General features: G+C 34.8%; 1 protein-coding gene, 1 non-coding gene and 1 pseudogene across 2 annotated transcripts; 2 read left to right on the top strand and 1 right to left on the bottom strand.

Moving 5' to 3' along the window:
- Positions 1 to 53096: 53096 nt before the first annotated feature.
- Positions 53097 to 53203, bottom strand: LOC124899833. Its single transcript, XR_007057397.1, has one exon. It is a non-coding gene; the product is annotated as a small nucleolar RNA R71 (small nucleolar RNA).
- Positions 53204 to 61436: 8233 nt separating this feature from the next.
- On the top strand, positions 61437 to 104387 carry LOC124885254 (annotated as a pseudogene).
- A 17-nt stretch (positions 104388 to 104404) lies between these two features.
- Positions 104405 to 104956, top strand: LOC107873961 (heat shock 70 kDa protein-like). Its single transcript, XM_047414500.1, has 2 exons — positions 104405 to 104417; positions 104508 to 104956. Exons 1-2 carry the CDS (start codon positions 104405 to 104407, stop codon positions 104954 to 104956), a joined length of 462 nt encoding a protein of 153 aa, XP_047270456.1.
- The last annotated feature ends 39223 nt before the right edge of the window (positions 104957 to 144179 follow it).

The following is a 144179-nucleotide window of genomic DNA, read 5'->3' as shown; positions in this document are numbered from 1 at the left end:
ACTTGAAACCTAAACCTATGAATCATAAGTCAGGATAAAAGTACTAAGCTTCAAGCAAGGCAACTCTTTACTCTCAAACTCAACCACACTTCTCAAACACTTTCTCGACTATACTATACCCTTCTGATACTGTACTTGATCGATTCGACTTATAATCCTCACATGACACTGATACTTCAATCTACTCATATCCCCTCGAACGAAACCCCCTCATCGTCTTTATGCCTAACCTAGAACCATAAGATTCACCACATAACCCCATTCTGAATCATGAGCTCCCACACATCTACATTCTTACAACCTCTCACTTTAAGAGTAATTCTCATTACCACTTTGACAACTCCAATCCACCTAGTACTAGCCATTTACTAATGCGCAAGGCACCCATCCGCATGCACATAAGCACGACATTCAACCCTATCTTCATACCCTACACACCTCGTATCAAGAAAAATTTCCATGCACTCACCTCAAGAACACTGGACATACTCCTAGCTAATCAAGTCCTTCACAAATGCTTCACTCCAATATTCCTTCAACTCATGGAATTACACAAAATGAACACACCACAATCTTCCCAATCAGAACACATTAAACTTCAACTAACCATGACATGTATCAAAGACTTCACCTCAATCTTACTTCAAATTACCACCAAGACAAAGTAGGCATGCCACCCTATATCATTGATAAGGAAATATCTCCTCTCTCCAGACTAAACAACTATTCACCACCACTATCTTGGGTAAGGAAAGATAACTAAAAGATTAGAGCATGATGGTCTGACACATGAATAGATGCTATGAATAACTTGACACTCAACTGAGGCTTAAGGAATAGAGGATTTAACATCCTAAACCCATCAAAGAAATACGGTTCGGGGTCATGCACGATATAAATCTGAATTCTTTTCTTTACTGATTATTAAAAGTAGTGCTTGAACATTAGAACTGAAGATGTCACAAAACTTGAGTATATAAGTCATGCGTTGCATGACCTAAATTTGGAATTCGTAACTATGAAATGTGATTCCAACAGGTAAAAGGTCTGAAACTCCGCATTTCGGTAACTAAGTGAGGACAGGATTCTGTATGGCATGCCTGGACATGAATCATGATCATTGAATCAAAACGCAAAGCATGAATGAATACTAGATTGACTGAAAATACTAAAATAAAACGGGTTGAGCAGTATGTCTTCTTACAAGTGTTCCAAACCTTACTAGCACACCTACTAGAACCTGACAACCTAACCTGGTTACTCGTTCTACTATCTCCCCCTTAGACTAAAGCCATCACACTCCTTGACTCAATTATTATGAACATCATTCATTACCTAACTAGTCTTTCTCCAGCTAGCAACTCCACGGCACGTAATAATTACGCCACATACAATGACCCTAGAAAATAAAGTAGCCCCATAGCACCTTGGGCAAGATTTCTCACCAAGAATAAAATCAAACTTAATTACAAGTTGATCAGACTCAAGCTCTTGCATACACTGTCCAAGCTCGTTAGATCATTTCTCTATAACTAGCACCATTAACCAAGAAATCATCACATCCACCTTCATAGCCACCAATCATCCAATCTTAATGCCTAACGCTTAACATAACTTACAACTTCAGCTCACACATACAATTCTCACTTGGAAACTATAAAACAAAATGTCAATAAACACTAGCCCATTTAAATCCCCTAATAACAATAATTGGTCCTAATCATATGGCATCTCTCATTTATAATCCCTCAACATGCCCCCCTTCTACCGATCATTACTATCTATCCTTCATACATAGCTTAACTTAGTTCATAACTTTCTAAGCCTCAACTTAACTTTCCCTTGCAATCTCAGGAGCACCTAAGTTAGCAACACTTCCTCATCCATAACCTATATTTATCTTATGCAACACATCATCAACAACACTTTTCATACCTTAAGTAAACTATTATTTACCTCTACCAATAACTCCTTCTCTTTCTTCTATGAGCTGACACACAAGAATAATATCACTTTATCACTAACTCGATCACACGCAAAAGGCTCGGCTATACATACTTCTAATAAATCACACTTTCTACCTTTCTTGCCACTACACCTCTAAACCCAGTTCCAACCAGCATGAGGAAACAAGAAACACAAAAAGTTACTAGTGAATCAATATACGCCTCACCCAGCTTCACTAGTCTTTGATTTTGCATTTTGAAAAAAAATTGAGATGGATAACAAAGCAATTATACTTGTGAATCGAAAGAGCCCTACACGGCTACACTAGACTTTCAGTTCCAACATAATGACGCTAACAAGGTTATGATAGGTAGAAACTCATCATACAATATTCGATAATCTAAGAATACACATCTTACTCTGTCTTAACTAAATGAATCATAACAGAGAGGACATAACATTAAACTTAGGAAACTTATAACACATTGGTAAGCTCTTCTTAGGCTACTTTGTGAGACTTCTAAAATTTCTCACTTGCAAGTCTAAGGTCATTGTCAGGGAAGGAAATTAAAACTTGCAGATCATGTTACCTCAAGAATAGAACATAGATAAAGGAGTATAGATTATCATTATGGATTCTGAGAAGGAATCTGGAAGCACAACTGACTTAGGCTTATTACACAATTCATAAGGAAGGCATGATAAGACACTAATAGGATACTTTTTAGCTCATTTAAAACTCCGTAACTATATGTGGAGACTGCTTAAGAAAGTACTATCTGCAAAGAGTTGAGCTTGACTGTCTCTAATACTTTAAAAATAAGGCGGGGATGCCCTGAATAGAGGAAGGTAAGAATCTGCATAAGTTTCTCAAAAACATTTCTATAGCACAATCTAAGACATGAAAGACTGGAGACCTTTTCTAAATGTCTTGTAGCCTCTCAAAAAAAGTATAGACGTGTCCGTACCATTCCGCAAGACTCTACTAGACACGGCTTCATAGACACCCTAGGACACTTGAAATTTGTGCTCTGATACCAAGTTTGTAACGCCTCAAAATTGGGTCCCGAGACGTCACACGGTGCTTAGGGTCACAAGTGACCCCAAGCTAACCCTCCTACTGGCATAACTCATAAGCAACTAGATAAAATGCTTAAATCTATTTAAAATCAGTAAAAACATAGAAATTCTCTAAACTTGATCAATATAAACATGAACTTTACAAGATTACAACTCTACTTTTACCAAACGAAACTGAAACTGAATACATCAACTTCTACTGACTGTCTATGAAGCCTTTACTAGTACTGACTATAGATAACCGGGTCATGAATCCCAACTATCTAAGCTCGATATGACTAAAATAAGAAAATACAATACTTCTTGAACTGTATAACCAACTCGAGCCCTCGAATAAAAGGACTCGTCACCTGCTGACTGGGAACAACAAATTGACTGAATGCAGTATCTACGCTACAATTTGTACCTACATTATAAGACACAGTAGCACATAGTAATACATGAGGGCCAGTACTTTAAGGAATGTACTGAGTATGTGGGGGTGCAATGCAACATTATAAATAATATCATAAATGATTATGGAAATCATGCATGTTGACGATAACGACTTTCTTTGCTTGACTTAACTAAAATATATTCCTTGTAAATAATCAATAGTAATGCAAGCATTATATATCTCATAAACCATTATACTCAACTCAAACTCTTTAACTCATGACTTAGAGTGACTCAGTAAGTCATGAAACTTAAACTCTTATGGACTTGGGAGGTTCTTATAACCGACATAAACCATATGAGCTACATAGAGTCCAATGTTTTCCCTCCTAAGGAGAGAACCCCACATTGACGGGAGCGTCGTACTCTTTCCAGGGAGTACAACCTTAATTTAGTGATCACAATCTCATACTTGGCCTCAGGCCCATAATTATTAATATCAATCCTACAGTGGTATGTAGTTTTAGGGGAAATACCATATTTTCCACTCGGTGCTAAATACTATTCCCAGACACAAGCTCAGAATGCATTAGGAAATCCACCACAAATATCACAAGGGTCTATCATGAAGACCAAATCAAATATCTTTCTCATTTATCAAATTATAATCAATTTATGGATTCCTAACTTGACTCAAATCAAATCAATCTATCTCAATATCAAAATGTATCAATAACTACAAGAAAACATCATAGAACTCATTCTTGACTCTCAAGCTCAAATATCAATATATATATTCAATAATCAAATTTCACATAGAAAAGTTTAAATCATAACTCTTATATCAAATCATTCGGAAATCATCGACTCATAATAACAATATTCAACTCATGGGATATGTTCTCAATTTAAGAAATAAAATGATGAAATAGTCATGTGTATCAATCTTGAATAGCTCAAATATCATAAATCATTAATAAAGTAATTTGGGTATAAACCCACTTTGCAAAATCATGAATTTCAATAGTAGAAATTAAATCTTTAGGCACAAGAACGAAAGAAGTGTTCTTGTTCAAACCCCACATTCCTTGGATTATGATTTTAAGATGAGCAAGCTTGATTGAAAACTCTTCTTCACACATTTGAGCTATGTTCTTGATGCCTTTGACTTGGAGAACTTGATTCTTGAACAACTTGGTGAAATCTTTGGAAGATTCTTGAATTTTCTTGTAGAAGATTTGATTAAGGATTTTGAAAGAAACCCTTGTTCTAGATCTTTCTTGGAAGAGAAATAAGAGAAAATGAACTTCTCTTCTCTACTTGGATATATATACATAGGACAAAAATGGGCGGAAATTAACAAAATGCCCTTAAACGTCCCTTAATTGTTGGAAAAAAATAGCTGACGACATTCGTGAAAAGCCGTCAGGCCCGTGATTGGCCATCACAAATTGTCATCACAAAAAGGTAGATTTTATGATTTTCGGCTTAAGGTTTATGATATTTTGTGACAAGCCATCACAAAAGGTCATCACGATGATTCCAGGATGATATGCTTGAGTAAAATAAGCATAACTCTTTGCTCCGATATCGTATTTTGATGAAATTGGTATCGTTGGAAAGATAATTCAATTATATATCTTTTGGTAGGTCATGGGCTCAATGATTCATAGTATAACGAGATAAATGACCATTTGAAGTTGGATATGGAAAAATCCTTTCCAAGAATTCAATCTGTAAGGAATGTTTTGATTCACCTAATTGCTAGGACATGTTTGAGGCCTTAATACACATCACCCTTGATTAGACAACATCCAAAGAACTATAATTTATTTCTCATGAGATTGATTCATGGTTGCACTATTGGTTAGAGTCTCGGGGTATTACAATATGGCTCTAACTCCCTCACTGGGTGTTCGATTTGGGTGAATCTTATGTCTATGGAAAGCTTATCCAATTCTCCACATGATAGAAAGTGAAATTTAGGGAGATACAACATGATATAAAAAACAATAACTTTGGAAGTCATCCATAGTCACTCAAAAGACAGATTTAGGCTTAAGAAATGATCGGGGTATTACACCTTTAGTATCTGTCATGTACCGTAATCCCTAGTGAACATAATTATTGTTATTTCATAAACTCTTGATTGACAAAAACTGAAATTAAAGTGACGAAAAATTATTTGCTAATCTCCAAAACTCTCATTTTATCTTTTCATAGTGTTTGTTTGAATTTAACCTATAGCTTTAGTTTCAAACTAGTTTAGCATGGGGTCATTTTGAACATGAGAGTATAGCATGGATTCACATTTAGGTCACAATTGAGTCATAATGCACAATTTTTCTCACTTAGGCAATTCATCAAATACATAGGATGCATAACTTTAGCATAACTTTAGGCTTAGGCATGAACATTAAACCAATACATCATGATTTGCATTAATCAACTCAAATTCATAGATTTCAATCCACATGCTAACATAATTTCATAAAACACATCAAAAATTTCAACTTGAAAATCATAAAACATCAACATGGATTTAATTCAACCCACAACATAAAAATCATAATTTAACCCTTAAAAGAAGATTCTTGAACTCCAAGGGTTTGGATGAACACTTTACATACCTTGGTTGATAATTTCATGAAGATTAATGGAGAAAATCATGAGTTCTTGATTTTAAATTAATCATAGGAAAATTTCACCTGTCGATGCGATGAATGACGCGACGCGCCCGGTTTGTTCAATTGAACATGGTCTAAACTAGGTTCGAAAAATTTAAAACTTGTCCGATAACACCTATTGACCATCCTGATCATGAATTAGTAAAAATATAGACCATTAAAGAACATTAAGGTCGCAAAATGTGATTGTCAACTTTTGAAGGTTAAAAAATAAACTAAGTCTAAAAACTTGGTTAGAATTTTCTAAGTCTGGGACCCCTTGACAAGCTTAAAGGACTAAATTAAGCTAGGAATTTTCCGGGTCTTATAATAACCTATCCAAAATATATATACAACAAAATCTAATAAACCATAGAAACCCTGGCAACTTTGAAATAAAGGAGCTAACCAACCTCGGGATCTCGACTATGCTAATGGAAGGCTTATCTGGCAATCTTTTGGGACCTGCAGTCATAAATGCAGCACCACAAGCTCAGGGTGTCAGTATGAAATAAAGCACCGAGTATGTAAGATAAAATAAAATGATAAACTAAATTTGAAATATAAAAACTAAAAGTTATACGACAGAAGCATAAATAGCACTCTAATGTACTTACTTTCCATGCAATAAAATATATAATCAATAGAACAAACAATAACCTAGCCTATCCCCCAAACGCTTGAAAATTACAAAAAATAATTAAGAAACCTACCCGAGCTCAATAATCCTATTAGATTGCAATGCAATCTAACTATCCCTATTGTCCCCTCAGTTGGACCCTATGGATCACATGTACTTATTAGCCTGTAGGCTCCATGAGTCTCTCTAGCATGTTGGATCTATATGTCTTTCTAGCCTATAGGATCTATATATCGGTCTAACATGTATTCTCTGCATGTCTATCTAGCCCGTACACTCAGGATGACTATTTAGCGCGAAGGATCTATGTAATTGATTAGTTTGAAGGCTTTGAATAACTGGCTCACCTAAAGCCTTTGAATAGCTCGAGTATACAAGGCTTATTGTATCCATTTATACGCACTCAAGGCTCGTGTATTTGTATCAAAAGCATCCAAAATAGTCTGAAAAATAACAATAAACAAGTAAGTAGCCCAAAAGTAAGCAGGAAAGTTGTAGTGACCTATATGTACGATTAATTGTAAGCTAGATATAACATGAGGTAGCTATCTATATAATAAGATTCCCAATAGAGGATAAATATTACCTTCTAAACAAGCCAACACAACAATTATGGCTATGATTAGCTCGAGAATAATATACTAGCCCTATCATACTTATGCTCTAAGGAAACATACCAAGTAGAAAAGACTAACATAACATACCTGATATTTATTCGTTGTCGTCAATCAAAGCCTAGCTCATAACCTATTATGGATACCGCCACATCACCGTCTCCTTGAATAAATAGATACTAATAGTAGAATAATATAAAACCCATGACCTTTCTCTTTGAATTAAAACAAATTGAGACAAAATTGATAAGAAAGATATACCAAAACAATGGGTTTGTGAGGTAGATCATCTTTCATTAAAATTCTAGCTAAAAGAACACACCATAATCTTCCCAATCATAACACATTAAAATTCAACTAACCATAACATGTATCAAAGAATTAGCCTCAATCTTACTTCACACTACCACCAAGCCAAAGTAGGCCTGCCACCCTCTATCATTGATAAGGAAATATCTCCTCTCTACAGACTAAATAACTATTCACCACCACTATCTTTGGTAAGGAAAGATAACTAAAAGATTAGAGCATGAGGGTCTAACATATGAATAGATGCTATGAATAACTTGACACTCAGTTGAGGAATAGAGGATTTAAATCATAAACCCATCAACGAAATATGGCTTGGGGACATATACGATATAAATCTGAATTCTTTTCTTTGCTGATCATTAAAAGTAGCGCTTGACCATTGAAACTGGAGATTTCACAAAACTTGAGTACATAAGTCATGTGTTGCATGACCTAAATTGGTAATTTGTAACTATGAAATATGATTCCAACAGGTAAAAGGCCTGAAACTCTGCATTTCGGTCACTAAGTGAGGACAGGATTCTTTATGGCATGTCAAGACATGAATCATGATCATGGAATCAAAACGCAAAGCATGAATGAATACTAGATTGACTGAAAATACTAAAATAAAATGGGTCAAGCAGTATCCCTTCTCATAGGTGTTCCACAACTTACTGGCATACCCACTAGAACCTGACAACCTAACCTGGTTACTCGTTCTACTATCTCCCCCTTAGACTAAAGCCATCACACTCCTTGACTCAATTATTATGAACATCGTTCATTACCTAACTAGTCTTCCGCCACCTAGCAACTCCATGGCATGTACTAATTACGCTACATACAATGACCCTAGAAAATAAAGTAGCCCCATAGCACTTTGGGCAAGATTTCTCACCAAGAACAAAATCAAACTTAATTACAAGTTGATCAGACTCAAGCTCTTGCATACACTGTCCAAGCTCATTAGATCACTTCTCTATAACTAGCACCATTAACCAAAAAATCATCACATCCACCTTCATATCCACCAGGTATCCAATCTTAATGCCTAACGCTCAACATAACTTGCAACTCCACCTCACACACATAATTCTCACTTGGAAACTATAAAACAAAATGTCAATAAACACTAGCCCACTTAAACCCCCTAATAACAATACTTGGTCATAATTATATAGCCTCTCTCATTTATAATCCATCAACATGCCCCCTTCTACCCATCATTACTATCTATCCTTCATACATAGCTTAACTTAGTTCATAACTTTCTAAGCCTCAACTTAACTTCCCCTTGCAATCTCAGGATCACCTAAGTTAACAAAACTCATCCACTAAGTATCCTTATCCATAACCTATACTTATCTTGTGAAACACACCATCAACAACACTTTTCATACCTTAAGCAAACTATTATTTACCTCAACCAATAACTCCTTCTCTTTCTTCCATGAGCTAACAAAAAAGAATAATATCACTTCATCATTAACTCCATCATATGCAAAAGCCTCGGCTATACATACTTCCAATAAATCATACTTTCCACCTTTCTTACCACTATACCTCTAAATCCAGTTCCAACCAGCACGAGAAAACAAGATACCCAAAGAGTCGCTAGTGAATCAAAATAGGCATCAACCTACTTCACTAGTGTTTGATTTTGCATTTTGAAAAAGAATTTGAGATGGATAACAAAGCAATTATGCTAGTGAATCGAAAGAGCGATACATGACTTCACTAGACTTTCAGTTCCAATATCATGATGATAACAAGGTTATGAGAGGTAGAAACTCACCATACAATATTTGATAATATAAGAATACACAGCTTACTCTATCTTAACTGAAAGAATCATAAGTGAGAGGGCATAACATTGAACTTAGGAAACTTATAACACATTGGTAAGCTCTTCTTAGGCCGCTTTATGAGACTTCTGAAATTCACTTGCAAGTCTAAGGGCATTGTCAGGGAAGGAAATTAAAACTTGCAGATCATGTTACCTCAAGAACAGAACATAGATAAAGAAGTATATATTATCATTATGGATTCTGAGATGGAATCTGGAAGCACAACTAACATAGGCTTAATACACGATTCATAAGAAAGGCAATGATAAGACACTAATAGGATACTTTCTAGCTCATTTAAAACTTCATAACTATCTGTGGAGACTGCTTAAGAAAGTACTATCTGTAAAAAGTTGAGCTTGACTGTCTCTAATACCTCAAAAATAAGGCGGGGATGCCCTGAATAGTGGAAGGTAACAATCTGCATAAGTTTCTCTAAGAACCTTTCTATAGCACAATCTAAGACATAAAAGAATGGAAACCTTTTTCTAAATGTCTTGTAATCTCTCGGAGAAAAGTACAGACATCTTCGTACCATTCCGCAAGACTCTACTAGACACGACTTCATAAATACCCTAGGACACTTGAACTCTTTACTCTGATACCAAGTTTGTAACGCCCTGAAATTGGATCCCGAGACGTCACACAATGCTTAGGGGCATAAGTGACCCCAAGTTAACCCTCCTACTAGCATAACTCATAAGCAACTGGATAAAATTCTTAAATCTATATACAATCAGCAAAAACATAGAACTTCTCTGAACTTGATCAATATAAACATGAACTTTACAAGATTACAACTCTACATATACCAAACGAAACTGAAACTAAATACATCAACTTCTACTGACAGACTATGAAGTCTCTACTGGTACTGACTTTAGAAAGTCAGGTCATTACTCCCAACTATCTAAGCACAATATAACTAAAATAAGAAAATACAATACTTCTTGAACTGTATAACCAACTCGAGCCCTTGAATCAAAAGGACTCGTCACCTGCTGATTGGGAGCGACGGATTTACTGAATACAGTATCTGCACTATAATTTGTACCTACATTATAAGACACTATAGCACATAGAAACATATGGGGGTCAGTACTTTAAGGAATGTACTGAGTATGTAAGGGTGCAATGCAACATTATAAATAATATCATAAATGATTACGAAAATCGTGCATGCTGACAATAACAACTTTCTTAGCTTGAATTATCTAAAATATATTCCTTGTAAATCATCAATAGTAATGTAAGCAATATATATCTCATAAATCATTATACTCAACTCAAACTCTTTAACTCATGACTTAGAGTGACTTAGTAAGTCGTGAAACTTGAAATCTTATGGACTTGGGAGGTTCTTATAACCGACATAAACTATGTGAGCTACATGGAGTCCAACTTTTGCCCTCCTAAGGAGAGAACCCCACATTGGCGGGAGCGTCGTACTCTTGCCAGGGATTACAACCTAAATTTAGTGATCATAATCTCATACTCAGCCACCGGCCCATAATTATCACTATAAATCCTACAGTGGCATGCAGTTTCAGGGGAAATACCACATTTTCCGCTCGGTGCTAAATACTACTCCTAGACACAAGCTTAAAACGCGTTAGGAAATCCACCACAAATATCACAAGGGTCTATCATGAAGACCAAATCAAATCTCTTTCTCATTTATCAAATCATAATCAATTTGTGGATTCCTAACTCGACTCAAATCAAATCAATCTTTCTCAATATCAAAATGTATCAATAACTACAAAAAAAATCATAGAACTCATTCTTGACTCTCAAGCTCAAATATCAATATATATATATTCAATAATCAAACTTCTCATAGAAAAGTTTAAATTATAACTCTTATATCAAATCATTTGGAAATCATCGACTCAGAATAACAATATTCAACTCATGGCATAAGTTCTCAATTTAAGAAATAAAATGATGAAATAGTCATGTGTATCAATCATGAATAGCTCAAATATCATAAATCATTACTAAAGTATTTTGGGTATAAACCCACTTTGCAAAATCATGAATTTCAATAGCAGAAATTAAATCTTTGGGCATAAGAACGAAAGAAGTATTCTTGTTCAAACCCCACATTCCTTGGATTATGATTTTAAGATGAGCAAGCTTGATTGGAAACTTTTCTTCACACACTTGAGCTATGTTCTTGATGCCTTTGACTTGGAGAACTTGATTCTTGAACAACTTGGTGAAATCTTTGGGAGATTCTTGAATTTTCTTGTCGAAGATTTGATTTAGAATTTTGGAAGAAACCCTAGTTCTAGATCTTTCTTGGAAGAGAAATGAGAGAAAATAAAATTCTCTTCTCTACTTGGATATATATACATAGGACAAAAATGAGAGGAAATAACCAAAATTCCCTTACAAAAACGCTCCTTAATTGTTGGAAAAAAAAATAGCTAACGACATTCGTGACAAGCCGTCAGGCCCGTGATAGGCCATCACAAATTGTCATTAGAAAAAGGGTGAATTTTATGATTTTCGTCTTAAGGTTTACGATATTTTATGAAAAGCCGTCAAACTTGTGATAAGCCATCACAAAACGTGATCACGGAGTTTCCAGACTGACACGCTGGAGTAAAATAAGCATAACTCTTTGCTCCAATATCGCATTTTGACGAAATTTGTATTGCTGGAAAGATAATTCAATTATATATCTTTTGGTAAGTCATGGTCTCAATGATTCGTAGTATAACTAGATATATGATCATTTGAAGTTGGATATGGAAAAATCCTTCCCAAGAATTCAATTGGTAAGGAATGGTTTGATTCACCTAATCGCTAGGACATGTTTGAGGCCTTAATAGACATCACTATTGATTAGAAAACAACCAAAGAACTATAATTTATTTTTCATGAGATTGATTCATGGTTGCACTATTGGTTAGAGTCTCGGGGTATTACAATATGGATCTAACTCCCTCATCGGGTGTTCGATTCAGGTGAATCATATGTCGATGGAAAGCTTATCCAATTCTCCATATTATAGAAAGTGAAATTTAGGGAAATACAACAAGGTATAAACAACAATAACTTTAGAAGTCATCCATATTCACTTAAAAAATAGATTTAGGCTTAAGAAATGATCGGGGCATTACACCTTTAGCATCTGTCATGTACCATAAGCCTTAGTGAACATAATTCTGGTTATTTCATAAACTCTTTATTGATAAACACTAAAATTAAAGTGACAAAAAATAATTTTCTAATCTCCAAAACTCTCATTTTATCTTTTCATATCGTTTGTTTGAATTTAACCTGTAGCTTTAGTTTCAAACTAGTTTAATCACCACGCACATTTTTCCCTGTGGGATTCGACCCCAACCTAGTTGGAATTTATATTGAAAATGATCGCTTACACCCATTCAAGAGTTTAATTTGAGCATTCTCAGAAACTCCCATGATATCTGTAACCTTTTGAACCTGATCATGGAATTCCTGAGGGTCCTTATCTATCTTAGACCCAAAATGGGATGGAGGATTCATTCGGGTGAAGTTTTGAATCCTAGATGCAGTAGTATTGGCCTCTGAATTAGCCAAAATAGTAGCTGACCATTCATTCTGAGAAGCAACTGAGTTAGCAAGAGTAGTGAATGTAGCTCTGAACTCTACATGTGAGATATAATTATTTAAGGGATCTGCTTGGACAGGCTGAGGGGCTGACAGATTTCCGTTTCTTCTTTTGGGAGGCATGTTCTGTAAAGAAAAGGGGGAAATGGATTAGACTGAGAGTTAAATTTGAGCTAATGCTCACTGACATGACATGAATACTGAAAGAAAGGTATCAGTTCCTAAAACATCTTAAAGCCTCCTATACATAAATGTGGCGCGCAACACACCCATGTACAAGACTCTACTAGATGCGACTTTTATACTTTCTAGGACACTATTGAACCTTAGTCTCTGACACCAAGTTTGTAATTCCCTGAATCTAGTACTTGAAACACTACAGGATGCTAATAATTCCGAAGGACGACTAGCTAACCCATGACTGATATCTGTAACTGAGCACTGCATAACATACTAAATAAATACGGAATAAAAGGGATGAAAGGCCATAAGATTCAAATATCTAATAAAACATAACATCTAGAGATATGGTATATCAATACCAAAAGAACTGAAACAATTATCTGAACATGCAAGGTTGAAAGCCTCTAAACTGTCTGAATAAGGAGTTGAAGGGACATGTCCCCAACTAACTCCAACTGCTGAAATAAACTAAGTACTGAAAGAATGAACTAATCAAATAATAATATCCTCAAATGATGAGGACTCAATACTAGTCTGTCTACAGAACGGCTGATCTATGAAGGATGCTTTAGAACTCGTGCTTCTGAACCTATGGTATAAAATACCATAGCGCAAAAGAAAATTATGCGCCAGTACATAAGAATGTAGTAGTACGCAAGTGAGGTAAGCTGAATGCAAGGGTTCATATGCATGAACTATAACTGACTAACATGAACATGAACATGATTGCGTGTTTTGAAGGTTTACATAAATAAATTTTCAAATAATGGTTGCATAAATAAATTTTCAATGATAATTAGATGCATTATCATGGTTGAGCAACGAACCATGAACATGAAAATTAGATGATAATTATCAATGATAATTAGATGCAAAAATTTTCAATGACAATTAGATGCATTGATCCTAGTATGAACATGAACTATAACTTCAAATCATGGTTGCATAAATAAATTTTCAATTTGAAGGGTTTATCATGAATATTATGCAAATCATCACATACTAGGATCAATTATTGGAACATGTAATTTAAAACATGAATCAAAACCCAACAACAACATGGACATAAATTTCAATTCAACTAAATTATGAACATTCATAAATACACAATCTTTGGAATTTGAAAAGAGATTCTTGAGCTTCTTGGGTGAAAGGGACCATGAATCAACACTTGACATACCTTGATTGTGAGTTTCTTGAAGTTCTTTGACTTGAACGACTTGAATTTCTTAGGTTTTTTAAGAAGGGTTTGCATCTTGTTCTTGGGGATTGATCTTTTGAGAGAAACCCTAATTTGGTGTTGTAGACGAATAATGAAGTTATGAGCTTTGGTATGACCAAACACCCTTATAATAAATGGCTTCAAATTGCTGAATAGGATCTGCAATGGCTTGGGCGACGGTCCATCACTAGTGCAATGGTTTGTTACTTTGTCCATTGCAGTATAGCCAGAAAATAGGTTACTTCCTTATTAGCGACGGTCTGGGATATGGTCCATCGCAATCTCAATGGTTTGTCGCTCTTTCAATCACAGTTTGACCAAAAGAGGGTCTTACTGCCTCAATTGTAATGATCTGGGCGATTGTCTGTTGCTAGATCGACGATTCATCGCGCTTTCTGTTGCTCCTGGATAGTTCAGACAGTTTTTAGTAAACGACCATAACTTTTTACCCCGATACCAGATTTGCGTAAATTGGTATCATGGGAAAGAAAATTCAATTATCTATATGTTGGTAGGTTATGAGCTCAAAAATTCTTTGTAGAATGGGAGATATTCTTGTTTGAAGTTAACTATGGCAATATCATTTCTCAAGAATTAAATCAGTAAGGAAAGTTTTGAGTCGTATAATAGCTAGGACGTATTTGAGGCCTTAATGTACTTCAAACTTGATTATAAAACTACCAAATCACTAAGATTAATTTCTGATGTGCTTGAAGAATGGTTCTACTATTGGCTGGGATTCTTGGGGTATTACAGATTCAAAGGTCGTACTAGCATTTGTGATTTTGAGGAGTTTTTATCAACTCCCTAGCATAGTCTTGTAAGTCATATCATAAGTTATAGTTTCCTTCTATGAATTATATTACAAGTCATGGTAGTATGGGAGTTGGAACATGATAGGGATTGACATCATGAGTTGTCCATGACTCATGGACTAGGTTCATAACTTGTGAACCCTCGTATGCAAGATTAGAACTTCAAGTTTCATTTTTTTTTCAAACTAAGTACTCAATATATATGGGCTCGAAGCATGAGGTGTTATGTATTATATATAGGCACTTATGGGTGCTATTCTGCATACATATATGCTCATTCTTTATTTGAGGTTATAGATATCCTGGCTGTCTTGTCGCCTAGCATAAAGATTTGCATATATGTAGATATCGTGGTGGTCTTATCAGCCTACATAGGGATTTGTGTGGTTTTAGTTATCATGGTAAAACTAATTTTGCGGCTAGACTCTAAATGATCGATTTGAACCCAAAATTTTTTGAAAACACCTTTAAACATTGTAATCACATACTTAAACACTTAGATTCTTATTTATATCATCATTAACACATTAAGCTCACGAATTTCCCTCAAAACAGGGCTAAATAGGCTGGGATGAAAACACTAAAGTATATAAATACACCTCAGATCACCACCCCACAATTAAAGCCTTATTCGTCCTCAAAAAACTCTTTACTCTAAGCATCATACGCTGAGGATACTCTACATTTCTACTACAACCAAGACACTCAAGCTAGTACTACAGTGACTACAGAGAATGCAAGTTTCTACATAAGCATGTTATGTACACATTTGATAGTTCAAGAATACTACTCCAAGACATCGTAGCCTCCAGAATTGACTCACCTAATTGGCAAAATCACACATATTGTTCAACCAAAGACATCATATAAATCACCTAACTATCATCAAACATGTGCCCTCACAATAAGAGAGTTACCCATATTTACTCACAATAATGCCATTTGTACACAATGGGTACGAGAATCAAATTGCGCTCACTCTCACAAAGAATTCACAAGTTATGAATGATGAACCATATGTGTGACCTTAGTGTAGTGCTCCACTAATATCAAAATGTTAAGATTAGGATCAAATAGGTTTTTATGGGTTGTAATTCATGCTAAGGGATGGGTAGGAACTATTCTGGCTAGTAATAGGGGATATCTTCCCTAAGCACTTTAATACATCACTTTATACAATTAAGATCAATCTTTAACAACCAACTCTCACCTCTACACCCTTCACACATACATAGTTTTACCCCATCTCATTAAGCTCATTCACATACAATGTGGTAGGAGTATTTTCTATTACTTCATGGTTCTCAATGCAACACGAGGCTAGTTTTCTGTGTCTAGCTCCGTGATGCAGGCTTATCGTGGTAAGCTACTGGATTTCATTGTACATCAACTTTGCACACCAATAACAAATACTTTGGGGATTTACTTACACCTTTTCTCCTCTTATTTTCAAAATCCTTACTAAATTAACTTTACACTAAAGCGCGTAGGAGTTTGGATCAAATTAAAGTCAATCAAAGAAGAGGATTAGGCTATATATGAGGCTACCAAAGAAAAAGCTAAAGGCTCAATGGTGTTGACTATGATTATGCATAACGGTAGGTCAAAACAAGGTTTGAAATATGGATATCAAAGAAATGCCTATATCATCTCTTAAACCCACACTCTTTATTTTGATTTTTACATGCACCAGGTAAGTTATAACATCAAATGCAATAAGAAATACATAACAACCTTACATGCAAATGGCACATTCTACGCTCAAGTGGGATCATCATAGACTCTTAACCAAACAACCATATGAATTCCAATTAAGCCAACAAGTATAAGAGTCATAAAAATGAGCCTGTGAGTCTCAACAGTAGCAATTCACACAATCAACATTCTCATTACAACTAAAACACTTGCATCATGCAGTCAAATATAGCACCAACAAGAATATCCCACATTTATTCTTGACAAAAAATTTTAAAATTACACAAGAAATGGGAATTTTCCCACCCCACACTTAAAAATCTACTTTGTCCCCAAACTATACTCTAAAGTAGAGATAGGAATACTCCCCGAGGCCTCTAGGCCTAGCTAGTAGCATCTTTATACATAAGGAAGGTCCAAGGAACCTACACTTAGTCTTTGTCATGCTATTTAGTTTAGGTTTTTGGGTATTTAGACTTCCCATCAATCTGTAACTCAACAAAAACAAAAACTAGTAAAGTAGAAACTAAAATACTAAAAATAAAACATACCTTAACTTGAGTTGTCTCCCAAGCAGTGCCTGATTTAGTATCGCGTCACGACCCAATCAATTATTTTCTCCACCTTGAGGATATATATTTTACCCCAACCACACATCCATATTTTTGCTTCGCCCATAGGGTGGTGGCACAAAGATGAAGAAACTGAGTAATGGATGGTGTACGAGAAACCACTCGGCCTGAAAGTGAGGTATGTTTTTATGTTGCTTATTTGGAGAAAAATCAAGTATATAGGATTTCTGTTCCTCCTTTTCATACTCTTCCACTATTTTAGATGATTCCACAAATAAGACATCAGCTAAACATAATGTAGAAAAGTGTTTTGACTAAGGCACAACCAACCCCACTTCAAAATTTATGCAATCCACAACACCCTCACTCTTATTCACCTTCTCAATTTTATTCTCAAGAGAAATATGAAAACTAAATGGTTGTAATTCTTGTGTTTATTCCACACATTGGCTAGTATCCTCCTTTTCTGTACTTAGCCCAGCCTATGGGGAGATGGTGGTGGTGGTATCTCCTAAACCTGTTTAACAATTTTAGTTTTCAAGTACTCAGACTTTCTTAAATTATCAATTTTCTCTACATCTGATTGGAGAGTCAACTTTGTATCTACCTCTTGGGTTGTCTTTAAATATTGTTCATTCATCTCTTTATCATTTCTCAAAGTGATTGTCACTACTTGGTTAGATGGTTCAGTGTCACTTGGAAAACCAACTTGAGTCCTGGTATTTTTTGCCTGCTGCATCTTCCCAAGCCAATTCTCCAACTACTTTGTAGCCACCTACTGGTTCTTCATGTCTTCCATCAACTATGCATAAAATGCTAAAAATTGTTTTAGCATCTCTTCCATATTACTAGTTTGAGTCGTGCCTTTTTTTCTTAAAACTTATACTGCTGAAACTATTGCTGATGTTTGTTCCATGATTGAATTGGTAGATGAGTCTGCCATGTTTGATTGTAGGTGTTCACATAATATGTCCTTTAAGCATAGATCACAAATATTTTTGAAACGGGATTAACAGTACACATAGCTGCATAATCACCATTATTACCACAAATATTACACCAACTTATGGTCTGCTCCATAGATTGGGTAGTATTCATCTCATATTGTAAAGGTCCCGTCCATGCACTTCCATCAAAATCTAGACAAAAAGCCTCGCAGTATGGTACCCTACAAAAATAACAAAAATCATCATCACTCAAATAACATATATCCCAGGCTGACATATCAAGAAGTGTGAGAAATAAAAAAGAAAAAGAAACTAAAATGAAAAATTGCTAAGCTATGTACAACTCAATAAGGGTAAACTAAAACTAACATAGCTGCAAATTCACAAGTCCCTCGCAATGGTGCCAAAAATGTGTTGCACACACGCAAGTGTATGTGGTCTCACCAAGTAATAAAGTGGCCTTAAATAAAGCCGAATATTAATCCCACAGGCACTTGTATCCACAACTATCTAATTCAAGTTCAACTATTGAGATTAAAGTGGTGCAATGTAACCAAAAGAGTTTTGAAAGTTTGTAAACTAAAAGTAAACTAAAATAATGTGGAAAAGTAAAGACTTTGGACAAGAAACAGATGAAAACCTAGGGTTAACGCACTGTGAACAATCATACTACGCTAGTGAAATTCATTCAATATATTACTTATCTTGGTTGATGATTCGTAGGATATATCACATGATCATGGTCTCCCGACCTCTAATCGTCTACCTAACTTGAATATTACAACTACATCATTGAGCGTGGATGTAATAATCCAATTGGATGCATGAATCTATCATCCTACATGTGAAATAAACAATGCTTCTAGGTATATCCCTATCCTATTCACTAATTCCAATTTCTTATTTCATACAAGAATAAGAACCTTTCTCTATCTATCCCCAGATTCTATCTTTCTATTCCCCCTCTCGAGATCACAAGGTTGATAATATATGTATTCTAAGGTTAGATACTCCTTAAAATAGTTGAAACAAGTATAAAAAACAACCAAATATGATAATAAATCTAAACAAACTCAATTCAAAGCAAAAGTAAACATGTTTTTGACCTTAACCCCGACAAGGAGGCTTTTAGCCACTAATCGACATGACAATAATCAACATAATTGAATACATGATAAAATCCATTAAAAGGATAAATTAAAAGAAAAAAACCATAATTTAAGTGTTTTTAATTCCCTGTCCAAGTTTAAAAGTCATCCAAGGTGTATAACATCAAATACAAGTGTCCTATTAATAGGAGGACAAAACTGTCGATTTTTGTACTAGGCCCCGTCACAAGGATAATTCTCCATGTCTACCTCTACCACGCACCCTTATCATTGATACATACTATTTTTAGTCCCTTATGAATCTCCATATGTATTTCATGAGACCTAGGACCTTTTATTTGGTCCACGACGTGCCCTTGACATCCAAGGTGTCCAATTCCTGTCAAATTGTGTCTTGTGCTTTTGTTGATCGATTCTAAGACTTTTGTGTTGTTTAAATTTGATTTTAATATTTTATATTATTAATATATCATCATAATGAACTCACAAATCATCCTATATCATTAAATACAACAAATTAGAGCTCAAAATATCACAACATCCAACATGACGAACTAGAAACTTAAGCTAAAAATACTAGCTTTGCCACTTTTTATCTTTCACTTAGTTTTGACTCTTTGATTTACTCAATTACACTTTAAATGAAATAAACAAGTTTTTTCACACATAATTACACAATTAAACCAATATTAGCTCATTCATCACAATAGAATCCAACGCAATAGACTAGAACATCACCTAGCCCAAGCTAGTAAAATTAGTTTTCTCATCTAGACTCTAAATGATCAATTTGAACTAAAACTTGTTTGAAAACACCTTTAAAAATTGTAATCCCATAAACACTTATATGATTATTTACATCATCATTAACACATTAAATCTATGAATTTTTCAAAACAAGACTAAATGTGCTAGAATGACAACACTAAAGCGCATAAATACACCTCATATCAATGGCATTATCATCCCACATAGGAATTTATGTATCTTTATTATGAATTACTGTGTTAGATAAAATAATTTTTTTATCACAATTTGTTTATTATTTTTAATATACATATGCATGCATTTCATGCCTTTGAGGCTAGGATCAAAGTGTTCACTAATATTATATGTTTTTTATACCCCTAGGGATAGGATCATGTTGTCCATCTATACATGCATTTTATACCATTGAGGCTAGAATTGGATAATTTACCTATATCATATGCAATTTATGCCTTTAGGGCTAGGATTGGGATGTTTGCATACACCACATGTATTTTTCCTTTAAGTATATGGATTGGGTGTTGGTCAACACTATATTGCATTTTATTTCATTGTGTATTATTTTGTAATATGGCTTGGAAATATTATGGTCAGTTGTGAAAGTGGCTTTTGAGGCATAGTGTGTTGTATGACTATAGTGATATATGATTTCTCAAGAGTAGGTAGATTCGGATGTAAGTTATTGATAGAAAGTTGTTCATGTTGTAGTTGATGCAGCTGAGTTATCTAAGGTAAAGGTAACTAAGGGTGTATCAGGTTATGTTTTTTTCTATTCAAATTACAATTTATTACATTGGACTACACTCACTATCATATGGTTGTGGTTGACACCTTCTGAGCATATGGGGGTTGATTCGGTTATTATTTGATGGTGGAATTGCTTATTGGTTGTGTGATTTGAGTTAATAATAGGAGAAGTGGATACAAGCTATGCAGTTAGTGTAGTTTTAAGGGTATGTTATATCATTTCTGTTTGTCTTTCACCTTACACACTAGGTATATTACTTAATACTAATATCCCCATTGCATAGAGGTTCTGCATTCATTTCTTCAAGCTATAGGGTAGAAAGTGTCCTTATTATCTCTGGTCGAGTTCAGATGGTGATTGGTATTCTTTGTTTTTTGGGAGTTGCATTTTACAACCCTCTTTTTCTTTATGTAGCTAATTGGTACGTCGAGGTGTTATGCCAAAAAATTATTAAAGATTCTTAATATTAGAAGCTTATAGATATTTGTTGCGGGTGTGTGAGTTATTTGTGGCCTTGTTGTCAGCTGTATTCTCAATTTTGGCCATGTTGGCCTCGTATATATATTTTTGTGTTGGGATGGCTTCCGCGCAATTTATAGTTTAAAGTGACCTTATATGTTTGCGCTATTATTCTATTTCTTTTATATTATGAGGTATTATTGTTATTCGAGCCTCTTCAACCTTGACTTGGTTTAGGTTGTGTTACTTGCTTGGGTATTTATCAATTTGCTTAGCCAAGTTGCGCTTCTCTAGATTTGAGTCATGCTAGTCTAAAAGCCTCAAAGAGTGATAAAACTTGGCTGAGAATAGGGCCTGGCTGTAACGCCCCGAGTCTGGCACCCTGGACACTACATGGTGCTAACAATCTCGAAGGACTACTAGCTAACCCATGACTGGTACCTGCTGTGAGCTATGCATAATAGTAATATTGTAATAACAATATAACTGACATAAATACAGAAATGTGCCATAAGGTTCAAAACTAAATAAAACAATGTCTGAACATGGTATAACAATGCCAAAATTGAAAACAACTATCTGAAATACTCTAGTCTGAAAGACTCTAAAACTATCTAAACTGAATAAGGAGTTGATGGGACAATCCCCCAACTAACTCCATCTACTGAAATACTGACTTTAGTTAATAAATGGAATAAAATAATATCCTCGAATGATGAGGACTCACTGCTAGTCTGTCTGCTGAATGTCTGATCGGCTAAAGATGTTCTAGAGCTCGTACATCTGAACCTATGGTATAAAACACCATAGCACAAAAGAAAAGTATGTGTCAGTACGTGTGAATGTATTGGTACGCAAAGTGAGGTAAGGATGAATGCAAGGGTTAATATGTATGAACTAAAACTGACTGAGTAACATGAACATGACTACGTGACGATACATGTATGAATAAGTAACTGTAACTAAAATCATAGGGTTTCTGAATACTGAGTTTGTTGATAACATGGATTACTGATAATTGATATACTGATAGCTGATATACTATTTACTGAGTGACTGTATCTAACAATCCTAGTTCTGATGAAACTAGCTGAGTTCCATACTGAGCTGAGTGACTGTGTCTGACAGTCTTGAAATTTGTAGAACTATCTGAATTCTTTACTGAAGACTGAGGCTGAGACTGTGGGAGGTAATCATCTAACCGTCATGCTCCTTATCTAATAGATTTGGGGTCTAACCTATAACCCCAGTTAGAAAGGTGTCAGTACCGTGCCACGAGTAAAGATAGTGAAGATATATCCTTATCTGACAGGTTCTCGAATGAGAACGATGGGACCCTCATCTGACAGGTTAAGCCACCTTATCAACCATCATCTGATAGGTTTTAATATCTCAACCTACGTTGGCTACGTAGTTCTGGAATGTAAGGACTGCTTTTAAGAATCACACCCTCTACTGGCAGGTGATTTTCTATCCTTGGGTTCACTCGATGCTAAATCCTACTTCCATCTGAATAGAAATTGAGCTGAGTATACTAGACTGAACTAGACTTAGTTCACTCAATTCCGTTGACTGAGGAAATACTACTGAATTCTGTTAACTGACTGAGTACTGAGGAATGAACTGAATACTACTGAGTTTTCCTTAGTTCTGAGACTGGCTGAATCCTACTAATCGTGGCTTGACTGAGATTATCTTGAAAACTAACACTGGCTCTAGGCACACAGCTAAACTAACGGGTATTAAGTACCCCCAGAACTCGATAACATGATTATTAATAGGACATGACACTTCTTGAACACATAACCATAGTCAATAATTCATAATATAATCATTGAGGGATTTCATGAGGCACTTGATAATCATAGTCTTGTACATGAATAGAAATACATTCTATCCCAGCATAATTTCACAAATATAAACACATGAGCATTCCATCAAACCATTACAAGGCATAGCATTAGCATGGGGGTCATTTTGAACATAAGAGTATAGCATGGATTCACATTTAGGTCACAATTGAGTCATAATGCACAATTTTGCTCACTTAGGCAATTTATCAAACACATAGGATGCATAACTTTAGGCTTAGGCATGAACATTAAACCAATACATCATGATTTGTATTAATCAACTCAAATTCATAGATTTCAACCCACATGATAACATAATTTCATAAAACACATCAAAGATTCCAACTTGAAAATCATACAACAACATCAACATGGATTTAATTCAACCCACAACATAAAAATCATAATACAACCCTTAAAAGAAGATTCTTGAACTCCAAGGGTGGAAGGGACCCTTGGATGAACACTTTACATACCTTGGTTGATAATTTCTTGAAGATTAATGAAGGAAATCTTGTGTTCTTGATTTTAAATTAATCACCTAGGGTTTTCTTGTTCTTGAGCAATTGTGAAATAATGAATATACTTAGCCAAAAGAGGGCTAAATTTCCGGTTATGAAGGTTGAAGGTCGGTGGAAAATGACCTAATTACCCTTAAGGACGCGGCTTTTAAAAGACAGAAAAATGTGCCTAGCGACGCTATAACCGACGCGGCACATTAAGGGTACCAACACAATAACAGACGCGACGCACCGACATCGCATTGGTTCACTGAAAATTTCCATGAGTTGAGGAAAATTTCACCTGTCGATACGATGAACGACGTGACGCACCAACTTCGCATCGACTCACGGTTTTGGTCAATCGAACATGGTCTAAACGAGGTCCGAAAAATTCGAAACTTGTCCGAGAACACCCATTGACCTTCCTAATCATGAATTAGCAAAAATATAGACCATTCACCAATTGACCTTCCTGATCATGAATTAGCAAAAATATAGACCATTAAAGGACATTAAGGTCGCAAAATGTGATTGTCAACTTTCAAAGGCTAAAAAATAAACTAAGTCTGAAAACTTGGTTAGAATTTTCTAAGTCTGGGACCCCTTGACTAGCTTAAAGGACTGAATTAAGCTAGAAATTTTGCGGGTCTTACACTGACCTATCCAAAAGATACCTACAACAAAATCTAATAAACCATAGAAACTATGCTAATGGAAGGCTTATCTGGCAATCTTTTGGGACCTGCCGTCATAAATGCAGCACCCCAAGCTCAGGGTGTCAGTATGAAATAAAGCACCGAGTATGTAAGATAAACTAAAATGCTAAACTAAATTTGAAATATAAAAACTGAAGGTTATACGACAGAAGCATAAATAGCACTCCAATGTACTTACTTTCCATGCAATAAAATATATAATCAATAGAACAAACAATAACCTAGCCTATCCCCCAAACGCCTGAAAATTACAAAAAATAATTAAGAAACCTACCCGAGCTCCATAATCCTATTAGATTGCAATGCAATCTAACTATCCCTATTGTCCCCTCAGTTGGACCCTATGGATCACATGTACTTATTAGCCCGTAGGCTCCGTGAGTCTCTCTAGCATGTTGGATCTATATGTCTTTCTAGCCTATAGGATCTATATATCGGTCTAACATGTATTCTCTGCATGTCTATCTAGCCCGTACACTCAGGATGACTATTTAGCGCGAAGGATCTATGTAATTGATTAGTTTGAAGGCTTTGAATAACTGGCTCACCTAAAGCCTTTGAATAGCTCGAGTATACAAGGCTTATTGTATCCATTTATACGCACTCAAGGCTCGTGTATTTGTATCAAAAGCATCCAAAATAGTCTGAAAAATAACAATAAACAAGTAAGTAGCCCAAAAGTAAGCAGGAAAGTTGTAGTGACCTGTATGTACGATTAATTCTAAGCTAGATATAATATGAGGTAGTTATCTATATAATAAGATTCCCAATAGAGGATAAATATTACCTTCTAAACAAGCCACACAACAATTGTGGCTATGAGTAGCTCGAGAATAATATACTAGCCCTATCATACTTAGGCTCTAAGGAAACATACCAAGCAGAAAAGACCAACTTAACATACCTGATATTGATTCCTTGTCGTCAATCAAAGCCTAGCTCATAACCTATTATGGATACCGCCACATCACCGTCTCTTTGAATAAATATATACTAATAGTAGAGAAATATAAAACCCATGAGCTTTCTCCTTGAATTAAAACAAACTGAGCCAAAATTGATAGGAAAGATATACCACAACAATGGGTTTGTGACGTAGATCATCTTTCATTAAAATTCTAGCTGAAAGAATCTATATTCATGGAGAATTTAAAGGATGTGTCATGGATTTTCTAAGGTTTTTTGATGAAAAATCTTAAATAAAAACAAAGGAGAAGAGATTTTACAAAGCTCCACCAACCTAGGTGCTAGAAGGCACGCCCCACGTGCTTGCTTTAGTAGTCTCGTGAAAATACAAATATCTCTCTATTTTTACATTGTATCAACAAATAGCTCAATGCATTGGAAACTAAACTTGTGCACCTTTGATTTGGTAGGTTTTATGACCTTTAACTCTTTCTAGATTGGGAGAAAAGCTTCTAGATATTTGTTCTGAATTTTAGAGAATTTATTAAAGTAAACACAATAATTTTTTTTTACTTTTATTTATGCTTCATTTCAACACTTAAAATATTACCATTATATGATTAGAATACCTCATAAAATACATCCTTCCTAACACATTAAACAATTTTAATATTAACCTGAGAATATGAGCTAATTTAAACATTTAAATGGATCAGTGTTACATGTTAATTATCATCTATGATATTGTATTGGCTACTAGAGTTACAATAAGCCATGCATACTCAAGCTATTTGGATCCTTTAGGCTAGACAAATACAAATCCTATGGGCTAGACAGATACATAGCCTACGGTCTAGACATATATAGAGCTTATATGCTTGACATATACAGAACCTATGGGCAAGATGGATACAGATCCTAGGGATAAAGCCTAAAATCTAGAAAGAGGTATAGATCCTATGAGATTAAGTAGTTATTTTGTAGTGTAATCTATCAGACTTATGCGAGGTCAGGTATATTGCTTGATTTTGATTGTACCTACCAGGCTTATGGGAGTCAATCAAAGTTTTTTTTTGTCTAGTTTATTAAATATTATATTACAAATAAGGTAAGTATGTTAAGAGTTCTATTTATGCACTTGTCTTACTATTTATGCACTTGTCTTATTACCTTTTAATTTTATATTTCAAATTCAGTTCAGTTTTTCAGTTTGCTTGTATACTGAGTACATTATTTTGTACTGACGTTCTGATCCTCAGGACAGAGCATTCATTCCTGTAGATCCTGACAAATGACCAGGCAAAGATTTCTAGTAGCACGATCAAACTCTAATACATTGGCTAGCTCCTTCCTTACGGAGCTTCTAGAGTTTTTAGGGTTTGTTAGCTTTTGTTGTAGATAGCTTTTGAATCGGACAGGGCCCTGTCCCAATCAATTTTTATTACTCTTAGAGGCTTGTAGACTTTAGGTTGTATAGATGTATGTCATTAGTTGTGTTGGCCTTCTTGTTTTATGTTCTTTCAGCACAACATCATGTTGGCATCAATTGTCTTTGTGTTTATATGTGTTAAATTTATATTTTTATAGATATCGTGGTGGTCTAGATAGTCCGCACAAAATTTAGTTTATGTTCTATATGAATTAGTGGGATTAGCTAAATATTACAGATTATGCTGGCAGGGTCCTTGCCGCCTAAGAGCTTATTTTAAGCTGATATATACTTTTTATTTTTTATTTTATGGATGGTATTAAGCTAGTAGTGTAGTTCTCCGGCAAGGGTCAACTCAAGTCTATGTTAGCATAAGGTGCCAGATACATCTTAAGTTTTGGTTGTTGGGTTCAAGTTGAATGTGTGAATGAAAAATAGAGGAAAAATAGTGAAGGGAAAGTGAATCCATACTAAAATGGAAAGTGTGCTCAAAATGAGAAAAGTCTACTAAATTCTCCCACATTGGAGGGAGAAAGAAACTTTCATATGTCTATATTGAGAAACACATCTCCACTTGATAATTGGGGCAAGAACTAAGAGGTGTCTCACGTCGCCGTCGCTCGCTCGGCTCAGCTTGGCTTCGACTTTGGATTTAGATTTGGCAAATGATCGATAAATGAGATTAATTTTTTAGACAAAATTTATTTGAAACGTAGGGAAAATCCAATCTGAAATTCAAAAGGAAAAAACTAACATTTTTTGTTCTTCCATTAACGTGCATACAGGCAGTGCAGAAACAACTGTTGAAATGCGTTCTACCTCAAAAGGGATGTAACCATTCGAGGAAATGACACACTATTTCAAGAAAAGGGGTGACTTTTCGGATGGTTGTGACAGTTCAAAAAAAGACACAATGATTCGAATGGGCAGACATGACTGTTCCAAAGGATACACCTTTCCAATGAACCATTGCCACGTTTCAGAAGGGGCACTTCATGGCTATGTAAACCTACATTTTTTCACAGGTTTGGAAAATGAATTTTTCAACACTTGAAAACACTTGTGGTCTTCTAAAATACTCTGTGTGATCATTTCCCGTTGAGTGAGTTCGAAAAAAACTAGAATGTTTGAGGTACTGCTACTTTCTGGCTGTGAAGCCATTTTATCTTGGGAGGAAAATTCTGCAACCTCGGGTACTTGAGGGATATTATTTCCTTAAGGACACTTTGTGAATTCGAAGGACTTGGCTTATTTTGTTTCATCTTATTTCTTAATAATATAACACACTTCTTTGATAGTTCACTAGTGTTGAAGGTGTTCGAAAACTTCATAAGTGTTCTTGAAATGTCTCGAACTTGTGTTGAACTTTATTTAACTAACATACAGATTTTGTGTACCCGAAACAATAATCTTAATGAAATACTTCCGTAATCTGTATTGTTTTGTGTTTCTGGAAATTAAAGCTTTAAGTTTTTGACTCCGTTTGAACTTAACAAGTGACTTGAATTCATAAAAACATCATCACAATTAAACGTCACTCATTTAACGATTGGAAGTCATAAAAACTTCATTGTTAAACTAGAAACAAAAGGTGTTTAAAGTTGCTACAACATTATTAGTAGTATTTTGATATACTAAAGTTGTCTGTCTTTTTGTGAAAGAAAAATAACTACTAACACTCATGTAAATGTTGCTAGAACGAGTGTGGCAGCAACTAATGTTTCCATAATAAGTCATATGATTGCTCCACAGGCAATGGCACTAGCGTAGAAATCCAAAAAATTCACGGGTGTTGATTTTAAAAGGTGGCAACAGAAGATGTTCTTCTACCTTACAACGTTGTGTCTTCAAAGATTTACATCTGAAGAAGATCTAGAGGTGCCCGAAGAAACTTCGGACCAAGAGAAATTTGTCATTATGGAGGTGTGGAAATACTCTGATTTCCTATGTAGGAATCACATTCTAAGTTACCTCCTAGATGTCTTATACAACATGCATAGTGCAATAAAATATCAAAAAAGTAGTGGAGTGAGCTGGAAAGAAAATACAAGACTGGAGATGCTGGAACCAAGAAGTTCTTTGTTGCAAGATTCCTTGAATTTAAAATGATTGACAGCAAGTTTGTTGTATCTCAAGTATAAAAATTGCAATTTATCATCCACGATCTCCTTGCGGAAGGTATGAGTTTAGTAAATACCTTAGTTGAATATGTTAACAATGTTCTTAATGTTCACATGAACATTATTATAGGTTTAGTTATGAACGAGGCGTTTCAAGTTGCGGTAATAATAAAGAAGTTCCCACCTAGACTTCAAGAACTACTTGAAACATAAACGAAAGGAGATGACAATCGAAAATCTCATAGTGAGAATGCGCATTGAAAAAGACATCAAAGCCACAAAAAGGAGGTCGAAAGAAAATTCTGCAATGAGCATAACAAACATTGTAGAAGAAGACCACAACAACTCGAAAAAGCAAAAGAAAGTTGGACAAGAAAGCAATCAATCTATGAAAAAATTCAAGGAAAAATGCTTCAGTTGTGAAAAAATTGGCCAGAAGTCAACGGATTGTCATGCCCTAAAGAAAGTCAAAAAGAAGGGCCAAGAAAATATGATTGAATCTAAGAAAGAATTGGACGATTTGCGTGCCATGTTGCCTGAATGCAACTTGGTGGAAAAATTCTTGAGAATGAAGGATGGATTCTGATGTCACCCGCCACATTTGTGCACAAAAGAAGTTATTTGTTGTATTTTCTCTAACTCAAGGCGAATATAAGATCTATATGAAAAACTCCACAATTGCAAAATTTGAAGGAATAGGAAAAGTCTGCTTGAAAATAATATCAAGCAAAGTGTTGACTTTGAACAATGTCCTGTATGTACCAGAGTTACGGAAGAACTTGATTTTTGTATCACTTCTTGATAAAAATTGATTGTATGTGTATTTTTTTTCAAAAAAAATTGTACTTAGTAAGGGAGAAGTGTACGTAGGAAAAGGCTACATCACTGAGGACCTATTCAAAATGAATGTTGAAATAAATAAAAGTTCAGTTCCTTCTTACTTGCTTGAGTCTAATGATTTATGGCATGAATGATTAGGACATGTCAATTACAAAACATTGCGAAAACTGATTAACTTAGAAGTTATGTCAAAATTTGAGTGCAATAAATCAAAATGTCAAACATATGTGGAATCAAAGTATGTTAAGCATCCGTATAAGTCCATTGAAAGGAATTCCAATCCTTTAGACTTAATCCATACTAATATTTGTGATATGAAGTCGACATTATCTCATGGTGGAAAAAAGTATTTTATAACTTTTATTGACAATTACACTAGATATTGTTATGTCTATTTGCTAAACAGTAAGGATGAAGCAATAGATACATTTAGGCAATATAAAACACAAGTTGAAAATCAGTTAGAGAAAAAAAATCAAAACGATAAGAAGTGATAGAGGCAGAAATATAAATCTCCTTTTGCAGAAATATGTGTAGAGAATGAAATTGTCCATCAAAATACGGTCCCATATTCACCTCAATCTAATAAAATTGCAGAAAGAAAAAAACAAACCTTAAAGGAAATGATAAATATCTTACTTATAAGTTCAGGTTTACCTTGTAGGAGGAAGCTATCTTTATAGCTAACCGAATACTCAATAGAGTGCCCCACAGTAAGACACTATCAATTCCTTATGAAAAATAAAAAGGAAGGAAATCCAACTTGAAATATTTCAAAGTGTGGCAGTGTAGCAAAAGTCCAAATTCCTATGCTTAAAAAGGTGAAAATAGGTCCTAAGACAGTGGACTGCATGTTCATAGGATATGCTAAAAGTAGTAAATCATGTAGGTTTTTTGGATCATAAATTCAAACATTCGGATAACACTGAAAATACCGTAATTGAATCAGATAATGCTAAATTCTTTTAACACATTTATCCATATAAAATTAGACATTAACAGTCTAGTGGAGAGTCTAAACAACCTCAATATGAATCAAGTGAGGACGTACATAATGATGAGAATACAAGACGTAGTACACGTTAAACAACGTTAACTTCGTTTGGATTAGATTTTGTTACATTTCTCTTAGAAAATAAGCCTCAAATATTTAAAGAAGCGATGGCACCTTCAGACTCATACTTTTGGAAAGAGGCTATCAAAAGTGAGATTGATTCAATCTTAAGCAACCATACTTGGGAATTGGTTGATCTTCCTCCAAGAAATAAAACTTTAGGTTCTAAGTAGATCTTCAAAAGAAAAATGAAAGCGGATGGTACTATTGACAAATATAAGGCAAAGCTTATAGTAAAAGTATTTAATAAGAAGGAATGACTTGATTACTTTTATACATACTCACATGTAATGAGGAAAACGTCAATTTGGATATTAATTGCATTAGTAGCGGTATATGGTCTTGAAATCCATCAAATGGATGTGAAAACAGTATTCCTAAATGGAGAATTAGAGGAAAAAATTTATATGGAACAGCCTGGAGGTTTTGCGTTTTCGGGTAAAGAAAATAAGGTGTGTAAACTTATTAAGTCACTTTATGAACTAAACTAGCACCTAAACAGTGGCATACAAATTTGACCAAACCATGTTGGCAAACAAATTTAAGATAAACGAATATGATAAATGTGTTTACATTAAAGACACTCTAAATCACAAGGTCATTGTTTGTTTGTATGTGGATGATATGTTGATCATCAGTAGAGACATTTCTAACATAAATGTTACAAAACGAATGCTTGAGAGCAAGTTTGATTTGAAAGACCTTGGAGTTTCAAATGTGATCTTAAGAATAAGAATCCATAGAACTCCACAAGGGTTGGCATTGTCACAGTCTCATTACATTAAAAAGGTACTTGATAAATTCAAGTATCTGGAATGTGGTATTGCCAAGACTCCATTGGACGTGAGATTTGCACCTCAAAAGAATGAAGGTAAAAGTAACTCACAGTTGGAATACATAAGAGTGTTAGGATATTTAATGTATATAATAAATTGTACATAACCAGACATAGCATTTGTTATTAGTAAGTTGAGTCAGTACATAAGTAATCCCAATAAAACTCATTGGATGGCAGAAAAGAGTTTTGGGATACCTTAAATACATTCAAGACTATGCTTTACATTATAATGAGTATCCCGTGGTACTTAATAGATATAGTGATGCAAATTGGATCACCAGATCGAATGAAATAAAATCCAAGAGTGGATATGTATTTACTATCGATGGAAGAGCGGTCCTTTGGAAATAGTCCAAACACACATGTATTGTTCTCTCTACAATGGAATTAAAATTTATCGCATTAGATAAAGTCATTGAAGAAGCAGACTTGCTACGAAATTTCTTAAAAGATATTCCTGATTGGCCAAAACCAGTGGCACCAGTATATGTATACACTGTGATAGCCAAGCAACAATAAGTAGGGCAGGGAGCATAATGTATAATTGTAAAGCTCGTCACATAAGATGACACATAATAATGTTAGAAAACTTCTCTCTAGTGGAATTATCACTGTTATCTATGTAAAGTCAAAGGATAATGTGTCAGATCTACTTACAAAAGTCCTATCTAGAGAAGGAATTGAGAGAACATCCAAGGGAATGGGTTTATAACCTAGGATAAGTCAGTATGACGGTAACTCTACCTAGCAAACTAGAGATCCCAAGAACTAGGTTTAAGGAGATCAAACAAAGTTGTGTCAGACAGGTTTAACATTGTCAATATACCCAATCCATTCTCATGATGTAGACAATGTTTTAGTAAACAAGGATAAGACTTATGGTGTGAAATCTTTTAATGATTATCTAAATTTGGCAGATATGATCAAATAATTTAATCTATAGGATTGAACATTTAGAAATCACCTATGTAAGGATGAAGTGGAAGCCCTTTCAAGGAGATTGTTAGTAAAGGTTTATTCTCTAAGCTCTCATGAAATCGAGACCTGTTCATGGTTGAAATGAACAAAACCATGAGAACCATAAATGGTAAAATAATGGTTGTGACATATGTTATCTAGGTGTACATTAAATCTTGATTGTTCAAAGATATCATATCTACCGATTGATCGAGTGCATCCGATGCATGTTTACTACAAAAAGTTCAAAGGCAAATCCACTTATCCAAATGCAATTAGTCTTTGCTTGATGATCACATACTAGTCCGTAAAATTTTATAAAGATAGCCATTTCTCGTTCATGTGGGGGATTGTTGGGTTTAAGTTGAATGTGTGAATAGAAAATGGAGAGAAGATAGTGGAGGGAAAGTGAGTCCACACTAAAATGAAAAGTATGCTCAAAATGAGAAAACTCTACTAAATCTGCCCACATTGTTGGGAGAAAGAAACTATTATGTGTTCATATTGAGAAACACATCTCTACTTGGTAAGTGAGGCAAGAACTAAGAGGTGCCTCGTGCCATCATCGTCGTCGTTGTGCGTTTAGGCTTCAGTTTAGGCTTTGTCTTTGGCTTTGAATTTGGATTTGGATTTGGATTTGTCAAATGATCAATGAGATTAATTTTTTAGACAAAATGTATTTGAAACGTAAGGAAAATCCAATCCAAAATTCGTAAAAAACGTAACAGTTTTTGTTCCTCCATTAACGTGCATGCATGCAATGCAGAAACAACTGTAGAAATATGAAATACTACCTCGGAAGGAATGTAACCCTTCGAAGAAATGACACACTATTTCGGAAAAAGGGGTGACTTTTCGGATGGTTGAGACTGTTCAGAAAAAGACACAATGTTTCAAATGGATAGACATGACTGTTTCAAAGGACACACTTTTATGATAAGCCATTGCCACCTTTCGAATGGGGGACTTTTTGGCTATATAAACCTGCATTTTTTTCACAAGTTTGGAAAATGAATTTTTCTATACTTGAAAACACTTTTTGTCTTCTAAAATACTCCGTGTGTTCATCTCCCGTTGAGTGAGTTCGAAGAAAACCAGAACGTTTGAGGTACTGCTACTTTATGGTTGTGAAGCCATTTTATTCTGGGAGAAAAATTCCGCAACCTCGGGTACTTAAGGGAAATTATTTCTTTAAGAATACTTCGTGAATTCGAAGGACTTGGCTTATTTTGTTTCATCCTATTTCTTAATAATATAACACACTTCTTTGATAGTTCACAGTGAACTTGTGTTGAAGGTGTTGGAAAACTTCATTAGTGTTCTTCAAATGTCTTGAACTTGTGTTGAAGTTTACTGAACTAAAATACAGATTTTGTGTACCCGAAACAACATTAGTGTGATCCAATGCATATAAAATTTGTTGGCATAAGAAGTTAAAACTATACCGCTTCCATAATCAAGAAATCTTATATATTGTGCTACAATCATACTGATGGCTTTGTCCAATTTCCATCTTAGCTTATGAACATAAACTTCATAATTATAAAAACTTATGATTTAATCTTTTGTGTATAAACTAAATTCTATACACTAAATCATCTACTATATAAATAAAGGACAATGATAAATGCATCATCTATCTAAAAATAAACTTTATCAAATCGAATAAATAAATAAACAAGCAAATTTTCAACAAAGAATAATATAACAAAACGCACGGTGTATAGCATATATTAATAAACCTTGGCCGATCATACACTTCCGTTTTCTTCCTTTTTTTCTCTTAATCTCCAGATCCATCATGAAGAGCTTATGTTAAGTGGATTATAGAATGTAATTTTAGAAAAAGTGATAAAATTAATGTATTGGGATCCATATCACGAAAAAAGAAAAATTATATTAAATAAATTGAGAGGAATAAGTCAATGAGAACTTCGTCTAATTGTGCTTTAAAGATAAGTAAATTAATAGTGTTGGTTGAGTAACTAATTAGTGGGTGTTTGGCAGTGGCCTATTTAAAGGTCAAATATGGGCATGTGGACTTGTGGTTTCTTTAAAATTAGGTATTTTATATATTTTTCAAAAATGCTATAGCATTATTTATTAGCACCCGTATTATAGGTATTATAAGAAAATTAAATAATGCACTTAATTCAATATTAAGTTATTTATTTAAAGGATCACAGATCAATTCTCACTTAATAGACATACTCTCTTCCCGTTTGCAATAAAGTAAAATTTTCATAACAAAATATATCGATTTTGAAAAGAAATTCAAAAAAAAGTGGAAGTTCTTACGGCCATGCACACTGAAATTTTCATTCCGTCAATTCTTGTTTTCAGAAAATCGCGGCCGTAATCACTGACCTATCATATAAAGCACGCAAAATAAACGAAAAAAGTCAAAAATAACACTTAAGTTGAAATTATGTCTTAAGTCATTGATATGATCCTATATTTGTATCGAAATTTTACTTAAACTCCTCAATATAGATTTGTACCTATCAGATCCCTAATTCACTCAAAATTTGATCCATCTAAACTTTTTTATCCACATGACTTGTCCATGATAATCACACATAGTAGGCGTGTGAGAAATAATATTTTTGCTAAATCACGAATAAAGAGGTGACAAGTGGCATTGAGGATCCCAAAAAATAAGTAAAACAATTTTTTTTTAAAAAAAAACTGAACCTTCATCTTCATCCATCCACCCCCACCCCCATCTGGTACCCCCTCCCCCCGCATCTTCATTTTCTTCTCCCATTGGTCTTCTTTGTCATTGTTTTTTTTTTAAAAAAAAAAACAGAAAACTTAATTCTCCTTTCCTTTTTTCTACTTTTTCTTCTTTTTTGAATTTTTTTTGTTCTTAATTTTGAATTTCTGTTTGGACTCAATTTCGAATTTTTTTGTTCTTAGTTCGATTTTGTTCTTAATTCATCCCCATCATTCTTTCATCTCCATTTTCGGTCATCTTCAAACAAACTCTAATTAAAATCTAAATCCAACAAGTTTATCAAAAAATTTAGATGTAAATATAAAAATAAAATAAAATTTTGTCGGAAAAAATGAAACTTTGCTGGAAAAATGTAATTTCATTTTTTCCATAAATCAACAAAATTATAAATTTGATTCAAAAATAAAAATTAAAATGTTATTTTCATTAATCAACAAGCTATTTCATCTTCCTCACACCATTTTAAGTTTTCTCTATCTCATTTGTCACTGCAGAAGAGGAAGAATTTTATCAAAAAAATGAAGTTACGCCGAAATTTTTTGAGTACAAGATGAAGAAGAGGAGGACGGGGGAGGAGGCAGGGGGCGTGGGTGTTTAGGGTCATCTTTTTTTTTTTAAAAAAAAAGTTATAATTATTTTTTAATTATAATTTAACTAGTTATGAAATATTTTTTAATTACTTTTGGATTCAATGCAAAATGTCACCGTTTAATTCATCATTTTTGCCACATTATCGTGTGTGTTGCACATGCTTTATACTTTTAGCTGATTGATAAAAAAAAAATGTTCAAATGGTTTAAATTTTGGGTGGGTGAGGGCTCTGATATTTACGGGCCTGAGTTGGGGGTTTTAAGTGAAATTTCGAGGCAAGTTTAGAGTCGTATCGATGACTTAAGCCATTATTATTGATACAAAAATGATTGAATTATAATTTTATATTTTAACCATTTGTAGTCAGCTTTATACTATATTGATATAAATTCGATATGTATCTTATACGGATACATATTCTATACAATAAAGATATAATTGTTATATGCATCTTACACATACACATATTTTATACAACAATGACAGAAATTTTGTGCACATTACTTTAAAAATATGTATATTTTATATAGCAATTAAACAATTTCTACCCATAAATTCGCTACTCTATTTTTACAACGAACTGTATTAATATGGTATATAAATTGTATCAATATGATATATAAATTGCGTCTGAACTACCTAAGCTAAAATGACTCAAATTTAAAAAGGTCATTTATTGAAATTAAAATAACCGACTGAATACTTCATGTCCAATAACTCAAATATAGACCAATTATTTTGAGATTGGTTAACCTGTATCATTTTCCCTAAAATAAAATGATTTGGCATGACACTTTTTGACAATTATAAAAATGGCACTTTCTTATAAGTCCCCATAAATCTTTTTTTTTTTAATTACGAAATAAGTAAAAAAACATTTTAAAACTATCTTAAAATATTTAAATATATCCTTTATCCATTTACTTTGTTAAAAATATTTGTCCGCGCACCTTCTTGGCTCACTTTTGTCCTTTTCACTAGCAAGCAATCTTTTTTATTTTATAAATAATTTTAAAAAAATTGTGTTTTTTGGTTTATTTTTTCCTCTTTTTATTTTTTTAAAAGGACAATTGAGGCTTAGATATGTCTTATGCTCAAGTATAATTTTTTTAATTATTATTTATGGAGCGACATCTATTGAACAAAATCAAAACCCAATATACATGCCCAACTTGTCATAAAACGGACAAATTATACTACTTTTTCACCACAAAAAAAACAAAAATAAAATTATTATTTTATTTGTTGACCAACTTTGTCATAAAACATACAATTTTTTTCACCAGAAAATGGTAAAAAAAATAAATAATATTAATTTATTATGAACAAAAACAAAAAAATAATAAAATTAACATTTCAGATTGATTCATAAATTTAATGATTAGGAACAAACTAACAAAATATGAGCAGATAAAATAATAGTTTTTATTCTTGTTTTGATGCTAAACAAATAAATAATTTGTATATTTGATGACAAAATTGAGTATGTTGGGTAGGGGGGTTTAATTAAAGGGAACAAAATTAATTTTCTATTATTGTAGAAGCACGAGTGAAGATTGATATCAATATGATCGCTTATTTTTCATTAAACTTCAAGTTAAGGGTATATTTGTCATTTAATTCCCTCAAGGTGTGCCAATTTAAATTGATGTGGTTCTTCCTTGTATTGCCAAAACACTTTATCTCTTACATGAATTTATCTCTGCCACCTCATGTATGGATTTACAAGCTCTTAGATCTTCTTCTCCAATACTTGTTTCAATTTTTCATGCTCTTTCTCACTTTGGTCTTATAAATTTTAAGGTTAACTGTTTTTCAATATTAGTCAATTATTTTTGTTTTTTCCTTTTATGTTTTGATTTTGATAAACAATGAAAATCGTTTGATATGAATTTGTAAAACAAACATTGTCGCTAAATCTTATTTGTTTATTGTGGTCAAGTCACTTACAACTTTTTGTATATCTGTTCTTACTATTTCGGCTGCTATCAGCTAATTTATACATGAAATTATTAGTTTGGTTGCTATTTCATTTCTTCATGTGGGCATTAATCTTGATTTAGCATATGCTAATCTCTTATGTCAATGTTTTTGAATCTTAATTAGCATTCATGGTTGTTATAGCAATTTAAAAATGTAGCGTGCTATGCGTTGATACGTATGCTTCTTTTTCTTTTGAAGAGACAATGTATCACTTAAAAATTAAAATCAATAGTACTTATTAGCAACTTTCCAGGTGAAAAGTTTTCCAAAAAATTTAATGAGCTAGCGCATAATCTAACAAAGTTCTCTATTTTTATTTTACATAGAATTTTTCAGGGTTCTCTTTTCTTTTTGGGAAAAGAACTCTTAGCAATTCTACTACTAAATTGCTATCTTTAGCTATTTCTGTCGTTTTTCCTTTCTTTTTAACAGTGGAATCTTTGTTTACTTCTCCTTCTCTTGTTGTGCCGAAATTGTACTTTTCCTTTTTGGTATATTCACTTATTAGAGATTTTAGAAATTCATATATTATATTTTTCTATTCAATCTCTCGATTTTATTCTTAGCTTATTTGGTGTTATTATTTATCGATAATCTGTCACAGAGTTTCAACTGGCTAAGTACTGAATTAACGTATGCTATCTTTATCTATATTTTCTTACATGTGCTTAATATGTTTAAATTTTCAATTAAGGTTATTTTGACCTCACCTAACTTACTGTTTAAGTTTATGTTGTAAAAAAAGTCGATGATCAATGCATAGATCATGAAGTCACATATTTAATTTGATATCGAATTTTTAAAAGTTATTGATTTACTCATTATGTATATCTTATTGTTGTGGCTTGTGCTTATACTAATTTTATGACTTTTTAGTGGCTCTTACAAGAATATATCGACATGTATGGTGAGGATGATAGTGGCATATATTTTGCGTTCTATATTTAGATATTAATAAATTATTGACAGAAGACATGCATAGGTTAGTAAGAAGGTTTAGTATAATTATTCACCGACTTAATCTCTTTGTTCAACTTGCCTAATCTATAAAGAATTCATGTTTGATTATATATTGTGTTTTGTATTTTGTAATCCATTCTTAATATCTTATTTTAGGTGTACCTAGTTATTTCAATGTATTAAAAGTTAATTTGATCTTTTATATTGAATTTTAGAAATGGTTCATTTTAAACTTTTAGCATTATATTTATCATCTTGATGCTTTGATTTTATTCCGTGTGATCAACTTAGAAAGTGAAGACGAAGAAGGAGCTAAATGTAACTTCAGTGCAGAATGTTTGTCTAAAAGTTAGTGATCGAGTTTACAATCTATGATCATGATTCTCATATAAGTCGGTCATGTTATTGTTGAGTTGTTTGTACTTATAAATAATAGGAAATCTAGAATCAAAATTGCCTCTAATTTCCATCACATCTGAGATTATACCTAATGATCAAAGGAAATTCCCCCTTTGATGCTTGAGAGCCAAAGGAGAAAATAACCATCCAAAAAAAAGCAAGGAAAGTGAGTTACCTCTTTAGAGAATGACTCGACATTCATGCTCCGAATTGATGTAAAATATATCTTTGATTAATCAATAATAATTACTATTAGGTCACTTCTACCTGATATACTTTATTAATTTCTTAAAAAGGATTGGGCTTCTAGGAGTAAGGTGTTTATCACTGCACAACTTATGTAAAAAAAATTAGAGTTATTTTTCCTTTTAGTTTTAGGACGGGTGAATGTGGTGATAATATAGAATAGATAGTAGATGAAAAAATATTAGTGTATCTTTCAAATTTACATGTTACGTACCTTATTTGGGCATATATTATTAGTAGCTAAAATGCAAAACTACATAAAATTGTCAATGAAAATCATTTCAGAGGATTCAAATAGAGGAATTTTGCTTGAACAATATGGTTGTCCTCCTTTTCTTTGCTTTGACGTGTGATGTTATAAGTTTAAGGTATCTACAATTTTTTGGGAGCATCCATTTCAGCATTTGTCATGACTCCAAGAAGTTCAACTAGTGGAAGTATTGGAAGCTTCTTTGCCTATGATCTAATAAGAAGGGTTCATGAGGTTCGTCATTTTAAGGTATAAAATGAGTTTCACATCAGGAAATAGAAGACATCTTTTTTTGCGCCACTAATTGACCGTATTTAGTGTGTTTTGTAGCTTACTAATGGGGAGAAGACATCTTCAAAGGAAACGAGGTTGCTGTAGGCTGTACGAAGTACTGACTGTTGTGGTTACATAGTTGACATAAAAATTGTTGAGCTCTTTCGAATGTATATCCACTTTGTGCTCTCATAAAATATTTAGTTTTTTTCCCTTATATCCTCCTTTGATAGAAGAGATTCTTTTGGGTAGAGGGTTATAAATCTTGTGTTAGTGTGGTATTGTGATATCTATCAACGAAAATGCTTGTTCAATAAAATTATCATAGTATTCTTTTTTTTTTTCAATAAAAGGTGATTGATAGTTGTTGGAAAACTATCCTTTTCACTTTAACTTTTAAAATTATAATTCAAAACAATTCCATGTTAACGCATATTGGTAAGTATCTGACCCGTACATGCATAGACAATTACTATCTTGTCGTCAGATAAAAATATAACATATAATAAATAATAATTTAAGGTAAATTCATATAATGGGCATTATTACAAGACCTTATTTATTTCTACATTAAGTTCTTTGCTAATTTGAGAATTAATTGATTATTTGCGTGATAACACTATTCATTTCTCACTGTAGTATCATCTTTATTATTTTTCAGGTCCATAAGCTCTTTGAATTTGTTGAACTACTAGTTGGGACAGACGAATTCAAAAAATTAAATAGTTTATTGATTTGTCCAGTAGTACCACCTTTTGCACGTTTCTTTCTACAGTGAGAATAGACTGCCTCAATCTTGCTATAACTTATATGGATAATCCATATTCTCATTCGGATTAGGACGCAAATCTAAAGCAACTTTGTTTTAAGCCATGATTTTCAGCTAGATTGTCTCGACCTACTGGAATATATTCTATATTAGCCTCCTCCTCTTTTTGATTTTTAGTATTTAGATAATCATGTGCATCTCACAACAATTTCTTAAGAAAATCTCCTTCAATCTCCATTGTTGCAATAATTTCTTTTTGAATCATTACTTCTCTTTCAATTAATAATTTGTCATGCTTTAAACCTACACCCTGAACGTGATGGAAACTTGATGTCATTGTTGGACCAAGTGAATTCATAACATGACATGAATAAAGAGCATACACATAACCATGAGTGAATACGTGATCCAAAACATTTGAGAGGTACGTTAAACATAATGCGATAAGTCTAGAAAATGAGATATATCTTATAAATCATTGTTTTAAATTCATAAAGTGATCTAGTGACACGAAGTTCACAATTTAAATATATAGGAGTATAATAATGGACCATCTATGAAGCCTCCAACACGAATGAGTACTATTTATTGGGGCTTAAGCCACTGTATAACCCATAAACATAATAAAACTAGACTAATTATGCTCTATGAACGAATGATGCTTCCCAGTAGTGCTTGATCATTCTGAGTAATTAAGTTTTCATCATTAAAAATATAGCACACCAACAAAAGAAACGTAATTCCATTAAAATTGTAACATATATAAAATGATAAAAAGAAATATGAATATACATATCAAAGAGAAACTAGAACATCCATAAGAAATATAATCATGACATCTAAGGATTTAGAGATCAAATCAATTAAGATGAATGAAACATAAGTAAAACATGAAGTAAATTACGTAACCGAACACCATGAGTAGAACATAAAGTAAATCAAAAGCTTTATAACCATAAGGTTGGCCTTGTCCAAAATTAATCTTTCATAAATCATTAATCATAAGAATAGTATTTTCATTGGGTAATTTATCGTATTATTTAGGTTAAGTCAACATAACCACCATGGAAGTACATAGATTCTGATGCTGGTACAATCAGTTAATTCACCTCATACCTCGCTAAATATAGGGCATACATCTAAGTCTTGTGGATTCATAATAAGCTCTTATCCAGACACATAGAAGAGTCGTCCGAATTAATAATACGATCATTAACTTATGTTGACAAATATAATTTTGAGCCCTCATTCTTTGAACATGTGTCTTCTCGATGTTAATCATTATTCAAAAAATCTTATGAAATATCTTTAAACTTGTATATCATAATTTAATAAAATTTCATGAATAAACATGTTTGACTTGGAAGCCCATAAGCCATAACGTGTATCATATACATATTTTGAAAAAAATATGAGAGATACATGTTTTGGTCTAAAATCTTACAAGTCACATAAAAAATCATGCACATATCGTGTAGAGGTGATGAGCGAAAATACTTCATAATTCATAAAATAAAATTTTGAAAAATCATAAGTGTCATAGCATAAAATTATAACATGTTAGTGTTATTATGCATTTTAATATTATAATTTTAATTTGTATGATAATTTATGGACATAAAATGTAGAAAGTGGTATCATTATATTTTTATAACTCTTGTAACTTCTAATACTTTATTTGTCCATAATCTACCATATTATGTCTTGTAACTCATACGACCATTAGTTGTTGTAACTCCATGGTCATTAGTTGCATGTAACATATGTAACAACAAGACTATTTATCTACCCACATCACTCTAATTGTTAATGATGGTAGAATGTGACCTTTAATAATTTATAACTTCTCTCATTATTTTGTTGTAACTCTGATGTCTATTAGTGTCATTAGTTTCTTGTAACTCTTATAACCTAAAGACTATTGATATTTCCTCTTTACCATCCCTCTTTATTCTTCCTATTCAATACAAAGGTGAATACCTCACCTGTAATAGAGGTGGTCTTGCATGTTATTGTATGTACAAGGAAATATAATGTGTGAAAAAGATTATAGTGTGTAGTATTGAAAGAGAGAGTTGAGAAGAAGAAGTTAATCAAAGTCTACAACTATATTCACTATACAAAAGAGAGTAATTATATTAGTGAAAGAAAGAGTTGAGACAATTAAAATATTCTAAGTCTATAACTATATTCACTATACAAAGAGAATAAATATATATTAAAGAAAGGTATTCTTGTGGTGGAGCTTTGTACTCTTCAACTAATCCAGAATTGTTTGAATTGTACATCGTTGATGAGTTGTTTTATCATAGAGGGGATAAGTCAAGAGATATACTGCTGGATTGGTGTTGATTATGCCAAAGTGAGCTTGAATCTCCTTAAAGAGAGCGAGATATCGCGCCTCATTCAAGAAGAAGATTATTTTATTTTCTTTTACTTTTTATATTTTCAACTGTAATTTAATTATTGTGGTATATTACACCAACAATTTTAACGAGATTCATGTTTTGTTATAGTTTGAAAAATTGAGAATATCAAGATGAGAGATCTCAAAAGATGAATGACAAGAGATAGCTACGTAAAATATGTTTCTACTCCTCAACTCAAGCAGAACAAAGATAAAAAAATATCTACTTATTGCGGAGGAAAGATAAAAAGTTGCCTATGATTTTTCATGAGTAAAATTATACTTTCCATGAAAGTTTATTTTCTTAAAGTCTCAAAATAGTGGGGCCTAATAAAATGAGAAAAAATTACCATGAAAAATGTTATTTTTGCATTTTTGAGAATGCTTTGAAAAAAAAAAAAAGTTACAAGTGCATATATTAGTCTTGAAATAAATCACATATTACAATTTGTATGATGTCTTTGGCTCTAACATGCATGTTATTAAATAAATGATAAATTGAATAACCAATTTTACATTAAGTATTTAGGTGAGATAAATTTCATTATTGAAATTAAAAATGCCTAAATCATGTGATGAATATTTTCTTGACTTGTCACATTATGGTGAAAAAATTGTGAAATATATTTTATTGATTGTACAAGCCATGAACTCCTTTTGGTTTGAATAGGTGAAAGTGGTGTGACAAATAAAAACGGAGTTTATTTTCTAGCCTAATAAAACATATGATATATATGGCTAGTTGTACTTGGCCTGAAATTGTGTAAAAATACGTAAGCAGGTTATAAAAGCAAAGCAGGTATGTTTATTCGAAAAAAAAAAGATTTGTGACTTTTTAAAATAAATTTTGTTGTACTTAAAAGTGTTTTTGATGCAAAAAAAAAAAAAACTTGATTCTATTTTTTTTTAAATGAGCAAAGCAAACTATTATTTGACAACTCTATTATGGATGTTGAGTTTGATATTTAACTTTAACTAGTGAAAAAGTGAATTGTACAATCACTTTATTTTGAAAAATTAATTTCTATAGTTTTGAGTTATTATGGTTGTACCAATATTATTGATAAAGCTTGACGATGTTATTATAACAGTAAATTCAGACCCATGAGAATAAGATAATATTGTGACATTATATTTGACAAGTGGTACCACTTCCATTGAGTATATCAAATTATGTGATTACCTTGAAGATGAACTAAGCAAGTTCTTGGAAATATAAAGGGTCTGTGTAATACCCCAAACTTTTTTCAAGCCTAATTTCATCTCTAGAAGATTAAGGGGTGACTTACAAAGTGAGTAATATTTAAATCATATAGAATTTTTCTAATTTTGACTTTTTATTGTGTGAAAAATTGAATTAGCTTTCCAACAATACCAATTCCGTCAAAATCCATTATCGGAGTAAAAAGTTATGGCCGTTTTACAGAAAGCTGTCTGAGCTGTCCAGGTGTGATGGGAAGGTTGATGGACCGTCGCCCAAACCGTCACAACTGAGGTAGTGAATCCATCTTCTGGCTAAGTGTGATGGAAAGGCCAACGGACTGTCGCACCAGCGACAGACCATCTCCCAAACTATCACAACCGAGGTAGAAAGTTTATGTTCTAGCCAAGCACGACGGGAGGGTCGACGGGCTGCCGAGCTAGTGATGGACCGTTGCCCAAACCATCGCAACCTTCCGTTCAGCAAATCAAAGCCATTTTTAAAGAAGTATTTGTATCTTTTTCACTCTTTTTAACACCTAATTATATCAAATCAAAGCATAGAACTTCAGATTCTTCCATAGCATAAAAAACTAGGGTTTTCTTTCAAGATTAACCCTCAAGAGCAAGATCCAAAATCAAAGCATCCCCATTCAAGAACCTTCAAGAAAAGCCTCCAAGAACATTCTCAAGGCTTCAAAAGTCATCTTGTTCCATCGAATCAAGCAAAATAAGGTATGTGGGGTTTGAACAAGAACACTTCTTCTATTCTTGTACCCAAAATTTTGATTTTTATTAAATAATTTCATGTTTTTGCAAGTGGGTTTTTCCCAATTCACTTATTTATGTTTGAATTTGAGAAATTATTCTATGAATTGTGCACCCCTACAATGAATTGATGTTTTTGAGTGTTTTCAAGGTTGAAGTCAAGATTTATGCTCCATTAAGAAATTATGATTATTTTGAGTATGTATATATGTTTTAAGTCAAGTATGAAGTTCATTGAAAGATTATGTTTTATGATGATTTAAACAATCATGTACTTTGATTATAAATAAAGATTGATCTTTGATTCTAAGATCCACATTTATCTATGATTTAAAGCAAAGCAGAGCATAGTTAGCTTCCACTACACATTCTAGTATTATTTAAAGTTGATTTTCCTAAAAGTTCTGAGCCTAAGTATGAGAGTAGTATTTAGCACTGGGTTGGGCTTGATTCCAAGGTCTCTTGCCTCAGAACTATGAGCCACCATAGGATTATGATTTACCCCAAGTGGGTTAAAATAGTGATCACTAAAGTTAAGGTTCTATTCCAATGGAAAGGGTAGAAGAGTTCTCCCCAATGTGGGTAAGACGTTGGACTCCATGTCAGCTTACATGTTTTATGTCGGTTAGAAGAAACTCCCTAAGTCCCAAAGTTCCATAATCCCACTCTTTGAGTCCCTAAGTTTCCAAAATAATTTTTTTATTCTCCTTAAGATAAAAGTATAAGTTTGAAAGTTATTGATTTAAGATTCCTTTTTTTTTCTTACAAGCTTTGAGAATAAGAGAAGAATACATATTTTAGAACTAAGTGTAATGACTCATGATATTTATACTATATATTCATTATTCATGGTTTATGAGATCTATATTTCAGACTTATTCAAGCTATGTGAGTCATTCATAATTGCATGGATGATTTTATAAAGAGTAATGATATTGTTTACCTAATGCATACACCTAAATATACTCAGTACATCATCAAAGTACTGATCCATATATACGTCTGTGTGCTATATTGTCTCAAAATGTACGTTTAGGTGCCCAGTCTCAGCAGTGACAGTGATCTCCAAGTACCTTCATCTACACTTCTGCAGTTGGTGAGTCCTCATGGTTCAAGAACCTATTTCCTTGTTTTCAGTATTTATAGTAGTTGGTTATTTCTTTTCAGTTCAGTTCGAGTTAGTTGGGGGTTTGTCCCAATGAATCTCTAGCTCCCTAGTAAGTAGGGACTTGTCGGACTAGTAGTTAAAGTTTCAGATTTTCAGTATTTTCTATTCAGATAATGTTTTCCAGTTATTTTAGTTTGGATTTGATGTGATATAGTGATGTTTCTTTAGTCATCTATCTTAAAGTAATTGTTAGAAGTAGTAGCAGGCTCAAAGGGTTAGCTTAGGTCTACTTGTATCCTTAAGTACCATGTGACGCTTCGGGATGAGATTTTAGGGCGTTACAGTCTGAATCACATCGAGGGGGAAGAAGGAAGTCTATAAGAAATAATGAGTCATATATGAGGAAACCCAACCTGGGGACTAGAAATCCTATAACCATATTCAATGGGAAGAACAAATCATATGATGACTAGGTGTGAGATGCACTATTATTTAATCCTTCCTATGATGTGAGAGTATTTTATTCCTGTAATGATTTGTGAAGTTTGAGTCTAAGAACTCTTAATAATTTTTTGTATCTCGTATAAGTGAGGTGTGAAAATTACAGGACCATTCTTGACAGATTTTACCTATATGAGTGTGGAAGTAGGCCGCTTCCTATGAGGATGAGGCTTATTCTCAAAACCGCTCATGAAAAATCGGGATAGCACATGCCATAATGTGCTTGCTATCAAAGCTTATGTCAACACCTCGATTGTTGTGTGTAAGTATTAATACTTTATTTCCCTTAAGCAGTCATAGTTCAAGTCTGAAACCACTACTGACTTTGGAGTAAACTTTATTGTTTTACTAAGTGAAGGTTCAATGCAAAACACACCTTCATTATCCACAATAGTCTCCCTTCAACTAAATTGATGAACTCTCTTATTTAAATATTAAAATGAGTGAGGGAATATTGGTGTTATTATGCATTGTAATATTAAAAGCTTAATTTTCATGATAATTTATGGACATAAGTTGAGAATGTTGTGTCATTATATTTTCATAACTCTTGTAAATTCTAACACTTTATTTGTCCATAGTCTACCACATTATGTCTTGTAACTCATATGATCATTAGTTGTTAAAATCCATGGTCATTAGTTGCATATAACATATGTAACAATAATACAATTTATCTACCCACATTACTCTAATTTTTAATGATGGTAGAATGTGACCTTTAGTAATTTGTAACTTCTCTCATTATTTTGTTGTAACACTCATGGCTATTAGGGTCATTAGTTTATTATAAATCTTGTAACCTAAAGAATATTGATCTTTCCTCATTATCACTCCTATTTATTCTTCCTATTTAATACTAGGATGATACCTCACCTATAAATAAAGGTGGTTCTGCATATTATTGTATGTACAAGGAAATATGATAAGTGTGAAAAAATTATAGTGTGTAGTAGTGAAAGAGAGATTTGAGACAAATAATATATTATAAGTTTACAACTATATTCACTTTACAAAAAAGAGTAATTATATTAGTGAAATAAAGAGTTGAGACAAAGAAAATATTCTAAGTCTTTAACTATATTCACTATACAAAAAGAGTAAGTCTATGTTGAAGGAAGGTGTACTTGTGATTAAGCTTTGAAATTTTCAACTAATTCAAAGTTGTTTGAGTTGTACATTGTTGATGGGCTGTTGTATACTGATGGGAAAAAGTCGAGATATACTGCTAGATCGGTGTAGATTATGCTGCCGTGAGCTTGAATCTCCTTAAAGAGACCGAGATATCTGTGGCTCAGTCAAGAAGAAGATTGTTTTATTTTCTTTACCTTTTTTGTATTTTCAACTGTAGTTTAATTATTATGGTATATTACACCAACATAACCTCTAAAAGGGTCAATGTTCATAGTTCATAAATCATGTCATAACAATGTGAATATTATGATCCAAATTACCGAATCGTGAGGACACCGATTCTAATTCACCTAGATAGGAGAATCCCTTACCATCCTTTTAGAAGATATACGGGCCTTTATTAAATAACAATAACTAAATTTTACTACAAATATCTTCTCAAGTACTAAATGCGGAAAATAAAAGCTACCCAATGACCTAGTTTGAAGCTTCTAAGGAAAATGAAAAATTGAAAAACTTCTTCCATGAGCAAGAGGGGTGAGAGTTGTTGAAGAATCATTATCCTTAATATTTGTGAAACCAACAATAATTCCAGCAAAAGACTATACCTTGAAAATGGTCTAGCAAGAGTAGTAAGAGTACAACAACATTGATACGAGAATAATCACGGATATGAACTTATGAGAGTGTGAGTTGGGTCCTAGACTTGGTGTGTGTAATTAAAGTGTAAGAGAGGCCCAAAATGCATCAAAATCAGTCCATAACTTACACTTAATGGGCGCCCACTCTTTGAAGGGCCTTTTGGTCATTTAAATTATATTTTGTAATAGCTATAAAAGAAATATTGTACGACTTTAAGACTTAGTTTTTTGTTGAATATTGAAGTTTCAAACACTTAGAAAGACAAGTCCTCTCTCCTTTAGGAGTCTTGGACAAAACTAGGGCAAGATCTAGTGAGGAATCACTAGTGATTGTATTTTGCTTGGAAATATAGATGCTAGGGAGGTGGAATCTGATCTTGTGTCACGTAAGGGATAGGTGAATAATTTTGTGTGGTGTTAAGGTCCCAAGAGTGGAATAGGCTCTTGGGTTCTTAAGATTATACCTTTGTTTAGTCTATCTATCTATCTTTTTTCTTTTATTGTAATTCTTGTAGTGTTTGTTCTAGTTCTTGTAATCTGTAACTTGTTGTTGTTGTTATAAAATTATTGTTGTTCATCTGTTCTTCATATTTTTGTTGATAATCATAGTTTTGACAGTTGTTTTGGTGTTAAAACACACCCTTTATCTCGTTATTGTTGGTGTTATTACTGAATCCAAGTGTGGTCTCCAATCGGTCCAAGAATCCCTTTGATTAGTGTAATGTTTTGGGGTATGTTTGTTGCTTCATCTTTTGTCTTGTATCATTTGATATAAAATTCATCTTTGATTTTTTTCTAACAAGATCAATCTTGGGCTTGAAAGTTGAAAAATAAAAAAAAGTGCTCTTGTGTTCTTAGCCGAATCTAGATCTTGTTATTGTCTTGGCTGAGAAAGTTTTTGTTCTTGTTGTTCATCTTGGCCGAGATTGTTTGTAATCTTAGATCTTGGCGTATTTTATTTTGTTAGTTTTTCTCAATGTTGGTTTTTTTCGTTCACTAGCACTTTGAGTCTAGATCTAAACTTGAGCTTTAACTTGCTGAAATTTGTTGTTATGAACATTGTTGTGGCCGTTTGGTATTGTTCTTGTTGTTGTGGATTTGGTTGGAAATTTTTTGATATTATTGTTGTTATTTATAGGTTGTTTTAGTGTTCTTTTTGTTCATCACAACCTTTCTCTCTAGCTAAAACCGAAACACAACACAAAGGTAACTTGGCTGTTTATTGTGGCGGGTTGTTCTTGAATGTGTGGATGTTGTTGTAGTTCTTGAATATTGTTGTTGTCTTCTTGTTGTTCTTCATCCATTTTCATATATTGATCCACATAAAGGTGCCTAATAGATCTAAAAAGGTGAAATTTAAAGCTACAAGACTTGTTGGTGAGAAGACTTGATCATATTAATCTTTGACTTGGCAACAACTTTTTCAACCACTTTTTCCATATTTCAAGGACCTTGTTTTATGGGAGTAGTACTAGTCAATTCAAGACGTGTGGAAAAATTGAAAAGAGTTCCAAGACTTGTAATCTTCCCTCCATAAACAAAAGTTCACTATTTCAAATTTTAAAGTGATCAAGATTTCCAAATTTGAAAAATAAAATTATTGAGGACCGAGGCCAATCACGGATTTCCACGTCACCAATTATTGTTCACCAACAAATTTTAAGCTTAAATGTTGATATTTTAGTCTTATTTTGTGTCTTTAGTTTTGTTTGTTGATTCCAAATCTAACTTAAAAGCTAGTACTAGATTGTAAGTTAGTTTTGAAGTCGTTCTTTGTGTTAACCTTCCTTTGTGTGTCTAATTCTTTTGAATCATTGTAGTACGTCCTTTTGTGTTTTCCTTACTCTTTGGATTCCTAGTAAATGTTAGATTCACCTCTCAACACCTCTCGGAGTACAAGCAAGCTTACAACACTAGTGAGATTGAGAGTGAGGGTTCCGAGAGATATGAAATAAAAGAGAGAGTGAGGATGTTTTGTACAACTAACGTGTTTTCAGCTTTGTAGGTATCTCTTTGGCCATCATGGAAACCATTTTCGTCAATGATCTTGTGCTTATTTATATGTCCAATCACTGATATTCTCCCATATTTTAGCTTGTTTTAAGAGCCGAAATGTGCCATTTTTATTATATTTGAGTCCTAATTTTGTTCCATATCTAACAAACGTGATTAGTGATGCAGGGTGAATTTCTAATAGAATTGAACAATAATGGACTATATGAGATGAATCAAGTGAGGATAGATGCCCAAAATTGACTATATGGGTCGAGAAGACACTTTTACTAGATTTTTAGAGCATTCATGGACAACTGAAGCAAATACAAGGAACAACTAGCTAGTATAGATTTTGCCTCAGCTGAAAATTTTGATCAGACTTCCAGTGGTCTCTCGTGATCATCTCTCATCGTGAGGCCCATAAATGCAAATAATTTTGGTGTCGCGAGGCTCAGCTAGGAGTAATACTTAGCCAATATTATTGATGATAATTCCAGTGGCTTCTTGCAAATTTCTGGCATCACGACCTATAGAAACAGTTATAATTCTTGCGTCGCGAGGCACAGCAGGGAGAAGAACTTAGTTCTAAAATTTAAAGACAATTCTAGTGATCTCTCATGATAAGCTCGTGTCGCGAGCTTCAGAAACGAGGAGTATGTCTCGTGTCGCAACACTCATTCCCACATAGGCAAATTCTTCCCCACTATATAAGGAACATGTGAACATAAATTAAAGGACTTTTGGTAAGCATAGCAGCGGCGAAAAAGCATAAAATTCTCTTTTTTGGGGTTCTTATTAGTTATTTTGAACTTCCTTACTTCAAGATTAATTTTGGGTATTATTAATTATTTATTTTGGATGTTGAATTCAAATATGAGTGGCTAAATACCCTTGTTCTGGGGTTGAGGCTAAGAACATGATTACTCTTTGATATTATTTATAGTAGTTTATTTTTGGATTATCATTTGGGTTGTTCTTAATTTCTTGAGCATACTGTTTTGATGAGTGGGCACTATTAGAATAAATTCTATGTGAATCTGGGAGAAGAATCGTAGGATAGAACGAAGAAATTAAGGAGCAAGGTTCTTATCTTTTTATGAAATAAGGGGTTTGAATTAGCATCTACGATAGGGATATACCTAGAAGCCTTGTTTGGTTCAATTACAAGAAGATAACTTTATGAGTCTAGAAGAATTGATGTATCTCTACAGGAGTTGTAGCTGCAATATTCAATAGATAGAAGTTTTGAGGTTGGGAGACCAAAATTGTAGCATAAACCTTGTGAATCAACAACCCGATAACTAATTAGACTGCTATAAGAATAAAGATTTGTATGATTGTTCGAAATGCCTCAACCCTGGAATTCTCATCAATACTATTTACAACCGTTGCTTGCTTTGCTCTAGTCACAACTTGTTAATTCTTATTTAGTAATTTACATTTTTATTCTCAAATACATAATCATCTTGATACTTTACAACACTTAAAACCTCATTGTCTAAAACTAAAAGTTGGTTAAATTTCTAGTTGCTTAGTCCTTGTGGGAACGATATCTGACTGTCTAAGTCACTATATTACTTGTAAGATCACGTGCACTTGCATGTGCATTTGAGTCTCAAAAAGTTTTCGGCGTTGTTGTCGGGGACTAGTATAATTAGGAAATTGATAAATTTTTGAATTTTGATAATAAGTTTATGTGTTAACAACTTGACCTTAGAGTCTGAATTTTTCAAGATTTAGTTGAACGCAGGACTGGCGAGAGATAAAGAGTTGGTAGAGCCTTTTGTAGAACTAGAATAGATCTTTCAACAAAGGCGAAGAATTGATGAACAAAGAAATGATCCAGCTGATCCAAATACTGGAAATGTCCAGTCTCCAGTTATCCCAGTTATTCCTTCTCAACTAACTACTAGACCTGTTCGTGAGGCTGAAATCCCACTCACAAACCATGTGACGAACAGTAATCGCAAGCTCGAACTAGGTCTTCAATTTGAAATTAAGAAGAATATGGTATAATTACAGAATTCAGCAGGGAAATTCCATGGCCTTTCACACGAAGATCCACAGTAGCACATACAGACTTTCATGGAAGTAAGTGATACTTACATTCCTGAAAGGGTGAATTCTGATTATGTCAGATTGACACTCTTTCCTTTTTGTCTAATGGGGGAAGCAAAAAGGTGGTTACATACTGAACCACCACTCTTTATCACTTTATGGGAAGATCTAGCTTAGATGTTCCTTATTTGATTCTTTCCATATGGGAAGACCACATGCTTGAGAAGCGAGATCTTGACTTTCAGACATAAAGAAATAGAGAATCTCTACCAAGCTTACAAGAGATTTAATGGTATACTCAGAAATTGCCCTCACCATCATCAGTACAATGATATTCTTATTCATACTTTAATTAAGGGATTGGATCCAAATATGAAGATTCTCTTGGATTCAACAACAGGTGGGCAGGCTCTTGAAAAGACTAATGAAGAATTGTACACACTGCTGAATCGAATTTTACAAGGGAATCCTGACTGGCATATTGATTTAAGGAGTGCTCCTAGAAAGGTTGCAGGGGTATTGGAGGTAGACCAACTTACTACATTACAAGCACAGATCGAAGCAATGCAAAATCATATGATTACTCAGCTTAATAACATAAAGTTGGGGGTTACACAAACAACACCTACAACTAATGCAGTCCAAATGGCTAATTCTTGGTCTATGGTTTTTGGAAGTAGTGAGCATGCAATAGATACTTGTATGGCTAATCCATATTCTATCAACTATGTGGGGAATGCAAATCATCAAGGATAGCAAAATTTCGGTAACACGTATAATCCCAACTGGAGAAACCACCCTAATATATCATAGGATGGAAATTAGGCATAGAACACTAATCAATATAAGGGGACAATGCAATACAATCAACAGGAGGTACCGAATAATCAGGCTACTACTCAAGCTAGCAATATGGAGGAGTTAATAAAGTATTTTATGGATCAACAAAAATAGTTTGCAGCAGAAATAAAGACTCAACAAGCGCAGTTTACAACAGAATTGAAGAGTGAACAATTGCTTACTAGAAATATGGAGTTGCAACTTGGTCAAATTATAGGAGAACAAAATACAGTACCTCAAGGATCATTATATAACAACCCAGGAAATTTTTCATTGAAATTTTGTGCGTAAACGCGTTGGGTTCTATCTTCTTAAATGAATTATAAATTTTCCATGTTTAATGTCTAAGATTATGACCCACCATTACGTAGATTATCGAATAATCTTTCCAACGATATATGGATCATCCAAAATGGACACTCGAGCAACGAGTTATGAACATTCCAATCGAATCGTGAATAGTAGTGAACAGTAAAATATGCAGGAAAAAGTACTGAGGCCTGACGTATTTTTGCTCTTACTTTAAACGATCATAAATACTTTTACATAATGATCTGGGTGATCTACAATATATAAATGGAAATATCATTGAGTCCGCTTTCCAATGAAATTGGTTTCATCCAATTTGTCTATCAGAGCAAAAAGTTATGGTCGATCTACTTCATCCTATCAAAAGCAAATTTTTGGGTCAACTTCAAACGATCATAACTCCTCGTACACAATGATCTGGGTGATATACTATATATCAACTAAAAGATATGAGAGTCCTTTTTCTAATGAAATTAGTTTCATCCAATTTCGATATCAGAGTAAAACGTTATGGTTGATCTACTTCAGACTATCAAAACAGTCCATCAAAGGACAGGTTCGAGAATTATTTGATTTTTAGGGGCGTTTTGGTCATCCCCCTCACCCAAAATCTGTCCAAACCCTATATTAAAGCCTATTAGAAAATATTATATGTTATATTTCATCAAATTTTCTCAAAAAGAAAACCCTAAGCTCCTACATCCAACTTCAAGAACCTCCAAAGTTCATCATTAATTCTACAAATTTATTCAAGATTCCAAGTTCCTAGTTCAAGAACTCCAAGAACCATCATACAAAGGCACGATTAGCATCTCAAAAATGAGTATCGATCTAAAGTTCATCATTCAAGGTATGTGGGGTTTTTCAACAAGAACTCTCTTTCGTTCTTGTGTCCAAAAGTAATTTTCTTTACAAAGGCAAGATTTTTATTTGATTTTTATGAATTTCAAGCATGAACCCATATCTAATGATGATTATTATGAAATCTTGATGTTTAAGATTTTGAAAGATGAGGTGGATATGCGATCCAAGTACTTGTATCTATTTTCTGTGAACTCCGATCAAGCCGAAGGTACCGTTCTTTCCTAAATCATGCACTTTTGATAAAATTTGCAGCAGTTCAGCTATCATTTATTATATGTTCAGCTGTAGTTTCTTGAATTTATGCATTCTATGTTGCATTCGGAGTGAGAAATGATGTGGTGATGAGTCCAACGAATGGTTTCAGATGTATGCTCTATTCCCTATCTAATCTTGGCATGTCTAGTGTCATTGGAGGATGAATGTTTCCACGGGGGATGATGTAATACCCTGAGAAATTTTTTGTTGAAATTTTGTACGTAAACGTGTTGGGTTCTATCTTCTAAAATGAATTATAAATTTTCCGTGCAGAATGTCTTAGATTATGACCCAACATTGCATAGAGTATCAAATAAGATTTCCAACGATATGTGGATCATCCAAAACGGACACCTGAGCGACGAGTTATGAACATTCCGATCGAGCCGTGAATAGTAGTGAACAGTAAAACATGCAGGAAAAAGTACTAAGGCCTGGTGTATTTTTACTCCAAGTTTAAACGATCATAACTCCTTGTACATAATGATCTGGGTGATCTACTATATATCAACGGAAAGCTCTGCGAGTCCTCTTTCCAATGAAATTTGTTTCATCTAATTTTTCTATTGAAGCAAAAGGTTATGGTAGATCTACTTCAGCCTATTAAAAGTGAATTTTTGGGACAAATTCAAATGATCATAACTCCTCGTACACAATGATCTGGGTGAGATACTATATATCAATGGAAATATATGAGATTCCTCTTTCTAATAAAATTAGTTTCATACAATTTGGATATTAGAGTAAAACGTTATGGTTGATCTACTTCAGACTATCAGAACAGTCCACCAAAGGACAGATTCGAGAATTATTTGATTTTTAGGGGCGTTTTAGTCATTTCCCCTCATCCAAAATCCATCCAAACCCTATATTAAAGCCTATTAGAAGTATTATATTTTATATTTCATCAAATTCCCTCAAAAAGAAAATCCTAAGCTCCTACATCCAACTTCAAGAACCTCCAAAGTTCACCATTAATTCTGCAAATTTATTCAAGATTCCAAGTTCCTAGTTCAAGAACTCCAAGAACCATCATTCAAAGGCAAGATTAACATCTCAAACATGAGTATCGATCTAATTTTCATCATTCAAGGTATGTGGGGTTTTTCAACAAGAACTCTCTTTCGTTCTTGTTTCCAAAAGTAATTTTCTTTACAAAGGCATGATTTTTATTTGATTTTTATGAATTTGAAGCATGAACCCATATCCTATGATGATTATTATGAAATCTTGATTTTTATGATTTTGAAAGATGAATTTACATGTGTGGAGATATAAAGCATGAAGCTTGAACGATATTTATCATGATTTTGATATTTGGGTCATGAATCCCCATCGGAAATTGTGTTTTATTGAGAAAGTATGTGTTATAAGAACGTTGATGTTGAATATTTGAGATATTTTGAATGATTTGACCTTTTGGTCTTAATGGAGTTGTTTTGAACTCGAGTGTGAAAGGAATCCACAACATGGTTGATTTTGATAGATGGGAAGCATGATGGCTCTCGATGTATATTTATATATTACTAAAATTATTTTGTTGTGGATTATCTTTGAAATGATCTGAGCTAAGTTTGAAAGAAATCTTTAGCACCTAGTGGGAGGTATAAAGTAACCTTACTTTCCTAGAACTACGTGCTCCATAGGAGTGAGCCTGAGGCTGATTTATATAGTGATCACTAGTTTGTATGGATTTGTTATCGATAGTCCTACTCCGATGGAAAGGATAGGATGACTCTCCCCAACGTGGGTTGTACGTTGGACTCCATGTAGCTCACATAGTTTATGTCGGCTATAGGATCTCCCAGCGTGTGTGTGTTTCGTTGTGTCTATGGTGAATGGTGAAGTGATTTGAAAGTGGAATTATGAAAGCTATTCTTTCAAAAGATTTAAATGATATTTACATTATGAGAATTGATATTCTTAATGAACTGAAAGTGATTGACAAATTATATGATGACTCACATGTGTTATTATACTTATTTCATCCTCTCATGATTATGATGATTTTGCTTCGGGCTATGTGAGTCTTTCATACATCCTGCATATTTCTTATAAATATTTATGATGATGATGTTTATATAACTGCGTACACCCCCATATACTCAGTTCTTTTCCATGGTACTGACCCACATCTTTGGATGTGGGCTGCACTTTCTCAGAATGTAGGTTTAGGTGCTCAGTTCCAGGTTTTACAGTTATTTTTTGGGCACGCTGTTCTACATCCTCTGTTGTGGTGATTCCTCATGTTTTGAGGACGTGATGCCTGATATTGGTTTCATGGAATTGTTTACATTTGATAACTGAGTATGAGTCAGTTGGGGCATGTCTCAATGGTTCGCTGGTTTTATTGATTTTCTTAGAGGCTTGTCAGACTAGTATAGATGTTGGAAGTTGACTAATAAGTCATATTTTGTTATATTTCTGAAATTCTTTTATTTTTGGATGATGATTACTTTGTTGATATTTGAGGGTTATTTATGGAAACCCCGTTGATTTGTGTTGAACTAAGTGAAAATAGCTCAAAGGGTTAGCTTGGGGCTACTCGTAGCCTCAAGCACTGTGTGATGCTCTAGGACCCATTTTCCGGGGCGTTACACATTACCCATCAATACAAAGGCAAATCTGAAATAGGTGAATGCGGTTACAACAAAGAGTAGCTTCCAAACCAAGGAGACTATTCAGGAGCAGGCTAGTCCCATAGTCACTGATGAGGGTTCTAAAGACAATATAGAGAAAGAATTTAAGGAAAAAGTGGCAAGTGATGAAATTCATGTGGGGAAGAATACTTTACCCTTACCCTTTCCTCAAAGGGCAAGGAATCATCAAGAGAAGGCTAGTTACAAGAAGTTCTTAGATCTTCTAAAGTAGGTTCAAGTAAATCTCTCTCTTGTTGATATTCTATAGAGTGTCCCAAAATATGCAAAATACCTAAAGGATATAGTGACAAATAAGAATTAGTTGACAGAGTATGCCATAGTTGCACTTACTGCGGTGTGCACTTCCATGATTCAAAACAAACTACCCATGAAGTTGAAGGATCCAGGTATGTTCACTTTGCAGATTACTATTGGGAAGACCACCAGTGCTCGTGGATTGTGTGACTTGGGGGCTAGCATCAATCTTATGGCCACATCTTGGTATCAGAAGATTCGTCTTGGGAGTCCCAAACCTACTACTATTATTTTACAGTTGATAGATAGGTCCTTTGCTAGGCCGGATGGTATTATTGAACATGTGTTAGTGCAAGTAGGATTCTTAATCTTTCCTGTGAATTTTGTAATTCTTGACTTTAAAGCTGATCCTGTTATTCCATTTAATTTGGGACGGCCTTTCCTAGCAACAGGATAGTCACTAATTGATGTAACTGCAAGGAAAATAACAATGCAAGTGCATGATAAAGTGGAGGTATTTGATGTATAAAAAGTGCTAAAATTGGCAGCTATATATGAGGAGTTATCGTCCATATCAGTTATTGACCTTTCTTTTGAGTTACATATGCTATTGTATGATGATCCATTAGAGCGAGCTTTGATAGGGAATGATATGTATGGAGATGTGGAAGCATTGGAATTTGTCCAGCTCATGTATTTGGCGGTGATTGAACAGAGAAGTTTCCTTTTGAGCCATTGAATAGGCCACTTGGCCTATCTCCCAAACCTTACATTGATGAAACTCCAAAGTTGAAGCTTAAGGTTATTCCTCCTAACTTGAAATATGTTTACCTTCATGACAATGATACCCTGCCTATTATTTTGTCTACAAATTTATCTGATGTATAGGTAAGAAAAGCTATATCAGTCCTGAAAAGGAAAAAGAAGGCGATCGGGAGGTAGATGTCTGATATTATAGAAATAAATCCAGTTTTTTGCATGCACAAGATACACATGAAAGAGGGTTTCAAACCAAGGGTGCAACAGCAATGTAGGTTGAATCCAGTGATGAAAGACATAGTAGAAAAAGAGGTAATAAAGTGGCTCGATAATGGGATTGTGTATCTAATTGAAGCTAGAAAGTGGGTAAGCCCAATACATTGTGTCCCTAATAAAGGTGGGATAACCGTGGTTACCAATGCAACAAATAGGTTAATTCCCACTCGTATGGTGATCGGATGGAGAATCTACTGACTATCAAACGCTAAATGAAGCCACGAGAAAGGACTACTATCCCATCTCTTTTATTGAATTAGATGAATTTTGCCTCAATACTTATGAGAGCGCAAAGTTGTACAAGGATAAAACCAAGAGATGGCACTATAGACAAATTCAGGATAGAGCGTTTGAACTTGGACAACTTGTTTTACTATTTAATTCAAGGTTAAAGTTATTTCTGGGAAAATTGTGGTCTAAGTGGTCTGGACCTTTTGAAGTAGTACAAATGACACCTCATGGAGAGGTTTAATTATAGAACAAAGAGAAGATTGAGAATTTTCTAGTGAATGGACAATGTGTAAAGCATTATTGGGCTGATCATGGAGACAAACACAACGTGTCCATCACTTTTATTGATGAGTGAGACTGAGCTAAGTCATGCCATGACATAAAATAAGAAGCTATGTGGGAGGCAACCTACAAATGTAGTGTAATAGGTAGTTTAATTTTTAGGTGTTAAAGATAAAGAGAAAAATACAAAAAATGAGTCGTGCCACGACCAAAACTAAAGTGCTAAGTGGGAGGTAACCCACTAGTCTTATGTTTGTTTGTTGTTTTTAGTTCATATGCAGGAATGGGAAACATGAAAACATGGAGACAAATGAGAGGTATGTGGAATAATGTTGGGGAAACAGGTATAATGTCTAGCCGACAGCAAAAGGGTAAGGCCCCAACGGGACCTTCTAAGTGGGAACGTAAGCAAAGTAGATAATCTGGTAAAGTACCATGACCTCTAGCTATTTCATAAGGGCAGCATAGGCAATACAATACTAGATGGGTCATAGAGGCTGGAAAAAATGGTATGCAAAGCATGATAATTCCAGTTATTGTACAGACCAATTCATTAATCAAGTCAGCTTGTTGAGAGAATTCCAGAGCATAGTACGCTGCATAGAGTCTTTATATATAAAATTCTTATTCGACCAGACCACTGAATGCAGCAGCCTTGAAAAAGAGTTTTACACAAACTGGGATCCATAAGACAAGGACTCAGAAGTCAAGATAAGGGGCCAAGTGATTACTTTTAATGCTCACACACTAAATGTCCTCCTTGGTACACCAGAGGTGGATGCTAAGAATTTGAAGCTGCTAAACATTGAACCACCTTATGCAGATATCCACCATCTACTATATGGAAAAAACTGTACGGTAAGGTGGAAAGATAAAATAGACAGTCTTATTCACCTAGCTCTCTATTTTAGTCAGATTAACAGGGAATCCCACATGTGGGAGACATATATAATCGAGGTTTCACCTGATAGGGTGTGTCTAATTTATGCCATAATGCATGAAGATATTGATGTGAATTTGGGTACGGTCATCTTTTTAGCTATGAAGAACAGAAGGAATCATGCGGTACGCAGGTATGGTTTTGGTGGGTTGTTGACACAGTTTCTTAAGGAAGATGATGTATATGAAGAGGATTTTGATTATAGGCCATAGATGGTCACGCAATTGGTAGATATATCCCAAACTAAGGGGATTGGTGGTTCTCAGGCTCAGACTAATAAGATCACAACATGTATGTATGGGCTGCAGTTGCTACGATTAAGAATTAGGGGTTTGCCAGCTACCCAATAAGAGATTCAAGCTGTGAAGCTTGACTATTCTCTTGGTTCACATGCTAACGCGCTGCTGTGGATTGGTCCTAACTTTTTAGAGCCGGTCGATAATGATGTGCCTACCGATGAGGAGCATTGGATACAGGATTTGGCCACAGAGTCAGATGAGGATGATGATGCTGTTGTTGATCTAGACTTGGGAGCCGATTCCTATAGCCCAGATTCTGATGCTGACATGTGAATAGGGAGTCCTCCCAACTTATACTATGCTTATTTTTGCTAGCACTGAGACAGTGCTTCATTTTAAGTGTGGGGTGGTAATGAAAATTCTCAATTCATCTTCTTTCTTATGTTTTATATGGTGGTTAAGCAATTTTTAATTTTTATGTTTTTTTAGATGATTTTGTAAGTTGACCGTTTGGAATATTGCCCTCTTTGGCAAATTCATCTTAAAGTGTTTTTCTAATTTATTTTCACCCTCCATGACAAATTTTTAGTTTACTGTAATTATGTATGCCCTTTTTGGCAATTCTCGTTTTTGCATGGTCATAGTTAGTTTCCTTCATCTATGACAGATGGATGAAGGTCATCTTAAGGGGAGTGCGTCTTTAGAAGCTGAGAAAATGATAAGACCCCAATTGCGACCTTTGAGAAATGATGTGTGTTGGGTAAGATATTTTATTTTGTTACTATAATACAATTATTTTGAAACAAAAGAATGAGATGTTTTTAAATGTTAAATCCAAACAAGTGTAGTTTGATTTGATTGGCTTAATGTTGAATTTGATAAAGAGCAATATTGGAAACCGTAAGGATCAGACTTGATTCTTAGCATGCACCGAGTGAGTGAGTATTTGTCTATATTCTACATATATAGGAATGTCTAGAACTTGCCCAGTGTGTTTACAAAGTGAAATGAAGGGTGTTGGGTGTAGGAAGTCATATAGGCATTTCTTTGTGAACTAAATTGTAAAGACTTTATTTACCTACACTTATGCATATCCCTAGTTATACCCATTGATCCTATAGCCTGATTTCTTTTTGTAGCCTCATATGCAGCCTAATCCTTTCTTTGATGGACCTTGAGTCGATCCTTAGCTCCTAAGCGCTTTAGTATAAATGATTTTAAAACTAGGGAGTATGAAATTGAAGTAGGAGAAAGTCGAAAGTGAGGCCCTAAAAAATAGTTAAAAAAATAGTTATGTGTGTGTTTAATTGTGATGGTTAGAAGTTATAGAAAAATTGGAAGAAAGTTCAGTTGTATAGCCCGATTTTTGTTACAATGAACTTGTTTTGGCCCTGGGCTGCTTCGGATTTTGTGCACCTTAATCAAGGTAAATAACTTAGGTAGAGGGTGGCTATTGTAGGGGTCTGTAACAGTAAATGGGTATGTAGAAAAGCTGAAAGGTGAATAGTGATGAAAAAGAAATACATACTCCTATTGTAGTTTATGTTAAAGGCTTAATAAGAATAGGGATGAAATAAATGATGTTTAGAAGTAATACAGTGGAAAGTGGGTGGATAAAGTGTGATTTGTATTGAAGGTTGACATGTATTAAAGCACTTAGGGAGATTAGTCACTTTTCCTAAATAGTACCTACCCGTCCTTTAGCCTACATTACAACCATGGAAGACCTAATTGATCCTATGTTTCAACATCCGGCTATTAGTGGAGTAGTACACTAAGGGCAAGCTTATGGTTCATTATCTATCGTCTATGAATTATTTGTTGAGAGTGAGTGATTAAACTTTGATATTCCCCTAGTAAGAAATATGGAAAAATTGTGAGTAACATGGGGAAACTTTCTTGTTGTGAGGGTGCATGCGGATGAAAATCCGAACCATTTATTGTGTTGTTTGATTGAGTGATTTGGTTAAGTTTTCCAACAAATCGGATGTCACTATTGAGACGATAAGGTTTGAAAAAAATTGTTCATGTGCACAAAGATATTCTTGACATGTTTTAAGAAGAAGAGTCATTGTTATAAATCGTAAGTGCCCAACACAATTATAAATCTTAGGTTGTGATGTGAAACTAAATTCGGTACTATGCTTGTGATTGTTCAAGGACAAACAAGGTTTTAAGTGTGGGGTAGTAATCTTGGGTGCATTTATATGTCCAATCACCGATATTTGCACCTATTTAAATTTGTTTTAAGAGACGAAATGTGCTATTTTTATTATATTTGAGTCCTGATTTTGATCTATATCTCACCAGCGTAATTAGTGATGCAGGGTGAATTTCTAATGGAATTGAACAATAATGAATTGTATGAGATGAAGCAAGTGAGAATTGATGCACGGAATTGACTATATGGGTTCGAGAAGACACTTTCACCGGATTTTTAGAACATTCATGGATAGCTGAAGCAAATATGAGGAGCAACTAGCCAGTGAAGACTTTGCCTTAGCTAAAAATTTTGATTGGACTTCCAGTGGTCTCTTGCGAGTAGCTCGTATCGTGAGGCCCACAAATGCAAATAATTCTCGAGTCGCAAGGCTCAACAAGGAGTAATACTTAGCCGACATTATCGATGACAATTCCAGTGGCTTCTACTGAATTGCTTGTGTCGCGACCTATAGGAACGGTTATAATTCTCACATCGTGAGGCCCAATAGGGAGAAGGACTTAGTCACAAAATTTAAAGGCAATTCCAGTAAGCTCTCGCGATAAGGTCACATCGCGAGCTTCAAAAATGAGGAGTACATCTTGTGTCATGACACTCATTCCCACATAGGAAAATTCTTCCCAACTATAGAAGGAACATGTGAACATAAATTGAAGGATTTTTGGCAAGCATAGCAACGACGAAAAAGCATAAAATTCTCTCTTTTAGGGTTATTATTATTTATTTTGAACTTCTTTACTTCAAGATTACTTTTAGGTATGATTAATTAATTATTTTAGATTTTTACTTCAAACATGAGTGGCTAAATACCCTTGTTCTAGGCTTGAGGCTAAGAACATGATTACTCTTTGATATTCTTTATAGTAGTTTGTTTTTGGATTATCATTTGGGTTGTTCTTAATTTTTTGAGCTTACTTTTTTTATAAGTGGCCACCATCAGAATAAATCAATATTTCTATGTGAATTTGGAAGGAGAATTATAGGATAAAATGAAGAAATTAAGGAGCAAGGTTCTTATCTTTTTACGAAATAAGGGGTTTGAATTAGCATCAAGGATAGAGATATACCTAGAAGCCTTGTTTGGTTCAATTTCAAGAAGATGACTTTATGAATCTACAAGAGTTGTTATATCTCTGCAGGAGTTGTAGCTGGAATATTCAATAGATAGAAGATTTGAGGTCGGGAGACAAAAATCGTAGCATAAACCTTGCGAATCAACAACCCAATAACCAATTAGAATGCTATAAGAATAGAGATTTGTATGATTGTTTGAAATGCCTCAACCCTATAATTCTCATCATTACTATTTTCAAATATTGCTTGCTTTGCCCTAGTCACAACTTATTATTTATTATTTAGTAATTTACATTTTTCTTCTTAAATACACAATCATCTTTATACTTTACAACACTTAACATCTCATTGTCTAAAATTAAAAGTAGGTTGAATTTCTAGTTGTTTAGTCCTCGTGGGAATGATATCCGACGGTCTAAGTCACTATATTACTTGTACAATCACGTGTACTTGCGTGTAAATTTGAGTTGCAATATTTTTTTAATGCTATTGTCCACCTTGATGGTATTTCTCGAGAAATAGCCAAGGCAAATATGGGTCTTGAAAAATTGGGCTCGGATATGTCTACTATACTTTAGAGGGTGGATCGAGATGAGATTCGAAGGAATTCTCGTGTTTCTATAACTGAAACTTTACCTCAAACAACAATCCTCTAAGACCACCACCAAATGACATAGACATAAGACAAGGCACCAAATGTCCTTTAACCCAAGATCCAAGTAGGTCACTTCTCCCATAATTCGATCAAGTCCAACAAGAAGGAATTGGAAGCCAATCTCCACCCATCAAAGCTCCACAATCGAAGCTCTATATTACAAAATCAATCTTGTCATCCTAAACTCCGCTTCACTTAAACTAATATGTCCATATAGAGAAGTATGGTAGAAAGGAACATGAGGCACATGGAGTTTACAATGATGCATATATAATGGAAGAGAAGTTTAAGTAAAGACGTAGGGAACCACAAGGAACCCGCTACCAAGAAAAGAGGTGGGATATATTTAGTGTTTCCTTTGCCATTCACTATAGGTTTCAGATGAGGATGAATACAAGGATCAAGATGGATGGGATATATTGAGCCCTTGGATTCTTCATGTTTTTCGTGGACTATTTTTGACTTATTTTTGTGACTTGTTTGCAAACTGTTTTGAGTAGGTTTCCTATGAAGTTATTAATTGAACGAGGTGAAGCCGTGAATATGTGGACAAATTCCTCTCAAGATAGAGAGGATGATATGAGAATAATCACAGATATGTACTTATGAGAGTGCAGTTGGACCTGAGCCTTGGTGTGTGCAATTGAAGTGTAAGAGAGTCCCAAAATACACCAACACTAGTCCATAACTTACACTTGATAGACGCCCACTCTTTGAAGAGACTTTTGGTCATTTTAACTTTTATTTTGTAGTAGCTATAAAAGGAACATTGTAGGACTTTTAGACTTAGTTTTTATTGAATACTGAAGTTGTAAACTATAACTCCCCAAGTCTGGTACCCCAGATGCTACACGATGCTAACAATCCTGAAGGACCACTAGCTAACCCATGACTGATATCTGTAATTGAGCACTAAATAATATACTATAAGAATGCAGAAAACTAGCAAAAAACTTGCCATAAGGTTCAAAACTGAATAATAGTAATACTGAATATGGTATAACAATACCAAAACTAAACATCAATACTAAAAATACTGAAGTCTAAATATCTAGTCTGAAAGCCTCTAAACTTTTTGAATAAGGAGTTGATGGGACAATCCCCAAACTAACTCCATCTACTGAAATACTGAATATGATAACTAAATGGAATAAGAGAATATCCTCAAATGATGAGGACTCACTGCTAGTCTATCTGTTGAACGTCTGATCTGCTAAGGGTGCTCTGAACCTCGTATGTTTAAACCTATGGTATAAAACACCATAGCGCAAAAGAAAAGTATGTGTCAGTGCATGTGAAGATACTGGTATGCAAAGTGTGGTAAGGCTGAATGCAAGGTTTCATATGCATGAACTATAACTAACTGAATATATGAACATGACGGTGTGAGCATACATTCATGAATACATAACTATAACTGAAGTCATAAGGATACTGAATATTGAGTTTACTAATTACATAAATAACTGATAACTGATATAACTAAAAACTGCGTGACTATGTCTGAAAATCCTGATTCTAATGGAACTAGCTAATTTTTGTACTGAGATGAGTGACTGTATCTGACAATCCTAAAATCAGTAGAACTATTTGAGTTCTTTACTGAAGATTGAGACTGAGGCTGTGGGAGGTAGTCATCTAACCGGTATACCCCAAATAAGATATTATAGCTAAGTTGGGGCCCAATATATAACCTCAATTGGAAGGCTGTCAATAGCGCGCCAATAGTAAGGACAAGCTGTGAGTGACCCTCATCTAGCAGGTACCCTAATGAGAATGATGAGACCCTTATCTAAGAGGTTAAGCTACCTTATTGACCCTCATCTAGTAAGTTTGATGTCTCAACCTATATTGGCTACGTAGTTTTGGAGCACAAGGATTGCTTCTAAGAACCACACCCACTACTAGCGGGTGAGTTCCCATCCTTGGGCTCTCTCGGTGCTAAATCCTACTCCCATATAAATAGACACTGAACTGAGTATACTGGACTTAGTTCACTAAGTTTTGTTGACTGACAGAATACTACTGAATTCTATCAATTGATAGAATTACTAAAGACTGAACTCAATACAACTGAGTTTTCATGAGTTCTGAGACTGACTGAATTCTACTGATCATGAATTGGCTAAGATTATCTTGAAAATTGATACTGGAACTAGGCATATAGATAAATTGTCGGGTATTAAATACCCCTAGGACTCGATAGTATGTAAATAAATAGGACATGATACTTCTTGAACACATGACCATAGTCAACAATTCATAACACTATCATTGAGGGATTTCATGAAGCATTCGCAAATCATAAGCTTACACATGAATAGGAATGCATGCTAACATATCATAACTTCACAAACCCATACTTATGAGAATTCCACCAAATCATTACAGGACATAGCTAAATCATGGGAGTCATTTTGAACATCTGGGTACATCATGAGTTCATTATTTAAATCACAAATGGGACATAATGCACAATTCTTATTCACTTAGGCATTTTAACAAACACATGAAATGCATAACCTTTTCTAGAGCATGAATCAACAACTAATATATCATGGCTATATCAAGCACTTGAAATTTAAGGATTTCAATCCATATACTAACATAAAGTCATGAAATTTAATAAAGATTCAATCTTGGAAATCATATCAAAACATTAAAATATGTACAATCAAACCCACAACATGGAATTTAAAATTCAAATTTTGAAAATGGTTTCTTGATCTCCAAGGGTGGAAGGGACCCTTGGATGAACACTTTACATACCTCAATTTCTAAATTTGTGAAGATTGTAGTGAATTGTTAAGATTTAATGCTTGAACTTGAAAACCTTAGGGCTTGTTCTTGAGAGTGTTTTATGAAAATAATGAGTAATAGGGCTATTTGGGAGTTAAATCCAGTGTTTTAGAGCTGTGGGGTGAAGGGAATTGACCCTTTTGTCCATCAAAATATGGAACTAGACTATAGAAATTTGGCTTAGGCAGACTAGCTAAGGCGACACCCTACCTGGAGGGGCAAACTAGCCAGGGAAGTGCCTTGCCTAGAGCAGCGGACTAGCCAGGGCGGCGTGGGGAAATTGCCTTGAGCTACTATTTTGGGAACCCAAACATGCCCTTGTGCTATTCCAAAAATCTCAAAACTAACCTGAGATGTACTATAGACTTGCCCCATTGTGAATCAACCTAAGAATAAAAAAACAGAGGTTAATATGGTCATGAAATAAATCCTCGAAGTTTGATGGCTTAAAAAGAGACTAAGTCCTTTAACACTTGGCAAAAATTTCTAAGTGTTGGATCTTTTATCAAGCTTTAAGGGGCTGATTTGGACTTAGGATTATGCAGGGTCTTACAATATCTCCCCCTTGAGAACATTCATCCTCAAATAAGACTGACTGTAGGAGAAATGTTAAGCTGAAGTACATATTGAACATGAATAACTGAAACATGATTACATGACTGACATTACTGATTTACTAAGATTTATACTAAGCAAGCATATCTGATGCATGATTTCATGACTGAAGTAACTAATGAATGTATAACTTTGATTTTTGATGAACTGAGTTTATCATGAGGAGAATGCATATCTGATGCATGAACATATGACTGAATATTAAATGGTATTTGATACCAAGTTTATAATGAGAATTTGAGCATGGAACTGAATACAAATTTTGTAACTGAAATCTGAATATGAAACTGAATAAGCTTAAGAAAAGCTATTACCTTGGGCTGAGTCTGAGTTTGCAGAGAAGAAGTGAGGATACTTGGTTAGTATGTCTGCTTCTGCTTCCCAAGTAGCTCCCTCAATGGACTGATTCCACTATAGAACTTTGACTAGAGGGACTTTTTTGTTCCTCAGTCTGTGAATCTGCTAGTCAAGGATTTTAATTAGAGTATCCTTATAATAGAGACCATTCTGAATATCTACTCCCTCAATAGTGACTACAACTGTTGGGTCACCTATGCACTTCTTAAGCAAGTATACATGGAAAACTGGATGGACTGAATGAATAGATCTCCCATAAACGACTGAGAATTTTGAAAGGACCGATATATCGGGGGCTGAACTTCACCTTATTGCTGAACCTTTACTCTCTTCATGGAAGAGATTTTTAGGTACACATAATTGCCAATCTCAAACTCGAGATCCTTTTTGCGCACATCTTTGTATGATTTTTGTCAGCTCTAAGCTGTCTTGAGCCTCTCTATGATTAACTAAAATTTCTCTAAAGTATCAAAGACAAGTAAGGCCCTACTACTACGGCATCACCGACTTCGTACCAACCGATTGGAGATCTATATCTTCTACTATAGAGAGCTTCGAATGGGGACATTTGAATGCTGGAATGATAGTTGTTGTTGTAGGCAAACTCAATCAAAGGCAGGTGGTCATCACAATCACCGTTAAAGTCAATTGCATACGCTTGCAGCATTTCTTCTAAAGTCTGGATGGTCCTTTCTTATTGACCATCAGTCTGAGGATGAAAGGTTATACTGTGGTGAATTCGAGTACCAAGACCCTTTTGGAACGTTTTCCAAAAATAAGAGGTGAACTGGGTACCTCTATCTGAGATAATAGACAGTGGAACACCGTGTAATCTAACCAACTCTTTGATATAGAGTTTGGTGTAATACTCGACTAAGTAAGAGGTATGGACTGGTAGAAAATGAGCTGATTTGGTCATCCTATCTACAATGATCTAGACTGAATCATGCTGATGATGAGTACGAGGCAAATCCATCACAAAGTCCATGTTCAATTCTTCCCACTTCCAAGTAGGAATACTAAACTCCTTCATTGACCCACTAGGCTTATGATGCTCAATCTTAGCCTGCTGCCATACTGAGTACTTAGCTACAAAATCTTCCATATCTCTCTTCATACCACTCCACTAATAGATCTCCCATAAATTATGATATATCTTAGTGGTCCCTGGATGAATAGAGTAACGCGCACCATGCACTTCGGTAAGAATTCACTGCCTTAAGTCATCAACACTAGGCACACATAGATGACCCTGACAACACAAAACACCATCTCCCCCTTAGGAGAAAACCTCTACTTTCTGGTCTCTGACCGACTCTTTCAACTTGACTAAACTATGATCTCTATCCTGCTTTTCCTTAACTTCGAAAACTAGGGATGATTCTAAACTATTCTGAACCCACATACTACCTTCTATTGAATCGACTAAGAGAAACCTAGTCAGGCTAACTGATGAACTTTCTTGAGCTAAATTCTTCTTACTGTCCTCAACATGAGCAACACTACCCATAGATAGTCTACTGAGAGCATCATCCACTACATTGGCCTTGCCCGGATGATAAAGGACACTCATGTAGTAATACTTCAAGAGCTCTAACCACCTTCTATAATGGAGATTGAGATCTTTCTAAGACAATATATATTAGAGGCTCTTGTGATCTATGAACGCATATAAATACACCCCATACAAGTAGTACCTCCAAATATTTAAGGCAAAGACTATTGCTGCTAACTCAAGATCATGAGTTGGGTAATTTTTTTTATGGGGCTTAAGCTATCTGGAGGCATAGGCTATGAATTTACCATGCTGCATGAGGACACAACCCAAACCTACCCTAGATGCATCATAGTACATGACATACCCATTTGGACCATCTAGAAGAGTTTAAACTGGAGCAGAGGTGAGTCGAGTTTTCAACTCCTAAAAACTCTTTTTGCAAGAATCTAACCACTAGAATTTGACTTTCTTATGATTTAATTTGGACATAGGGGATACAATAGATGAAAATTTCTAAAAAATATCTTTAATAGACAACTAAACCCAAGAAACTCCTAATATCTAATGGCGTGATAGGTCTAGGCCAGTTTCTCACTGCTTTGGTCTTTCAAGGATCAACTCTAATTCTATCACCGGAAATGATATGACCAAGGAATGCTACTGACCTTATCCAAAATTTGTACTTATTAAATTTGACAAATAACTGATGATTTCTAAGAGTCTGTAATAACAATTCTGAGATGGTCTGCATGATCATGCTCACTGCAGAATAGACAAGAATGTCATCTACGAAGACTATGACAAACATGTACAAGTACCACTTGAACACGCAGTTCATCAAGTCTATGAAAGCTATTGGGGCATTGGTAAGACCAAATGACATGAATAAAAATTTATAGTGAACATACCACATTGAAAAAACTATTTCTGAAATGTCACATTCTCTGACTTTGAGCAGATGATAGCCTGATCTGAGGTCTATCTTAAAGAAGTAACTGGCACCCTAAAGTTGGTCAAATAAATCATCAATTCTGGGAAGGGGATACTTTTTTTGACTATGACCTTATTTAGCTGATGGTAGTCAATACACATTTTGAGAGAGACATCTTTATTTCACATAAATAAAATTGGTGCACCCCATGGGGAAATACTGGGTCTGATAAATCCATTTTCTAAGAGATTCTTTAAATGTTCTTTCAATTCTCGAAGTTTTGCTGGTGCCATTCTGTATGGCAGAATAGATATGGGTTGAGTACCAGGGAGAAGATCAATGCTAAAGTCTATTTCCCTTTTGGGAGGAGTTCTGGGAAGATCTTCAAGAAAGACATCAGAGTATTCATTTACGATTGGGATAGATTCAATACTGGAAGTTTTGGAACTAGAATCCTTAACTCAAACAAGATGATAGACACATCCTTTAGATATCATTTTCCTTTTCATTAGGTAGGAAACAAGCTAACCCCTGAAGGTTAAAGTATGAACCCTTCACTCTAGGATAGGTTTATTTGGGAGCTGAAACTAGACAACTCTGTTTCTATAGTCAACTGTGGCATGACAGGAATGGAGCCAATCCATGCTGAGAATGACATCAAAATTAGTCATCTCTAATTCGACTAAGTCTGTTGAAGTAAATTTTTGAGATATCATAACTGGACAGTTCCTGTATACCTATCTAGCTATGAGAGTTTTACCCAATAAGGTAGAAACTGTGAAGGGCTCTTCTATAATTTCAAGACTGACTCCAAAATCAACTACTATATAAGGAGTAACAAAAGATAAAGAACCTCCTGGATCTAGCAAAGCATAAACATGAAAATAAAATATCTTTAACATACCTGTAACCATATTAAGAGAATTTTCCTGATCCCATCGAGATTTAACAACATAGAGTTTATTTATGCGTTGCCAACTGGTGGTGCTGGAAGTGGAACCTTACAGATTTGAGCGACCAGACTGAGATGAGGAATGGTTATGTTGACCCTAAAAACCTGATTGGGGACAATCTCTGACTCTGTAGCCTGGCTTACCACATCCAAAACAAATATCACTGCCAACTCTTCAAATACCCTGATGGTTCTTGCCACAAGTCTGACAAAGAGGATGTGTTCAGGCACTGCTAACACTGCCCTGAGACTTCGAGCCTGGCGCCCTTATATTTGTTACCATTCCCAAACTTAGGAACTAGACCACTGGCTGAGGATGGAGCTAGAAGTAAGGACTTTGGGCAGAACTGAGAACCATTTCCACCCTCTGACTTAGGCTGACTGAAATTGATGCTACCTTTTCTAGCTCTCTTATTCTACTTCTCCCTCTCCTTATTCTTCTGCTCTTCTATTTACTGAGCATGGATCATTATCCTGGCTAAGTCCATCTCACTAATCAACATTGTGGTCCTGCACTCTTTGACCATACTATCATTTACTCTAGATACAAACTTACTTATGAGGACCTACTATCTGCCACCACATGAGGAGCACATCTAGCTAATTGAGTAAACTTGAGAGAATACTCTTTCACTGTCATGTTGCCTTGCCTGAGATTGATAAACTCTAACACCTTAGCTTCTCCTAGCTCTAGGGGAAAGCAACTATCTAGAAAAGTTATGGCAAACTCCTCCTATTCTATGAGCCCTACATCTGCAACCCTCTTTGCTTTCTACTACTTGAACTAAGTATGAGCCACATCCAGCAATTTGTATGCATCTAGCTCAGAACTCTGAATAGCAATCACCCCATAATATCAGTAATCTTCTACACCTGATCAAGATATTTCTGTGGGTCCTTGTCTAAGTCAGACCCTGGTAAAAGATGGAGGGTTCATTCAGGTGAAGTCCCAAATCCTGGCTGTAGCAGAATTGGCCATTGGGTTAGCCGAAATAATAACTGGACGTTCATTATAGGTAGCAACTAAATGAGCTATAGTAGTGAATGCAGCTATGAATTTTACATGAGAGACATGTTCACCTATAGGATGAAGCTGATCGAGATAGGGGGGCTAGCAGATCTCCCGTTCCTCTTCCTTGAGTCCTCTTTGGAGGCATTTTCTGTAAACAAAAGAGAAAGAAGGTTTATACTAAGAGTTTAATTAGAGCTCATGCTTACTCACATGACATGAATATTGAAAGAAGGGAAACTATTCCTAAGACATTTCATAGCCTACTGTATATAAATATGGCGCGCAACACACCTATGTACAAAACTCATCTAGATGTGGCGTTTAGAGTTCCTAGTACACTATTGAACCTTAGGCTCTGATACCAAGTTTGTAACACCCCGAGTGTATAAACCCGGATGCTATACTATGCTAACAATCCCGAAGGACCACTAGCTAACCCATAACTGATATCTGTAATTGAGCACTTAATAATATATTATAAGAATGCAGAAAACTGGTGTAAAACTTGCCATAAAGTTCAAAATTAAATAATAGTAATACTGAATATGGTATAACAATACCAAAACTGAACATAAATACTGAAAATACTAAAGTTTAAAAATCTAGTCTGAAAGCCTCTAAACTGTCTGAATAAGGAGTTGATAGGACAATCCCCCAACTAAAATACTAAATATGATAACCAAACGGAATAAAAGAATATCCTCGAATAACTAGGACTCATTGCTAGTTGATCTTAGGTGTATTTATATGCCTAAGCACCAAACTTATCCATATTATAGCTATGTTTAGAGAAAAAAGTGCCTAGTTTCTTATGTTTTTACTCTACTTCTATGTAATTGAGCTAACCGATATGATTAGCATGATTTCAGGTATTAATGAGATAGATGAAGACATAATGGGACTATGGAAAGCAGATGGCATATTACACAAGAGAGAGTAGAAATCTGGACCAAATGTGGCACCTAGAAACTATTCCCAAGACTAACTTGTCATTTATAATTAGTTCAGGAACTTAGAATAAAATTATGAGAGAAGAGATTATTAAAAGACTTATTTGCTGAATATTTATTCACTATTCATTACTCTGTATTATTCTGAGAGAGGAGAAAGGCGCTTAGCTTGAGGAGAGAGAGAAAAATTTTTCTCTCTTGTTTTCACTATTTGTACACCAAGACCGTCTTCTAGTTTTTGGTATGATGAATAGATTTATGATACTTTTTGTTTTATTCATGAGTAGCTAAGTTTATTATTTAGGGTTATGGAAGCCTTGTAGCATACAATCTATCACTTTGGGTTTTGAATTCATTATGCATTGATTTGTTTACAGGAAAAATAGCTCCAATGATGATCTTTATGCAAGTGGCATGACTCTTAATGTTGATGAGAAGTACTACTAGCCATGTTCTTTATCTTGTTATTTGCACTGGGGATAGTGCTGAGCTTAAGTGTAGGATGGCTGTTTACTTTGCTACTTGTTTTGTAAGAAAATAGGGCATTCTCCTTAGTATACTTCTGGATAGGATCAGTTATTTTGTTCATTTTGTTAGTTATTTAGTCATAATTAGGTGCTTTTCTCGATGATGGATGGATGACAATCGTCTTAATAGAAAATTAGTCATTTAATTGCATGTAACTATTCTTGTCGATCACATGACATTATAACATAAATATGTGATGGATCATTACATTTGAAACACCCAGGCTCTAGTTGTGACTCTTGTTGCGATTGTTGGTTTTAATTGAATTCATGTAATTTTTTGATCGAGAATCTATAATGCTCCTAATTGAGTTGACCATGTGCCATGAGTGTGTAAGACTGTTGTATATTCCTTATTTCAACTGATGCTAGAACTTATCTGGTGCGTGTGCAAAGCGAAATAAAGATTGTAAGTTTAGGAGATGGTTTAGGCATTTCTTTGATAGCCATTGTTCGTACCTTCTCTTGACCTTCCTTTGTACATTATCTTAGCTAGCCTCATTGAGCCTTTAGCTTGTTCTTTTGTTAGCCTCATATGTATCCTAATCCATTCTTGAATAGACCGTAATTTGATCTAAAAGTTCCTAAGCACTTTACTGTAAAATCAATGTGACTTAGGAGTTTGACAATTAGAGGAAAAAGGTGAAATTGATGCCCCAAAGTCTAGTTATTGGCATGTGAAATTGATGTGGTTGGGAGTAGCAAAAATTATTGAAAAAGTTCCAAATTTTATCTTGGACATGTTACAATGAACCTGTTTTGGCCCTGGTCCTTCTTGAATATTGTGCACCTCAACTAAGGCAAATCTCTTATGTTGAGGGTGGCTATTATAAGGGTGCGTAACATAAAAAGGGTGCCAAAAAAATATATTTGAAAGGGTTACATACTCCCACCATAGTGTTATTAATTAAGCTTAACGAGTTGGGGTGAGAATCAAATCTGTGAAGATAGCAGAAGTGGAAATTAGTTTTTAGAGATTGGTCTTAATTGCATAATGTAGTGTATTAAAGCTCTTAGGGAAGATAGTCACTATTTCTGGCCAAAAATAGTTCCTACCCATCCTTTAGCCTGCATTACAACCCGTAAAAAACCTATTTGATCCTAATCTTAGCATTCTAATATTAGTGGAGTATTCACTAAGGGCAAGCATATGGTCATCAGTTGTAATTTGAGAATTCTTTGTGAGAGTGAGCGCAACTTGATTTTTGTACCCATTTTGTTAGAAATTGCATAATTGTCAGTGATTATGGGTAACTTTCTTGTTGTGAGGGCACACGATTGATGAAGGTTGGGTAATTTATATGATTTCTATGCTTAAATGATATGCATGAAATTGCCAACTTAATGAGTCTATTCTTGAGGATAGGTTGTCTCTAGTAATGATTCTTGAATCTACTTCTTGTTCATAATTGTTGTGTGAGCCTATTTGAGCATTTTGTCTTCCTTTGTGGGTGCTAAGGCTTGTTTAGTATGTATAAATGGATATGTTGTTCGAGGAAAAACAAAACTTTATGTGTGGGGTGGTGATCTTGGGTGTATTTATACGCCTAATCACCATACCTTATCCATATTCTAGCTATGTTTAGAGAAAAAAGTGCCTAGTTTCTTATGTTTTTACTCTACTTCTATGTAATTGATCTAACCGATGTGATTAACATGATTTCAGGCATTAATGAGGTAGATGAAGACATAATGGGACTATGGAATGCGGATGGCATATGACACAAGAGAGAGTAGCAATCTGGTCCAAATATGGCACCTAGAAACTATGTCCAAGACTAATTTTTCATTTATAATTAGTTCAGGGACTTAGAAGGAAATTATGAGAGAGGAGATTATTAAAAGACTTAATTGCTGAATTTTTATTCATTATTCATTATTTTGTATTATTCTGAGAGAGGAGAAAGGCGGCTTAGCTTGAGGAGAGAGAGTGAAATGTTTTTCTCTCTTGTTTTCACTATTTGCACACCAAGAGCGTCTTCTAGTTTTTGGTATGATGAATAGATTTATGATGCTTTCCATTTTATTCATGAGTAGCTAAGTTTATTATTTAGGGTTATGGAAGCCTTGTAGCATACAATCTATCACTTTGGGTTTTGAATTCATTATGCATTGATTTGTTTACATCATACTGTCTTTGCTTATCTTGAATTCTCATGGTTGCAAACATAGAGGATACGCCTTAAAACGCAACTTGTTCAAAAGAAAGGTTGATGTTTGAAAAAATGAGTAGTGATAATAAAATAGGATTACCAACCCCTATTTTATAAGTTAATGCCTTAGCAGGATTAACTACTTGGAGATTTCGTATTGTTTTTGGTAAACGCTTTTGATTCGAGAGAACTAAAGTGAATTATTCCTTGATAGTTAAGAAACACTAGGATTATGTTTTTAAATACAATATGTTTCTCTATAAACGCGATGCATGTATGAATTCGTAAGGCCCATAGTTAGAATGTATTGAAAACTACAAGGTGGACATAACCCTAGCATGCTATTTCTCTGAATTTGAATACTACTACACATATTTCATCTTGTTAAACTGAAACCATTAATTTGTGAGCTGAACCAAATCCCCCCTATTTATTTTACGAAAACAAATGATTAAAAGTCAACTAATCTGCATACAACTTAATTAGCACCATATTCCCTGTGGGATTCGACTCCAACCTAGTTGGGTTATATATTTGACAACGACCCCTTACTTTCTCATAAGAGAGATATAATTTGAACATTCTCACTAGTCTGTCTGCTGAATGTTTGATCTGCTAAGGGTGCTACAGAGCTCATATATTTTAATCTTTGGTATAAAACACCATAGCGCAAAAGAATCGTATGCATCAGTACGTGTGAATGTATCGGTACGCAAAGTGAGGTAAGGCTAAATGCAAGGGTTCATATGTATGAACTATAACTGACTGAATACATGAACATGACTGCGTGAGGATACATGCATGAATACATAACTGTAACCAAAGTCATAAGGATACTGAATATTGAGTTTACTGATAACATGGATTACTGATAACTGATATAACATGAATTACTGATAACTGATATGACTGAAAACTGAGTGACTATTGGAACTAGCTTAATTCTATACTGAGCTGAGTGACTGTATCTGATAGTCCTGAAATCTGTAGAACTATCTGAGTTCTTTACTAAAGATTGAGACTGAGACTACTGGAGGTAGTTATCTAATCGACATGCCCCAAATAAGATATTATAGCTCAGTTAGGGACTAATTTATAACCATAATTAGAAGGGCGTCAATACTTTGCCACTGGTAAGAACAAGATGTGAGTGACCCTCATCTATCAAGTACCCTAATGAGAATGGTGGGAACCTCATCTAACAAGTTAATCCACCTCATCGACCCTCATCTAGCAGGTTTGATATCTCAACCGATGCTAGCTACATAGTTCTAGAGGGCAAGGATTACTTCAAAGAATCACACCCTCTACTAGTGGGTGAGTTCCTATCCTTAGTCTCACTCGATGCTTAATCCTACTCCCATCTGAATAGACACTGAACTGAGTATATAAGGCTGAGTTCACTGAGTTTTGTTGACCGATAGAATACTACTAAATTCTATTAACTCACTGAGTTACTAAGGAATGAACTGAATACTACTGAGTTTTCTTGAGTTCTGAGACAGACTGAATTCTACTGATCATGGCTTGACTGAGATTATCTTGAAAACTGACACTGGCTTTAGGCACACAGCTAAATTTTTAGGTATTAAATACGTCCAAGACTTGATAGCATGAAAATAAATGGGACATGATACTTCTTGAACACATGACCATAGTCAACAATTTATAACACTATCATTGAGGGATTTGATGATGCATTCACAAATCATAAGCTTACACATTGAAGGGTTTCTTCATCTCTAAGGGTGTAAGGGACCCTTTGATGAACACTTTACATACCTTAATTTCTAAATCTTTGAAGATTGTAGTGAGTTATTGAGATTCAATGCTTGAACTTGACAACCCTAGGGATTGTTATTGAGAGTGTTTTATGAAAATAATGAGTAATATGGCTATTTGGGAGTTCAATCCCATGTTTTTGAGCTGTAGAGTGAAGGGAATTTACCCATTTGCCCTTTAAAATACGGAGCTGGCCTGCAAAAATTTGGCCCAGGCAGACAAGCCAGGGCGGCTACCTTCCTGGAGCAGTGGACTAGCCAGTACGGTGCCTTTCATGGAGTGGCGGACTAGCCAGGGCGGCGCAGGGAAATTGCCTTGAGCTACTATTTTAGGAATCCAAACACGCCCTTATGCTATTCCGAAAATCTTAAAACTCATCCGATATGTACTATTGACTTTCCCCATCATGAATCAACTTAAAAATTGACAAACATAGGTTGGGAAGATCATAAAATAAATCCTCGAAGTTCAAAGGCTTAAAAAGAGACTAAGTCCTTTAACACTTAGCTAAAAAATTTTAAGTGTTGGATCTCTTATTAAGCTTTAAGGGGATGATTTAGACTTAGGATTTTACGGGGTCTGACATAAACACTTATAAGGACAAGTCCTCTCTCCTTTAGGCATCTTGGCCGAAACTAGGGCAAGATCTATTATAGAATTACTAGTGATTGTATTTTGCTTGGAAATATAGATGCTCGAGAGGTGGAATCTGATCTTGTGTCATGTAAGATATAGGTGAATCATTGTGTGTGGTGTTAAGGGTCCAAGAATGGAATGGTATTTTGAGTTCTTATGATTATACCTTTGTGGAGTTTATCTATCTGTCTCTTTTCTTCTATTGTAATTCTTGTAGTGTTTATTCTAGTTCTTGTAATCTGTAACTTGTTGTTCTTGTTATAATATTGTCGTTGTTCATCCTTTATACATATTGTTTTTGATAATCATAGTTTGGATGGATCTTTTGGTGTTAAAACACACTCTTCATCTCGTTATTGTTGTTGTCATTGTTGAATCCGAGTGTGGTCTCCAATCGGTCCAAGAATCCCTTTGATTAGTGGACTGTTTTAGGGTATGTTTCGTGCTTCCTAGTTTGTCTTGTATCAAACACAAAGTGATAGGTATCATTAGCCGATCACATAAACATAATATAAAAATTATAAAAAAAATATGACAACCTATATAACAATCTAATTCGTGACACTATAATTCATTTGTGTCGCCTAAGAGTATTCTCATCCTTTGTCTCCTTCATCATTCATCACATTCACATCAAGCATCATCCATCCTAACTCTCAAAGTTTGAACTAATAGTTATTAAGTCAATCGATTTCACTTTATAAAACATAGCCTTTTTAAGTAACTCTACAACTTTAATCAACTACAATTCAAGAGACAACATGTCAAGTCAAATCATGGCCAAGTCAACAATCCTGACTCTAATGATATCAAAGTCAAAAAACCATGACTTTAACTATATCTAAGTCAATAAACCATGACTCTAACAAAAAGAATCTCAATATATATGATAAATAATTGGACGACACCAGAACTCCAAATATATTAAGCAAGATCATAATCTGGTTCACTGAAGAACCCACAACAACAACCACAATATAACCTGGTCCACTATTAAAACCAATAAAAATAAAAATAATAACATAATCATATACCTGGTTCACTCAAGGAACTGTCACACTCATATATACCTAGTACATATATGCTAAGGGTCTTATGTTTATCCATAGTAATAACCTTAGGGGAAGGGCACTTATCCATGTATTATATCAATATGGTACCCGAGACAGCTAATGAATCATATCAATGAACTCCGTGAAGATGTTCAAATATTAATACATTCCAAAATAATAACCAATATCACAACCAAACTGAGAATAACTAATCATATTTATACAGTCAGCAAGCCTTTAATATAACCTCATCATATGTGATTAACACATAGGATACCATTTAACAAATATATTCCATAAGTATTTATTGCAACAACAGACAACCAGCCAAATATATACTTGACCAACTCGAGTTAATCAATTCATGTAAATAACAATAATACTTTAGCACACTAAATCACAAGTAGATATGAATCATTAGTTTAATCAATTATAGCACATCCAAAGAAAAATTCCCAACTTATTCAAGTAAGCATTATCAAGCAATATTCACTAAATTCAAGTAGTCATTTTAGGAGTGCACGTTTAATCAAATGAAGTCTAAAATATAGTAATTCATTCATTTATCCAATCTCTTGTTATTTATTTCAAAACTAGAAATTTTACTATTATCTAGCAACCCTTACATTCAAGTTATTACTAGGTCCAAGAACTACTCCATTAGCCAATCATTCAACTTCATTCAAATTACAATTTAGCTTTAGTAATATACCATCATACCTTTTACTTCCTAGACTTAGAATAACTTGACTTTAGGCTCTTAAGTTAAGTTACCACCTCCTTACACCATAATTAGTCATCATCACAAACCTTAAGCAAGATTATATCATATTCCAACCACACATACTACCAACTTCACTCACTTATGTTAATTAGGCTAAATAACTAGATTATGAGTTCACATCATTTTATTGTCATCTATATTCACATAATTCATATTAAAATTTGTTAGAATCCTACAAGCACAAAACATCCATCAAACATTCATACATTAACATATTAACACACAATTAGGTTCCTATACATTAAATTTATGTTTTATCCATTTAAACTCTATGCCCTCAGGCCTAAGAATTATTTTCCCATCAAATTTACATTATGCATGTGATTACTAACCATAGTCTACTTCTTATAAACCATAACCTATTTGGGGGTCAAGCTACTGCAATAAGTAAGCTATAGCATGGATGATCTTCCTTCTTCTTTATGATTCTAAAGGCTAAATCATCTAATAGTAATAATTACAAGAGTAATTAATAAAATACTTCAAAAAAATACCTTGGAAATTTAAACCCACTAATTCTACCCTCATTACGGTCTTAAATATTACCCAAGAGTCAATTAGCTATCAAAATAGTTCTATGAAGCTCAAACCAACTCCGTTAATGCATTTTTAAAGATAAAGGTCCCATATTTATAGAATGTAAGATCCCCAACTATCAGTTTTCATGTTTTAAAATCCTCAATTCATTCTAAGAACTGATTATTAACAATTTAGAGGCGATTCTCGGTGATATTACCTCAACCCATAGATTTTTCCCAAAATATCATAAACTTAGACTTCAAATCCCTAAGAATTTCACCATAAAATGTTGTTCTAATGATTATAGGATGTTAAAGGATAATGAAAAATGAATAAGATAATCGAAGAAACTTACCTTAATGAAGAATCTCCGTCCATACTAAGACAAAATCACTCCTTTGGGACTTAGAAATGAAATTTAAAGGTTTGGAGGCTGAAACCCATTAAAAATGGGTATAAACTATTTACATATCACTATAACGCTTGACCCACTATAGCAACGTTCTCTATAGAGACCTAACCCATTACAGTCCCCTCATATTTTTAGCATGGATAGTCTTTAGTAAAATGGTCATAACTTTTTACTCAGAAAGCGAATTAACAAAGGTTTGTTGTGTCAGAAAGAAGACTCAGATATCTTTAATTTAGTGGGTATTAGGCCCCTAACTTCTTATACTCTAAGAGGAATGCTCATTTGAAGGTGGCTCAATTTTAAACTTAGCCCTAAAAGAAATCGGTATGGATACTTTCAACTTATCTTTGTGCTAATAGTATTTTATGACCTTAGTACATATCAAATTAACTCTCATACTAAAGAATTGATCCTAACACATGTGACGAATGAGATTCATATCCTTTTCCACAAATATTTTTAGTAATGATGGATTTGATCACTATAACAAATACCAATTTACCATCCCTTTGTCCCTAAATTAGATTTAGGTGAATAAAAGAACAAAGTTAGAATTTAGAACGCCACTACTTTTAGAGTTGCTTAAACAACACCTAACTTACCCACTCACTATAGCTTATCCACGAAATCACCACAAATTGCTCTTGACCTTCCCCAAAATCAGTTTTAGAATAATTGAATATTTTGAGGGAAAAAGACTCATTAACAATGATTTACCCAAGAATTTTTCTACTTAGGAGCATATATCTATAGTGAAATGGGAGAGGTAGAATGTCTGATTTTCTTCAAACCCCCTTTCATAATGCACATTAAATCCAAGACATCCCAAACTAACCACTTTATATCAATATTGATATCGAGAGTTCTACTCGCTCATCTTAACTAGCATAAAATCAAGATAAATCTTATTTATATCTACCCAATCCATTTCTGAATTACCTTACACTATACCTTTCTTAAATTTCACCTAAGACTAGCCTAGCCTAAAAATTCTACCTCCCGGTTTGAAGAAAAATATTAGCCTGGGCAATTACATCATAAGAAATAATATAATAAACATATCATCACCAAGTACTACAACATGTTTTCCAATAGAATAGATTATCAAAATGATGTCGCCCAAAACTATACTCCAAACAGAAGTATAATGCGACCACTTGCAAATATAATAACCCAACTAGGTTGGGGTCGATCCCACAGGGAAGACGTGAATAGTTGATTGAGTTGATGTAATCTATGAGTTGTACAAGAAAGTAAATTGGGGGATTTTAGTATCAATTGCAAGTAGTAACCAAATCTTGAGTGCTTTTGAGTTGTAGACAATAAGAGATGAACACTAGGCTTGTGTTCCCCCTAGCTTCTCAACTCCATAAATTTCTTGTATTAAATCTAACTGTTTTGCTATTCTATATGTAAAGTCTACAAGATAGGTATTATCAACTGCTATTTGAGTATGAAAATAAATGTGAAGTCTTAGGGTGTCACCTTGTTTCTTCTTACTATGACCTTAGTTCACCACTCCTTTTCGGATCAAATGATTAGATGAGAAACGAGGACTAAAAGGTGGGCGTAGAAATCTCAAATCACTGTCTTAACTTATTTTCCCAATCGTAAACTTGGGGATGGACGCGAATATAGGCTATCTCAAGCTACATCAGCTACTTTAGATTAATTATCTTGAAGAAGATTAAGATACATGCATAACCCCAGAATAGATGAGTCTCACACTTCCTCTGGGTAGCTAATCCGCCAGGGTTCCCACAACACTAGTAAAGGAGATTAGCCGCTCATGTTTTTACAAGAAACTATGATTATCAAACAAGAACACATATAATTAATTTGACAAGAATAAGTCAAATAAACTCCAAAGTCTTGAATTGAATAAACCCAAAATCTCAAGAATAATTGTAAAAGTATAGTAAGAGTTTTTATCCTCTGATAAGAATGTGTAACCTAATAAAAGGTAAACCATAGAGTATTTATAGTATCTCAAAATAACATAAGAATCCTAATTAAAATAGGAAAGGTAAAGTTAAGTCGGAAGTTGGTACGACTCGGTCTTCACTCGTATAGATATCATACGACTCGTACCCTGCCTTCTCGTATCCATTTCAATGTTTGTTCTCCTAAGGCTTAAAATTTTTATTCAACATAAGAATCCTGCTTAAGAGTCATACTTGATTATACGACTCGTGTCTTTCACTCATATCCAACTAGGAATTTGATCTTTCTAATCTCTAAACACTAATTTGTGTACGACTTCCCTATATGAGTCGTACTCTAACTTTTGACTCGTATACTTATAAGACTTTAACTCTTGAGTAGTAGTGTAGGTTCTGTTTTTAATTCTCTGAGAGCACACCCTAGGCACCACACAATGCTTACAGTCATGAGGGACCACAAGAACACCCATGATCTGATACCTGTTATGAGCACTGAATAACAAAATATCATAGATGGAATTAACTATGAAAGTACATAAGGTTTAGGTCATAAATCTGATAAAGTCTTTAAGAAAAAAAATCATAACACTGATAAAAATGTCTGACAATGACAACTAAAAAATAGATGACTGATTAACTGTCTTTACTAGTCTGAAAAGCCTTTACTAACTGACTGTGGAGCTGATGGGACAAACCACCAACTAACTCTGACTAACTACATAAATGAAAGCATGAAAATAAATATAGCCTATCCTTAAAATATAAGGACTCACCACTGCTATGTCTGATAATCTAGAAGGTCTATACATGATCTCGGAGCTGGGTGTCCGAACCTATGATATGATATATTATAGCACAAGAAATGAGTATACGATCAGAACTTTGAATATACTGATATGCTAAATGTAGTAAGCTAGTATGGATGGTTTCATGTACAAGAGTAATAACTTACTGAATGAATAACAGAAGTACTGAATAGAATTTGTGAAATCTGTAAGTACTGAGAATGCATGACCAAGAATAAAATATGTTTAGAATATAATCTCAAATCTAAAATACTGAATACTGATAAATGATAGACTGTCTGCTATGGTCAAGAAAGACTGGACTGAATTCTAGAATAAGTACTGAAACAAAAACTGTGGGAGGTATCATCTAACCCACATACCCTGCTCTGAGCTAATTGAGGTCCAATCTGTGACCCCAGTTAGAAGGGAGCTAGTACCATGGCACAGGTACTAACAATGGCTGTGTCGACCTTAAACTAGAAAGAAGACATCTTATTAACCCTAAACTAAAAGAAATACTCATGAAATATGTGTCAACCCTAAACTAGCTGGAAGATATCTCAAACCTACGCTGGATACATAGTTCTGTAACTCAGGGATTGCTACGAAGGGTCAAGCCCTATACTAACAGAAATGCCCCCAATCCTTGGGTTTGATTAGTGCCGAATCCTACTCCCAACTGAAATGACACTGATTAAGGAACTGAACTAGGCTTAACTAGACAAGTAAGTGATCATAAAGGCTAACTGAGAGGTAATGCTCATGAATTATCTGAACTATTCTGAAGATACTGAGACTAAGCAAACAACTAAGTTTTTGGTATTCATAACCCCCAGGACTCGATAATAATTACAATAGGACCACTTGAAAGCTTTGAAACCATGGAAGGAAATCATTGTTCACAATTATTCACTTAAGCATTTTATCAAACATATGGACTATAACATGGGGATACTTTATAAGTATGAAAATATCGCACAATCACATGACCAAATCATAAATGGTGGGTTTTATTCTTAATTCGCATGAACATGATATGAAAACCATAATATTTAAAACATACTAAAGCCTTAGGGACAATTTAAGTAGTCATTGTTCAACATCCTTTCATCTAGGCATTTTATCAAACACTTGATATTCATAGTGTAATCTAAGCATGAAAATAGTATAATGCTTGTATTAATAGCATGATTTTGATACTAACTCACCAATTAAGGTTTTAAATCCGCGAACGACATCATTCACACATGTAGGGTAACAATTTCGTGTAGACATGATATAAAATTCAAAATTCATGAAAAGTTCATAGACATAGTTCATAAAAGTTGTAAAGATCATAATTTTAAAACTTAAAAGTAGATTCTTGGACTCCATGGGTGAAAAGGACTCATGGATGAACATCTAACATACATGAATAGTTGAATTCTTGAAGTTTCTTGGTAATTTTCTTGAGAATTGAACTTGAATCTTAAAGTCTAGGATTTTCTGTTTGAGAGAGTATGCTCTTTAATTGAGAGAAATTGAATAACGTAACGACTAATTAGGATATTAGGGCTTTAATCTCGTGTTTGGACTGATTGGAGTCATGGAAAAAGACTAAACTGCCCCTAGAATAAATAAAATTTTTGTCATTGAAAAATCTTGATTTTGGCTTTCACCGCGATATGGTGCCATCGCGATGAGCCACTAGAATTTCACTGTAGGTGTAGTCTAAGGACGAGTGCAAAATTTTACTTTGGAGCGATGCGGTACTATTGTGTTGTATCACTGGTAAAGGATGAGTGCAAACTGGCACTTTGCTGCAATGTGATGCTTATAACAGTGCTTCACTGGAAACTGATAAGTTTTATTTTATCTGTCACCGTGATGCAGTACCATCATGGGGCCTATTGTCTGGAAAAAAATTGCCATAACTTCTTACCCAGTTATCTGATTAAGGCAAAATTGGTATTGTTGGAAAGATAATTCAATTTCCTATAGTTTGGTGGGTCTTGAACTGGAAAATTATGAGTAGAAAAATATAATGCCCCACAATTTGGGCTACAATATAGACCATGATTTCAATACATTGTTAATCCCAAAGCTATAAAATCCTCTGCCAATACAGCATGTTAATTATTGTGTAGCATGTGAATCCACTCAAGCTTGAATTTAGACCATAGAGGTCCTTTAACTCAAGGACGAGTTGAAACTATTTTGATCGACTAAGTTTTAGTGGATGTTGTAAAGTGTGTCAGCTTCCATCAACCATAACTCTCTGTATAGTTTGAATTAGGAAGCCTACTATGTGTCAAATGATAGGTATTCAAGTTAGCTTTCTAACGATATCAATTTGGCTAAAATCTGACACCCGAGCAAGAAGTTATTACCCTTCAAAGTGATAAGTGTTGCCTAACCAATCGCCCATGGCCACTAGAAAGCATAGGCAATAGCCTAGGTGGCGCCTATGTAAACATAGGCGATAGCCTAGGCGGCACCTATGTGAACATAGGCAATGGGATGGGCAGCGCCTATGTAAAGAAATCTAGTGACTTAAACACTCCGTGTTAGGGACAAAGTGGTCCTTTTCCACCCTTACTTAGCCCTAAAACACGAGATTTAGTTCCAAGGACCCCAAAATACATATTCATTCATATGAAGTTCTCAAATATTCTCCTTAGGGTTTCAAAAAAAACCCAAATAGTTCAACATTTGACCGTAGGTTTTCAAAGATAATTACATAATCGGAAATACCAATCCGCAAGCTTCAAGAAACATCTATTATCCTTGGAAATAGAGGTATGTGGGGTTATCCAAAAATATCATGGGTGTAGTTTTTATGAACATGCATGCTTTTAAATGGGGTTTTTTCAATCAAATGCTAATATCTTGCTTTCAATATGATTTCTAAGTCATTTACTTTATGTCATGGGAATTGTTTCCCTATATACTTCAATGGTTGAAATCATGCATATGTGATTTGAGATTTTTCATGGTAGTTTGATAAATATGAATGATAAATTGTTTTCAAATTCTCATGATAATATTTTGATACTCCATATTATATTGTGATCAACAAAAGAGAGCATGAATTTGAAATAAATATTGTTCACCACTTGTAAATGATGAAGCACCTTGGTTTTTACATGATTATGCATATGTAGATGTGATATTGATGACTTGAAAGTTGGGTATGAAGATACCCTACAGAATACGATATGTCATTGAATAAGATAAAATTTGAATGCATTGATTTTACATGAGAAAGGTGGATGCCGAAGAAGGCGTTTGAGACATAAGGGCTCATCGCTGGAAAACATGTTTGCCGACATGGAATATTGGTACCAGGCTAAGTCATTTTGTGTACTTGACTTCATGTCATTCCTAAATTGGGACTATAGGTAGGAGACTGGGCTAAGTGATCTTGGGCAGTACCCTTGGGTCAAGACACCATGCTATGTGATCTTGTGTGTCTCGCCCTCACTTATACTCAAATCTCGGTGGCAACCGAGGTTAGACAGTTCGTGTAAATTATGTAGGGTATTCCACCTAGATCAGTTGCATTTCATTGATTGTTGAGAAAACTATAGCATTACATATATGTTCTTTCAAATGGTTTGATGCAAAATTGCTTTATAATGGCTCTCAACTATATTTTGTAAAAATATTATGTTTTGTTTTGATATCTCTGTATGCCAGTACTTTTGTACTGACCCTCTCCTCTCTGCAACCTCTCAGGTTCAGAGGCCCAGTCTAGGGGTCAAGAGAATTAGCAGATCATTCAAACAGAGTTGCAGAGACAAGTGGTGAGCCTTCTATGTTTTGGAAGGTCTTATGTCCTACAATCCTTTTATCTTATATTCAGTTTTAGGGGTCTACTGGGGGCCTTGTCCCAATTTATATACGGTTACTTGACTCAGTCATTTGTTAGAGATTTTTGCATACAGTTGTTTAGAGGTTAATTGATGTTGAGGGAACCTTATCTCTCCGTTATTGTTTCTTTTCATATTTATGACCATGTTTCCAAATTATTGTTTATTCCATATTACTTTGATCATATGAATTAGGTGCATGATTACCAGACAGATAGGGGTGTTTTGGGCCTCCATGGTTTGAAATGCTCATCACGGCCAGGCCCTAGTTTGGGTAAGGATTGCTTTGATTCATCAAATAGCTTGGAGTTACTTAAGGCCTTAATATACATTAAACTCACTCATAAAATTGGCAAAGCATTATAACTTATTCCTTATGATCTTGAAACATGGTTCTAATATTGGTCTTGATTTTGAGGGTATTACAATATCTCCCCTTGGGAACATTCATCCATGAATGGGACTAGTTGAACTGAGAGTACTGTACTGAGGTAACTGAGATCATATACTGAACATTCATGACTTGGAACATGATTGTACAGCTGATCCGGAACATGACACATGAGCTGAACATCATGAACTGGATAAATTTCTTAAATACATGCAATGACATGATAATGGTTATAAGGCTAAGATATAATCGACAGAGTCGACTTATGAGTACCTTATTACTTCAAGCTACATCTTGCTATGTGGAGAGAATATGGAAGGTTTAGGACCTAAAAGCTCAGGGGATCACAGTACATCTCCCCCTTGGGATACTATGTCCAACGAAAGATACTGACTTGGTTAAAATACTGAGGGAAGATTGAGATTATGCACGAAACACATACGAACTAAATCATAACTAATTAACTAGAAATCTAAAACAAGATGCATGAACTGAACTGTATTCATCAAAGAGGACTAATCTGGGGATATGAACGACATAAGTCCTAATTTTGTTGATCATTATATGTGTAGAATGAGTATTGGAACTGAACATACTATAAAGCGTGAATGCATTAGTCATGAGTTGAATGACTGTAATACTCGCATTTTTGGGCTAGTCTTTGACCCATCGTTCCTATGTTTATAACCTATAATCTAAATGATTTACATGCAAATATGAATTTCATGATATTTATCCTCATGGTTGATTTTATTTTGCGGTGAAAAATATTCATAAGAATCACTTAGAATAATGTTGAGCCTAGAGCCTTTGATTCATCCAAAGTTTGGTATTTGATTCTACAAGAGTCTAATTTAAACGTGAATAAATTTTTATACATGTAGAATTTTGCAGGTCAAGACCCAACAATTCACAAATAATTGAATTGGCTTTCCAACGATACTAATTTTGCCTTAATCCAATACCCGAGCAAAAAGTTATAGCATTTTTAGTGTAAGGTAGTAAGTCGATGCATCATCCAGCGCGTTACAGAACTGTTTCACACACTAATTCAGTTTCTAAATGGTCTAGGGGCACTTTGGTCACTTTCCCTCACCCAAATCCACCCATAATACTTAATTTCATCCCCCAAAAGCATTATAAACTCTATTATTCATCTTTTCTCTCAAAGAAAAACCCTAGCCCCCTCAAGAACACCAGTAACTTCATCAATTTTTCTTCAAGGAAAGCAAGAACTTAAGTTTCCTAATTCAAGAATTCTTTCAAGATTGTGTTTCTCATTTGAGATTAAAGATTTAAGGTATGTGGAAGTTCATCCATGGGTCCTCTTTCACCCATAGAGACCAAAAACTTTTTTCTTTTAATGAAAGAATGAATTTTCCATTATTACAGTATTATGTATGTTCAAGAAAGATTGAATTTCATGTTTTCATGCTGGTTTTAATTCAAATCAGCCCTTGTGTGAATTGATGTAATATTTTAAATTCCTCATGCTATGAATTTGAATTTCCCATATTTTATTCAAGTAAATTCCATGATGGAACCTAAATTCATGATGTTTAGCAATATTCACATGTTTTAAATTCATGCCTTCCACATATTTGATGAAATTCCCATGTAATGTTATGTCAATTTCAAGATGAATCCCCAAGCTATGAACTTTTCCATGTAACTCTTTGTTTCCTCGTGTTTAAGACATTCTTACGTTCAAGCTATGGACTTCACATGTTTTGATGAAACGCTCGTGTCCTATTTCATGTGAATTAAATGTGAATTCCTAAATTCATGACATTAGTTATGTAATCATGCTATGCGCCTATGTTTAAGATATTCCCAAGTTCAAGTTCATGATCAGGAAATGTTATCATGTGGTCCCATTCATGTACAAGTTCATGCCTCTCAAGTGTTTGACAAAATGTCAAAATTAAAGCATTGTTAACAAGCTACTATTGTTGTCCTATTATAACCATGCCATGTTTTACTTTCAATGTTATCGATTCCTAGGGGTACTTAATAGCCGAAATCATGTTGTTTACTCAGTTGCAGTAGATATAGAATAGTCCCAGTAAAAGGTCAAGAATAGCATTACAGTTAGTTAACAAAACTCAGTGAACTCAGTCTAGTTCGGTCAGTTAATAGAATCAGTGTAGGTTCAGTCAAGCCTAGTGTAGTCTAGTTTCACTCCCAGTATTAGTTTAATCATTAATAATTACCTCAGAATTCGTATGCACTATTATTTTTAGAATACCATGACCCGAGCTTATCAGTTATCAATGATGCACCAGTTAGTATTCTAGTGTCTATTCAGTTGGGAGTTGGAATTAGTATAAAGCAAACCCAGGGAAGGTGGCATTCCTGTAAGTGAAGGGTTTGACTCTTAGTAGCAATCCCTGTGTTATAGAACTACATAGCTAGCGTAGGTTGAGATATCTTCCTGCTAGATTAGGGTTGATACATCTCGTATAAGTTTTTCTGCTAGTGAGGGTTGATGAAATGTCTTCTTTCTAGATAGAGTTAACTCACAGCCATTGTTAGTATCCCATGGCAAGGTGCTAACACCCTTCCAATAGAGGTCAGAAGCCAGACCCTAACTTAGGTAATAATTGGGGTATGTCGGTTAGATGAATACTCCCACAGTTACAATTTCAGTTTCTGACTCAGTATGGAACTCAGTTCAATTCTATAAAATCAGGACTGTCAGAAATAGTCACCTAGTAATCAATAACTCAAATATCAGTAATCTCAGCTATCAGTTACTTAGTTAGCAGAACTTAGTATTTAATTCTAGTATAGTCTCAGTTACAGTCTCAGTTATAGCTTCAGTTACAGTTTCAGTACAATCTTAGTTACAGTCTCAGTTATAGTCTCAGTTACAATCTCAGTTACAGTCTTAGTTATAGTCTCAGTTACATTCTCAGTTACCATCTATGTTACAGTCTCAGTCCAGTAATCAGATCAGTAACTAGTCCAATTTTAGTTTTTCTTGACCATAGCATACATTTATCAATTATTTAGTTATTAGTATTTTAGTACCTCAATTTACAACTATTTCAGAATCATGTTATATGCTTGGTCTTGTATTCTCAAATAACACAGTTTTCATAAATTTATGCTCAGTTATCTCATGTTGCTTAGTCAATCCCTTCCTTATATGCATAATACTCTACAGTTTCAGTCCAGTTATTCAGACTAAGTACAGTTCACTGTGACAAGCCCAATATTAAGCTATCAGTCATTAAGTTAATAATATAAGTTAGTATGTTTATGCATTCATGCTCAATGTTATTGTATATTTAGATCCTCAATCTATGTTAGTCTCTATCAGGTAGTTTCAGACCCAGTATTCATACAGTATCCATGTTTTACCATATCCCAGCTTTAGTTATTGTATATCATTAAAGTAAAGTTTACAGAAACTATTTGTAGAGAATCACCATCTTGTCAGAGAATGTTTGTCACTCATGCTTTAAGATATTTCAATTTTTTGGTTTATTCAGCCTATTGGTGAGTGTACTTACACTTAGAATGCATGTTTTATGATTACGTATGAAATTATTTTTTCTTATTGCATTCACCCCTTCATACTCAGTACATTCCAGAAGTACTAATTCACATATATGTCTGTGTGGCTACATTATTTCATAATATAGGTACCAGTTGCAACACGTACATCATAATTAGACAATTATAGATTCCAGCTAGCAGGTGATGAATTCTCTCACTTAGACAGTTTTAGTTCATGTACAGTTTATTTACTTTCATGTTTATTGATTAGTGGTAGTTTGAGGTATGTCCCAACTATCTATAGTTAGTATAATAGAGGATTCAAAGATGTCAGTCAGAGTCAGTCATGAAATTTTAGTTTCTTCCTTCAGATTTATCAGATTGTAAATCTTTATCAACATTGTATCTATTTCTAATTTTTAGTATGATTATATTTCCGTACAACAGAACAACTATTTATTATGCTATAATTCAGTTGCTTAATAGTATGTCAGTTTGTAATGCCCCAAGTATGGAACCCCGAATGCTACTCGATGCTTATAATCTAGAAGGACCATAAACTAAACCTTTTCTGGTACCTGTAACTGAGTACTACATAATATACTGAAATAGATGCAGAAAAACTGGCGGAAACTTGACATAAGGTTCAAAAACTAAAATACAACTGAATAAAGTTTATCAATATCAAAACTTAAATTACTGTCTGAACTACTAGTCTGAAAGCCTCTAAACTATCTGAATAAGGAGATGATGGGACAATCCCCTAACTAACTCCATCTACTAAAATATTGAATCTAAAGATATAATGAAATAATAGAAAATCCTCGAATAATAAGGACTTACTACTAAGTCTACTATTTTTGGCTTAATCTGAACTGCTAAGGATGCTTTGGATCTCGTGCTTCTGAACCTATGTATAAAACACCATAGCATAGAAAAGTGTATGTCAATACATAAGAATGTGCTGGTATGCTAGATGAGGTAAGGCTAAATTTAAGGGTTCATATGCATGAAAAATACTGACTAAATAATCTGAGCATACTAAATGAGGATAAATGCATGAATGCATAAACCATAACTGAAATCATAGTGGCACTAAATACTAAGTTTCGAGTGCTCCTTTACTGACATATGAGCTTACTAATACTGGGATACTGAATAACTAAATCTACTAATGTTGATAACCAAGTACTGAGGTTGAGATCCATCGTATCTAGCAGGTGATCTCTGAATCTAATGATAATGAGAATGATTAACTGAATCTGAGATCAGTCCTATCTACCGGGTGGTCTCTGAATCTACTAATAATGAAGATGATTGATTTAGTTTGAGATCAGTTCTATCTAGCGGGTGATCTCCTGATCTATTGAATAATCTAATGGTTGATTGTATCTGATAGTCTTGAATCTATACTAATGAGCTAAGTTCTTTTACTAAGACTAATTCTAAAACTGAGACTGTGAGAGCTGCCATCTAACTGACATGCCATGAATCTGAACTAGTGGGGTCCAACCTGTAACCCCAGATGGAAGGGTGTTAGTACCGTGCCATGAGTAAGACCCTACTATTGTGGAGTCAGTCCCCTAGGATCAGTCCTATCTAACGGGTGACCTCTAAGTATGCCAGTCCTATCTAACGGGTGACATCTCATACCTATGTTGGCTACGTAGTTCTGGAACTTAGGTATTGCTTCTAAGGATCTCAGTCCTCTCTAACGGGTGAGCCCTCATTCCTAGGTTTGCTCGGTGCTAAATCCTTCTCCTAACTGAATAGACACTGACTGATTCTTTTTCTTAGACTGTACTAGATTGAGCTGAATCTATTACTAATTATGTTACTTAACTAATCTAACTGAGTTCACTTAGTTTTGAAGACTGATGTAATACTACTGGGTTTCATTATCTGATTGAATGCTACTAAGTTCTAAATTGAAAACTTGAATACTACTATGATCTGAGTTGAGTACTGAACTGAAGCTGGAATTCTAATGATACTGAGATTACTTAGATTCCTTAAGTTCTGTAACTTTCTAAGTTCTAATGAGTTCTGTAACTGATTGAGAGTACTATTGATCAAGGCACGATTAAGATTATCTTGAAACTGACACTGGCTCTAGACAAGTAGCTAATTTATTGGGTATAAATACCCCTAAGTCTCGATAACATAAATAGTACAAGACATGACCACTCTTGAACATCATAACAATAGACTATCATTCATCATACACTCAATAAAGCATCTCTTCAAGCACTTAAAAATATTAAACATGTAATGATATAGGAAGGCATGGAATTGTCTCATAACTCATTCAATAAGGAATGCACTAAACCCTTAGCATGTGTTCAAGTAGACATAATTGGGAATTTCAGGATAACATGTAATAATTCATTCACTAAGGCTTTTCAACAAATACTTAGCATGCATGAACTTATACAGAATTGGGGATTTCTTGTCAACATGCTATAATGACCCTATTTCCTTCACACAAGCATTTTATCAAACATATGGGGAGCATGCTTTGGTTATACAACAAATATACACCTAAGTATCATGATTTCATCAACCAACATGCAACTTGTATTATCATGAACATCACACAATTCATCACATACTAGAATCATTTCTCGAAACTTGTAGTCTAAATCATGAATTAAATCTCAACAATACATAATCATGAACTTCAATTCACATAAATCATGAAAGCTCATAAATACACAAACTTTAAAATTTTGAAAAGGATTCTTAAACTTCTTGGATGGAAGGAACCCAATAAACAACATCTAACATACCTCAAAATCTTTAATATTGAAATATAACTAACGTTTCTTGAACATTCTTGGATTGGGAAACATATATTTTGATGTTTTTCTTGAAGGTTCTTGAACTTGAAGAACTTGCATTTCTTAGTTTCTTGAAGAAGGGTTTGGATCTTGTTCTTGAGGAATGATCTTAAAAGAAATCATAATTTTTATGTTATAGGTGAATGAGGAGTTATGTGCTTTGATTTGACGTGATTAGGTGTTAAATAGGGTGGAAAAGATCAAAAATCATTTTTAAAATGACTAAAAATCGCTAAACTAAGGTCCGCGATGGTTTGGACGATGAACCGTCACATTGGGGATGGATCATCCCTTCAACCCATAATTTTTTGGCCAGAAAATAGGCTTACTACCTTAGTTGCGACGGTTTCAGTAATGGTCCGTCGCAGGCGCGATGGTCCATCGGCCTTCCCGTCACACTTTGGCAGTTCAAATAATTTGCTATAAAACAGCCATAACCTTTTACTTCGATATTGGATTTTGGTAAAATTGGTGTCATTCAAAATATAATTCAATTATCTATATATTGGTGGGTCATGAGCTCAAAAAGTCATTGTAATACAAAATATAATTCAATCGGTAAGGGATGTTTTGATTCGCCTAATAGCTAGGACATATTTAAGGCATTAATATATGTCAAACTTGATCATCAAAATACCAAATCACTAAGATTTATTTATAATGAGCTTGAACCATGGTTCTATTATCTCCCCCTTGGGAACATTCATCCTCGAATGAGGTTGGTTAAGCTGAGAATACTAACAGGATGAACTTACTTACTAGACATGAGCATCTAAAACATGACTATATGACTGGAACTACTGATATTCAGAGTTCTTATACTAAAAATGCATATCTAATGCATGGATGTGTGACTGAGTTAATTTCATGAAAGCCTTTCTGAAATTTCTGATAAACTGAGCTTCTTCCACTGAACATGCATTTCTGATAAACTGAGCTTCTTCCACTGAACATGCATATCTAATGCATGGATGTGGTAAGCCAAGCCATAGGATGCTCTATACACACCTAGGTGATTCTTGCCATTTTTTTTAGAAAGTGGATAGGTATTCTTACTTCTCATGCTACTCTGGGCTTTGGAGATTGGCATTCCATCATACCTGACATCCCTGAAATTTGGTGTGGGCACCCTAGCTGAGGATGGAGCTGGGCCTGAAAAATTCTAACTATGCTGAGAATGATTACCACCCTATTACCCTTCCTGAGAGAAACTATAACTACCTGTTCTAGCTTTTGTATTCACTCTCTCCCTTTTCTTTATCTTATCTTTCTTAATCTGCTGAGCTTGCATCATTAACCTAGCAAGATCCATATCTCTATTGAGCATAGTAGTCCTACACTCCTTCAACACCAACCTGAACACACTAATTACAAACTCAATTATGCTAGATGTATGGCCAGCCATCAAATCAGGAGCATACTTAGCTAACTAGTTAAACTTAAGGCAATACTCCTTCACTGTCATGGAGCCTTGCCTTAGGTTTATGAACTCTTATACCTTAGCTTCTCTCATCTCAAGTGGGAAAAACTTATCTAAAAATTCATCCTAAAACACCTGCCAAGTCATGGAAGATGCATTCTTCCCTCTACCCTTCTTCCATATAGCTACCCAATCATGAGCAATATCATTCAACCTATAGGATGATAATTGTACACTTTCCTCCTCACACACAGGCATAATCTGGGTGATCTTCTTCACCTTCTCAAGTTAAATTTGTGGGTCCTCACCTGCTACTCACCCAAAGAATTCTGGCAGGTATATTTTCATGAAATATCTGATCCTGGCTATGGCTGAATCCCAATCTTACTGAGGTGGGTCTACAGCCTAACGGTTTCCCTAAACACTAGTTGTCATAGCTTAGGCTAGCGCCTCAAAAGCTACCCAAAACTCTGCATGTGACACGTTCTCATTCTCAATATTTATAGGTTGAGATGGATGGTTATCATCCCTATGGGCATTGACTTTGCGAAGAGGCATATTCTGTAAATGAAAGGAAGAATGAATTAGACTGACAATTAACTAGAACTTATGCATACTCGCACGACATGAATACTAAAAGAAAGAAAACTATTCCTAAAACATCTTATAGCCTCCTATACATAAATGTGGAGAGCAACACACCATGCACAAGACTCTACTAAATGCGGCTTTCAGACTTCCTAGGACACTATTGAACTTGGCTCTGATACCAAATTTATAACGCCCCAAGTCTGGCACCTTAGATGCTACACGGTACTTATGATCCCGAAGGACCACAAACTAACTCTTTTCTGGTACCTATAACTGAGCACTACATAATATACTAAAATAAATGCAAAAAATATGGCAAAAACTTTCCATAAGGTTAAAAAACTAAAATACAACTAAATAAAGTTTATCAATATCCAAACTAAAACAACTGTCTAAACTGCTAGTCTGAAAGCCTCTTAACTGTCTGAATAAGGAGTTGATAGGACAATCCCCCAACTAACTCCATCTACAAAAATACTAAATCTACAAATATAATAAAATAATAGAATATTCTCAAATAATAAGGACTCACTGCTAAGTCTACTGCTTCTGGCTGAATCTGATCTACTAAGGATGCTCTGGATCTCGTGATTCTGAACCTATGGTATAAAATATATAGGGCAGAAAAGTATGTGTTAGTACATAAGAATGTACTGGTATGCTAGATGAGGGAAGGTTAAATATAAGGGTTCATATGCATGAACAATACTGACTAAATAATCTAAGTATACTAAATGAGGATACATGCATGAATGCATAAACCATAACTGAAATCATAGTGGCACTAAATGCTGAGTTTCGAGTGTTTTTTATTGACATATGAGCATCTAATTCTAGGATACTGAATAACTAAATCTACTAATGCTGATAAAGAGTACTGAGGTTGAGATCAGTCCTATCTAGCGGGTGATCTCTGAATCTAATGATAATAAGAATGATTAACTGAATCTTAGATCAGTCCTATCTAGCGAGTGATCTCTGAATATATGAATAATAAAGATGATTAATTTAGTCTGAGATCAGTCCTATCAAGTGGGTGATCTCTAGATCCATTAAATATGCTAATGGTTGACTGTATCTGACAGTCCTAAATCTGTACTATTGAGCTGAGTTTTTTTACTGAGACTGATTCTAAAACTGAGACTGTGAGAGATAGTCATCTAACTAACATGCCCTGAATCTGAACTAGTATGGTCCAACCTATAACCCCAGCTGAAAGGATGTCAGTACCATGCCTCGGGTAAAGACGCTACTCCAGTGAAGTCAGTCCTATCTAACAGGTGACCCCTGGGATCAGTCTTGTCTAATGAGTGACCCCTGAGTATGCCAGTCCTATCTAATGGGTGATATCTCATACCTACGTTGGCTAAGTAGTTTTGAAACTTAGGGATTGCTTTTAGTAATCTCAATCCTCTCTAACGGGTGATCCCTCATCCCTAGGTTCGCTCGGTGCTAAATCATTCTCTCAGCTGAATAGACACTGACTAATTCTTTTTCTTAGACTATACTAGACTAAACTAAATCTATTACTGATCATGTTACTTGACTGATCTAGCTGAGTTCACTTGGTTCCAAAGACTAACAGAATACTACTAGGTTTTATTATCTAGCTGAATGCTACTAAGTTTTGAATTGAATACTTGAATACTACTAAGATCTGAGCTGAGTACTGAACTAAAGAAGGAATACTAATGATACTGAGATTATTGAGATTTCCTAAGTTCTGTAACTTTCTGAGTTCTACTATGTTCTGTAACTGACTGAGAGTACTATTGATCATAGCACGACTAAGATTATCTTGAAACTGGCTCTAGACAAGCAATTAATTTGTCAGGTATAAATGCCCACATGACTCGATAACATAAATAGTAAGACATGACCACTCTTGAACATTATAACAATAGACTATCATTCACCATACACTCAAATAACATCTCTTCAAGCACTTAGAAATATTAGACATGTAATGATATAGAGAGGCATGCTATTGTCTCAGAACTCATTCAATAAGGAATGCACCAAACACTTAGCATATATTCAAGTGCACATAATTGGGAATTTCAGGCTAACATATCACAATTTATTCACTACGACTTTTCAACAAACACTTGAAATGCATGAACTTATACATAATTGGGGATTTCTTGTCAACATACTATAATGACCCCATTTCCTTCACACAAGCATTTTATCAAACATATGGGGAGCATGCTTTGGTTATACAACAAATACTACACCTAAGTATCATGATTTCATCAACCAACATGCAACTTGAAGAGGGTTTATCATGAACATCATACAATTCATCACATACTAGAATCAATTCTTGAAACTTTTAGTCTAAATCATGAATTAAATCTCAAAAATACGTAATCATGAACTTCAATTCAGACAAATCATGAAAGCTCATAAATAGACAAACTTTAAAATTTTGAAAAGGATTCTTGAACTTCTTGAGTGGAAGGAACCCAATAATCAACATCTAACATACCTTAAAATATTTAATCATGAAAGATAACTAACGTTTCATGAACTTTCTTCGATTGGGAAACACAGATCTTGATGTTTTCTTAATGGTTCTTGAACTTGACGAACTTGAATTTCTTAGTTTCTTGAAGAAGGGTTTGGATCTTGTTCTTAGGGAATGATCTTGAAAGAAACCCTAATTTTGATATTATGGGTAAATGAGGAGTTATGTGCTTTGATTTGACGTGATTAGGTGTTAAATAGGGTGGAAAAGACCGAAAAATCCTTTTAAGATGACTTAAAATAGCTAAACGGAGGTCCTGGATGGTTTGGGTGATGAACCATCGCATTGGGGATGGACCTTCCCTTCAACGCATCACTTTTTGACCAAAAAATAGGGTTACAACCTTAGTTGTGATGGTATGTTGACAGTCCATCGCAGGTACGACGGTCTGTCAGCCTTCCCATCACACTTTGGCATTTCGGACAGCTTGCTATAAAATAGCCATAACCTTTTACTTCGATATTGGATTTTGGAGAAATTTATATCATTGGAAAGATAATTCAATTATATATCTATTGGAGGGTCATGATCTCAAAAATTCATAGTATAACAAAAGATATACTCATTTAAAGTTGACTACACCAAAATCCTTCTCAAGAATTCAATCGGTAAGGGATATTTTGATTCATCTAATAGCTAGGATGTATTTATGGAATTAATATACATCAATATTTCCTAATATTCCTTTAAAGGCTACATGGCATTTAGGAAATGTTTGCCTTCTTTAAAGACTTAGATCATGCAGTAGAAGTATTATCTAAGAAGTTTATGCAGATCCTCATCTTGCACTATTCATGCTAAATCTGCCTTAGTTTTGAGGTGACAGAAATAGTAAAGCTTAATTCCTTACAGACAGTATTTTCTCAGCCGGTCCCCACAGACAGTTATAGGATGCATGTTGGCTCAAAAAGTATCTCATCAGTTCCCTTATGTCATAAATTTTGTAATATTTCATTTATGTTTATGAAAATTGTGCATTAAACCAAAGTCATATGTGCTTTTAGATTCCTTCTTGGAATTCTATGATAGCATACAATCTAGAGTAAGAATTATGAACCTAGAAGTTTAGCAGTAATAGAGTTGGGATGGTGTTATCTAGATTAAATAGATTATGTATTAAAGGGGCTAGTTGTACAAAAGGTGAATCAGTAGGGTTGAACAGTGTATGCAACAATTTAAGTTTGTTGATTCAAGAATAAGTATGATGGCGTGGATGAGTTTATTATCCATGTGTATTATTATACCCCAGAATCTAGAGTAAAGTGATTGCAGTTTAGTTTAGAGTTTAGTAAAGTGGTCACATACTTAAGATGATGGCTTAAAGTTAAGGGGGATATGATAGAACAAGTAACCAAATTCAGCTCTCAAATTTTAGTAGGAGTGCCAGTGTGGGTAGAAAAGCAATATGGGAGGATGATTCCCATCCTATTCTTATCTCAGTGTAAAGTTTTTCATCTATCACAATATCTACTCATGCCTAACATGTCAGCTTTATCATCACAGCTCATATCCATGCACTTTATAGAAAAAGCATGTACACTTTCACTATCTACTATGAAGAGTTCTAGTTCAGTTAGTAGTATAATTCATGTTCCATGAAATTATGAACTCCAAACTCAGTTCATGCAGCTCATGACTCATGTACTTATGTTATACAGTATGTTGATATCTAGAAACTCATGATGCATTCATAATGATAAGCAAAATTCAGTTTATGCCATGTATGTCCTAAGTTTCACTACAAGAAAATCTACAATTAGCAACAACTTTTTAGCAACGACAATATTATTGTTGGCTTAAATCAATAAATGGCAACAACTTAATTTTATTGTTGCTATATCTTAAAATTTTTAACCATGGTTTTTATATTGTTGCCAAAAAAAATTATTTTGTAGCTATATTCTACAGTTAATATAAAAAAATTTAAATATTAAAAACTTGCAACAACTTTTTCGCAACAAACATAATTTTGTTGCCTGATTTTAATAAAAGACAAAAACTTGTTTTAATTGTTGCTATTTTATAAATTATTTGTCAATAATATTTTCTTTATATTGCTAATCTTCTTAATTAGCGTATAATTCATTAGTTTTTTTAAATTTTCCGCCAAAAATTAGTAAAGGCGGCAAATACCTTTAAAACTCCTCCAAAATAAAGTTTTCTTTTTTCATTGGATCATCTCTTCTATGATTCCTCTATTGTGGATTTACCCATTTTGTGATTCTCTGCTAATCGATTGCTTCTCTATTCAGTTTACTGTATTTCGTTACCCATTTGGTATGTACTCTCTTTATTATTTTAATTATTTATGGATTTTATGTTCGATTTCAATTTGAAGTTGCTAATTCAAAGTGATAATTGGGTGTTCCAATTTGATAAGTAAATAGTATAATTTTCCTTAGTTTAGAATTAAACAGCGACATATTTCCTCATTCAAATTAAACATGCACATTTCATCCTCTCCAGTTAAAAATGGCCGCCACTAAGAACGGCAGCACGCAACTGCAATAATCATTATTGATCTTCCTAGGCATCGGTTGTTCCAGTGTCGTTCCCAATGCATTGTGCCTCATCCATCCATCAAATCCTCCTTGTACCATTTGGTCCTAGTCAGTTACTATTACACCTGAAGATAACCCTAATTATAGTTCATTTCTTCATTATCTTCTTTTTTTAATCATATTGAGTAGTAATATTTTTTCAAATTGATTTTCATCTTATCGAGGACTTGATCTTTGCTAGGAGGTTGTTGAGGGTACATATTAGGGTGGTAGGTTAGCATATAGTAGAGTGTGGTCCCATTTATCCTTCCATACTAGTAATGGTAGCATTCCTTATATAGCTTTTTGTTCTTAGGTTTCTATTTTGGAATTGGTTTTCAGCTTATCTAGGATATGGCCTTAGATAAGAGGTTGTGGAGTGTATGGATTAGGATGGTAGATTAGCAGGTAGTAGAATGTGGTCCTTCTTATCTGTCGATGCTAGTAATAGCATTAATTCTGTAGTTTCTTGTTCGTAGATTTTTGTTTTATCTGCCACATGTTGTACTTCGATTATTGCATTTTTGTTGTATTTGTTATTCACTATGCTTTGTCATGCTTTATGCAATATTTTCAGTTCTTTTTTTTCCATTCTGAAATTATTTTGATCTATTTTTGTGTGAGCTGAGGGTCTATTGGAAGCAATCTCTCTACCTCCATGTAGGGGGTATGGTCAGGTACACCTACCCTCTCTAGACCCCACTTTGTGGGATTACACTGAATATGTTATTGTTACTGTTTAATTTGCTTTCTAGGTGAGTGATTGTGTGTGTATAATTTATATGTTCTTATTTAGTTTAGTCGAATCTAGCAACTTGTTGAGCAATGTGTTTGATAAGTAATTGTTACAGTTTTAATTGAGAACTGTTTAATTGTAGTTTATTGAGTTATATGGATTAGTGGTTTATGATAAAACCATGCAAAATAATTACTGGTGAATGCTAGTACAGATTGATCCTTCTCTTTGTACTTTTAGTTATTAACGTTGAAGTCTTTTGAGGATTGTTTATGCTGAATTCTATGAGATCTCATATAAAAGTTCACGTTGTTAGATAGATACATTTATATACTTTTATTTTTTGGTCCGGCTCCCTATGCATAGCTGTAGTTTTAGTATATCAGGCTATATTTTATTTATTTTTTTAAATTGAAAGTTCTTGTTCTTTTATAGTACTTTTCACGTGCAATCAACAAGGAATCTTGAAGAAAAAATTGAGTATCTGAGAATGCTTCTTATAAATTAGTTCAAGATTCAATTTTTCAGACACCATAGTTTTCATAATAGGTATATTACTCATGTTAAAAGCTTAAAAGTTCCAAGATTTAAGCAAGTATCCTGTAAACCCATTCTAGATGGATTTAAAGGTCAAAATCTATGTGTAAAGCACAAATCTTTAGCTGTTTCTTTGAATGTAGATGAAGTTAGTGTTTCTGAAAGTTACAATGTTGAAGAAAATATTAATGTGATTCAAGAAAAGAGCTTTTGGAGTGCTGTAGGTTTGACTGTAGATACTGCTGTAGGTCCAGGAATGTTGGGATTACCTACAGCAACTGTAAAATCTGGTCCACTTCCATCAACTATATCGCTTTTATTGACTTGGGTTTATGTCATTTAATCGATAATTCTTGTAGTTGAGCTTAGTTTTGCAGCAATGGAAGAAGATGGGGTTGTTGAAGTTAGCTTCACTAGCCTTGCAACCAAGGAGTTGGGAAGTAAACTCGATTCTTTAGTCACTTTGGTTTATGGTTCGTTAACTTTTTCTTTGTTAGTAGCATGTGTTTCAGGCATTGGTTCGATTATTTCTCTATGGTTTCCTAAGATCAATCCTATTTTTGCTAATGAATTATTTCCATTACTAGTTGGGATAGTTCTATGTTTGTTACTATTCAAGTTTATCGATGTAGCTAATAGGTGTCTATGCATTGCAATGATTTTCTCCATTACAACATTAGTTGTAACTGGAATAGTTGTTGGGAGAATGAGCATTCTTGATTCTTTTGGATTTGCTTCATGGAGATTTTCATCAGTCTTGCCTGCTATTCCGGTGGTTGTGCTTAAGATGGGGTTCCATGTAATCACACTTTTCATTTGTAAATTTACTGGTAACACTGTACATGATGCTAGAAAAGCAATAATCATAGGTGGAACTATTCCTTTAGTTATGGTTGTGTCATGGAATTTGATTGTTTTGGGACTTTCTGGTCACAATGCTTCACTAGTCTCAAATGGTCCGATTTCACTCTTGCTGTCTGTTAACTCCTCTACTATACCAACAGTTCAAGGTGTTTCATTTTCAACACTATTTCAATGATTCTCAAAGGCAGGCTACTAAAAATACAGGGGCTAAAAGTGGTCTGAAAGTGGAGGATTATTAATGAGCCTACTATTGTTGCAATTACTTATGGTTTAGATAAGAAGGCTGCAAGTACTAGAGAAAATAATGTGTTGATCTTTGATCTTAGTGATGGAACTTTTGATGTTTCGTTGACTATTGAGGAAGGGATTTTTAAAATGAAGGCTACTGCTGGTGATACACATTTAGGTGGTGAATATTTTGACAGTAGACTTGTCAATCACTTTGCGCAGGAGTTTAAGAGGAAGCATAAGAACTATATTAGTGGCAATCTGAGGGCGCTGAGGCGATTGAGAACTGCTTGTGAGAGGGCAAAGAGGACTTTTTCTTGGACTACTCAGACGACTATTGAGATTGATTCTTTATATGAAGGAATCGATTTCTATGCTACAATAACCAAGGTGAGATTTGAAGAGATGAACATGGATCTTTTCAGGAAGTGTATGGAACCTGTGGAGAAATGCTTAAAGGATGCCAAGATTGATAAGGGTCAAGTGTATGAATAAGCCAAAACTGATGAGGTTGTGGCTTATGGTGCTGTTGTTCAAGCTACAATTTTGAGTGGAGAAGGTGACCAAAAAGTTCAAGATTTACTGCTTCTTGAAGTCACACCTCTCAGTCTTGGTATTAAGACTTCAGGTGCAGTGAAAAGAGATACTACTTTTAAGTTAGCTGATATTGGTGTCTTGTTAATGTGTTTGGGAACAAATATAACAGCTATGTAGATATCTATGTCCTGAATAAAGCTTGTTTTTCATACCCAAGTACAAGATTGTGCCTCCTAGGTGTTTAAAAAATGCTTAATTGATTTAATTGTGCATTTGTGATCCCTTGGTGATCCTAGTGTTGAACTTATGTCATTACAATATGTTTCAGTTCCTATCATGCTAGATTCATGCCTTGCAAGTGCTTGTTCGAATGCCTATGTGAATTCAAGTAGTGTATTTATGACATGTTAGCATGTATTCCTATTCATGCACAAGTTTGACTTACCCAACAATCTAGCTATTTACCTAGAATTATAGTAGCTACAGGATAGTCTCAAAAATGTTGCGAGTAGCAGAATTCAGTTAGTTAACAAAACTAAGTATTATTTTGTCGGTCAGCAGAACCCAGTAAAATCAGTTCAGTTTAGTTAGAGCATACAATTAGTAATAGTTCAGTCAAGTCTAGTATAGTCCAAAGATCAATTCAGTGTCTATTTGGTTGGGAATAAGAATTAGCACCGAGCGAACCCTGCCTACATAGGGTTTGACCCTTAGTAGCAATCCCTGCATTATAGAACTACGTAGCCAACATAGGTTGAGATATCTTCCTACCAAACTAGGGTTGATACATATCATGTGAGTTTTTTGGCCAGCGAGGGTTGATGAAAGTGCTTCCTGTCAGAGAGGGTTAAGTCACAGCTTTATCTTTACCTGTGGCACGGTACTGACACCCTTCCTACTGGTAGGACCCCAAATAAGTATATACACAGGGTATGTCGGTTAGATTACCAATCCCACAGTTTTATTTTCAGTATCCGTCTTTAGTATAGAACTCAGTTCAATTCTACAGAATCAGGACTGTTAGACATAGTCAATCAGAATTAGTAACTCAGTTATCAGTAACTTCAAATATCAGTTACTCAATTATCAGAACTCAACACTTGGCTTCAGAAAATCTTAGTTACAGTATCTATATGTATGCAGTATATTGCATGCTTAAAATTTACAGTAGTTTCAGTTATCCTTATATTCTTATGCTCTGATACTCTATATCATTTGGTCAGTTATTTTTCATGCATATGAACCCTTGCATTCAGCCTTACCTCATCTAGCATACCAGTATATTTAATATACTAACATATACTTTTCTTTTGCGCTATTATGTCTTATATAATAGGTTTAGATGCACGGGCTCCTAACCATACTTAGCAGCCCAGACTTTCACTAGTAGATTTAATGGTGTGTCCTCATAGTTTGAGGATAGTGTTATTATTTTAGTATTTTAGTTTATCAGAACTTTCAGTAGTTAGAGTTAATTGGGTATAAGAGGCTACAAGATGTTTTAGGAAATGTTTCCCTTCTTTTAGTATTTATGTCGTGCGAATGAGCATGAGCTGAAGTTAAACTCTCTGTCTAATCCTTTTCTTCCTTCCGTTTATAGAACATGCCTTCGAAGAAGAGAAGAAGTAGTAAGGGAGACCAGCCAGCACCCCAGCCCGTCTAGGCAGATCCCATGGATGAGCATGTCTCCTATGATTAATTTTGGGTTACATTTACTACTCTAGCCAATTTAGTAGCAGCCCAAAATAAACTCCCAGCTGTCGTTCCGGCCAATCCAGTGGCCAATAATGCTGTAGCTAGAATTTAAGACTTCACCCGAATGAATTCTCCATTATTTATCGTGTCTAAGTCTAATGAGGACCGACAGGAATTCCTTGATCAGGTGTAGAATGTCACGATTATTATAGGGGTGACTACTAGTGAGAGTGCTGAGTTGGGTGCATATTAGTTGGAGGATGTGGCTCACTCTTGGTTCAAGCAGTGGAAGAAAGAGAGAGCCACATATATAGGGATCATAGAAAGGAAGGATTTTCCCACTGCTTTTCTGGATAGGTTCTTCATACTAAAGTTGAGAAAATCAAAGATTTTGGAGTTCATAAATCTAAAGAAGGGCAACATGATAGTACAAGAGTATTCTCTCAAGTTTACAAAGTTAGCCAAATACGCTCCTCATGTGGTAGTAGACAGCAGATCTAAGATGAATAAATTTGTGTCAGGTGTATCTAATAGTATGGTCAAGGAGTGTAGGATCACAATGTTGATTAAGAAGATGGACATATCCAGGCTAATGGTCTATGCTCAGCAAATAAAGGAGTCTAAGAATAAGGAAAATGAGAGGGACAACAAGAGAGCTAGAAAGGGTATCTTTAAATTTTCCCAACCAAAGTCAGTGGGTGGAAATCGTTCCCAGTTCTACCCAAAATCCTCAGTTCCAGCTTCGTCCTTAGCCAACACTTCTATTCTAAAATTCAAAGACAGTAATAAAGATAGGGCATCAAGCCCTAAACCCTAGGGTAGTTTTATTAGTGCCCAAATAAATTCTCTTTGCCAGAAGTGTGGAAAAAACCATCAGGGTGTCTGCAGAGCTAGCAGTAATGTATGTTTCAGATATGGCAAGCTAGGCCATAGAGTCAGACAATGTCCTCAGATGGGTTCGTAGAGTCAACATTATTATACCCCATCATAGTTCGGTCACTCAAATCAGCAGGGTGCCACTTCCAGTGCCACAAGTGGGCAACGCCTAAATAGACTATATGCACTTCAATCCTGACAGGATCAAGAAATTTATCCTAATGTGGTCACTGGTAAATTACAAATTTATCATTTATATGTTTATGCTTTGCTAGATCCAGGAGCTGCTTTGTCCTTGGTAACTCCTTATATAGTCATTGACTTTGGAGTCAGTCCTAAAATCCTTGCAGAGCCCTTCTCAGTCTCTAACCCAGTAGGTAAATCCATCATAGCCTGATGGGTATACAAGAACTGTCCAGTTATGGTATCTCAAAAAGTTACCTCAGTAGACTTAGTAGAGCTAAAGATGACAGATTTTGATGTCATTATCGGCATGGACTAGATTCATTTATGCTATGCTTTAGTTGAAAACAGAAACAAAATAACCTAATTTTAGTTTTAGAATGAATCTGTCCTAGAGTGGAGGGGTAGTACTTGTCCTAGAGTGGAGGGGTAGTACTTCAGCACTTAGGGATCATCTAATTTCTAACCTTAGAGCGAGAAAAATGATATCTAAGGGATGTGTTTGCCATCTTATTCGAGTTAAGGATTCTAGTTATGAAACTCTCAGTCTTCAGTCAGTTCCACTAGCATGTGAATTTCCAGATGTGTTTCTCAATGATCTTCCCGGAGTTTCTCTCGAAAGAGAAATTGACTTTAGACTCAACCTTCTTCCAGATACTAAGCCCATCTCTACCACCCTATACAGAATGGCCATAGCAAAACTTGAAGAACTAAAAAAAACAATTGACGGATCTCCTAGATAAGGGATTCATCATACCTAGTGTATCCCCTTGGGGTGCACCAATTCTATTCATACATAAGAAAGAAGGTTCCCTCAGAATATGTATAGACTACCGTCAGTTGAATAAGGTCACGGCCAAGAACAAGTATCCACTTCCCAAAATTGATGACTTGTTTGACCAACTTCTGGGTGCAAGTTACTTTTTTAAGATAGAACTCAGATCAGGCTATTATCAGCTCAGAGTAAAAGAATGTAACATTTTGAAAACATCTTTCAAAACTCAGTGTGGTCACTTTAAATTTCTAGTTATGCCATTTGATATTACCAATGCCCCAGCAGCCTTTATAGACTTGATGAACTATGTGTTTAAGTAGTAATAGGATATGTTCATCATAGTCTTCATTGATGACATTCTTATCTACTCCCATAGTGAGCATAATCATGCAAACTATCTCAAAATAGTGTTACAGACTCTTAGAGCCCATCAGTTGTTCACCAAATTCAGTAAGTGAGAATTTTGGCTAAGGTTTGCAGCTTTTATTGGTCATATCATTTCTGCTGATGGCATTAGAGTTGATCCCCAAAAGACCAAAGCGGTGAGAAACTAGCCCAGACCTATCTCTCCATTAGATATTAGGAGTTTCTTAGGTTTGGCTGGCTATTATTGATAATTTGTTGAGGTATTTTCATCTATTGCACCTCCTATGTCCAGATTGACTTATCAGAAAGTCAAATTCTAGTGGTCAGATTCTTGTGAGAAGAGTTTTAAGGAGTTAAAGACTCAACTTACTACAACTCCAGTCTTGACTTTACCAGATAGTTTAGATGGCTTTGTTGTGTATTGTGATTCTTCCAGAGTTGGTTTGGGGTTTGTTTTGATGCAGAGAGGTAAGGTCACAGCCTATGCCTCTAGACAGCTTAAGCCATATAAAAATAACTACCCCACTCATGATCCTGAGTTAGCAGCTGTAGTGTTTGCCTTAAAGATTTGGAGGCACTGTTTGTATGGGGTGCATTTTGATGTGTTCACAGACCATAAAAGCTTGCAATATGTTTTTTCTTATAAAGACCTGAACCTACGTCAAAGGTGATGGTTAGAGTTGTTGAAAGACTACGACATGAGTGTTCTGTATCATTTTAGAAAGGCCAATGTAGTGGCTGATGCTCTCAGTAGGATTTCCATGGGTAGTGTTGCTTACGTGGAGGATGGTAAGAAGAAGTTAACACAGGAAGTTCATCAGTTTTCCAGACTAGGTGTACACTTAGTCGATATAGGAGAGGGTAGTGTGTGGGTGCAGAATAGTTCAGAATCATCTCTGTTTTCCAAAGTAAAGGAAAAGAAGGACAGAGATCCCAATCTAGTTAAGCTGAAACAGTCAGTCAGAGATTAGAAAGTAGAGGTTTTCTCCTAAGCGAGAGATTATGAGTTACGCTTCTAAAGTAGACTATGTGTACCAGGTGTAGTTGAATTGAGGCATTGAATTATTGTAGAAGCACATAGTGCATGCTAATCGATCCATCCAGGGGCCACTAAGATATACCATGACTTGCGGGAAGTCTATTGGTGGAGTAGGAAGAAGAGAGACATTGCAGAGTTTGTAGTGAAGTGCTCAACATGTCAGCAGGTTAAGATTGAGCATTAGAAGCCTAGTGGGTCCATGCAGGAGTTCAGTATTCCCATATGGAAATAGGAAGAAGTGAACATAGACTTTGTGATGGGTTTGCCTCGTACCCGTCGTCAGCATGATTTGATTTGGGTCATTATAGATAGAATGACTAAATTAGCTCATTTATTGTCGTTCTATACCTCTTATTTAGCTGAGGATTATGACAAGATCTATGTTAGAGAGTTAGTTAGATTGCATAGAGATCCGTTATCTATTATTTCTGATAGAGGTACACAGTTCACCTCTTATTTATGGAAATCCTTCCAAAAGGGTCTAGGTACCCAAGTTCACCTCAGCAAAACCTTCCACCCTCAGACAGATGGTCAAGCAAAAAAACCATTCAGACTTTGGAAGATATGTTAAGAGCACGTGCCATTGACTTTAAGGATAGTTGGGATGACCACTTGTCCTTGATCGAGTTTGCATATAATAACGGTTATCATTCCAGCATTTAGATGGCTCCATTTTAGGCGCTCTATGAGAGGAGATATAGATCTCCTATTGGTTGGTTTGAAGTGGGGGAGGTTGTAGTGGTAGGAACTAATTTGGTATTTGATACCTTAGAAAAAGTTTAGTTAATCAAGGAAAGGCTTAAGACATCTCAGAGCCGACCAAAATCGTATATCGATGTGCTCAAAAAGGATCTCAAGTTTAAGATTGTGGATTATGTGTATTACAAAATCTCTCTTATGAAAGGAGTGAAAAGGTTTGGAAAGAAGGGGAAGCTCAGTCAATGATATGTCGGTGCTTACTGGATTCTTAGCCGTTTTAGAAAGGTAGCTTATGAGCTTGAGTTGCCTTCAGACCTAGCTTCAGTACATTCAGTATTTTATGTCTCCTTGATAAAGAAATGAATAGGTGACCTAGCAGTCGTAGTCCCTATAGAGGGCGTAGATGTTCAAAATATCCTTTCTTATAAAGAGATTCTAGCTAAAATTCTTGATCATCAGGTTTACAGACTGAGGAACAAAGAATTTTCTCTAGTCAAAGTTCATTGGCGGAATCAGTCTGTTAAGGGATATACTTGGGAAGAAAAAGCATATATGTAGACCAAGTATCTTCACCTCTTCTCCACAAACTCAGACTCAGCTCAAGGTAACAGTTTTCCTTAAATTTAATCAATTCCATGTTCAGATCTCTTTTATGAGTCTGACATCAGTCCAGTTGCATATCATTCTTATATCATGCATATCTTCATGAAATAGCTCAATCGTATGTCATGCCTTAAAAATTTAGTCATGAATCACTTATACATGTTCAGTATGATAATTCAATGTATTATTAGTTTTAGCCATGGAATCATGCTTCAGTTATGCATGTTCAGGGAGAAACTTCCTTATATAAGTAGCCTCTATCATGAAATCATGTTTCATTTATGCATGTCCAATATGTAAATTCAGTGTATCAGTATTCCTAGCTCAGTTAGTCTTATTCGAGGATGAATGTTCCCAAGGGGGAGATTTTGTAAGACCCCGCAAAATACTAAGCTTAATTCAGTCCTTTAAAGCTTGATAAGGGGCCCCAGACTTAGAGAATTTTAGCTACGTACCAAGACTTAGAATCATTTTATCCTTCGAAATTGGAGGATTTTATTTCCGACCTTCCCAACCTAGGAATGCCAATTTTTAAATTGATTCATGATCAGAGTCACTTGTAGGTCATCTCAGGTGAGTTTCTGATTTTTTGGACTAGTGTAAGGGCGAGCTTGGATGCCCAAAATAGTATGGGGTCACGATAGCCCCGCATCATGAGGGCCAATCAGCCCATCTAAGGGTCGCACCGCAATGAGTGCTTGACCCGAGCAGGGGTCGCATCGCGATGGTTACTTGACCCAAGCATGGGTCTTGATGAGAGGGGGACCCTATTCAGCATTATTTTATATGTGTTGTTCGGGAAAATAGGTCATTTTCCCCACCCTTATTCAACCTTTACACAAAATTAATTACTTTATAGGGAAAAATCTTATTCATTATTCATAAACTCTCTCAAGAACAAGCCTTAGATTCATCTAGCTCAAGAATCAAGTCTCAATAACTCACCAACATCTTCTCGAAATTAGTAATCAAGGTATGTTGGATTTTCATTCATGGTTCCTTTTACCCATGAAGTCCTAAACCCTTTTCAAAATGTCAAGCTAATAGTTTCATGAATTACATGTATGAATTGGGTTATTTACATGTTCATGTTTGTTGTGTGGGTTTTGAATTCAAGATTTAATTGGAGTTTTCATTTATGTAAGAGATTATGTATGTAATGGTTGTAATCCCAATATCAAAACCCTTGAATTGTGAATTAATGATTGTATTCATGATGCAACAATATATTATTCATACCCAAGTACAAGATTATGCCTCCTAGTTGTTTGACAAAATGCTTAATTGTGTTAATTGTGCATTTGTGATCCCTTGGTGATCCTAGTGTTGAAATCATGTCATTATAACATGTTTTAGTTCCTATTATGCTAAACCTATGCCTTGTAAGTTCATGTTAAAATGCCTATGTGAATTCAAGTAGTGTATTTATGACATGTTAGCATGTATTCCTATTTATGGACAAGTTCATGACTTCCAAGTGCTTGATGAAATGCCTCGTTGATTACATTGTGAATAGTTGACTATTTCCATATTCTATTAGCATAGATGCTATCTAGTCATGGGGGTATTTAATACCTGACAATATAGATGTTTACATAGAATTACAGTAGCTACAGGATAGCCTTAGAAATGTCATGAGTAGTAGAATTCCGTCAGTTAACAGAACTAAGTAATATTCCGTCGGTTAGCGGAACCCATTGAACTCAGTTCATTTCGGTTAGACAATACGATCAGTAATAGTTCAGTCAAGCCTAGTACAGTCCAGAGATCAATTCAGTGTATATTCAGTTGGGAGTAGGAATTAGCACCGAGCGAACCCAGGGATGGGGTCATTCCTGCCACCATAGGGTTTCACCCTTAGTAGCAGTCCCTACATTACAGAACTACATAGCCAGCATAGTTTGAGATATATTCCTTCCAGACTAGGGTTAATAGATCTCATATGAGTTTTTTTGCCAGTGACAGTTGACGAAAGTGCTTCCTATCTGAGAGGGTTAACTCACAACTTTTTCTTTACCCATGGCACGATACTGACACCCTTCCAACTGAGGTCACAGGTTAGACCCCAAACCAATATATACTCAGGTTATGTCAATTAGATGAACACTCTCAGAGTTTTAGTTTCATTTTCAGTTTTCAGTAGAGAACTCAGTTCAGTTTTATAATGTCAGGACTGTCAGACACAATCAATCAAAATTAGTAACTCAGTTATCAGTAACTTCAGATATCAGTTACTCAGTTATTAGAACTCAGTACTTAGCTTCAGAAGAGCTCAGTTACAGTATTTATATATATACATAGTATTGCATGCTCAGTATTTATAGTAGTTTCAGTTATCCATGTACTTCATAGTCAGTTACTCTATATCATTCAGTCAATTATTGTTCATGCATATGAACCCCTGAATTCAACCTTACCTCATCTAGCATACCAGTATAGTCAAAGTACTAACACATACTTTTATTTTGCACTATGATGTCTTGTATCATAGGTTCAGCCACGCTAGCTCCAAACCGCACTTAGCAGCCCAGACTTTCAGCAACAAATTTAGTGGTGAGTCCTCATATTTTGAGGATAGTTTTATCATTTTAGTATTTCAGTTTATCAGTACTTTCAGTAGTTGGAGTTAGTTGGGGACTTGTCCCATCAACTCTATATTCAGACAGTCAAAGGCTTTTAGACTAGAGTATTTTAGATGTTCAGTTTTCAGTTTATTATCAGTATTTGATATGGTTGTGAACCTTATGGAAGATTTAGCTTAATTTTTGCATTACTTTATTACTATTATTCAGTGATTGCAACAGGTACCTGTCATGGGTTAGCTTGTAGTTCCTTGGGATTATAAGCACCGTGTGGCACCTGGGGTGCAGACTCGAGGCGTTACACTTACTTTTCTTTTCCACACACTTGCTCAAATTTCAACTATTTCCCTTCTACACACTTCCTTCAAACTCATTTTCTCCAATTCACCCCTTATAATAGCCATCCTTAACCTAGGTGATTTGCCAAAGTTGAGGTGCACAATGTCTAAAGGATGACCAAGGCCAAAATAGGTTCATTGTAAGGAAAACTGGAAGTCGATAGGTATAATAAAAAAATTTGGTCTATCAAGGCTCAAAGATTTTGATCGAACGGATTCATTCATTTTGTTAGGGCATTTTAGGCTTAACTTGACTCACACAAAAATGGCCTATGAGTCACTTCCTACTTGACTATCTTAGACCTTAGAAAAAGCAATCCGGCAAGTTATAGATTCTGATACATTAGGAACTCAGTATACCTCACACGCACTTGCATAGGTTACACTACTACGTACCAGTTATCCAACTATGCAACTGTTTACCTCTAATTATTCTATCCCTAATTATTAATGCCATTTTCAGATTCACAACAATCTCACACAAGTATACATATCACGCAGCAAAACAAAGAATTTTTGTAGGGGTAAATTTTTAACACAATTTCATTAAACACAGATCTCAACAGAATCATTTCAAATCAGTAGTGTTTCACAAACCACAAATCAAATTTCAGCATCAAAAATCAAAAACAATATTTTCATTATAAATGAAAATTTTCAAAATCCTCAAAATCACTATAAAAATAATCTGCTACCCTAGGTGCGTTGATTTTCTCCCTATATAAGATGTCCATATCAAATCTACAAGTCATAACAAACTTTCAGTTTTAGCTACTTATACTTTTTAGCTACTCCTAGATTTTTTGGAATAACCCCAACCCTCAACAAAAATTGATTCACAATCCTCAATTCCATAAAAATAAGTCAAGTGAGAAAGGAAAGTCATACCTAGGCACTCAAGGTGCTGGCACATCTACATCAGATTGGGACCTACTCTCATCAGCTATTGTACTATCAGTCGGGAATGAATCAACAACAATCAGGTCATAACGTCTACCCCCCTCATAATAAATAATTGGTGATCTCAATCCATTAGCTCCCAAGGCTATCTCATGGACCCGCTGCTCCCGGTCCTGCTCTTCTTAAATGCTCTCAACTCTAGCTCTCTTCCTAGCTGCTTTGTTTTTCCTTTTTTTTCTTTTCTTCTCACTTCTTTGCTCTTCAGTCTTCTCAACTGGTGCATCTGCTGGGACTGCCTAAATTTCAACCATGTTGATATTAGGAATTACTATCTTGAGTACAAGCTCATTAACCACCAGTGTCTCATAAAGTTCTATAACCATTTTCTTGATTTTTGTAACCTCAGATCTAATATCTAAAATATTGTTCGTCTGCCCATAACTCAACTATCGAGTGATCCTCAACTTAAAAGCATCTAGGAACCCTTAAACCTATCTCTCTTATCTCTTAAATTGTGCATCGATTTAAGTTTTCACGCCTCCTTTCATATAACCTACCTTAGACTGGTCACAACCTCAACCCAAGGGGCCTGTGAAATAAGCATAACACTAGATGGCATAACTTGAGATCTGGGTGGCACGGATTTGACTGGTGGTGGGGCACTAGAAGTACCCACTACATCTATATGTGATCCCTCCATCAGTACACCTTCCTCAATAGCCTCAGCTACAATAGTGGTATCAACTTAACTATCTTACGGGAACAAACCTTTCAAAATATTTGTTTCCTTTCGACCCAATAAGTTTGTCGCATATCTAATCAGGACTAAGTCTGTAGTTCTCCTGGTGTCGATTATCTCATCTATCCCAAGGAGTTCCAGCACTTTCACAGCTAAACATATCTATGTGATCATACAGAGGTAGGCCAACAATGCCTTCTTTCCCTAACTACCCTATCCCTTATCTCTCATGATAAAAGTTATACTAAATTAAACTCATAGCCGAGCATGAAATTCGCTATCATATCTGCCCCGATCGAGCTCAAAACATCATCACCAGTGGTTAGACACAGCCTATGTCAGCCCAAAGTCCACCAAGCCATGCCCTCAAAGTTGAGGGTACTCTTTATTATCTTCTGTGAGACCACCCCAGGGCCTCCTACAATCCACACAATGTTTTTCTCATTCGAGGCTATACACTTTGCTATCCATCTAAAAATTACCATTTTGTCCTCAGAACCCAATGTCATCTTGGTTATCTTTCTCATCTCCTCCATTCTGTAGTCCATCTCACATGTGTTGAATGAAGCCTAATACTCTAGTATTTATAGGAGTCTTCCAATAGTCCATGGGGAAATATCAACCCATACACCACGAATTATTAGGGAAGTAATAGGCTCACCACCCTTCCACAGTTGACCCTGTGGGTATTGTCTCTGAAATTCACCCTTATATGTTGTATAAAATTGATACATGAGGACCTCACTATATTTTTTGGGTGCCTTTGTAATCCACTTAAATCTATACTACCGGAAACACTCTTGAAAACCCAATAACTCAGACATCCCGGTAGTAGTCAATCTTCTCTTAGTATATAGTACTCTTCTGATCTTGCCACCCAGAAGTCGAAATAACTCACTATTATATGCATTATACATTTTGGGGTACCCGCATCATTCAATGATGGCACCAGTGTAGTGGTAAATGCAAGTGGGGAGTTTTGTTGGTCTATTGGGGTTGCATCTACTCTTCTGATCCCTGATCTTCTTCAGAACTAGCCTCTACTAAACTGATTCAACATCATCATTATTGTTAGCAGTATATGGTTTATGGGGAGGAGAAATAGTAGGACTCTCTCCTAAGGCCTTTAGGGGGTAATTATGACTCTTGGGGAACCACTTTCTTCCCCTTCTCTTTCTTAGCTGCCTTTCCCTTTGGTGCAGCTTTCCTCGTGGAGGTTTACTCATATAATTCACCGTAGCTATATGTAGACACCACAAACTCAGAATCGCTAGACTTCGCACTAGCAACCGATGCTTGCTTAGTTACATTCTTATCTTGTCTAGATTAGGAAGTGTTCTTTGGAGGCATAGTTCTTGGAATTATACCTTTATTAGTAAGCAAGAAAAGAAACGAAAACAAAAATTTGAAACTAAATTTTAATATGTATTCCTGGTCAAAGTATGAGTTGTGGGTACTGGTCGTACCTATTGGCTACGACTCATACGGACGAGTCGTATCTTATACTATGCATGTCATTTGTTCACAGGTCAACTTATGAATCCTCCAAACCAGTTGTACCAGCAATGTATGACTCATTAGAAACAATCATAAGCATATCAAACACATTTATTCTAACTTAAATCCTTGCAGGTAGGTACGATTCTTAATGTACAAGTCGTATGGCCTGAGTACGACTCACATGGTTGAGTCGTATCCATTCCAGAACCTTAAAATTGTTAGTATAGTCTAGCCCTATCCATTCCAGAACCTTAAAACTATTAGATTTCCATATTGTTTATGGGTAAGAGTCCCATTACGATTTCTGTACCGGTGGGTATAAGTTGTAAAAGGTCTCGTATCCACTACAACGTAGAAGTCTAACTTTAAAGTTTGAATCCAAAGAAATTTCCCAAAATACCCACTATAATTTTTAGCAATATCAATCATTTTAGGCTACCCATGAAATAAAATCCATTTCCAAAAACCTTGTTATACCCCCAATTCCTATTTTTCAACAAGAACACATAAATTAAGGTACCAACAACTAAACAATTGTGTAGATTATACTCAAACCAAGTTCAGAGTATCAAACATCACTTAATTCAACTTGAAAAGTAAAGAGCTGAGGTTCACAACTTGGTGTTTGAAGATAATGAATTCTTGTTTTTAAATTTTATTTTCTCCTAAATTCGAATTCAACTCAAGAAGAATGAAAATTTTGAATTTGATAGTAGTTTAATCAAGTTGATAACATGTTTTTTTATGGAATAAATCTTGAATTTTAGGAAAAATTTGAATTAGGTACGAGTTTGGTCTATTGGGTGCCCATAGAGTGCCCCTTTTTCTTTTTTAATTTAAGATATGGGTAAGGTTAACCCGTGAGCTAACCTGGTAATCATAGGTATGAGTTGTGTATACGACTCATACCCAGGCTTATGGGTCATTTCATTGACTCGTATAGACCTAGAACTTTATATGGGTTCTGGAGTGGGTATGACTCAAGGTGATGAGTCGTACCTTGAGGGTAGACTCATTTTGAGAATTGTATCCATTCCAAAAACTTTTACCTAAATTTGATTTTTCTCCCATGTCAATACGACTCCTACTCATGAGTCATACCATCTAAATACGACTCATAAAGTATCTGTATGACTAAAATCTCTTCAACTTCTCTGGATATTTTTTTCCTTCCTTGTTCCTGCACATTAAACAAACATATTACTCTGTAAATGAATAATTCAAAAAATGGGTTGCCTCCCATGCAGCGGTTGATTTAACATTGAGGAACGACGGGGCTAAGTTGGATACTCAGATTTCACCAACTAGCCTCATGGGATGCTTCCCATTCAGCGCTTGATTTAATATCACAGTACGATGCAATTTCCTTAGCTACTTAGTCTTTACCAAGGGCAATTTCAACGACCTCATTTACATCTTCAATATTTCCCATATAGTTCTTCATACTTTGCCCTTTTATCTTGAACGGGGGCTCACCATACCTCTTTAATTCTAAAGAACCATAGGGATAAACTTTTATAATCGTGAATGGACAGTACCAACTTGACCTTACTTTACCTAGAAACAAATGAAGCTTGTACTTATAGAGCAACACCTGGTCACCCTTTTTAAATACTCTCTTCATAATCTTGCAGTTGTGATGCAGCTTCATCTTTTCTCTATAAAGTGCTAAACTTTCATATGCCCAGAGCTGGAATTTATCCAACTCATTGATCTTATTCAACCTTAGCTTGGCTGCATCTTTCCATTCTAGATTCAGTTTCTTTAATGCCTATAGTGCCTTATGTTCAAGCTCAATTGGAAAGTGTCAAGCTTTCCATACACTAGCTAATAAGGTGAAGCACCAATGGGGGTTTTGTAAGCTGTGCGGTAGGCCCATAATGTATCATCTACCTTTCTTGCCCAATCAGTCCTATTAGCACTCACAGTCTTACCAATATGGACTTGATTTCCCTATTGAAATCTCAACTTTTCCTCTAGTCTGTGGATGATAGGGTGTTTCCACCCTGTGTTTCACTCCATATTTTTCAAGTAAACTCTTGAATATATAATTGTAAAAATGTGACCCTCTATCACTAATAATAGCCTGTGGCATGCCAAATCGAGAAAAGATATTCTTTCTCAAAAATGCACTAATACTACGTGCTTCATTGTTAGGAAGCATAATTGCTTCCACCAATTTTGAAAAATAGTCAACAGCCACAAGTATATATTTCATGCCAAATGAACTCATGAAAGGAACTCATGAAAGGTCCCATGAAATCTATTCCCCATACATCATACAATTGCAATTCTAAAATAGGAGTCATAGGTAGTTCATTTCTTTTAGAAATAGTACCTTGTCATTGACATTGGTCATAAGCAGAAGTATAATCACGACCATCTTTGTAGATTATTGACCAATAATAGCCATATTATAGAATTTTATAAATTGTGCGGACCCCTTCATGATGGCCGCGATGAATGACAAGCCTCAAGTATGCTCATCATCTCTACCTCAGGTATACACCTATGAATGATTCCATCTACACAAATTTTGAATAAATAAGGTTCATCCCAGAAAAATTTCCTTACGATATGCATGAACCTATTTATTTGATGATATGAAAGATCTTCTGGGACTAGATCACTAGCTAAGTAATTTGCATAATCTGCAAACCATGGAATTAGATCTTAGGAAGCTACCAATATCTGTTCATCTGGAAAACTTTTATCAATATCCAACCCATTAGTAACCTTCTGCATAGCTTCGTCTTATAGTCTGGATAAGTGATCTATAACTTGACTTTTTGTTCCTTCTCTGCCCTTCACCTCAAAGTCAAATTCTTTCAACAACTACACCCACTAAATAAGCCTAGGCTTTATATATTTTTAGCCATCAGGTACCTCAGTACTGCTTGATCAGTATGTACAATCACCTTTGTCCCAATCAAGTCAGATCTAAACTTTTCAAAGGCAAAAACAACTGCCAATAACTCTTGCTATGTCATGGTATAGTTCTTTTGAGCAAGATTTAGTTCCTTACTATCATAGTAGATGGGATGAAGGATCTTTTCTTTCTGTAGGCCTAGTACAACCTCTAAGGCCAATCTGCTAGCTTCACACATAATCTCGAAAGGTAAGTACCAATCAGGAGACACGGTGAGTGGAGCAGTCACCAACTTCTGTTTTAGGCTTTCAAAAGCCTTCTTACATGTATCATCAAAATTAACTTTTACCTTCTTCTTAAGAAGCTTGCAAAGAGGATTAGAAATCTTCGAGAAATCCTTAATAAATCACCTATAAAAACCTGCATGCCCTAAAAAGCTTCTAATTCCCTTCATAGATATTGGGTAAGGTAATTTATCAATCACCTCAATCTTCACTCGATCAACCTCTATGCTTCTCTTTGAAATATTTTGCCCGAGCACAATTCCTTCTTTAAACATAAAATTACGCTTTTCCCAATTATGTGCCAAGTTGAATTCTTTACACTTTTGGAGAGCATTTGCCAAGTGCTTTAGGCAGTCTTCAAAACAATCACCAACAACCGAAAAATCATCTATGAACACTTCGATAGTGTCTTCTACCATATCAGAGAAAATTGACATCATATATCTCTGAAAGGTAGATGGAGCGTTGCATAGCCCAAATGGCATGTGCTTGAATGAAAAATTCCCATAAGTACATGTAAAATTTATCTTCTCTTAGTCCTCAGGGGAGATAGTGATCTGATTGTATCCTGATTACCCATCAAGAAAATAGTACCATCCTCTACCTGCTAACCTATCTAACATCTGATCCATGAAAGGCATAAGAAAATTTTCCTGCAGAGTCTACACATTAAATTTTCTATAATCCATGCACACTCTTCATCCACTGACCATCCTCATAGGCACTAGCTCATTCTTCTCATTAGGAATAACTGAAATTTCACCTTTCTTCAAAACTCATTGTACCGAACTGCCCCACTTACTAACAGCAATGGGATATACTACACCAATATTCAACTACTTGATTATTTCCTTCTTCACCACCTCCTTCATCAAAGGATTTAATCAACGTTGATGTTCAATAGATGGAACATAATCTGATTAAAGTTGTATTTTATGGGTACATGAATTAGGCAGAATACCCACAATATCTGCAATGGGCTATCCAATTGCCCTTTTGAATCTCTGTAATAATGATAATAATTCTTCTACTTATGACTACCTCAGATCAGCTACAATAATAACCATTAAGGTGTTGTTGGCCACAAAAAATGTATATCGTAAATGAGTTGGAAGGGCCTTCACCTCTAAAATCAATGGCTCTTTAATAGATGGACGAGCAGGTGGAGTAGTTCTATTTTTCAAATCTAAATCAAGCTTCTTTGGTGTATAATTATAAGAACCATTTCCATGCAGTTCGTACACCATCTCATCGTGCTCCACAATACCGCCACTATCAAAATTCATGATCACAGCTGCAAGAGCTTCAGCACCTAACCTTTCTTTAATAGGAACAACCGTATCAAAACCATTATCCAAAAGAGTAACTGCATTAACATCATGAAATAAGTTATCTCCTAATCATTCATACCAACCATAGATATAACTCTTAACTCATGAGGATACGGACAGGCTTCTTTTTTATTCTATCAGCCATCACTAGTCTTATGGTAGTTAGTTTCGAAGCTCCCAACCGCAACTGCTTGAATACGGCAAAGGGCATGAGGTTAATGCTAACCCCTAAATCACATAATGCTCGAGTGAAGTTGAAAGAACCAATAGTACAAGTATTATGAAAGTGATAGCATCCTCCTTCTTCTCTACCAAAAATATAGTAACTACAGCACTGCAATGATGAATATTATTGATTGGCTCATAGCTGACTGACCTCTTCTTGGTGATCAAATCCTCTATAAATTTTGCATATCATGGCATTTTATCCAATGTCTCTACAAGAGGTATGTTGACAGTCAACTCTTTTAACATAGCTAAAAAAAATTTATACTTACTTTCATCTTGTTTCTTTTTTCAGCCTTTGAGGAAAGGGAGAAGGGGATATTGAAATAGGCTTCAACACAGGCTCGGAAACTTTCTATTCTCCCATCTTCTACTTGATAATACTCTCTACATCTGATAATACTCTCTACATCTACAAACTCATAATAATTCTTTTGCTCATAAATGGTAGGTACAGGTGGGTCTACAGTGACTTTAACTCCTACTTACATGTTTTACCTGAGTGTATGACTCGTGTCCTTCATTCGTATCCACCTTGTACTTTAATCTTTCAAAGCTCTAAACACTGGTTTATGTACGCTTCCCTATACGAGTGTACTCAGACTTCCATCTCGCATACTTTTGAGACTTCAACTCTTGAGTAGTAGAACAGGTTCTATTATGCTTATGACTTCTCTATACAATTCGCATCTTAGATTATGACTTAGATACCTGATTTGTATCTTCCTCATACTTAGCTCAAGATTGGCTTTTGGTTCTATTGTGTATATGATTCAGCATACGAGTTGTATCGGATGTTTACAAATTAGAAGTTGACTCGTATCCTGATTAGAATTGGTCTTTTTCAGTTCTTTTTCTTCTCTTTTCATTCAAACACAGTTAAAGACCTATTTTACCTAAAATATACACCAAAGTGCATCATATCTAACAAAATATCTGAAGTTCATTCATAAATTTATGGTTTTAAGCATCGAAAGTGTAGTGTTTGTATGACACATCACTAGAGTACAACCACTAACCAACACACCACTATAGGCATCATTAATACATAGATTTTCCACCACCACTTTTTTAGTCTATTCAACCTTCAACAATCAATCATCTATAACCAACCAGCTTTTTAGTTATCACCTATGGACAAACTATACTTATTTAGCCTCACAATTAGCTTACAACTAGTTAAATTACTGATCCAACATACCTCAATCATTTAAAATCAATAACAACGAAGTATTATCATGATCAATCAAAGGGATGTGAATATTCGAGAAAACGTCTAATAACTCCATTCCCTCATCGACCCTACAACTATGGATCATTAGTTATAATTAAGTTATCTCACTGCAAGGACCCTAGCAATTCAATTATACCATTTCCAAGGAATACTATCAATCAATAACTATTATCATATAATAACCTTATGAACAATGTCAATAATAAATAGCAAAATGACAAGTCATTTTTGTAATTAATACATGGGTGACTATTTCTACTAATAAATAATCATAATTTCATGAAAACCTAGCAACTTAGTTCAACCATAATCTCACGATTTTCTCATCAACTATATATTATTATCAAAATGTAAGTAGTTACTCAATTAATAGTAAAAACCACTGAGTTTGATAAAGTCTAATATTTAAATATAAATGTTACCTCAACCGACAACATCATCCACATCAAATAATTAACTTTCATGTCAAGGGCTATCATAGTCACCCGTTCATTTACTAAGGTGACAATTCAATCATTAATTAAACCTTTAAGTTTTCACAAAATGTGGAGTCAAATTTTATTTTCTTAATTCACAATCATGAATTACCATAAAATTTTCTTACCACAATTCTCATTATCAAGCAACAATAGACCTTTTTCTACTGTACTTATTCATATACCAATCACTTGAAAGTTTATACCATTTTTCCTTACTATTTTATCAATGATAAGACCATGTCCAATATTTAGCATACTATTTCTTACTTAAATTACATAACATGAATTTCTTTAATTATTAACACATAAGCAAGTTATGACCTTTCACACTTAATAATATTTATAATAATTTAAATAACTATGATTGACATAAGCATCAAGCTCCATTAACCTTAAGTGCCAACTTAAACCTTTATGTTACTACCAATAATACAATCAACAATCATAGTCAAATTCCTTCACGCACCACACAACATTTGGAAACTTGTAACACTCACCTATCTCTGATTCAAAATTAATCAATCAACAACAAATCACAAACACATGAATTTAGAGAATTTCAAAATCAATAAATGATTCTTCCTATCTCATTAACACAACCTTTACTCGTGTACTTTATAACTCTGAGCTAGTTGTATAACCTGTTCTACATAGTCCTTACGGTTAGATATCAATTAGAACCTTTCTAGTTTCAATTTTTATTGCTTGTATCCTTTCAAGCAGAGTCAAGTGACATCTACTTGCCTAGTCAAGATCATAAGATACAAATTAGACTCAACCCATACAACAACTGAACAAGCACACGAGAGAAAAGGGTTAAAACCATCGACAGGCCCCTCAACTTGGCCCCATCTTTCACTTTGGCACCTCAAGTGGGCTTTGTTCACTTTTGACACCTCAAGTAGCTTACGGATATGTTATTTTGATACTTTTTATTGAGTCATTAGGACATGTGTTATATGAATTTTAAGCGTGTTTCAAGGGTATTTTTGTTATTTTTCATCTTTCTTCTTCACACTTTTAATCCTTTAATTTTCCACCATTTTTTTTCATTTTCTTAACACATCTATATGCTAATTTCTCCTTCATTGATCGAATTAACAGAGAAAAAAAAGAAATTTTAAACAAACAATCTTCCTTCTTTAATGAGAATTTTCTATTTGATTTTGTACTAGCAGTACTTCATTAGTGTTAGTAACTTGTTATGTTTAATTCTTTAATGTCATTATCAGACAAATGAACTACTGCTTCGCCGTACTTGTTACCCTTGAAGTGTTGGAACTTGATTTCCTATTGAGAAAAGTTTTAGAGATGGAGAACAGTATGAGTTCTTTGAATCATTTTAGCAAAAAAAAATCAAAAATAAGAATGGTAAAATCAAGAATTTTTGTTCTTTAAGAAACAAGAAATTAATAAATAAAAATAGTTGCTTTTAACAAACAATTATGGTTGATGTTTTCTTCTGTTGATTTTAATCATTCTTGTTTTTTAAAATGGGTTCCCTTCTTAAAATGGTTTTCTTTTATTTGATCGAATTAACAGAACAAAAGGCACATTTTATAGCTTTTATATAAAATTCATGAAACTTTTCATGTGTATCTGTCATCCTTAGAGAATGGGGAGGTATGTTTATCATCCGTAGAAAATTTAACCTCCATTAATAGAGGCTAATAAGGTTGGGTGGGTAAGACATAGTTGAGGCATTTTTGTAATTATTTGATCAAAAAAACGTGTATCATTGATTCATTGGACATAATTGCCATGTATTTTAGTCTTTTTTTAAAATAAAAAATTGTAAGTGCATATAGTTGTCACACCCCTTTTTTCACCAAAAAGATTTATTTTATTTTAAGTTTCAAAAAGGTTTTATTATTGTGTGACGAAAGATGAAAATTTGTTTTGAAAAGGATTCTTTTGTATTTAAACTCAGAGTCGCATCTTGACATAAATCGGGTGTGCCATGTCACCTTTGGAAATCCTTTTTCAAAATGATTTGACTCCTTAAAACTAGCCAACTAACAGAGATTTTGATTAAGAAATTCAGTTGATCGAGGGGAAGGTGTTAGGGACCCTTCGGTCCCATGGTTCGACCATAGTCGCTTCATGGAGTATATCGGCTAGTATGACACTATGAATGTATAAACTACATAAAACACATAAAAAAAGTCAAACAAACAAACAAAACAAAATAAGTCCAAAAATATAGTGCGCAGTCCAATTATTACAGTCCTAAATAAAAGATACAAAAATAAAACTATGCTAAACTACACTAGTCCTAAACTATGCTATACCCAATGCCTCGAACAATAATTACGATAATCCTACATCAACATAATACATCAGGTCATTCCCTGGTGAATAAATACAATGAGCCACGAGGCATTTCCCGTCTAAATGAATACATTTAATGAAATGCGATAAAAATGGAGAAATCACTCAATACAAACATTTGCACATTTGATAAAATCCTACGAGTTGCCTACCCCAAAACCTAAAATTTGCCTATCGATTTAATGGCCTAATCATGCAAATATCATTTTTAATAATATTCATATTTAAATCAAACTAAACCAACATCAATGAATCTACATCAATCCACGTTTACCTTTTTATCAATTTTTCATTTCTGTCCCCAAATTTAACACAAGGTTCTAACATAACAAGTCATGATTACTCTTTTCTATCAATCCACAACCATTATCAATGAAATCAAATAAAAGATCAAAATCACCAACATTCATATAATATCATGCTTCACACAAATCAATCGTGTATAATAAAATAAAAATAAGAAGAGATGGAATTGGACCTTCGATCAAGCTTTTATTGTTCAAATTTATGTAATTGGGATATGGTACCGAACTAGAAAAACCTCAAATCACCAACTCGATATCGAATTCAAACCCAAACTCAGTTTTTGCCAAAACCCAATCACAACTGGTATATTTCGAAGCTATGATGGACTATTATTATATTTTCCCGACATGTTTTGGAGTTGGTTATAATTTCTGATGTGTTGTCGGTGTTCCGATGAGTTTTTTCGAAACTTCAATGATGGTTTGGTACGAAATGGGCTCAATTTTGTGGATTTAGTCGCTAGATCGGGAATTTAATATGGGTTTTGGTTTTGTGACTGTCGGAATTGATTCGTCGGTGAAATGGTGTTTTTTGGCGACTTCTTGTAAAACCTCAACCTCTTTTTATAGTATTTTTCTTCCCAATATCCTCCTCTTGATCTATCTTACCTTCACTAATTTTTTTGATCACCTTTTTTGTTGTTTTCTCTATCTTCGATCGTCATTCTTTGTAACTTTGGTTCTTAATTGGGTGTGGTGTAGCTGTGCGTGTGTGAATTATTCTATGGATTGTTCATCTACGTATGTAAGTGTGGTAACTGGAATTGTGGAGTCCATGAGTATGTATATATGTGTATGTTAATATAATGGTGATTGTTTTTTGATTGTATGTGTATCTGTGTGGTGTGTATGGAATTGTGAGGAAGAAGCCCCTATCCAATGATGTATCTGTATGTATATAGCGTGTGTATCATATATTTTTTCGTCTTTTTTGAGAGAGTTTGTTACAAAAAATGGAATCAAACGTGAGACAGGGGTATGTGGGATATATGGGGTAGGGTGTGAGGTGGATAGGTTGTTATTTTGGTTAGGGTGAGGTGTAAAAATTGGGATATTTTTGTTAGGTTAGTTATTTTGTCTTTTTATAGAGAAATTATTAAATGAGGGAGGGTGTATGATAAAGTGAGGCAAAAAATGGATAAAAAATTGTTTTAGAGAGGGACAAAATTACGTGTCTACACTATGCCCCTCTTTAGATATAAACCAAAAATGTTTGCAAACAAAGAAGTAGACAACGATACGGAATTTTACCCTGACCATTATTCAAAGGTAGGAAACAGAAGGAAGGAATGCAACCGATCCTTGATTTTGGACATCCTACTTACCTAGATTATAAGGGAATCGAGTTACAAACTTCTCATAGGGTTTGAAAGGAAGTGGACTATACCGGGTTGGAGAGTCGAGTAAGGCCCTGTTGAGGTTACGGTCTGCAGCTCTTTCATTACATCAAAAATAAAAATTACATGTTAAAAAGATAACTGAAATTATAAAAATTCAATCTATGCAGCTTCTTTTGGACTCTTGATTTGAGTTTATAATGATTTCAAAATTTATAAAAGATATGTTCATCTTTGGGTTGAATTTGAGAATAGATTCTTTGTACATACAAAATTTGATGTTCGAGATGAACTCACAAATTGACCATATTCTGTTAGTGGTACTTCTGAACCTTGATCCCAAATTTGAAAATCTTCACCCTATTCTTCAGGCGAGCTCTTGACTTATAATTTCTTCACCTTGTTGCATGACTTTCAATTTCATCACCCTATTCAACAGGCGGGCTCCTGACTTGCCATTTCATCACCTTGTTCTTCATGCGGGCTCCTAATTTTCCATTTCATCACCCTGTTATTCAGGCAGGCTCTTGACTTTCAATTTCATCACCCTATTCTTAGGCGGGCTCCTAGCTTGCAATTTTATCACCCTGTTCTTAAAGTAGGCTCCTAACTTTCAATTTCATTACCCTATTTTTTAGGCAGGATCCTGACTTTCAATTTCATCACCCTATTTTTCAGATGGGCTCCTAAATTTCCATTTATTCACCTTGTTCTTCAGGTAGACTCTTAACTTTGAATTTTATCGCCCTGTTCTTTAGGCGGGCTCCTGACTTACAATTTCATCATCCTATTCTATAGGCGGGCTCCTAACATGCAATTTCATCACCCTATTCTTTAGGATGGCTCCTGACTTGCCATTTCATCACCTTTTTCTTTAGGTGGGCCCCTGACTTTCAATTGCATTATCCTGTTCTTTAGGTAGGCTCCTAACTTATAATTTTATCACCTTGTTCTTCAGGCGAGCTCCTGAAATCACAATAAAACTAGAATGAAAATTATACCATACAAAGATGTAATGCCCCGAGATCCCATCTCGTGACGTCACACGGTGCTTATAGAACCGAAGGGCTGTACACTGCATAATATCTAAAATAAATATGAAAATTGGCCATAAGGTTCAACACATCTGTACATACTCAAACTGGAAACTGAATACTAATACATCAATATCCGTCTAAAAAGCCTCTAAACTATCTGAACTATGGAGTTGATGGGACATATCCCCAACTAACTCCATCAACTGAAAATATAAACAAAATCCGATGTAATAATAGTAAATTGAGATTCTTCCTCGAAGGAAGAGGACTTACTGCTACTGCTGCTAACTGGGACTAAACTGCTGAGGAAACTCTGAATCCTATGCGTCTGAAACTATGGTGTCGAATAATACACCATAGCGCAAATACGTCAGTACAAAAATGTACCGAGTATGTAGAAGAGGTAAGGCTAAATACAATGGCTCATGCATGCACAATACGTAAATTTAATAGTCATAAAAACATCGCATGAGAACACATACATGAATGCACAGATCATAATCACAATCATCACAACTCTAGAGACTGGAACTCAGATACCACTTTCCTACAAACTGAACTCACTACTGACACTGAGATACTGAAGTACTGACTCATCTGATATTGATAATTAGGAAATATGGATGCAATTTCTTCAAGGAGTGGGTTCTAAAATCTCTAAACATACTGAGATTACAAGTATCTGAAGCTTCTGAAGTGGATAGCAACCCTATCTAATAAGTTGTCTTTGAGTCTATGGATAACAATACTTCTTCATAAATGATTTTAAGATCATCCTCTCTAGCAATGGATCTTCGAATTAGCAAGTAATCATACTTAATGGCCTGTATCTAACAGCCTTAAATTATATACACTGAACTGAGCTCTATCTTGAAGTCTGAGACTGATTCTGAAACTGAGACTATGGGAAGTAGTTACTTAACTGACATGCCCCTACTATCTATTAGGGGTCTAACCTTTACCCCCAGTTGGGAGGGTGTCAATACCGTGCCACAGGTAAATACCTTATCTTTATATGACCCTCATCTATCAGGTCCTCATACGAGAATGGTGGAGCCCTCATCTAACAGGTCAAGCTACCTCATCTACCCTTATCTAGCAGGTATGATATCTCAACCTACGCTTGCTATGTAGTTCTTGAGCACAAGGATTGCATCTAAGGATTACACCCTCTACTAGTAGGTGAGTCCCCATCCTTGAGCTCGCTAGGTGCTAGTTTCTACTCCCAACTAAAAGACACTTATTTGATTCTTAAATGAACTTAGACTGAGATAACTCTGATACTGGTTATATTTCTCAAGATATCTGACTGAGTTAAGTTGAGATTACTTAGTTTTGTATCTGACAAAAAGGTATCGAATCATAGCATCTAATGACGATGCAGAGCTTGAATAAATTATTCAAATCACTTCTGAGATTAGAATTGAATCACTTGAATACTATTAGATCTAAGCTGATTACTGGATAGAGGCTAGATTACTAGAGATACAGAGATTACAAAGATAACTGAGATTACAGAGCCTAATTAAACTCCGCACTTGTCTGATGATACATAGTTCTATAGTTCACTGAGTTCTGAGAATCATGGCTTGATTGAAACTATCGCAAAACTGACACAGGCTCTAGACAACAGCTCTATTGTCAGGTATAAATACCCCCAGGACTCGATAACATAAAAGTGAAACATAATTATTCTTACCATAACAATCATTCATAAATCAACACAAGCAATCATTCATGTATTATAGTAATCATACCTTAATCGTCACCATCATTAATGCATCATCACAATTATAAAAGGGTCGCTTTAACCATCTCAGGATATTAATCACATAATAATATAGAGGAAACATGCTACTAGATCATACTCCATTCAGCAAAGTTTTACCTCAACTATTTCATACCTATATCGACCTTAACATGTATTTGGATTTCACACCGCTTGGGAAACTTCATACTATCATGTCATAGCTTACTTAAAAATCACTTGGAATATATTAAAAACTTGACATATATCAAGGGGTACATAATGGGGAATTTACAACCATCACATCTCCACTCTATCACTAAGGTCCTTCAGCAAACACTAGACATGCATAGGTTCACACTTATTTGGGGATATCCTATTAGCATGGAATAATTTATTCACTTGGTTATTTTATCAAATACTAGGCATGCATAGACTAGCTCACAATTTGGGGCTTCCTATTCAACATAATATAATGGCCCCTATTCTTCTCCTAAGCTTTTATCAACCTATGGGAGACATACTCTACTAAATCAACCAATTCTACACTCAGAAGTCATGAACACATCAACAATTGTAACACATAATCGTATCTTAAAAGTCATTAGATCATGATTTAACTACAATTCTTAATTTATAGTCTCTTAGACATTTTATCATATATTATCATAGATTCATACAAACCACATAAGTATCCCATCTTGGAGGTCATTCAATATCAACAACAAGTACATAATCCATTTACTATACAAGTACCACATACTAAGGCCAAGGCTTGATAATCTTATAGACAAACATGAACCAAAACTCAATCATGGAAAGAACATCACTTTCAACTTACAAGAATCATTAAAATTTCATAAACATAAATCTTGGAGATTTAGAAAAAGGTACTTGATCTTCTTGGATGAAAGGGACCCAAGAATCGACATCTGCATACCTTGGGGAAACTATTTCTTGAAAGCCTTTGGAAGAATTCTTGATTTTTGCTCTTGATTCTCTCTAAATTTTTGGTGGAAGAAGAGAGAATTTTATATTTTGAAAACCCTAGTTTTTGGGTGAAAGAAGAGAAAAGAAATGAGGCCTTCAACCCTTAAGTGGGTATTTATAGAGGTTAGGGAAAGAGTGGAAAAGACCAAAATTTCCTTTAAAGAAAAGAGTTGAAAACTGCTGATCGGGGTCTGTGGCAGTCAATCTGATGGACCATCAAAGGGACTGACGGTCCACCAAGTCGTTCGTCACTAGAGTGACAAAACTGAGATATTTTACCTTGACGTGATGGTCGAAGTGATGGTCCATCAGGAATCTGACGGTCCCCCAGATCGTCTGTCACCCGAGGGTCAAGAATGAGCCATTCTATTTTGACCTGATGGACCCCTTAACGGTCCATCAACTTTTTGACGGTCCACTAATTTGACCGTCACTTGGGGGAAAGAAATGGGATATTCTTTCTTGGCTTGATGGACACTTGACGGTCCACCATGGACTTGGCGGTCCGCCAGGTCAACCGTTAAACCTGGGCGATTCCGATACCGTTTAGTAAAACAGCCATAACTCCCTCGTCCGATGTCAGATTTTTATGAAATTGGTATCGATGGAAATCTTATTCAATGATCTACATAAAATAAATTTGAAATTAGAGAAATACAACATGATTCAAAGTGTTTCATACTTGGGAAGATATTTCAGAAACTTTTTGACTCAGATATTTGTTTTTCCGAAAACGCTCTAAGGCTTAGACTAGTAGAGAACTTTGCGGGTATTACAAATATTATGGAAAAATAAGATTTCATTTTTCGGAAAAAGAAAGTCTTATTTAGATAGGAGGTTCCTAAAGTAAAGTTCCTAATAACAAGAATTAAATATTCTTTTTGCCCTAGTTCATCGTCAAAAGCTTTTACGGGTGTCAAACCCAATCACAATCACTTGCAACATTGCATAATGCAAAGATGAATCAAGATTATGATCAAGAAATGCACCTTTTGAGGATAAAGTTGAATGACTAAGACAAAACAATTCATCTCTTAAGAGTGAAAGTGAAAAGATGTGGTAAAAGTGCATCTTTTATGATTAACAACTCAAATTAGGAAGTGCACCTCCTAGCCATAAGACATGAAAGACCCAAATTAGAGAGTGTGTCTCTTAGGGGTACAAGATAATAAGTTTTACCATAATTGTGATTACTAAACCTGTACAACAACACTGCTCTTGCATTTGCAAAAATGAGGAATTGCACCTCTAGATATTTCCGCTTTGAAGCCTTTAATTAGAAGGTAGAAATTGTTCTTGTTTCATACAAAAAAAACTTGTGAGTTTAAACAGGGTGGTTGGCTTGAGGCTTTGGCTTTTGAAGTGATTTCTGTTGTACTTGCCCCATTAATTTTCTTTCAACTAATGACATATGTCATTGACTTATTGCACCATCAATCCAAACTCAGATTATTAAAGATGACTCAGAAAGAAACACAATATCTCCAATTTGCTATGTATCTCAGATGAATCTTTCGAGCCTCTGTATTTTCTTGATCCCCAAACTTGTATTCAGATAAAAATTTCTACTTGTCTTATTTCTATTTACAATCATGTTTTTTTCATGGACTGACCTTTTGTCTTGCTTTATGCAATTAGAGAAGTTGATAGCAAGTTTTGAAATCATTTATCACTTACTTTGACATGACTTGACTCAAAGACACGAGAAAAATTATTTTTTATTCGAATGAAAAACTCAAAAGGACAAAATAGAAATAAAAAAAAGAAAGAAAAGACATTGTTTATACCCTTTTTGAAAATAAAGAAAAGAAAAGATTTATCTGAAAAATGACGATTAATTCTAATGATTATGGCATGCATTTTCGATTAAGCTGCCTTATTTCTTCATTCAAACTTTCCATCAATTGTTGTTAAGTTAATGTCCTTGACACTGGGTTGCTTCCTTAGGTCAAGTGCACTTGTAAACCTTATTCGGCAAGTGACACCTTGAAAGGTTTTCTCCAATAAGCCTCTCTCATTCTTTTTTATCTTAGCTCACCAATGCTCTAACGTAATAAGACTCTCTTATTCTTATTCTTCTTAATTTACCATCGCCTTATGCTTTCCATAAGGGTTTTCACCAATAATCCTCTCTCATTTTTATTTCTCTTAACTTACCATCACCTTACTGTGCCTATGAGGGTTTTCACCAATAAGACTCTCTCATTTATATTTCTCTCTGGATTTCTTATGCTAAGGAAGAGAAGTAGTTCCCAGAATGCATCATCATATCCATTGGATGCTTAGCCTTAACATTCTTAAAGATTGATCTAAAGGTCTTTCTTTTGTTGTAACTTTGCTTTTGGATAAGGTTAGTAAAAAAGGAAGGCATGAGGCCCAAACGACACTTGAAGTGGGGTGGGACTTACAACTTTTGGAATCGACTCAAACAACAAAAATTAACTCATGGCCCAATTTATTTTGACTGGGTATCTCTACATTATTTATTTGGTTGGACCAAGCCCAGAGTAGGGAAACCTACATATCTCACCCTCAAGAGAGGAGAATCAAGTCACATGTAGTTCCGACAACTTGTTCCTTTGCTTGACTCTGTTTTTTTTGTTGACTTCTTTTTCTTTGAAACTTTTTTGGCTCTATTTTTTTGACACTCATCTTTTTTCTTCCTTTTTGACACATTTTTTCTCTCTTTTTTTGAAACTTTTTTGACTCTATTCTTTTGCTCGACACTTTTATTTTGAGTTTTGTTGATTCTATCTTGATTTCAAAAGAGTGGTATGAAATAAAATAGGACTAAAGCTCAAATGGGGTAAACAAAGGATGACACAATGTTTGGATAGTAGAATGAAATGCCTTCATCAGATCAATCCTTGAAAATGCAAGTACGCATTATGTAATATAAAGTGATAGATGAAGATCATTTGTGATACTTTAACTGAGCATGTGTACCACTTCTTTTTCTACACTTGTTAAATATACAACTCCACTTTTACTGTACATCCCTCACATTGAATGATCCATGCTTTCATGGAGCTAATTATCTTCTTATTTCTCTTGATATAGGGATCGCGCATCCACTATTTGACCTAATTGGGATATGTTTTTCAATTGATGACCAAGTTATTCTTGTGATTCTCAAAATAATTACCTTAATTTTGAAAGAAGGCTTCAACGTGGTCACCAAATATGTCAACACTCTATCAATCTCTCAAATGCTTTTTCTAACATTAGCTTGTTGATTCAAAGTTCATGCTTAAACTGGATTTTGAGATCTAACTAAAAATTCTATCACCAATTCATATCACTAGAACCAACATAAATGAACTGTGTAAAGAAGACAAACAAACAACTTAAAATAAGACAAACAACAAGGACACCACATTCTATTAAAAAAAGATAGAAGGATTTAAAAAAAATGACAAAAACAAAACAAGATAGATTTTGAACTACAACCCTAAAATAGTTTAGAAAATGGAAAGAAAAACAAAACAAACTACCTACAATCCTACCAATTAAGGAAAGGAGTGACTTCCTAATCGTTGAGCTTGACATCTTATCCACTGGTTTGCATATCAACATGACTAGAGCTTCTACCGCTATCCAACATATTTTCTTTAACACATAAGTTCTGGATCCCCATGATTAAGTCATTTCTTCCCACGTATTGTGAATTATCATGTGTTGGTGAGGGATTCTGTGTGATGCTCGTAATGTCAATATTTTGCACTACAATTATTCTTGAATTATCCTTTCTATTTCTCTTTTCAAAGAACAAAAATCCTTAATACTTTGACCCTGAACATCAGAATGATATGCACATCGTATCTTAGGATCAAAATTTCTTGAATGCAGGTTTGGACTATACCCAAGGAGAGGAGTGATCATGCCCCATTGTACTAATATCTAGTACAGACTGGCATATGATTCTCTAATTGGCTTAAAACTATCCCTAGGCTTCTGCCTCTTTTTATTATTTGACTTGGATCAAACATCGGGCCTAGAAGGGCTTTGATATGTTTGTTGAGTTAGATAATGACTCTGAGAAATTGGTGCACACCATTATGAGTAAGAAGTCGGTTAAACATATGGTTGTGCACTATATAATGGGTATGGATATAGGAAAATGAAGTATAATGGATTTTGGGAGTGATTATATGGAGCTTGGATATGAACTTAGGCTTGATACTGAGGGTAATGATAATGTGTTCATCTTAGATGTGCCCGTTGTCCAACTACAATAGCAGTTGTATCTTCCTTATTCTTCTTCCCTCCAGTTTCTCTTAATTGATTACAATATCGTCCCAAATATTTCATAGAATCCTCATGTTCATTATGCTTCTCAAATTTTGATATCTCAAAGCTTTTAGAAAGTTTAACACTTGAAGACATGCCCCAGTCTTTTTATGAAACATTTTTTTTACCCGCAAGTCCTTTACGAACTTTTCATAGTATTTTCTACACTTTTTATTTTTTCAACCATTTTCGCTAGCTTTTTTGGCATGCTAGGCTTCTTGTTAAGAAATTTTGGTGGTCCAGTTTACTTAAAAGTAGGCTTAGGAGTATAGCAATGGTCATAAAGAGTAATGAACATGGGTTTGCTAGCAACATAGGGAAACACAACCATTGGCCGGATAGCCAACGTGGAAGTCTCAGTAGAAGGTTGAGCAACAAAAGCACAGACAATATGTGGTGCTGTTAATGTGGTAAATTTATACTGAAGAGCTAGAGAATAAGTGATGGAAGCATTGGGATGCTTTTGGCTGGGAATAAATTCTAAGGCATGTTGTGGTGCATCAACAACATTAGAAAATGGAGCTTGCAATTGTGAATGAAACCTCAAGGTATTTGTGGGGTCAATAGTGGGAAATGGAGGAGGAGGCAGCTCACTGGTCCAAGCACGATACATTCCCATCATTTGTTTTCTTAATCTCACAATCTCTTACTTTAAATTATCATTTTTTGACTCTTTGTTTGATCCATGATGTCACTCTCTATATCCTTGTTAGATATAACTAACCCTTCCTTGGATTTGGTGTGATGTGAAAGACCAGCTACAATGTCACAATGCCACAAACCAACCACCTTAAACTAACTGAACATGAGATAACAAACGTGTTAGAGTTCAATACTTTCTCAAATCTTTTTATTTTTCCTTTTCTCTGGAAAAGATCACCGAACCCAAGAATAGCGCCCACGTATCTCACCCCCAAGAGGGGAGCATCAGGTGTGCATAGTTAGTGAAGTTTGACCACAAAAGGACCAATAAATCTCTTTTTTTTTTAAACATTTGACAAAAATCTTTCTTGCATTTTTCAAGTTCAAATCCCTATACAAAATGAAACCTATGATTACCAAAGAAAAATCTTTTTGGATTTTTGATTTTTAACTTCATACGAAAATGAAACTTAAAGCTATTAAAGAAATTTTTTTTGTGGTTTTCTTTTAAAGATGTATTTGAAACACCTCTTCTATGTGGAGAGTGAAGAAAATGTTTTTGGATTTTTCTTAAATAAGATCACTGAAACCATGTAGGGTTGCCTACGTATCTCACTCTAGCAAGAGGAAAATCAGGTGTGCCTAGTTCGTTCAAATTGAAAAATTACAGATTAAATAACAAACTAAACATTAACTTAAGAGACACGACCAAAGACAGATGATAAAAAATGTCAATAAAATCTTTTTAAAGTTTTTATTTTGATACAGCACACAAAACTGACACCAACAACTATAAAAGAAAAATATTTTTTGGTATTTTAGTCACATGAATGTACAAAACTTCTGCCGTCTTGTTTTGGATCTTTCTTATATAGAAAGCTCCTATTGGAAAAAATATTTTTGAAGTTTTTAAATTATGAATGCTTGATAAAGAACCAAAAGGAAAAATCTTTTTGATATTTTTGGCTTTTTTGAGAAAATGACTGCAAAGGGTAAAAATCTTTTTGAATTTTTGGATTATGGATAAAAAAAACAAAAAGAACTTAAAAAACTATGGAAATATTTTCTTTACTCACTTTTTTAATCTCTTTTTCAACCTTTCCTTTCCTACACACTTTCTTTAATTCTAGCACATGTTTTCCTCCCAAATCTATCCATCAAATGACCTTGTTACCCTCAAAGATGCAACAATTAGCACGTAAGGATGTTTAAGGGGTGAGTCTCTTACAAAGGACCAAGTGAGGCTCGTTAGGTCTCAATATGATGTAGATAAGCATGAACTAAAGGGTAACCTAGGCTGGGATCCACTAACATGACTATTTGGGGGAGCGTATGGTCAATAGTGGCTACAATAGCTTTCCACCTAGTCCATTCACCCAACGGCTCTCCCTCCTAGAATAAGGGTGACTCAACTAGAGGTCGTGCACACCTGTGTACTACGAAACTTGTTGCAAAAAAATGACTCGAGTAATGCATATGATGCAAGATATAAAGCGGTTACACATAACAGAAAAACTATAAACACATAGCACATAAGCATTCAACAATGCTAAAACAATAACACAAACAACATATATACACCCATAGTGTTAAACTAAGTCGATACAACTCAAAAAAATAAGATCGAATTCTTGAAATTTCCCAACAGAGTCGCCAAATCTGTCACACCCCTTTTTTACACCAAAAAGATTGATTTTATTTGAAGTTTCAAAAAGGTTTTATTATCGAGTGACAAAAGATAAAAATTTATTTTGAAAAGGATGCTTTTGCATTTAAACTCAGAATCGTTACTTGGCATAAATTGGGTATGCCAAGTCAACTTTGAAATTCCTTTTTTAAAATGATTTGACTATTTAAAACTGATCCACAAATAAATATTTTTGTAAAGGAATTCTATTGACCGAGGGGAAGGTGTTAGGCACCTCTCAGTCCCGTGGTTCGACCACAGTTGCTTCGTAGAGTATATCAGCTAGTATGATCTAGGAATGTATAAACAACATAAAACACACAGAACAATCAATAAAACAAACAAAAAAAAAGTCCAAAAATATAGAGTCCAGTTCAATTATTACAATCTAAAATAAAAGATACTGAAATAAAATATAATACCCCGAGAAATTTTTTGTTGAAATTTTATGCGTAAATGTGTTGGGTTCTATCTTCTAGAATGAATTATAAATTTTTCCATGTGGAATGTCTTAGATTATGACCCATCATTGCGTAGAGTATCTAATAAGCTTTCTAACTATATGTGGATTATCCAAAATGGACACCCGAGCCATGAGTTATGAATACTCCGATCGAACTGTGAATAGTGATGAACAGTAAAACGTGCAGAAAAAAGTACTGAGTCCTAGCGTATTTTTGCACCAAATTTAAATGATCATAAATCGTTCTACATAATGATATGGGTGATCTACTATATATCAACGAAAATATCTACGAGTCCTCTTTCCAATGAAATTGGTTTCATCCAATTTGTCTATCGGAGCAAAAAGTTATGGTCGATCTACTTCAACCTACCAAAAGCAAATTTTTGGGTCAAATTCAAATGATTATAACTCCTCGTACACAATGATCTGGGTGAGATACTATATATCAATGGAAAGATATGAGAGTACTCTTTCTAATGAAATTAGTTTTATCAGATTTGGATATTGGAGTAAAACGTTATGGTTGATCTACTTTAGGCTATCAAAATAGTCCACCAAAGAATAGATTCGAGAATTATTTGATTTTTAGGATCGTTTTGTTCATTTTCCCTCACCCAAAATCTATCCAAACCCTATATTAAATCCTATTAGAACCATAATATGTTATATTTCATCAAATTCCCTCAAAAAGAAAACCCTAAGCTCCTACATCCAACTTTAAAAACCTCCAAAGTTCACCATTAATTCTGCAAAGATTCCAAGTTCCAAGTTCAAGAACTCCAAGAACCATCATTCAAAGGCACGATTAATATCTCAAAAATAAGTATCGATCTAAAGTTCATCATTCAAGATATGTGGGGTTTTTCAACAAGAACTCTCTTTCGTTCCTGTGCCCAAAAGTAATTTTCTTCACAAAGGCATGATTTTTATTTGACTTTTATGAATTTGAAGCATGAACCCATGTCTTATGATTATGATTATGAAATCTTGATTTTTATGATTTTGTAAGATTAATTTACATGTGTGGAGATATAAAGCATGAATCTTGAACGATATTTATCATGATTTTGATATTTGGGTCATGAATCCCCATTGAAAATTGTGTTTTTTTAAGAAAGTGTGTGTTATAAGCACGTTGATGTTGAATATTTGAGATATTTTGAATGAGTTGATCTTTTGGTCTTAATGGAGTTGTTTTGAACTCAAGTGTGAAAGAAATCCGCAACGTGGTTAATTTTGATAGATGGGAAACATGATGGCTCCCAATGTATATTTATATATTATTGAAATTGTTTTGTTGTGAATTTTCTTTGAAATGATCTGAGCTAAGTCTGGGAGAAATCTTTAGCACCGAGTGGGAGGTATAAAGCGACCTTACTTTCCTAGAACTACATGCCCCCGTAGGAGTGAGCCTGAGGCTAATTTATATAGTGATCACTAGTTTTTGTGGATTTGATATCGATAGTCCTACTCTGATGGCAAGGATAGGATGGCTCTCCCCAACTTGGCTTGTACGCTGGACTCCATGTAGCTCACATGGTTTATGTCAGTTATAGGATCTCCCAGTGTGTGTGTTTCCTTGTGTCTATGGTGAATGGTGAAGTGATTTGAAAATAGAATTGTGAAATTTATTCTTTCAAAAGATTTAAATGATATTTACATTATGAGAATTGATATTCTTGATGAACTGAAAGTGATTGAGAAATTATATGATGACTCACATGTGTTATTGTACTTATTTCATTCTCTCATGATTATGATGATTTTCTTTGGGCTATGGGAGTCTTTCATACATCCTGCATATTTCTTATAAATATTTATAATGATGATGTTTATACAACTGCATACACCCCCTATACTCGGTTCTTTTCCCAGGTACTGACCCGCATCTTCGGATGTGGGCTACATTTTCTCGGAGTATAGGTTCAGGTGCTCAGTTCCAGGTTTGACAGTGATTCTTTGGGTATGTTGTTCTACATCCTCTGTTGTGGTAATTTCTTATGTTTCGAGGACGTGATGTCTGATGTTGGTTTCACAAAAATTTTTACATTTGATAACTGAGCATGAGTCAGTTGGGGCATGTCTCAATGGCTTGCTGGTTTTATTGATTTTCTTAGAGGCTTATCAGACTAGTATAGATGTTGGGAGTTGACTAATATGTTGTGTTTTGTTATCTTTTTGAAATTATTTTATTCTTGGATGATGATTACTCTATTGATATTTGAGGTTTATTTATGGAAACCCCATTAATTTGTGTTGAATAGAATGCAAATGGCTCAAAGGTTTAGCTTGGGGCTACTCGTAGCCTCAAGCACCGTGTGACGCTTCGAGACCCATTTTCTGGGGCGTTACAAACTTGGTATCAGAGCCTAAGGTTTTAAGGTGTCCTAGGGAGTCTGAAAAGCCACGTTAAGTAGATTCTTGATCATCGGTGCATAGCACACCACATCTATAAGCAAGAGGATACAAGATGTTTTAGGAAAATATGTGATTCTCTCTTTCAGAAGTCTATCATGCTTAAAGTGTCGCTCTCTTCTATTGATTCGTGCTCTTCTCTTTTATAAATATGCCTCCACCTTGAGTGAGAAGAAATAATGATGGTCAGTAACCTCAACCTGGTGACCCATTGAATGAAAATGTGTCTCATGCTGAATTTTGAGTAGCCTTTCAAGCATTAGCCCAAGCTGTTATTGTAAATGTTCAGGCCAAACCAGCCTCGACTCCACAGCAGCAGGGAGATGGTTCAGCTGCTACCAGGATCTGTGACTTCATGTGGATGAATCCGTTGAAATTCTATGGGTCCAAGTTTGATGAGGATCCACGGTTGTTTTTAGAAGAGGTGTGGAAGGTTACTCAGGTGATGCATATATCTGAGGAACATAGTAAGGAGTTAGCTGCGTATAGGTTGAAAGACCTTGCTTATGACTGGGTTGTTGCTTGGAGGAAAGGTAGAGGTAAGAGAGTTGTCCCTACAACTTGGCAAGAGTTCCAGGATGCATTCCTGGATAAGTTTTTCCCTTTGGAGATAAGGGAGGCGAAGGTGGAAGAGTTTATGAACCTGCGATAGGGCTCTATGACTGTTAGGGAGTACTGTCTAAAGTTCAATCAATTGGCCAAGTATGCTCCTGACTTAATGGCTGATAATCGGGCTAGTATGAGTAAGTTTATGACTAGAGTGTCTAGTTATGTGGTTAAGGAGTGTAGGTCTGCTATGCTGAATAATGAGATGAATCTTTCTAGGCTGATGACTTATGCCCAACAGATTGAGGCAGACAAGATTAAGGAGAGAGATAGAATAAGAGGGAATAAGAGACCTAGGTCTGAGCAGCACTGACAGGGTCAGACTAGATTGCAAGGAGGGAATCGCCTTCAGTATCAGGATCATTCATCTATGATAGCACTGTCATCTGCTAGTGCTTCCATGCCTAGAGATAGGCAGGAGCAAGGTAGCAGGTCATACGCATCCAGGTCCTAGTACAGTATTGGCAGTAAGCCAAATTATCCCCTGTGTCCTAAGTGTGGTAGGGCTCATTCGGGTGAGTGTTGGGGTGAGAAGAGGGGTGATTTCCGGTATGGTGACATGGGTCACAGAGTTAGAGATTGTCCCAAGGATGAACAAGGGCGTCGTGACTATCACCCTCAGACCCAGACTCAGACTATTAGTGCTCCAGTTCCAGTGACTCACCCAGCCCCAGCTCAGGGCGCCTCTTCTAGCAATGCTCGTGGGCAGCGCCAAAATAGATTCTATGCTTACTGTCCTGCCAGGAATAGGAGGACTCTCCCAATATTGTTACTGGTATGCTTCGTATATTTTAGTTTGATGTGTATGCTTTGTTGGATCCTGGATCCAGTTTCTCATATGTTACACCTTTGATTGCTGTGAATTTTGAAATGAGTCCTGAGATTATTCCTGAGCCTATCCTAGTTTCTACCCTAGTGGGTGATTCGATTATTGCCCAGAAAGTGTATAAAAAGTGTCCTGTTACCATTCTTCATAGAGTCTTGTTGGCTGATCTAATTGAGTTAGACATGGTAGATTTTGATGTAATTTTGGGTATGGACTGGCTGTATTTTTCTTATTCCTCTATTGATTGTCGGATCCGACTGGTCAAGTTTCAATTTTTAGGTGCATCCATGTTTGAGTGGTCTGGGAATTCTGTGTCACCCAAGAGTCATTTTATCTCTTAGCTCAAAGCTAGAAAGCTTATTTCCAAGGGGTGTATTTACCATTTGGTTAGAGTCAAAGACACTAAGTCTGAGACTCCAACTCTCTAGTCTGTTAACATTGTCAATGAGTTTTTTAATGTCTTTCTGGATGATCTCCCAAGGATCCCTCCTGATAGAGAAATAGAGTTCGAGATTGATCTTCTTCCCGATACTCAGCCTATTTCTATTTCTCCTTACCGTATGACTCCTACAGAACTTAAGAAGTTGAAAGAGAAACTCAAAGATATACTAGATAAGGGTTTCATAAGGCCCAGTGTTTCTCCTTGGGGTGCTCTTGTGTTGTTTATAGGAAAGAAAGATGGATCTTTGCGTATGTGCATTGATTATCGCCAACTGAATAAAGTCACCATCAAAAATAAGTACCCCCTTCCGAGAATAAATGATTTGCTTGACCAATTGCAAGGTGCAAGTTATTTCTCAAAGATAGACCTTCATTCCGGCTATCATCAACTCAAAGTTAGGGAGTGTGAAATCCCAAAAACTGCTTTCCGAACTCGTTATGGCCATTTTGAGTTTCTTGTTATGTCTTTCAGGTTAACTAATGCCCTAGCAGCTTTCATGGACCTCATGAATCGAGTGTTCAAACCATATCTGTATATGTTTGTCATAATGTTTATCGATGATATACTAGTGTACTCCCGTAGTGAGGATGAATATTCTGATCATCTCCGAACTGTCTTGCAAACCTTTAGAGATCACAAGTTGTTTGCCAAGTTCAGTAAGTGTGACTTTTGGCTAAGATCAGTTGCTTTTCTAGGTCATATCATTTCTTCCGAGGGTATTAGAGTTGATCTCCAAAAGACTGAAGTTGTTAGAAATTGGCCTAGACCTATTTCTCTGATTGATATCCGAAGTTTCTTAGGTTTAGCTGGCTATTACCTCTATTTTGTTGAGGTTTTCTTCTCTATAGCATCTCCTATGACTCAGTTGACCCAAAAAAAAGTAAAGTTCTTGTGGTCCAAATATTGTGAGAAGAGTTTTCAGGAGTTGAAGACTCGTCATTTCAGCCCCTGTTTTGACTTTACCTGATGGTGTTGATGGTTTTGTGGTGTACTGTGATGCTTCGAGAGTTGGGTTGGGTTGTGTATTGATGCAGAAGGGTAAGGTGATAGCTTATGCTTCTAGACAGTTGGAACCCTATGAGAAAAATTACCCCACCTATGACCTTGAGTTGGCTGCTGTTGTGTTTGCTTTGAAAATCTAGAGACACTATTTGTATGGTGTCCATGTTGATGTTTTCACTGATCATAAGAGTCTGCAGTATGTGTTTACCCAAAGAGAATTGAATTTAGGTAGAGACAATGGTTAGAATTGTTAAAGGACTATGATATGAGTGTGTTGTACCATTCCTGAAGGGCCAATGTTATGGCGAATGCCCTAAGTAGAGTATCCATGGGTAGTGTTT

The sequence above is a fragment of the Capsicum annuum genome, chromosome 6 (genome assembly GCF_002878395.1).
Source record: "Capsicum annuum cultivar UCD-10X-F1 chromosome 6, UCD10Xv1.1, whole genome shotgun sequence".
Lineage (NCBI taxonomy): Eukaryota > Viridiplantae > Streptophyta > Magnoliopsida > Solanales > Solanaceae > Capsicum > Capsicum annuum.
This window is presented reverse-complemented; position numbering and strand designations above follow the sequence as displayed.